General features: G+C 42.0%; 1 long non-coding RNA gene and 1 pseudogene across 2 annotated transcripts; one reads left to right on the forward strand and one right to left on the reverse strand.

Annotated features, from left to right (window-relative positions):
- Nucleotides 1–15,106: 15,106 nt before the first annotated feature.
- Nucleotides 15,107–16,487, reverse strand: LOC148113401 (uncharacterized; annotated as a pseudogene).
- Nucleotides 16,488–27,023: 10,536 nt separating this feature from the next.
- LOC132712475 (uncharacterized) lies at nucleotides 27,024–103,915 on the forward strand. Of its 2 annotated transcripts, XR_015734487.1 has the most exons (6): nucleotides 27,045–27,183; nucleotides 90,140–90,230; nucleotides 90,692–90,757; nucleotides 95,191–95,541; nucleotides 96,492–96,557; nucleotides 103,389–103,915. It is a non-coding gene; the product is annotated as an uncharacterized LOC132712475 (long non-coding RNA). The 2 variants fall into 2 exon arrangements; XR_009623128.2 differs by lacking the exon at nucleotides 90,140–90,230 and having other exon boundaries at nucleotides 27,024–27,183.
- Nucleotides 103,916–144,179: the final 40,264 nt, after the last annotated feature.

A 144,179-nucleotide genomic window follows, 5' to 3' on the forward strand; every position in this document is an offset into this window, starting at 1 on the left:
TGTTACTTGAAAAGAGAAACTTTGTTGCTTGTTATCTAAACTTGACTATTTTGAGGAAAAGACTCAGAGAATTTGACTTAGGATATATAATCTGTTCACTGGAGGATTTATTGAAGATTAGAAAGAAGAAATTAAATGGAACAATGAAAACTGAACTAATAAACGTGGCAACAAAAGAAGAGTGTGGCAATAGAAGAAGGACATGATGATACCATATTGGAATAGCTTCAGAATTAACTTCGTAGAACTCATAACTTTGATGACATTGAAATGGAAAAGATACATATTTGGACAGACTGGAGAAAGGAATAATGGAATATATTATGTAACAAGACAACAAAATATTACATTTTGATTTAAATGAATGTAACTGTTTCTGGGTAGTTGAATAATACTAGGAGATACTTTTTTTCTTCTTCTCCATGCTCTTTCTCTATTTCTTTCTTTTAGTATCTTTCTCTTTGTTTTTTTCCCCTCTCTATTTTCTTTCTTAATCCATTTGACTTCTTTTCTTATATTTCTACTCTCTTCCTTTTTTTTTTTAGTGTTGCCTTATTTTTTTCTATTTCTTTTACTGTAATTATTATTATTATTACTATTACTCTCTCCTTTTTTTCTATTATTATTCTTATATAAATACATAAACAATTTGATTAAGAAATAAGAGCATAAATGATTGAAGAAAAACATGATTTTGAGATGTTCTAATGCCTTTTTTAAACCTTGAATTTTTAACTAGCACTACTTATAGATTTAATAATCTGGAAGAAAATGTTTACCTTTAAAGGCATTGGATGTTAAAAAGAACTATTCATAGAATTAAGAACCATCAAAAATTGATCTTAAAGTGTTTCAAAATGTTTCCTATTGAAAATAAGAAATAAGCATGGAATGGGAAAAAACTTAAGAGAGAATAGGAGATAAGATATTTATTGAAATATACTTTTATCTTAAATTGGTAAGAGATATGGAGGAGAATAGATTGGAAAACAATATTGGTAACACATTCCGAAGTAATTTGGAGCTAAACAACTGAATAAGAGATAAATGTTATGAATTAGTTAAATAAATGAATTTAGGAGTGGAGGAAAGCATGATTCTGGAGATCAGTGAAAGCAAAGCTGTGACCCAGTTTTACAAATAAGGTAGGAGTGGAGGAAAGCATCATACTGGAGAACAGTTAAAGTAAATTGGGAACCAGTTAAAAATAAAAATAAGAGTTAGGAGTGGTGGAAAGCATACGCTGGGTAACAGTTAAAGCAAAACTGTGAACTAGCCAAAAAATAAAAAGTTAGGAGTGGAGGAGACTATACCTGGGGATCAATTAAAATAAAGTTGTGAACTAGTTAAAAAAATAGGGGTAGGAGTGGAGGAAAGCACTGCTGGAAGGCAACCACTTGAGTTGTGAACCAGTTTTATAATAGATTTAGGAGGAGTTAAGGAGAAGGTTGGTGTACAGTTAAAATTATACTGTGAACCAACTAAAATAATTAAGGTAAGGAGTGGAGGAAAGCATTGCTGGAAAGCAGCTGATTAAGATGTGAACCAGCTAAAAAATAAATTTAGGAGGAAGTGGAAGAGATTTTACTGGAGAATAGTAGCTAAACAGTGAACCAGTTTAAATAAATACAGACAGGAGTATTGGAAAATACAGCTGGGAAATAGATATTTAAACTATGAACCAGTTAAAAATTAGATTCAACAAAATATAAAGATAAACTTGAAGTAAATAAAATAAAGTATTGTGGAAGTAACAAACTATAGAAGGAAATGTTGATTGTTTATGAAATGACTTTAAGAGAGGAGGAAAATACTTTGTGTCAAGATTATGGATATTAGATGTCATTTAAAAGAAGTAAAATATAGATTTGAGGTAATGGGTCTTAGAATTGAGGAATATATATGAAATATTGATTGTTAAAATGATAAAGATTTAGAATGGTGTTTATTGTTTAGAATTTTGGGTGTAATAGTAGAATGATAAATGTTTAGAATAAGATTTTTTTCTTTTTTTCTTTTAAGATGTAAATGGATAAAATTTGGAACAAAATTGATTGAGGGAATGTGAATAATTGGACTCATTTTATGCTGGACCAAGCCCTTGCTCTAAAAAGATGCATTTTATGTTTTATATTAAAAAAAAAATAAAAAAAAATTTGGAAAAAAAATGAAAAGAAATAAAGTTCTATGACATTATTTGAAGGGACTAAAGATCAAAAAAAATTTAAAGGAAGGAATAGAATAGAATAGAATAACAGAGTTGGAATATAAAGGTGGTTTATTTGAGCAAGATTAAAAAAGAAATGTTGTTATCTCTGGTAACCCTTAATGGAGTTTTGCTGATTAGGACTGAACAATGAGGTTTTGAGGATTTGTTTATAGATAAGAGATGGGATATGGGAAGAAGAGATCATTTGTTGTACAGTATTTTAGGAGATCAAAATCACTAAAAAAATTGTACTTGTGATGAAAAGGGAAGTTATTTCTCTATATGGTTCATTTCATTTTGTTTAACATATTCTTATTTTTTTTCTTTTCTATATTTCTATTTTTTGATAGAAATTTGTGTACTTTCTATTTTTTCTTCTTATTTTTTTAAATTAATTTTATGTTTAATTTTAACTTTTAATAAAATTACTAAAGAAAAAAAGTGGCAGTTTGTGAAAAACTAAATATTCTGAGTGCCGCTGCAAATAATCATATAGGATCAAATCCTAGTATGAAATGTTGCCACAGAATGGTCTGTTGATTAAGGAAAGATACTTAGTGGGAAAACCAATGCTTGCTGCCATAAGCTAAGAAACAGCTAGGAAACAAAGAATGTGAGCTTTTGGATATTAAAAAAACATTCTGGGCCATCAACACAAAGGCTCAAAGTGTGTGGTTGCCTCTCTGACCTCAGTTCAAAAACAGAATAACAAATCCTCTAGTCCAACCCCCTGCCTAGGCAGGAAACCCTACACCACTTCAGACAAATGGTTATCCAATCTCTTCTTTAAAACTTCCAGTGTTGGAGCATTTACAACTTCTGGAGGCAAGTTGTTCCACTGATTAATTGTTATGTCAGGAAATTTCTCCTTAGTTCTAGGTTGCTTTTCTCCTTGATTAGTTTCCACCCATTGTTTCTTGTCCTGCCCTCAGGTGCTTTGGAGAATAGCTTGACTCCCTCTTCTTTGTGGCAGCCCCTGAGATAATGGAACACTGCTATCATGTCACTCCTGGTCCTTCTTTTCATTAAACTAGACCAGTGGTTCCCAACATGGGGCTCACAAGGGGGCAATTTGAACCTTGTTTAAACCAAATTAATGTCTTTTTAGGCTTCCTCCACATGAATAGAGTTCACTTTTTGAGTAAAGTAAGAATTATATGTCACAGATGGGACACCAGGATTTTAGAGATGCTTAGGTGGGGCATGACCAAAAAAAGGTTGGGAACCACTGAACTAGACATATCCAGTTCCTACAACTGTTCTTCATTGATTTAGCCTCCAGTCCCCTAATCATCTTTGTTGTTCTTCTCTGCACTCTTTCTACAGTCTCCACATCTTTTTAACATTGTGGCGACCAAAACTGGATGCAGTATTCCAATTGTGGCCTTACCAAGGCATTATAAAGTGGTATTAACATTTCACATGATCTTGATTCTATCCTTCTGTTTATGCAGCCTAGAACTGTTTTGGCTTTTTTGGCAGTTGCTGCACACTGCTGGCTCGTATTTAAATGGTTGTCCACTAGGACTCCAAGATCCTTCTCACAATTACTACTATTAAGCGAGGTACCACATACCTGTGCATTTTGGTTTTCCTGCCTAAATGTAGAACCTTGCTACATAAAAGACCTGAAAAGTATCCACTTCAATGACTTTGGAGCAGAGGTGACTGGCTAGGATATTAATTTATTTTGTGAGTAGTATTGACTTTATGTTGGCATTATGTTTACTGATACCTTGATATTATTTATAGTTTTTATATTTGTTTTATTTGATTGTTGAGAACTGTACAGAATATATTACTTGTGTGACATATAATTTACATGTTTGTCTGCCTATATTTATCTGAATGCTAGCAATTTATATTTCCATCTTATGTGAAATGGGTTCTATTCTAATTAGAAATGCATTTTTCATATGGGTGCACAATAGGAAAAGCTGTACTAAATTTCATGCCACAATTTTGCATGGTATCACTGGGGGACCTACTGAATTACATGCAACTTAATTTTGAGTGACCTATATAGTTTTGTTCTAAAAAACAATATATAACAACTGTAAATAGTTTATTCATTTCAATGAAACATGCTACCTTGCACACACACACATATCCCTAGGATTTATTACTTTATTAATTTATTAGTCTTATCATAGTATCTCCATAAAAAGTGCCATCCTTTTTCGGGGAATCTTTTTCTCAGTATAAAGAATGAATCTGCCCAGAATAAATTCTCTCTTATTTAAATAACTTTTTTTTCAAGCTGTGACTATAATGATCTTTTAATTCTTTATTATCCAATGATAATATTCTTCAAAGGCAGTTGTATAACATACTTATTTATTAAATTTATTTCACTCTGCACTCCATGGATATAATATTGCTGGAGTATATATTACTAAGGACAATTCCTTTGAATATTCTTTGTAAACCAATAATGCTTTTTATCTTCAATCACTTTAGATTGAAAAGATGAAACACAAAGAAAAAAAATGCAACTCTCAAAAACAAGTAAGTTAATGCACGTCAGTTTTAAGGCTCTTGGGTCAAGACAAAGGGAATCAAAATATACAGCTGACTACCTAGAACATTCCCTTGTCCATATTAAAATTAGCTAGAGATAACTGCCTCTGCCCACCTTATGATCAGCCTAGACAGAGGATCTTTGAAAAAGGAAGAAGCCCCAGTTGTTTGGTGCTTGACAAGAAAGAAGCAGAGAGCTGTAACCTGCCAACAATCCAGAGAATGCATGAAAACCTGAAGTACTGAAATAAATCTTGCCATCTTGTTAGTGAGCTTACCTTTAATGACAGCTATTGATCCATCATTTTAGTTCAAATACTAACTTGGATGAGCTCCTCTGCATGTACAGGAACAGGAAGAAATGAGCCAATGTCTCCTGTCCTTAAGAAAATAAAGGTCTGGCTTCCCGGATTCTCTTAATTAATTGTAGTTGGGAAGAGACAGTTCTGAAGCACTCTAAAAATCCAAACTGTTAACTTGAATGTGCTATTAGAAATATGTTTCCTTGATAAAGGGAAAGATTTTTAATAAATGGATGAAAAGAAATATAATCAGAAAAATGAGAAAGACAAATTTTTTTGTTAATGATGAGAAATTTTGTGAAAATTTGGGGGGAAAGTGAGGATGATAAACTCAGATGAATAAATTGCATGGAATAAATTCCTTTGTGGTCTTTAACTTGGGGATCTAAAATTAATTTTGGGGGAAAAAACAAGCATATGCCAGGCTTCTGGAACATTCCAAATGATCTCAGTCTCCTCTCTTGCTATGAAAAGGAAAGGAAAGGAAAAAGAGGAAAAAGAAAAAAGAAAGAGAAGAGAAGAGAAGAGAAGAGAAGAGAAGAGAAGAGAAGAGAAGAGAAGAGAAGAGAAGAGAAGAGAAGAGAAGAGAAGAGAAGAGAAGAGAAGAGAAGAGAAGAGAAGAGAAGAGAAAAGAAGAGATTGCTTCCGGTAATGATCATCTGAACAACCACACATAGCCTGAAAAAATTTTAAGCAAGGTACTGTTTTATCCTTCATTATTCCTTAATGCCTTATCATTTTTGGTCTCCAAAGTGGTTAATAGCTGCAGCTATTACTGAGGAGTCTGCCTCAATGAATTATTAATCTACATTGTTGCACAGCTTTCTCCAATTCTGCCACATGTGTTGGAATACAATTCCCATAAGTCCCAGAAGTATGGGATTCCATACTAAGTTGCAAAAATAAAAAAGAAAGAAAGGATAAAGAATAAAAGGGTTGATTTTGCACTAATAAATTCCTGTTATGGACAGGATAGATCAAAGATTAGTGGATATAATACAAAGTTCCTTAGATGAGAATTAGTGCTATAAAGAATATTGTTAGTTTAAACTGAAATTAAAAGTTACATCATTGTTTGCTTTGAACCTCTCAAGACAATACCAAGTCTGGTAATTGTCTATATTCTCTTCTTCCACACTTATGATTACTGTACATTATTTTAGTAAGGCGTACTTCATGTTCTTGAAATAAATTTTGCTCTAATGTCACAAATGTTATACCAGGCAATGATAGAAAAGAAATTTATTGTAAAAGAGAAACTAGACATGTAAGTAAATGGGCCAATGCACTGACACAAAATAAGTTATGACAGGCCATATAAGGGAAATGATGTCAGAATGATAGCCCTTCCTTCCATAAATAATAGAGAAAAGTAATAAGATGGAACCAAAAGAAGGAAAAGTTGTACAGGAAAATACAAAACAACTCATTTTATTTTAATGAAGGAATACTGCTATGGTCAAAACTCATAACAAGAAAGCAGCTAAATATGGATAAGGAGACTGAGATTTCATATATCAGTTGCCTTATTTTATCTATATTATCAAAGAGCATGTCACTGGTCCATTATTTTAGTCATATTGTCAAAGAATGCAATAAGATTTTACAGCATGACTTGTTTTTGACAAAGCCATGTTGGCTTCTGGTTATAACTTTGCTTTCCTCTAAGGGTTTGCATATTCATTCTTGATTAATTTTTCCAAGATCTTCCCAGATATTGATGTCAGGCTGATAGGTCTGTAGTTTCCTGGATCCATTTTTCCCCTTTTTTGAAGATGGGAATATTAGCCCTTTTCCAGTCATCTGGTAGCTTCCCAGTGCTCCAGGATCTTTGAAAGATATGGTTCAGTAGTTCTGAGATCATATCTGCCAACTTCTTCAGAACCTTAGGATGTAATCCATCTGGTCCTGGTGCTTTGAACTCATATAGAGTGGATAGGTATTCTCTTATTATTTTCTTGCTTATTTTGTTTGATAGGTTGGACTGTTTTTTTCTTTCTTCCGTTACAAATCAGTTTGTGCCCAAAAATTACATATATTTGGAGATGTTGAGGTATATTTTACAAAACTTGTATACAAACAGTACATATATAACAGAAAAACAGAGTTGGAAGGGACCGTGGAGATCTTCTAGTCCAACCCCTTGCTTAGGCAGGAAACCCTACACCACTTCAGACAAATGGTTATCCAATCTCTTCTTAAAAACTTCCAGTGTTGGAGCATTTACAACTTCTGCAGGCAAGTTGTTCCATTGATTTTTTCACTTATTTTTCAGAGTATAAAACGCACTTTCCCCCTCTACCCTTGAAAAGTGGGTGAAAATTTAGGTGCATCTTATAGAACGAATATGGGCATTTTTGGCCTCCTGGACTCTCCACATGTCGCATTTTCACCCTCCCCAGCCCCCAGAAGCATTCTGCAGTGTTCTGCATGGCCCATTTTTGCCAAAAACGGGCCCATTTTTGGGCTCCCAAGCCCTCCGTGTGTCACATTTTCACCCCGGCCACCAAAAGCATTCTGAAGGCTAAAAACAGGCACATTTTTGGCAAAAATGGGCCATGTGGAGCACTGCAGAGTGCTTCTGGGGGCCCTGGGAGGGTGAAAATGTGATGCACAGAGAGCTTGGGAGCCCAAAAATGGGCCTGGTTTTAGCAAAAATGGGCCCAGTTTTGGCAAAAACAGGCTGTGCAGAGCACAGCAAAGTGCTTCTGGGTACTTGGGAAGGCAAAAATCTGACACACGGAGGCCAAAACTTATTTTTTTTCTTGTTTTCCTCTTTTAAATTTAGGTGCGTCTTATAGTCTGGTTGTCCAAAAAATACGGTAATTGTTTTAACTGTCAGAAAATTTCTCCTTAGTTCCTAACCGCACTCAATGTATAGTCCACAATGGAACTGCATCTACATGGAGGTACCCCAAGGTACCCCACTGTTTTAGGCCCAGTACTCTTCATCATCTTCATCAATGATTTGAACAAGGGGATAAATGGGGAACTTATCAAATTTGCAGACGACACCAAGCTAACAGGAATAGCCAATACTCCGGAAGATAGGCTTAAGATACAGAAGGATCTTGACAGATTTGAACATTGGGTGCTATCTAACAAAATGAAATTCAATGGTGAAAAAAGTAAGGTTCTACATTTACGCAAGAAAAACAAAATGCACAGATACAGTATATGTGGTACCTTGCTCAATAGTAGTAACTGTGAGAGGGATCTTAGAGTCCTCATGGACAATCTTTTAAATATGAGCCAGCAGTGTGCTGCAGCTGCCAAAAAAGCCAACACAGTTCTAGGCTGCATAAACAGAGGGATAGAATCAAGATCACATGAAATGTTAATACCACTTTTATTTATAATGCCTTGGTAAGGTCACACTTGGAATAATGCATTCAGTTTTGGTCATCATGATGTAAAAAAGATGTTGAGACTCTAGAAAGAGTGCAGAGAAGAGCAACAAAGATGATCAGGGGACTGGAGGCTAAAACATATAAAGAACGGTTGCTGGAATTGGGTATGTCTAGTTTAATGAAAAGAAGGACTAGGGTGACTTGATAGCAGTGCTCTGATATCTCAGTGGTTTCCACAAAGAAGAGGGGATCAAGCTATTCTCCAAAATACCTGAGGGCAGGACAAGAAGCAATGGATGGAAAATAATCGAGAAGAGAAAAAACCTAGAACTAAGAATAAATTTCCTGACAGAATAATTAATCAGTGGAACAACTTGCCTCCAGAACTTGTAAATGCTCAAACACTGGAAGTTTTTAAGAAGAGATTGGATAACCATTTGTCTAAAATGTTATAGGGTTTCCTGCCTAAGCAGGGGGTTGGACTAGGAGACCTCCAAGGTCCCTTCCAACTCTGTTATTCTTTTCTATGCAAAAGAGAAAAACAATCCAGTACCTCTCCACCAGTAATCAGCACTCAGATCAGCATAGATTAACTCCAAGGTCATCTTCAAACCAACAATCATGTAAGTAACACCCCAATCAAGAAACTGCCTAAGAGCCATTAGTAAACAGCCCAACCCAAAAATACCTAAGACTTCCCCCACCTTCCACAGGCAGGCAGGACATCAGAATATAATCTGACAGCAGACAGCACTCCTTACTAGCACTGATGATATTACCTAGTTAGTGTCAGGTATGCCTCCTTTCAGTACTCAAGAAAGAAAAACCCCAACTCCATTTTCATAAAGAAAGGTACTTTTACTGAGTATGAACTGAATGCAACCAAAGAAAAGCAAGGTCTGAGGCAATAGGCACAAAAATCACATATAGAAAGCATCCTTAAAACCCTCCCCCCAATGGTCCAGTCAGGATTATCCAATCCACCCCCCACAAGGGATCATGTGGGGTGCAGCTTCCGATGGCTCCATCCTTCTGATATGCCAGGACGGTTGACCTTGACTGGTTATCAGCGCGCCTCCCAGCTGCAGAGAAACGCTGAGGAAAACTTTCTCCAATTTATTCCACCAGCTCACTTCCCACCTCCCAACTATCCAGACAACGCCCCCCCTCCCCCTGTTTCAATGGCAGCCGTAGCAAGCAAGGAATATAAAAGCGGAGGCTGACATTCGGCCCTCCTGCAGAAGAGATGTTAGTCCTAGAAAAAGAACAGAATAAGGGAAAATAGAAAATTACATAAACAGGTAACATATGTACAGCTCCAGATATAAGGTTTATCAGGATATTTGGAATAAAACAATTACAGCTGCTTCGGAGCCCTAACATCTCGCTCATTTACCCATTCAGACTGAGCTAATGGGAAGTGTTTCCAGGCCACCAAGTACTGCATCTTTTTTTTTTTAAAAAATTTGATTTATATGCCGCCCTTCTCCGGAGACTCAGGGCGGCTTACAATGTGCTCAGCAATCTTACCTCGATGATTCCTCGAATCCAATATCTCTTTGACCTCAAAATGCTGTTCCCATTCAATGAGTATGGGGATAGGAGAAGGTTCTTGGTCCGGACGCTGGGGGGACGTATGCTCGGGTTTCAGCAAACTAACATGAAATACAGGATGAATCTTTTCCAAGGTTATAATTGCATCATAATTGAGTTAACTATACGTACAATAGGGAAAGGACCCACATATTTGGGCCCAAGTTTTTTTGACTTTTGGGTAGTTTGCAAGTACTTGGTGGAAAGGAAAACCCTATCTCCTACTTTGTAATGCCTACCCTGAATTCTTTTCTTATCAGCTTGGTTTTTATGAGTTCGGTGAGCTTCGTCCAGGGCCTTACGTGTTACAGTCCAGGTACCACGTAGCTGTTCAATCCAGTTAGCCAAGGAAGGTATCTGTGGGTTTTCCTGAGGCAACTCTGGGATGGGCACAAAGTCTTGGCCTCCGCAAACGGCAACAAGTCCGCCCAGTTATCTTGCTGATAATTTATGTGGCATCTAAGGTAGTGGTTCTCAACCTTCCTAATGCCGCGACCCTTTAATACAGTTCCTCATGTTGTGGTGACCCCCAACCAGGGGTGGGTTCTAAATTTTTTTACTACCGGTTCTGTGAGCATGGCTTATTTTGTGGGCGTGGCTTGGAGGTCATGTGACTGGGTGGGCATGGCTAGCTGATCATGTGACCGGGTAGCCATGGCTATGTGTATAGAGACTACTCAGAGGGCTGAAAAAAGTCATTTCTGACAGGTCCTTGCACTTTTGACTGGTCCTCACACTTATGACCATCCTCACATTTATGCCCATGCAGTATTCTTAACAACTATGTTACTCATTTCACAACTGCTTCTTTTCACCATGGTGATAAGATAGGGCAAAAAACGTAAAATGTGAGGACAGTCGTAAATTTGAGAACTGGTCAAAAGTGCGAGGACCAGTCACAAATAACTTTTTCAGCCCTCTGAGTAGTCCATGTGCATAAAAGGACTACCCAGAGGGCTGAAAAAAGTGATTTCTGACAGGTCCTTGCACTTTTGAACAGTCTTCGCACTTATGACTGGTCATCATTTATGCCCATTGTAGCATTCTTAACAACCGTGTCACTCATTTCACAACTGCTTCTCTTCAACATGGTGACAAGATAGGGCAAAAACGTAAAATGTGAGGACAGTTGTAAGTTCAAGGACTGGTCAAAAGTGCGAGGACCAGTCAAAAATAACTTTTTCAGCCCTCTGAGTAGTCCATATGCATAAAAGGATACAGCAATAGAGAGGGATGAAGGAAGGGAAGGGAAATTAGAGTAGGAGTGAGGGTAAGAGAGGGAGGAAGAGAAGAGGAGAAGGAGAAAGGAAGAGGAAGTAGGGAGGAGAAGAGGGGGGGAAGAGAAAGTAAGAAGGAAAGAAAAGAGAGAGGTGGTAGGTTTGAGGAGAAAGATTGCTGTACAATAAAAAAGATGAAAGGGAAGAAAACCAACCCCAAACAAATATTAAGATATTAAGATAAAGAATGAATTGTTAAACTTTAAAGTTTAAACATACAATGTATTTTCTTTGAACAGAGTATTTGGCCAGTTCACAAATTTAAACAGTGTTTAGTCATTTCAATTAAATTTAGAATTTCTATATTTCCTTTTTGCCATATTTATTCCTCATCTATTTTTTAAAAAAACCAATATTACCCTTCATCCTCATCTCTAATCTTAATCAAATTAAATTTTTCCCTTTTATTCTATATTATACCCCTTCGCATTGTCATCTATTTTTATATCCATCCTCACATTGGTTAATTATGTAATTATGTAATACAGTTGTTTAATACAAATTCAACATTTTAATATAAATCAATTAGTTATATAACTCTCTTTTTTGTATATTAATCAATATGAACATGAATATTCCAATTATTTCCATGCAATCCAATTTCTTACAGATCAATTAATTATATTTACCAATAATAATAAACCAAATAATTTCCCCCATATATTCCTCCAAACCACAACTTAACCATTTCTGCTTTCAACACAATATACAATTAACAGTATCTCAATTATTACAATTCCCTAGTTAAATAGAGCTTTTTTTCTTTTGTGTTTTAAAATCTTGAACCTCCTTTTTTGCCCTAAATTTCCCATTGTTTGCAGTTTTGCCCCTACCTTTTTTTGGTGAGGAAAAAGAAAAAGAAATGTCTCTCTGCCTCATTTTGTCACATTGCAGCAAAGACCCTGCTTTACTTTCAGTTTCATTTTTTCAGCATAGCTAGGGGAAAAAAAATCTGCTCGAGATTTTTTTGCAGCTAGCAACAGAGCCCACCACAAAACAGCTGAGAGCAAATCAGCTGAGAGTTGAGGCTGATCTAATCAACTTGTGCTAATTAACCTATCCTGACGCTGAAAGGGGCTGTTTTTTTTATTTTTGCAGGCACCGGTCTACTCATTTGTTTTCTTTTAACACTGATCAGCTGTAGGGTGGCCCTTTGAAGCCCCGCGGCAAGAATTTAAACAGTTTTTTCCCTCTAGCCATCAGCTGGGACTCAGGAGGCAGCAATAGATTGGGAGTGGGCGGGGTAAGCGAACGGCCGGCGATCCAACAGAGGCAGAGAGTGAGGGTGAGTGAAGGTGGGGGGGGGTTGAGAGAGGGCTTTGGCGACCCCTGTGAAATGGCCGTTCGACCCCCAAAGGGGTCGTGACCCCCAGGTTGAGAACCGCTGATTAAGGTATTGTTCCAACATCGAGTTAGTTCTTTCACAAGCCCCATTGGTCTGAGGGTGGTGGGCGGAGCCTAACATCCCCAGGAACTCCTTCCAGAAGTGGGAGGTGAACTGAACCCCTCTGTCCGAGATTATTCGCTCTGGAGCCCTCTGTAATCTATACACATGCCGGACAAACAGTTTAGCCAGAGTTTTAGCCGAAGGGATTTTGAGACATGGGATAAAATGCACTTGCTTAGAAAGCAAAGCAGTGACCACCCAAATGACCATATTTCCTCCGCTTTCAGGCAACTCAACAATAAAATCCATGGATATCTCCTTCCATGGAGCTTCCATGGAGCCTGGCTACACTCTGAAGTAACCCAGGGGGTTTCCCAGGAGGCTTCTTTGCTACAGGGCAGCTCGCCACATAGGATTCTATGTCTTTCTTCATCACCGGCCACCAGGATTGTTGTTTAACTAAATGCAATGTCTTCACAAATCCAAAATGCCCAGCGATTTTAGCATCATGGGTGTATTGTAATACTGCCCCCTCAGGCTAGCAGGGACATACAGCTTCACTCCCACCCAGGCGAGACCCTCACGAAGTGTACATTCATTGGAGTGGGCTAAAAACCACTCATCAGTTTTTAATGCTTCTTTTAATTGCTTGCTCAAGTCACCAGACAAGGTTAGGTCCCCTTTCGCCTGGGCTCTGGTAACCACTGGAGCCACCAGCTGTTTCAAGAGAATAACTGGATGAATGACTTCTGCTCGAACACTATTGTATTGAGGCAGTCTCGAGAGGGCATCTGCCATAAAGTTCTTCCCTCCAGGAAGGTAGCACAGAGAGAAATTAAATTGGTTAAAGTGTTGGGCCCAGCGGACTTGCTTTTGGGGGCATTTTTAAGGCCTCTAAGTTTTTGTGATCAGTCCAGACCTCAAAAGGGTGTTCCGCCCCTTCCAGGAAATGCCTCCACATTAACAGCACCCAATGAACAGCAAAAGCCTCCTTCTCCCAGATGACCCATCTCCTCTCGGTCTCAGATAATTTCCAAGAGGTATAGGCATAGGGTTGCAAATTCCCCTCGGCATTGGCTTGAAGAAAGATCGCCCCGATGGCCACATCACTGGTGTCGGCCTGAACAACAAAGAGGCCTCCAAAGAGCAGCAAACAGTCGTTTCAGTTTCTCAAAAGCTGCCTGACATTCCATAGTCCACTCAAGAGGCCGGGAGGGTTTTGGCCTCACCTCTCCTTTTGTTTTCAGGAGGTTAGTAATCAGTAAGGCAATTTTTGTGAACGAGGGGATGAACTGTCGATAGAAGTTAGCAAAACCCAGGAAGCTTTGTAGTTGTTTGCGGGTATGTGGGGGAGCCCATTCCAACACTGCCTGGACCTTTTCTGGATCTATTTCTATCCCCTCATGTGAAATGCGGTACCCCAGATAGTCAATTTTAGTCTGGTGGAATTCACATTTTGACAACTTAGCATACAGCTCAGCAACTCTAAGTTTTTTCAGGACCGCATTCACCAGTTTTACATGGTCGTCCATGGTCTCGGTGTAAATAAGAATGTCACCCAGGTAGACCAGGACCCCCTTGTAAAGGTGCTCATGCAGTACTTCATTGATCAGTTGCATGAACACTGCAGGGGCTCCTTGTAGTCCGAAAGGGAGCACCCTAAACTGGAAACATCCCAGTGGGCAGTTGAAAGCAGTTTTCCATTCATCACCTTCCTTAATTCGAATTCTATAATACGCCTCCCGCAAGTCCCGCTTAGTAAAAACTCTTCCCTTTGGCCAGGTGGGCTAGCATCTCCTTCATGAGGGGCAGTGGATAGACATTTTCCATGCAAATAGCATTTAAGTTCTTATAATCAACCACCAGATGAAAAGACCCATCCTTCTTCTCCCGGAATAGCACCAGGACGGGTACATGTGGCCTAGCTGGTTGGATGAAGCTGCGTTTTAGGTTTTTATCAATAAAGTCTCGTAGTTCCCCCAACTCCTGGGGGGTCATGGGGTAGATCTTTGGTTTAGGGAGTTTTACCCCAGGAAGGATTTCTATACTACAGTCTGTAGGCTGGTTAGGGGGCAGCACATCTGACGCCTTCTCACTAAACACCTCCCGGAGGTCCCAGTACTCTTTTGGGATCTTTTCTTCCCCCACAATGTGTTCCATTGCAGTCACCGCCACCTCACTCGCCATTTTGGCCATGCAATAGGGGCTCCCCCCCTCTCTTCCCTTGCTGGTTAGAGCGGATGTGCAACACACCCGTCCTCCAATTTATGTGCAGGTTCCATTTTCAGAGCCAGGGCAGCCCAAGTAGGAGGGGTCGTTCCATGCCAGGGGCCACAATAAAACTCAGAGTTTCTTGGTGACCCCCATCCTCATCTCAATTCGTTCAGTTACAAAATGGGCTGCCCCCCTCCCAGCTACCGACCCATCTAGCTGACAGAATGCGATGGGCCTTTTCATTGTTTTTAGTCTTAGACCCACCTTTTCCAAATCTCAGGGCTGATTACACACCTTGTGCATCCTGAATCTAGAAGGGCTAGCATCTTCCCGTGGGCCCCGGTGGATGGTATCTTTGGTTCCACTGGGATGGTCATGGGTCCCCCATTCTGATTTACCAGGAGGTCCTCGTCGGAATCAGTTTCAGTTTCGCTGTCATCAGTGGGGGTCGGAGTTCCAAATTCATCCTGTTTCAGGGGAGAGAACTCAACGACTTCTACCCCTTTTAGGGCAATCTCGTGGGGTTTTGCGGGCAGTTTGCTGGCTCTCTTCCCTCCACTAGGGGTCGCCTTGGGTCCAGGCTTAGAGAAATAGTCAGCCACTCGGTGCCCCTCCTTTCCACATCTGAAGCACGCAGTGGACTTTGGCTTGGAGCCTGTGGGTCCCCCTGCAGCCTTTGGAGCTCCCTTGTGGGGTGAGGAGGGTGGTTTGCTCCAGGTGCACCCACCGCAGTAGTGATCTCTGGCCAAGTCGATCTCCACGTCAGCAGCCAGCACATACCAACTTTGCAGATTCCTAGGGGCCGCTCAGGAGCAGCAATCCTTGTAGACATCCTCATTGAGGCCATCCTTATAGCTTTCCAGCAGGGCTATTTCTGACCACCCTCTCATGTAGTGCACCAGCTTGCGGAACTCCTGGGTGTACTCTGCCACCAATCTCCACCCATGATGTATGGACTTCATTCTGATTCTCACCCTTTGCTCAGCTAACGGGTCCTCAAAGCGCGTTCTGAGGGCTGCCATGAACTGGTCATAATTTCTCATCAGAGGGGAATCTTCATTATGGAGTCCCACCATCCACTCAGCTGCCACCCCTTCCAGGGCCCTGGTAATGCACCTCATGCATGCGGCATCTGAGGAGAAATCCTCCCCCCAGTCTTGCATGTGGTTCCACACTTGGGTTAAGAAGAATCCCAGTCCTTTTGGATCTCCCCCGTATTTTACTTATAGCAAGGGAATTTTGAGCTTTTTTCGCCTCTGTGGCAATGCCTACCCAGCAGGGGAGCCCTGGATCGCAGCAGCCGCTTGTGTTCCAGAGCCCTGAGCTGTCTCTTCCTGGGCTTGGGCTCTCTCTTCTAGGCAAGCAGCAGCCTCAATTTCACCCCCCGGCAGGCAACCCATGGGCCGGCAATCCATACTTTTCACAGGCTCTTCGACTCTCCCAAGCCTCTCTCAGTAGTTGCAAAGCCTGGGTCATCAGGAGATTTTCTTTCTGCTCTTCCTGCCAGGCAGCATCTCCACGTCGGTGTCTGGTAGTTGTTACTCCTTGGGGGGTCTTCTCCAGCTCCGGCAACCTCCCCACACCCAGCAACCTTTTGGCTCTCTCCGTCTTTTCCTCAAGCTGTAAATCAGTCATCCACTCTGAAGCCTCCCAGCCAAGGTGTTACTAAGAGGTAGTGGAACCAGCAGCTCTCATGTCCTCCTGGTCGCTGTCTTAGTCAGACATTCTTTGCTCAGCCCCCACGGTAGTTTTCCGGGATGGCTGTTAATTGCAGACCTTGCTTAATGTCAGGTATGCCTCCTTTCAGTACTCAAAAAAGAAAAACCCTGACTCCATTTTCATAGAGAAAGGTACTTTTACTGAGTATGAACTGAATGCAACCAAAGAAAAGTAAGGTCTGAGACAATAGGTGCAAAAATCACATATAGAAAGCATCCTTAAAACGCTCCCCCAATGGTCCAGTCAGGATTATCCAATCCAAATCCCCCCAAGGGATAATGTGGGGTGCAGCTTCCAATGGCTCCATCCTTCTGATATGCCAGGATGGTTGACCTTGACTGGTTATCAGTGCGCCTCCCAGCTGCAGAGAAATGCTGAGGAAAACTTTCTCCAATTTACTTCACCAGCTCACTTCCCCCCTCCCAACTATCCAGACAGTTCCCTCCTCCCCCGTTTTCAATGGCAGCCATAGCAAGCAAGTAATATAAAAGCGGAGGCTGACATTTAGAGTGATGAAACAACCTGCAAGCTCAGAGAGCACCAAGGACCCCTCTTTTCAATCCTGAGCTATAAATATTCTCCTTTATTGGGACTATCAGTTTATAAAGGTGAAAATTTCAAGGAACATCTTTATCAACCATTGACTTTCTTAAGGTAATTCTTTAAACCAGGAGTGTCAAACTCACGTCATCACAGTGGCGTCACATGATATATTGGGACTTTTTTCTCCTTCACTAAACTAGGTATAGGCGTGGCCAGCGTGTGATGCATCTGGTCCAAGGGCCGGGAGTTTGACAGCCCTGCTTTAAACAAATTCTAATAGAACAAGTAATCAGGGAGAAAATCCCACTGACAGTAAACTGTTTGAACTTGATTTAGAAACAGAAAGAATTGTTTCAAAATTGGAGGTAGTTAATGTACTGGATTAGTGTACTGGATTTCAGGAATCATAAATAATGCCAGTCAGGATCTACAATATTGCATGTAAGCTATTATTCATTAGAGACACATTAGAACTCTATGACACTGTCACATCCAGCAAAAGAAGCTGGTGAAAGAGGTTGCTTACAAACCCTATGTTATGAAGTCCCTAGCTTTGCAGACAGGTGCTGCCAAAACTGATAGAAAACTGTGAGCAGCATCACAAAATAACAGCCACAGTTACTACAACAATGGACTTTAAGAGCCCCCGTTGTGCTAGACTCTGCACTCCCAGACTTGCATGAGATTTTGCCTTTTTTTTTTTTTACTGTGCAATTAAAATTTAAAAGTACCTTTACTTTTAATTTTTGTTCATATGAGCTGGTTGCCAACATATAGTTTAAACAAGATGCTGAGATTCTTCCTATTATCAAATTTTGCCTTCTGAACCAAAACACACTTTCTCTCTTCTCCTGGGCAATATATTAATAATATGATACATACAGAATTATTATTATAAAAAATATCCCCAGATAATAAAGATCTCACTAGATGAATACTTATTTCTCTGTGATGTAGGAGGATGCTGTTAGACTTCAATGCTCTTTGCAATAACTTCAAACCAGATGACTTAAATAAATATTAAGCAGATGTCTCAATGATAGTTGTAGTTGTCATAGTGGCAGTAAAATAAAAGGAGCTGTCACTATGAAAGCATAGAATATATGTCATAAAGTTTTAAGTGTCATAAAATTACATAGGATCCTTGTAGAAATAGTACATATGATAATAGGGCAGGGAAAAAAATCTACATTTACCATTGTGACCATGCATTATTTAAGGCAGTTTGAAACAATTAAAGAATCAAATCGTAAACCATAAAAATAAATATAATTAAAACAAAATATAAAGTTAAATACATCATTAAAATGTATTCATTTAGCAATTAAAACTCTGGTGGAAATTATGGGTTTTTACCATTTTCCTGCATGCAGTATTGAGAAAATAGAGGCCAAGTACATCATTAGGGAGTAAATTCCATAGCTGAAGAATCACACAGAAGACCTGTGTGCCAGATATACAAATTTCTGGCAGATGGGATATCCTCAAAAGGCTTCTTCTGCTGGTCTAACTAATAAGGCAAGTGCATCATAAGAGAGGAGCTTCCCCAGGCTCAAAGCTTCTTTGGGTTTTAAAAAGCAATATCAACACAAAAGTTGATAAAGTCTCTGGAGATTCTCAGTCATTCAGGTTGGTCCAAAGTTGCTTTTTCAAAAGGCAAAAGGGCTTGAAGATGTTTTGCTTCTCATCCGAGAAGCTTCTTCAGAACTAAAGAATGGATGAGAAGCGAAACATCTTCAAGGAAAAACAAAGTCCAGTTGCCTTTTGAAAAAGTACCTTTGGAACAATAAACCAAATCAGAATAGAGCTTGAAGGGACTTTGGAGGTCTCTTAGTCCAACCCCCTGCTCAAACAGGAGACCCTATATCCATGATGGCAAACCTATGGCACACATGTTGGATGTGGCACGCAGAACCATCTCTCTGGGCATGCAAGCCATCGCCCATTGCTCTTCCAGGTTCCAGTGCACCGGACAGCTGGTCTTCACATGTGTTGGAGCACCAGAAACTGAAAGAGCAGCCGCCTAGTGTGCATGCATGCACTGGGAAGATGATCTTCTGGTTTCTGGCATGAATGCACATGTGAAGACCAGCTGGCCAGTGTGCATGTGTGTGCCGGAAACAGAAAGATCATCTTCCTGGCAGCTGCTCTTTCAGTTTCTGGCACTCCTGCATGCTTGAAGACCAGGTGGCCGGCACACCAAAACCTGGAAGAGCAAGGGGAGCAGAGCTGCCAGCCAGGATGGGCGGGTGGGCAGGGGCTTCCCTCCCTCCCCACCTGAGTGGGCTTTTTGAATGGCCCCAACCCTCCAGCCCATGGCACTGATTAGTGTCCGTGGTCTGAAGTGCCTGGCCAGCTCGGATGCACAGGGAAGAGGGGCAGCATTTGCTGGCTGGGCGGCCGCCCACCCTGCTCTCTGCCCTTGCTGCGGGGCAAGGGGCAAGGGTGCTCATGCTGCCGCTTCCAGATAGGATGCTGGAGCAGCCAGGAGAAAAAGAAGGAGCCGCCATCTGGGAGGCAAGCTACCCCAGGAGGGCCGGAAGAGAGCGCAGCATGGAGATGCCACCGAGGGGTAAGAGGCATGCCGGGCCAGCTGAGAAGCAGGAGGGCACTGCTGAGGGAGCACGCCACCTGCTGGCCCCCCAAGCCAAGCCACGGGAACACCAACACTCCTTACCTCTGAGGCCGGGAAGGAGTTCTGGCTTTCCAGCGGAGGAAGGCGGCATTCCCTGCCCAACTTTCTCTCCCAGTCTGGGGCTGCAGAACCGGGTCATCGGTGGGGATGTTCCGCCACCCTGATGAGACCAGGGGATGGGCAGGGAGGCACGAGGACCCCCGAAAGACAAGGTGGAGCCAGTGCATGTGCACTGGACAGCTGGTCTTCACACGCACATGTGTGCACCAGAAACTGGAAGATGATCTGCTTTTGTGGTTTCTGGCATGCATACGTGTACGTGCGCTCCTGTTTTGGCACTCGTTGCCGAAAAGATTTGCGAACACTGCCCTATATAATTTCAGATAGGTGGCTGTTCAGTCTTTTCTTAAAAACCTCCAATAATGAAGCACCTACAACTTCTGAAGGCAAGCTGTTCCACTGGTTAATTGTCCTCACTGTTAAGAAGTTTCTCCTTGAGTTATACAAATGGAAGATGGAATATACATCTAATAATAAAGAAATAAAAAATGCAACCACATCCAAAGGAAGTTTCACCTCAATTTCAGAGTCTAGTTTTTTCCATAGATAGAACCTCCAGCTTTCTGGGATTTAATTTCTGCTTGTTTTCTTTCAATCCCTGCAGTGTCTATGTCAGATCCATGTATCTCCATTCTTCATGGAAGAAGGTGGGGAGTTTGGAGATGTCACATTTAATTCTTTTTCCTATGTGTCCTAAGTATCCTATTTCCTGCCTGGTCCTCTTTGTATAAACTTTAACCTAATTTATAACCATTGCCTGGTGCCAGGAATGCCTGGAGAATTCTCACACCTTGGGAAATGAAAGGGGAGGGGGGAATGAGTGGATTGCAAGATGACCCTGAGACGCTCTTCTTATCTGTTTCTCAGAGAGACTGATACAATTCATCTTCACACCGGCGGATTGGTCGGAATCCACATTGGACGGTGGGGAGGGGGTTCCTAATTTCCTTTATCCTGAATCAGGCCTGAAAGCATGGGAAACACAGTTATTTGGGTTGTAACGGACCTCTTTTCAAAACAGGTCCATTTCATACCCTGCCAGAAGATCCCAACAGCCAAGGCATAGCAAAAATGTTTTTAGTCCACATTTATCATCTCCATGAAGCTCCCCAACGGATTATCTCAGACAGGGGTGTCCAATTCATCTCCAAATTTTGGCGGGCTTTATTAAATCTATTAGGCACCACCAAGGGATTGTCCTCTTCACACCATCCCCAAACGAATGGGGCGGGGGTAGAGAAAGTGAATGGCATATTGGAACAATATTTAAGATATTTTATTAACTACCAACAGGACAATTGGACTGACCTGTTACCTTTTGCTGAAGTAGCCTACAACAACTCTGTACACAGTAGCACTGGTTTCACCCCATTTCAGGTAGCCACAGGACAAGAATTTAACCCCATGCCAGAGCTACCAGCCAAGAAACCTGACATCCCTACCCTTAAGGAGTGGATAAACAACCTACAAACCACTTGGCCAGTGGTCAGACTAGATCTACAAGAGGCTAGAGCAGTTTTTAAAATTCAAGCTGACAAGAAACACTGTGAACTCAAACCATTCAAGGTTGGGGACCGCGTATATCTATCCACAAAGTTTCTACACTCCTTACAACCATCTAAGAAACTGGGATCAAAATTCATTGGCCCATTCCCCATCACCAGAATCATAAACCCTGTCACGGTAGAACTCCTCCTTCCAAGACACTTAGGCAGGTTCATCCAGTGTTTCACTGCAGCCTACTCAAGCCAGAAATCACTTCAAAAGTCAGACCCCCTTTGCCCACACTGCCAATCCCCATTATGGTGGAAGGAGAACAACATTTTGAAATCAAAGATATTCTTGACTCCTGCACTCACCACAGCTCCACACAATATTTAGTGGCATGGAAACACCTACCATCCTCTCAGAACAAATGGGTAGCCAAAAAACATGTAAAAGCCCCCACACTTTAAAGGAAATTCCACCTGAAATACCCACACAAACCATCCTAAATCTTAATGTATTATATGTTTTATGTCTTTCTAAGTGGATTCTCCATTTCTGTGGAGGGCAATATGTCAGATCCGTGTATCTGCCATTCTTTGTGGAAGAAGGGGGAGGGATTTGGAGTTGTCACATTTAATTCTTTTTCCTATGTGTCCTAAGTATCCTATTTCTTGCCTGGTCCCCTTTGTATAAACTTTAACCTGATTTATAACCATTGCCTGGTGCCAGGAATGCCTGGAGAATTCTCACACTTTGGGAAATGAAAGGGGAGGGGAGAACAAGTGGATTGCAAGATGACCCTGAGAAGATCTTCTTATCTGTTTCTCAGAGAGGCTGGTACAATTCATCTTCAAACCAGCAGATTGGTCGGAATCTACATCTGGACGGTAGGGAGGGGGTTCCTAATTTCCTTTATCCTTAACGGCATGCCCTGAGGGACCCCAGAGCCTGCTTTGAGTTTTGATTTGCTTTCATCCCTTTCAATAAAAGGCTCCTTTTGAAATACAAAGTTCTCAAGAGTTCGTACTTTCTTGGAATTGGGGGAGAAGCTAATCCTTACAGTCTGTTTCTTGACATGGCCTATCTCAAAAGGCTGATATCTCCCTCTAATCTTTACCTGTTCTAAAGTACCAATCAAGATGAATCCAATCAACTCTACTAAGACAATCACTCACATATTGGTTTTGCCAATGGGCCTAAAATCATTCTTAGTTCAGTCCAATTCAAGAATTTCTTCATTTGCACTCCATCCATTTACTGTACCTATCAAATCTTCACTTTCAACTCTGTAGTAAACACTTAAAGCAATCACATTCCTACATATTTGACACAGAGATTTATTAGAACTTCATTCAGAGACATCTATAACTGGTGCTCAGTTTTATAGCTAACCAGTGCAACCAAGCAAATAATGAAGACAGTGTGAAGATGTCAAGAAGAAGAATAAATAATAATAGCAGCTTTGCTTTAGATGGAAAGCTAATATTGGACAGCAGAAAATGGAAGATAAGTGAAAAGATTATGGCAATCGTAGTAAAAAGATAGCAGTCATCAATAAGAAGAGCCCCATAAATATTTGCTAAATGTTCTGAAATGATATTCACAATGTGGCTATAAAAAAAGCTTTCAATTTTCCCCACAGTATAGCATCTATCATCATGTGTTTGTCTCTTTAATTAAAGAATGATTCCAATCCTATGTATTTGAGAATAATTCTCAACATTCAACTTTAATTTCCTAAAGGACAATTTTAGAATTGAACTCCCCAAATCTACGTAAACAACAAGGACAGTTGCAAATTTTGTAGCTGAAGGCATTACTTAATGTAGGCAAAGTGTGGAAGGCATTTTTATGCATATATAAAAATCATTATTATGTAAAATCCAAGCAGAACTACTGACTCATACAATATTTTATTAGTGAAGCATAACAGTATTTTATCCTGCATAGATAATTAAAACAAATTTTTCTACATGGATAGAAAATAATCAAAAACCTGCTCTCAAATTTTACACAAAGCTGTTCAAGAAGCAGCTCTAGTTGAACATACTAATTTTTCAAATATTGCCACCAACACCATCCTTCCCCCTTCCCCCTTGCCCTGGAAAGGAACATGAGCTTCCAATGAAGTAACACATATGATGGAAGAAATGTCCATCTGGGTTCAGTTCCAAGTGGGAAGAATGACACTGGAAACATAGAGACTGCTTTGAAAGATGGTTTAATGGTGGACAGGACCACATGGTTTGAGGTCCTGGGCAAAAAGAGCACATGGGGGGGAGAGAGAGAGAGAGAGGGAGGGAGGGAGGAAGGGAAGGAGAGAGAGGGGGGAGGGGGAGGGAGAGAGAGATTCTGCGTTTCCAACATTTCCTAAAATATTTCATTCTTCTAGGATGGGGGTGTGTGTGTGTGATAATATTTTCACATACTAAAGCAAAAACAAAAATCTGCAAATATATACTGTTCTTTTAAAAACCTATTGTATAACTACATTGCTATTACTTTTGAAGCAAAAAAAATTGCAATACACATAACAGTACTAAGTGTTGTTGTTCCAACTATGGACTTTGAAAATGTAACTCACTGCAGTCGCAAGCTCTGGAGAATTAGCTTCTCTTGGAGCTTCTAAACTTTATTGTTCATCCCCTAGTGGTTTTTCTCTTCATCTCAAGCTTGACTAGGTCCATTATGATAGCAATGTACAGAAAGCCTTAAAACTAACATGCAAAATTGCACTCCTTAAGCTGTCTGGAAATTCAAAGTTTTCCATATGTGGGAGCCAAAAAAAACTGTAAGGAAATATTCTCTCCATTATAATCTCATGAAAATTCTGATTGAAAGAGCAATGGATATGATCTAGTGCTAGATAGCTTTATTGATTAGCCTATAGGCCATATCAAAGCACAAACACATATCGTTAATAAAATCCTATACAAACAATTTAAAATAAGAGTAAGGTAAAATACAATAGTTATAGGATAAGATACAATATAATTTAATACATAAATACGTAAAATAGAATAAAATGACATAAAATTATATTTCGGTGTCACCCTTACGATCTACCCCAATTAGTCTCACGTATGCAGATCTCAACTGAACCATTTTGTTTAAGTACTGTGCTGTGTTAAATGTTATTTTCAGGTTCTGGCCACACATAAAGTTAGTTGTTTTGATATGGGGATCCCAATGGGTCATTCGTTTGGTATATAGACCAAGGTACCTGTCTCTTACCCCCTTATACAAACAACAATCAAATAGGATGTGAGCTGGGTCTTCTACCTCTGCCGCTCCGCAAATGAAGAGAAGCTCATTATAGGGTATAGAATGGAATCTCCCATATCTGACCATTGTGTCAAGCTGTTCGAATCTCGCTCACGTAAATATTTCCCTAAGATGTTTTGGCAGTTGCAACTTCAAATAGCTGTCTACTTGAAAAGTACGTTTGTATTTGCTCAGCCATTTCAATTTACCCAGCTTACTAAGGATAGCTATGTCATTTTGTGTTTCTATATCCTTAATTCTTTGGGCAGCTCTTTTTTTTAATTGTTCTCCTGTTACGCAAGAGACAGGAAGGCCACAGCTTCTTACAAAATTTGTTAGTTTGGTGATCCAGGAGATTTGTGATTGTAATTTTATTTGCTCTAGTAGACATAACTTGGGGAGTCTATCAGTAACTATGGTTCTTTAGTTTAAGCAGTAAATTCAAATGGGTTTTTGCTCTAAGTGTACTCTGTTGATGATGGCAAGCCCAAGATCCAGTCTTGGAAAAGGTTATGCCTAAATATACAAAGGTGTTAACCTGTTCAATTAGTTCACCATCTAATTGCCACCTATGTCGCTGATGATGTTTTCCAAACACCATGATTTTCAAATTAGATTTACTAATGATTAGGGAGTTATTCTGGCAATAAGAGCTGAATTTGAATGGGGGCAGATGGCAATTGAACTCATTAAACATACTGTTGGAAGAAGGGATTAATCTAACTTGGTTACAGTATAATCAACTTCAACTGAGATGGAGAGAAGATCAAAAAACTGGTTTAATGTTGCATGAAGAAGAATTGGTTAGACAGATAAAAGATAAAGGCCCAATGCATATTAAGAGGGTTTATAATGTTTTGTTAGAAAGAGACTCAGAAAATGAATTGGTTAAAGATTGTATGATAAAATGGGCACAAAATTTTGGAGAACCAGTTATGATGGAAATGTGGGAAAAAATATGGGTTCAGAATGTTAAATTTATGCAGTCACAGAACTTGAGGGAAAATTTTTATAAAATGTTTTATAGGTGGCATTTAGATCCTAAGAAATTGTCTTGCATGTATCCTAATGTTCAACCAAAATGCTGGAGATGTGATTGCTTAGATGCTACATATTATCATATATGGTGGACATGCAAGAAAGCAAAGGCTTTTTGGATAAAAATTTGGTGGGTTATGCAAAATGTTTTGAAGAAAAAAATTCAATTTTCTCCTCAATTGTTTTTATTGGGTATAGTTAAGGGCTTTTCAGTGGGTGAAACAAAATTGATATTGTATATGGTGACAGCAGCTAGCTTACTGATTGGTCAATATTGGAAAAGGGATGATATGCCTACAATTCAAGAATGGACTTTGAAGATGGCCAGTTTTGCAGAAATGGTGAAGATATCAGCATATTTAAAAGACCGGACTCAGGAGACTTATGTATGGGAGTGGAAGAAATGGATAGATTATGTGCAGAATAAATATCAAACTAGGACGTATCAGATAGCTTTTAGCTGAATGTTGTGTAGAAATGCATAGTATATAGGGGCCAAAATAGCATATTGTTATGTAGAAATGTATAGTGCACAGGGGGGAGAATAGAGGGGTGGTAAAGTATGATATAATATAATGTGGACGAATTTCACCGTGGGGAAGTCATGGGAAGAGGGGAGGGTTAGGGGGGGGTTAGGGAGGGATGGGGGGGAAAGGGGGAAAAATTGGTTTTTGTAAAACTTTTTCAACAACAAAAAAAGAGCTGAATCTTCTTAATAGCCTACATAATCCTACTAGTGAATATGATAATAAAATCATATCATCAGCATAGAGCAAGCTGTTACAGTAAGTATTTAGGATCATTGGCATGTGTACCATGGGATCCTTCATTAACCCTGGCAAGTCATTGATATATAAACTAAATAATAATGGGGCCAGGATACACCTTTGCCTTACCCTTTTATTTGTGTGAATCCTGTCAGAGCCCCATTAACCCCATACCACACCCTCAAACAGGTACTTGTGTAAAGGGCTTTAATCAGTGATGGGATTCTGCTGGTTCTAGGGGGTTCGGCCGAACCCTTTGTTAAATTGCTGGCTCACCCCGCCCCTTGCCCCGCCCCTCCACACTACTATTTATTGCCAATAAAATGGGGCGGGCGAGCCAGCAATTTAACAAACGGTTCTGTGTTTTTTTGTAATTTATTGGCCCCGCAGCACACCGAACCGTTTATTAAATTGCTGGCTCGCCCGCCCCTCGCCCCGCCCCGCCTCCCACCTGCGCGGCACCAGCCTACCCTAGCCAGGGGTAGGCAATTGTGGCTCTTTTACAACCTGTGGACTTCAACTTCCAGAATTCCTGAGACAACTTGGCTGTCTCAGGAATTCTGGGACTTGAAGGCCACAGGTTGTAAAAGAGCCACAATTGCCCACCCCTTCCCTAGCCTGAGTTCCGCTGCCTGGGATCCACGTGGCCTGCCACGTGATTCCCCACTGGCTCCGGATGCAAGAGAGCAGGGTAGAGAAAGCAGCTTGCCGGAGAACACGTGAATGGCTCCATGTGGTCTGCAAGTCAGTGGCTGCTGCTTCTGTCCCCTGCTGCTGCTTGCCTGGGAGAGAAAAACTTCCAGAGCATTAAACAAAGGTAAAAGGGAAGCAGAGGGAGGGAGGAGAGAAGGACAGAAAGAGGCTTTAATTTGCTTTGCATCGGAGGCTGGAAGCGTTTTGTTTTCATTCGCTCCGTGTTCCTCCTTTATGCAAAAAAAAAAAAAAAAAAGCCCGATCTGATCTGGAGCCGAATGTCATTAGAAGCAATGCTGTCAATTTGGAGCATTTCATTTCAGTCTTCCAAATGGGCAATGAATTGAACCTCCTCCTCTAAAACAGATGCAATGTGGGTTGTTTGTTTGTTTTAGCAACGTGGATTGTTTTCCTAGGGCAGGGGTCTCCAACCTTGGCAACTTTAAGATTTGTGGACTTCAACTCCCAGAATTCCTCAGCCAGCTTTGCTTTGATTTGCTGGCTGAGGATTTCTGGGAGTTGAAGTCCACAAGTCTAAAAGTTGCCAAGATTGGGGACCTCTGCCCTAGACCATTTTAGGAGCAAAGTAGCGGGTTTTGCTGGCATTTAAGGAGGAAAGGAAAGGAGGGAGGAAGAGAGAGAGAGAAAAGAGAGAAAAAGAAAGAAAAAGAAAGGAAGGAAGGAAGGAGGGAAGAAAGGAAGGAAGGGAGAGAGAGAGAAAGAAAGAAAGAAAGAGAAAGAAAGAAGAGAAAGGCAGGAAGGAAGGACCACAAACCATGGCACTAGACGTGGTTTCAGAAGATGCTTTGAAACAGGATAGCAATCTAGGGCTGGAAGGGACCTTGGAGGCCATCTAGTCCAACCCCCTGCTCCAGCAGGAAACCTTATATCGTCTAGATTGTTTTGGTGCCTCCAACAGAGAGGAAAATTGCCAGAAAGGAAAAGGAGTTTACTAGGACAAGGCTGCCATGCGGAGGAAGGCAGAGATAGTCCTTGACTTATGACCACAATTGAGCACAAAATTTTCGTTGCTAAACAAGAGCATTGTTAAGTGAGTTTCACCACATTTTACTCAATCCATGACCTCTCCTGGCTCTAACAGTCATGTGCAAGCTAGATAGGGAAGAATATCTGAAGGTGTGTGTAATGTTCTAAATGTATAGAAGTTATAGTTAAATGTGTGGCAGAAAGTGGATTCTGGGTGTGTTTTTCCAAATGTAGTAAGTGAGGTTGAATGTGTATAGTTTTAAAAGAGCTCTCTGTGTGTACATACACATACAGTATATATAGTAAATAATGTATCCTTTTGTGTGTCTATATACACTCTCTACTATGTAATATGTATGTACACATATGGCATATGTACATAGGATTAAATAGTATATTTTGGATGTTCAGTAGTAGTAAATAAATAAATAGACAGGGAAATTGTATCTTGTTGAGGCCTTTGAGGTGAGGAGAGGCCAAGCACCCTAACCCTAACCCTTGACGTGAGTGATGTCAAGTTGGCCACGCCCACCCAGTCACATGACCATCAAACCACGCCCACCAAACAAGCCACGCCCACAGAACCGGTAGTAAATGGACTACTCAGAGGGCTGAAAAAGTTATTTTTGACCGGTCCTCACACTTTTGACCAGTCCTTGAATTTACAACTGTCCTCACATTTTATGTTTTGAGCCCTATCTTGTCACTGTGGTGAAGAGAAGTAGTGGTGAAATGACTGACATGGTTGTTAAGAATGCTGCACGGGCATAAATGTGAGGATGGTCATAAGTGTGAGGACCGGTCAAAAGTGCGAGGACCAGTCAGAAATGACTTTTTTCAGCCCTCTGAGTAGTCCCTATGCACATAGCCACGCCCTCCCGGTCACATGACCAGCTAGCCACGCCTACACAGTCACATGACCAGCTAGCCACGCCTACACAGTGGCCAGATAGCCACGCCCACACAGTCACATGATTGCCAAGCCACACCCCCAACGCCCACAGAACCTGTTGTTAAAAAAATTGAATCCCACCACTGGCTTTAATCAAAGCCAGCGGTCTAGGATCTATTTTAAGAGATGTCAGTTTACTCCTTAGTACTTCTCTGTTTACCATATCAAATGCTGTTGTAAGGTCTATAAAAGCAGCAAACAGGGCTCTCCTCTTATAGGCATATTTGGCAATTAGATGGTTCAAGACAAAGCAGTTATCAATAGTGGATCAGCTTTGTCTAAAACCTGCTTGTTCTTCTGTGAGGATATTGTTTTCCTCTACCCAGATTTCAATTCTGTTCAAAAGGAACCTAGCATATATTTTTGCTGCAATGTCAACTAGGCTAATGGGCCTATAATTACTAGGATCCATTTATTTCCTTTTTAATATATGGGGACAAATATTGCCATCTTCCTGGTATATGGCCTGGTATATGGCAGGTGTTATTTATATGTGTAAAAAGACCTGCCAATACTGGACCCCATCAATTGGGAAATTTCTTGAATAATTCTGCTGGTAAAAAAATCCTCACCTGGGGCTTTATTGCTCTTTAAGCTTTTAATGATGGATTGTATCCCCTTTTCTGAGAGGGGGGGCGTGAGGGGGGAGTTATAGGGTTTACTAGATCACTCCTTAAAGACAATTTCTCTGCAGGTTCCATGGAAGCAAACAAACACTGATAATAATTCTCCCAGTCCTCAGCAGAGATTGTTATATCAAATGCAAATCTCCATTCTTTTAGGACACTTGCTACAGAGAGCCAAAGTATTACTGAGTTATGACTTCTGGCAGCCAACTCAAGTTCTGACCAGATTGAAATGGCAAAACATTTTTTCTTTAAAGTTATAATTTTTTTTTTTTTTGGAAAAACTTTACTGAGTTTTTTAAAAAAAACATAAATATACTAACATTTTCAATTAACATCAGATGTGCAGTGTTTTTACTTTATACAAAAATAATATTCTGGTGATATTTCAAATTACTTTTTACCGTTATTTAACACACCTTTTGGTCTTTCTTTCATTTTATCATGCATCCACTTATACCACCTTTCCCACTCAATATAATAATCTGACTTCTCATCATTGTTTAATTCATGGGTTAATTTAGTCATCTCTGCGCACTCCAGTATTTTCCTAATTATAAGCTCTTCTGGTGGTTGGGTTTTCTCTTTCCAATACTGTGCATATGCCAATCTGAAGGCTGTAATTATATGAATCATTAAATGAATCTTTTCCTTTCCGTATGGCTTCTTTACTATTCCCAGGAGAAATATCTCTGGCGTTAATTCAATATCTTCACCAATTATTTCATATAACCATCTCCTGATCTTATTCCAATATCCTTTCGCTTCCGGGCATGTCCACCACATGTGAAAGAAGGTGCCTTGACCGTGGCCACATTTCCAATAATTGGGATGTATATTAGGGTATATCTTTGCTAGTCTGGCCGGGGCTAAATACCATCTATGGAGCATTTTATAATGGTTTTCCTTGTATGTCGCCGCTCTAGTCAATTTAAGGTTCCTATTCCATGCCTCCTCCCATTCCCCAAAATTTACATCTCATCCAATATTTTTCTCCCATGCATTTATTCGATTCTTTGTTATATCTTCGGACTTATCATCATCTAATAAATAATTGTATAATTTGGCCAAAATCTTTTTACCTATTCCCATCAGGACTTTATCTAATCCATTTGGCCCAAATTCTATGCCGTATTGTTCTTTGTCTTTCTGGTATCTAGATTTTATTTGTGAATAAGTCCACCAATCTAGAGTTATTTCTTGCTCTCTTAAAGTATCATTTGATTTAAGATTCCCTCCTTCGTCTAAGATATCTTTGTACCTGCCCATTTTCTCCATTCCCCATCTATTGGGGTAGATCAGGGCCTCCATCATTGAGAGCCAACTTGGGATTTTTTTTGTAATATCTTTGCCTAATCGGGGTCCATGTTTGTATCAATGAGTCTCTAATTTTATGTCTATGAAAATATGTCTTCCTTTTCTTCTCTACATCCCAAATGTGGGCATGCCACCCTTTTTGCAAATCGTGGCCTTCTAGGGTTAAAATCCTCTCGTTTCCCAGTGTAATCCAATCTCTTATCCAGACTAACTTAGCTGCCCTGTAATATATTTCCCAATCAGGGAGTCCAAATCCACCTATATCTCTTTTGCCCCTTAAAATTTTAATAGAGAACCTCGGTTTCTTCCCCTCTGATATAAATTCTCTGATAATTTTACCTAATTCTAGAAAAAACTTTTTATCTAAATTCACCGGTATGTTTTGGAATAAGAATAATATTCTGGGAAGAATATTCATCTTAATTGCGGCTATCTTGCCCAAAAGTGATAATCTTATTTTCTTCCATCTGTCAAGGTCTTGTTTCATTTTTCTAATTAAGGAGGTATAGTTGTCTTCTTTTAAGGTCGAACATCTTGATGTAATCCAAATTCCTAGGTATTTAATTTTTTTTGGCAACCTGCAGTCCTAATACTTCTTCTATCTCATTTTTCTGGCTCTCAGTTGTATTCTTAATCAGTACTTTGGTTTTAGTTTTGTTCAATATAAAACCTGCCACCTCTCCGTATTTGCCTAATTCCTCTAACACTTTTGGTCCTGATTCTATGGGGTCCTCAAGAATCAAGGCTACATCGTCTGTAAATGCTTGCATCTCCTTCCTAATCTTCAGACCTTTTATTTCCTCATTGATTCTAATTTTCCATAAAAGAACTTCTAAGGCCAAAATAAACAATAATGGAGATAGGGGGCAACCTTGCCTTACCCCCTTACTAATTTGAAATGTTTTGGTCCTATCTCCATTCACCAAAATACTCGCCTTTTGATTGTCATAGATAGATTTGATCATCATTTCAAAATTTGTTCCGAATTTCATTATCTCAATTTGTTTGGTCATAAATTTCCAATTTAAATTGTCGAATGCCTTTTGGGCATCAACAAAGATTAAGGCCATCTGTTTTCCGGGGTGTTCTTCATAATACTCTAGGGTGTCTAGCACAATTCTCAAATTGTCTTTAATTTGCCTCCCCGGGAGGAATCCGTTCTGATCCTTATATATCCAATTATTTAGAATATTTTTCATTCTTTCTGCCATTATGCCCATGAATAGCTTATAATCAGTGTTTAGGAGCGAAATTGGTCTGTAATTCTGAATTTGTTTTAGGTCGGCACCTTCTTTCGGCACAAGTGTAACATGCGCTTCCTTCCACGACTCTGGGATTTTATAGCCTATCAATGCATCATTAAAAATTTCTACCAATTTTGGTTGTAGTATTTCTTCAAATTTTTTATATATTTCCCCTGGGAATCCATCGGGTCCTGGCGCTTTATTATTTTTCAGTTTGGAGAGGGCTGTTTTTAGTTCTTCAATTGTAATCTTCCTATTAAGCATTTCTCTCTCTTCTTCTGTTATTTGTGGGAGCTCTACATTTGTCAAATATTGCTCTATTTTGTCTTCTGGTACCTCCTCTTCTTTGTATAGAGATTCATAATATTCTCTAGCTCTTTCCAATTTTTCTTCCTCTTTAATCAATAGCTTGCCCTTAGAGTCTTCTAAAATGTGAATTATCCCCTTTTCATTTTCCTTTTTTAATTTATAGGCCAACCACCTGCCCGATTTGTTAGTATTCTCAAAAAGATATTGTTTTGTTCTTTTCAGTTTTTGCACTAGCTCCTCTTGCTCAATGATATTTACTTTGTGCTTCCACATCATCCAACTTTCTTTGGCTATTTCATCTTCCGGATTGTCTTGAAGTTTTCTTTCTGATTCTCCTAAATGATTTAGATAGTCTTCCAGGGTCTTCCTTTTTTCCTTATTTTTATATATGCTGTATGAGATCACGACTCCTCTCAAGTAGGCCTTCATTGTATCCCATACTATTGCACGGGGTGTGCCCTTGTTTTCGTTTTCCTTGAAAAAGAAGTTCACTTCTTCTTTGAGTTTTTGTATACAATCTCTGTCGCCCAGTAATTTAGCATTAAACCTCCACCTCCGTTGGTACTTCCTCTGTACAGACTTCCATCTAATTTCTATTGGGTTGTGGTCTGCCCAATCGTTCAGGTTAATTACAGCCGTTCCAATTTCTAACCCCAGATTCCTGCTGACCCATGCCATGTCAATTCTAGACCACGACTTTTGTGCATTTGAAAAGAAAGTGTATTAACTATCGTTTGGGTGCAGGGTACGCCAAATATCAATTAGGTCTAATTCATCGACTAAATCGAAAAAAGCTCTCGGTAAATTTGTCCTTTTATTTTTTTTTTGCTTTATTACTCTTGTGATCCTTCTCCGAATCCACAATACCATTAAAATCCCCTATCATACAGATTTCATTATACGTCATTTTTACTATTTGTTCATGAAGTTTCTTGAAAAATTCTCCCTGTTTTTTGTTTGGAGCATATATGCCCACTAATAATACCTTGGAGTTCCCTCTCTTAATTTCAATCATAAGAATTCTGCCCTTTGTATCTTTAAACTTTTGCTCTGCTTCAATTCCTTTTTTTACATAAATTACCACCCCCCTCTTCTTTTTCTCTGCCAACGAAACAAATGTTTGACCAAATTTTTTATATTCTAAACATTTACCCTCTTCTTTTTTTATGTGCACCTCTTGTAAACACATTATATCAACATTTTGTTTACCTAGTTTTGTTAATATTCGTTTTCTCTTTTTGTAGTCATTTAAACCATTGACATTTACAGATATTAACTTCAAATCATTCATCTCTATGTCCTTGTCTGGTTATTAGTTTTTGTTTGTTCGTACGGCCCTTACTGGTCTTACTTTTTTCCCTTTGGCTTCTTCTTCTTCTGTCTTCTCCTCTGCAATTGCTTCGTTCGTGTTCTGTTGGTGTAGGGCTTCCTCCTCCACTGCTGCTGTCTCTAGTTCTTCTTTGCTACCCTGCTCTTCTTCCACACCTCTCAACTGGTCAAGGAAGTCTTGTGCTATACTCAGGCTCTCTATTTTAATTTTTCTTCCTTGCCAGGTTATTAGCATCCCTTCTGGAAGGAGCCACCTGAATAGTATATTTCTTTTATTCAACTGTACGGCTAGAAATCTATATCCCTTTCTCATCTCCCGAACTCTTCTTGGTATCTGTTTTAGGATTATTATTTCTTTTCCTCGATACGTTATCTGTTCCTCTCTTGTCATGTTGTATAGAATGTCTTTTACTTTTTTCCTTGCAAAGCGGACATGTACTTCCCTTGGGAGCTTGCTCCTTCTTGCATAATTTGTCTGGACCCTATATACGTCATCCAACTCTCTAATTATCGCCTGTTTATCTTGTTGAAGTACACCTGCTATCAATTCCGCCATCTTTTCACCTAGGTCTTCTTCTTTATCCTCAAAAACATTCTGAAAACGCAAATAGAAGGAAGCCCGGTCCATCTCTAATTGGATTATCGAATCCTGTAACTCTTTATTTTGACTTGTCAATGTTTGATCCACAGTATCTAATTTCTTTTCGGTTTGGTCGATTCTTGTTTCGGCTTTTTGAATTCGTTGCTCATTATTAAATATTGATGTTTGGATTTCATTCATTTTCTGGTCCAATGCATGTATATCTGATTTTAATTCGACATGGTTGTTGGACATTTTTTCCTGCATTGCCATCATCGTTTCTTGAATCAAAGTTAGTGACGCTTGCAGGGTTTGCATTGCCAAACCTTCTGTTGATTTCTGTGTAGCCGGAGAGGTTGTTGCTATAGTGGGATTAGAGGGAGTCTGTTTTCCAGTTTTCACCACTGTTGATGACATGCTTGTCATTTCTTTCAAAAAAAAATTTTGCTCTCTAATTATTCTTTCAATATTACTCCAAATTCTCATTCGCCAGTTGGCGCCTCTGTTATCTTTCCTTAATTTTATATATATATATATTTCTATGCCTAATTATTTCTTCTAAATCTTTAAGTGAAAATAATTTCTAATAGACAATCAATATCAATATCTGTTTAGAAATCTAAGCCTCTTCCCAGCAATACCTTATACTCAATATATAGTTAATATATATTAGATTGGCTTAACAATTATTAATTAAATAGTTCAATTCTAGACAGTCAATATATCAATTAATCAACAATCAACAATCAATATATCAGTTAATTTAACTAAGTGCTGTAAATACTTTTAAATACTATAAATACTGTGAATAGAAATTCATACAATTTTAAATACTTGATTATAAATATAATTTTAATTATAATTTTAAATACTATAAATACTATTGTGAACAGCAGAATGAATCTAGGAGAATTTAAAATACTATTGCTTAAAAATATATATTGTATACATCTAGACCAAAAAAGATTAATTTATAGGGAGATTAACAATTCTTGCTAATGATTATAATTTAGACAATCAGGATATTGAGGAAAGAATATCTGGAAGTTCCAACGCTGTTATTGTTATTATTGTAATTTTTTCTCCTTCTTGGGATATACACTGTTCTTTTTTGCTCAGTCTCTATTCTTCTACGGGCTTAGGACCATTCATCAAAGTTCAGCACTCTATCGTATTTCTTGCTGCTAGACTGTCCACAAGATTGACATTCCAGCAGTTTATTCCTCAGTCAAGTCACTCTAATGGCTGAACTTCCTGTTCGTTAAAAAAGCCAAGCTTGATCCACCCAGTTTCAACCTCCGATGAATCTACTTTTATTCACAGCAAAAAGGAAAGGAATACTGTTCTTAAAATTTTCTCACCGCTCCTCTCTTTGCGCGCACACTTTCGATGCAAATCTTTCTTTATTCAATGCCGGCTTGTCAGGCTCTCTCTCTGTCAAACTGCTCAGAAACTTTCAATCACCGCTTTTCCCCTCCGTGAGACTCTTCCACCCAACTTCACCGACCCCTCTTCCTGATGTCCTCTTTCACCTACGCAGGAAGGGTGTGTATCTGTCAACACTGCAGCATCCAATCTCCCTTGCTTCCAATCTAGTTGCTGGTTACTGCAGCTTCGCGTCGGCCATTAATTTGGCCGACTCACGGGTGCTGGGTTGACAGAGCCGCCCGGTCTTGCGATCAGTGTTTTGCGCTCCGCTTTCACGCTCACCCGGCTCGCTCTCTCGTCCGTGGGGCTCTCCAGGCTCCGCGCCCCCGAGGGGTCCCCAGAACATGGTGACTGATGGTATTGAGGAGCAGCAGTCACCCACTCAATGCCATGTCACCACGGATCACCAAACGGAAGTCAATGTTATAATTTTTTTATATTCCCTTCTTGTGTGCAACATCTCAGCTTGTATTTGAGCAGTAGGATTCCTCTGGGAAAGCGTCATGGCTATCTTCAATTTCTTTTTCAGTCGCTGCCATTCAGGATCAAACCAATGGGGTCTACCCACTTGGGCTCTTTTTGTAGCAGGTTTAGTTGTTAGGTTTCTTCAGAATATTACAGAGATTAGAGAGTGCATTGAAGGCTGACAGACAGTCAGTAGTAGATGACTGGATTGTTCTAGCCCACTTGATAGCATTCTCTGTTTTAAGGCAGTCTGATATTGCCTTAGTATCAATTTTCGCCCAAATTAACCTTTTATTTTGGGTCACCTCTACCTTTTTGGTGAGCCATCTGTCAGCCATGTTATATGGTCTTAAATCTGAGTGGCCTCGCAATGTCATGTTTATAGGCTGATGATCGCTATTGTCACTAAGGTGTACTGTGACCTCCGAAAAGAGGTCAACTTTATCTCTAGACCCGTGTTGGCGAACCTATGGCACACATGCCGGAAGTGGCACACAGAGCCATGTTACCTGGCATGCGTGGCGTCGCCCATTCCTCTTCCGGGTTTCCAGGGTATGCATGCACACCAGCCAGCTAGTCTGCAGGTTACTGGTGCGCATGCGTGCATGACAATCAGCTGGCCTTTAGTGCGGGTGCGCATCGGCCATGCCATCGTTGCCCGTATTCAGCCCCGGGATATCCATCCCTTGCCAGCCAGGAGCACTGCCACCAGTCACTCCCCTATGCCCGGCTGCCTGCTTGCCTCATCACCACCACCGCCACTGCAAGGAAAGGCCTTGCAGCTGCGCTGCCTGGAATCCATGTGGGCTAGCGCAGGGGGAGGACAGATATGGCTGCCTGGATGCTGCCTGGAGCACAAGGGTGGCAGGAGGAGGAGCCGCTGCTGCCTTGTAGCCAGCGTGACCAGCCTGCTGCTGCAGCCTGTCACCACCCTCTCTCTCCTGCCAGCTGCTCCTGCCACCGCTGGGGAAGGGGAGTGCAAGAACTGCCGCCGCCGGGTGCAAGGGGATGGTGGGAAGGATCTGCGGTCTGCAGCTTCCCTGTCTCCACACCCGAGCAGGCTGTCCAGGGAAAGGGATTGAAGCCCTAGCACGCTGCCTCTGGCGCTGGCACCCCCTCATCCCTGGCAACAGCGGTTCTTGCGGTGCCTGTTCCCTGGCAGCACCAGGAGCAGGACTTCCTGTGGGTTTTTTCCCCCTTCACACTGCAACGAATGAAGAATGGGGTGGTGGTGGGAGTGACCCGCTTAGCCCTTTTCTGGAGGAGGTGGAAAGGGGGGTGGGGGTGGCGTTGTCTTCGTTATTCCGAGGCAGGGCTGTTTGGGCCAGCCGATTCTTGTTGTGCCACAGCGGCTTGTAAAGTTTGGGCTGAGCCTGTGGAGCCGGCAGCAGCTTTTTCCTGCCCCTGGACAGCCTGGACAGGTCTGGAGCTCAGCTGGGGAGACAGGGAAGCCCCGAAAGCAGATCTTTCCCCCACCCCCTTGTTCCCAGTGGAGCCGCTTCTTGCGCTGCCAGAAGCAGCAAGTGGGGGCTTCAATCCCTGCCCCTGGACAGTCTGCTCAGCTGGGGAAACAGGGAAGCCCCGAAAGCAGATCTTTCCCCCACCCCCTTGCACCCAGCGGAGTCGGTTCTTGTGCTGCCAGAAGCAGCAAGTGGGGGCTCAATCCCTGCCCCTGGACAGTCTGCTCAGCTGGGGAGACAGGGAAGCCCCGAAAGCAGATCTTTCCCCCACCCCCTTGTACTCAGCGGAGTCAGTTCTTGCGCTGCCAGAAGCAGTAAGTGGGGGCCTCAATCCCTGCCCCTGGACAGTCTGCTCAGCTGGGGAGACAGGGAAGCCCCGAAAGCAGATCTTTCCCCCACCCCCTTGTTCCCAGTAGAGCCACTTCTTGCGCTGCCAGAAGCAGCAAGTGGGGGCTTCAATCTCTGCCCCTGGACAGTCTGCTCAGCTGGGGAGACAGGGAAGCCCTGAAAGCAGATCTTTCCCCCACCCCCTTGCACCCAGCGGAGTCGGTTCTTGCGCTGCCAGAAGCAGCAAGTGGGGGCTTCAATCCCTGCCCCTGGACAGTCTGCTCAGCTGGGGAGACAGGGAAACCCTGAAAGCAGATCTTTCCCCCACCCCCTTGCACCCAGCGGAGTCGGTTCTTGCGCTGCCAGAAGCAGCAAGTGGGGGCTTCAATCTCTGCCCCTGGACAGTCTGCTCGGCTGGGGAGACAGGGAAGCCCCGAAAACAGATCTTTCCCCCACCCCCTTGTACCCAGCGGAGTCGGTTCTTGCGCTGCCAGAAGCAGCAAGTGGGGGCTTCAATCCCTGCTCCCGAAAGCCCAAAGCAAGTCATGGTAGGGGGGGCACGAAGCCTATGTGGGGGACTGCGCATGCGCTATGCAGAACATATGCATGGGGGAGTGTGCGCAATGTGGGGTGCATGTGTGGGGTGTCACATGCGCATGTGCATGCGGAGGGGTCGCATTGCATTATGGGTGTTGGCACGCGCAGGTGTTATCGCACACACACACACACACACTTCCGGCACACAATGAGAAAAAGGTTCACCATCACTGCTGTAGACACACAAAAGAGATCCAGTACACTGCTTGAATTGGTTGAGTGGTATGTGTAAGGATATGTGTAATTCTTATCCTTACCTCCCAGAATTTGGAGATTACCCTTAAAGATTAAGGAGACTAGGAGCAGGCCAGGAGCATTACTTTTGTGATCTCTCAAGAGCAACTGAGGATGGTTATCAAAAACCTCCCCTGGGACTCCCTTCTTCTGGGCGAGCTCATACAAAGACGGCCCCAACCTAGCGTTAAAATCTCCTAGTAATACCACTATGGACTGAGGGTACAATACAGATATATCATCTAGGATAACTTCCAAGCCCATCCAGTATTCAGAGTTATAATACCGGGATGTGTTTGGAGGGATATAAACATTTACCAGTATTAACTCGAACTCTTCATATCCAAATTTAACAGCTAGGGAGTACAAATACTTGTCTTCATTGTATAGTTTCTTCCCCTGCCATTGCAATTCTTGCTTTATAAGAATGCATAGCCCACCAGAGGGTCTCCCTTTGTTTTTTGGGCTGGGGAGGCCCATCCCTGAAAGCCTGGCAGTTGTACTGGTTCGTCCACTTTGGTTAACCAGGTTTCTTGAATGGCCATTACATCAAATTTAGGGAGAAAGCTCATTAGTCCACTATCAACCATCCCTTTCCTGCCAGCTACATTCCAGGTCAGCATCTATATGGGATTCCCAGAGACTAGGTGGTCTGGCTTGGTTGGTTGGCTAGATGGTAAAAATGCCGGATGTCAACTTGACATTGGAGCCGGGTCTATGGTTCCCATATAAACACAGTTATTGTGAGGTTCGATATTTCTCCTCGTGGGTTACAAAACTTGTTGTTGCTGCTCTTTATCTTGATTGCCAGTGTGCCTCTGCCCTTGCTCCAAGGATGAAATTTTTTCAGATGGGCAGGTACTCCGACTTTCCCTCTCCTCGTCTAGTTGTTCTACTGGATGGTCAATTTGGACATATACTACAAAGTCCTGATGGATTTCCCTTTTCTCCTCTTTTTCTTTTGGACTAGTACACCTTCTCTTTTTATTTATTGATGCTTGAGTGCTTTCAGAAGTCGGATTTGATAGCAATTCCATGGAGGAGCTGCCAGAAGGAAGCAAAACATTCAAGTATGATGTAGTGAAAACCAGGCAAATCACAAAGAATGCCTTATGTTAGCATGTAATAAAATTAAGCTGTTCTTTTGTTATAATATTCCCAAATATATTAATATTTGGGAACAACTGATCAGAGACTGCTATTAACTTTTACACTGCTTTCTTTTACGCTATAAAAGAAAGAGATTCATCTATAATTCAGGGCTTCCCCCCCCCAATTCACTATTTATTTATTTTATTTATTTATTTGATTTAATTTATATACCGCCCTCCTCCTGAAGGACTCAGGGTGGTATATAAATCCATACATACAAAATTTAAAAGCAGAATTAAAATAAAATTAAATAGTTTTGGCCCAGACAAATTAAAACCCCAATCATTTAAAACCAATTTTAAAACCAATTTTAAAATTTGAATATATAAAATACTAAAAATATTAAAAATTAAAAATTCTTTTATAAAAGAGGGAGAAAATTAGGCCAGGCCCGCCTGGTGAAATAAAAAGGTCTTTAGAGCGCGGCGGAAGGTGCACAGATCCGGGATCCTCCATATCTCCGGGGGGAGCTCATTCCAGATAGTAGGTGCCCCCACAGAGAAGGCTCTCCCCCTGGGGGCCGCCAGTCGGCATTGTTTGGCCGACGGCACCCGGAGGAGCCCCTCTCTATGGGAGCGTACCGGCCGGTGGGAGGCTATTGGTGGTAGTAGGCGGTCCCGCAAGTACCCAGGTCCTGAGCCATGGAGCGCTTTAAAGGTGGTAACCAGAACCTTGAAGCGCACCCGGAAGACCACCGGGAAGCCAGTGCAGCTCACGCAGGAGGGGTGTTACATGGGAACGCCAAGTCGCGGCTGCACTCTGCACCAGTTGGAGCCTCCGGGTGCTCCTCAAGGGGAGCCCCATGTAGAGAGTGTTACAATAGTTCAGGCGGGAGGTGACGAGGGCATGAATGACCATGCGTAAGGAGTCCCGATCCAGTTTGATTTTTTTCAATTAATTCCTCAAACCTCGTTAAGTTTCTACACTCTCCATTTTCTCTTATCCAATTTTTAGTCCATTGTTCCACTTGGCTATAATTTAACCAAGACAACCATTTTCCTCCTAGAACCTCTTCCAATTCCCCACATGTCCTCATTCCTCCTAACCATTCCCTTAATTTCATTTTATTTTTCTCTTTTAAAATTTCATTCACTTTATTCTTCAAATTCCCTGGGAACTTTTCCAAAATTACTACTGGTGATAATGGAGAGTTCTTCGGAAGCAACCTCCCTTTATATTTACTCCAAATTTCCCAATGAAACTTCAGAGGAGGATTGCTTATGGCCTCAGCCCATTTCTTTCCACCTTCCATAAAAAATATATTTTCCAACTTCCATTCTAATTTGGTTTTAATTTTAGATCTATCTTCCAACCATTCCAATTCCCCTATTCCTAAAATTGCCTCTATAACATGTCTAAGCCTGTTAGCGACATAATATAATTTAATATTTGGGAGTCCTAAACCCCCTTTTTTTTGGCTTAGATACCACTTATTTTTATTTATCCTCGCTTTCTTATTCCCGTTTCAATAGTTGTTCAGTATATTTTGCCAACTCTTTAACTCTAATTCTGATATTTTTATTGGTAGCATCCTAAAAGCAAAATTGATCTTTGCTAAAATCTTCATTTTTACTAAGGCAATTCTTCCAAACCATGATAAATTCAACCTTTTATATTTATTCAAACTTTCCAAAATCTCCTTCTTTAAGCTGCGTAGATTTTCCTTTTCTAACTTCTCCATATTTTTTGTAATTCTAACTCCCAGGTATTTAATATGATCTTTAATTGTCATTTCGCTTTGCTTCCCTTCCCAATCCTTCTCTTCCCTATTAGTGTAATTAAACAGCATCAACTCAGATTTTGACCAATTTATTCTTAATCCAGTTATTTCTTCAAATTCTTTTAGATGCCATCCAATTCTTTCCATCTTATCCACTATATTCTTAACTGTTAACAATGTATCATCAGCAAACATATTTAGTTTTATTTTACGTATCCCTTCTATTTCCCCGTCATCTCTTAATGGATTGGCCAAAAGTTCCATAACCAATACAAATAGGACAGGTGAGAGTGGGCACCCTTGCCTTGTTCCTCTGGCGAGTTGTATCTTGTCTGTAACTCCATCATTCACTACCACTAAGGCAGAGTTCCGAGAATATAATTGATCTATTACACCTTTAAATTTCTTTCCAAACCCCATTCTGTCTATTACCATCTTTAATGCTTGCCAGCTCACACAATCGAAGGCCTTAAAGATATCTAACGCTAATATCCCCGCTTTAAGCTTTAGATTTTTGATCTCGTGAATTACATTTAGCACTCTTCCAACCAAATTATGCATTTGACCGCCCATTACAAATCCACATTGATCTTCCCTTATATAATTATCTATAAAATTATTCATTCTTCTTGCTAAAATAGTTGAAAAAATTTTTGCATCTTGATTTATTAATGATATTGGTCTATACGAGTCAGGGAGCGTTGGATCCTTATCTGGTTTAAGTATTATTAACGACTGCTCCCATGATTCTGGAATCTTTTCCCCTTCTAATATTGCATTATACAGCTTTAATAATTTCGGTACTAATAATGTTTTAAATGTTTTATAGAATTCTGTTCCTAATCCGTCTACCCCAGGTGATTTACCCACCTTTAAACTTTCAATTACTTCTGCAATTTCCCTTTGCGATATACTCCTTTCCATTAATTCTTTATGCTCCGTTTCCATACCCCTTTGTATATATTTCCCAATATAAGCTTCCATTCTATCCTTCTTAACCTCATTACCCTTGTACAACTCTTGATAAAATTTCTGGAATATTTTTAACTTTCCTTTCATTGTACTACAATAATTCCCCAATTTATCTTTCACTATACCTATTGAATTTTTAGCTTTCTCCTTTTGTGTGAGCCTGGCAAGCATCTTAGAATTTTTATTGCTATTTTCAAAAAATTCTCTTTTCATGTATATTAAATTATTCTGAACTTCCTCTAAATTTTTATTCTCTAATTCTTTTTTTTTTAGCTTGTAATTCTATTAATTTCTATTTATTTCTTGTATGCCAGTACTCTTTTTCCAATTTCTTAATCTGTTCCTCTAATTTTTCCTGTAATGCAGTTTCTTGCCTTTTAACACTACAGGCTTCCCTAATACATATTCCCCGTGTCACCGCCTTCTTGGTGTCCCACACCATTCTCGTTGCTATTTCTACTTTTTCATTAATTTCCCACAATTCTGATATCTCCTTTTGCATTTTCTCAACCACTTTCTCATTTTTAAGAATCCTTGTAGTCACGTTCCATCTAACCGCTTCTCTATAGTCTTTTTTTACCATAAAGGCTAAACTAACCACCGCATGATCTGTTACTTTAATTACTCCCACTTCCATTCTACACAACTTAGTTGCCATATCCCTAGAAACGAAAACATAATCAATTCTAGAATAGGATTTATAGGTTGGGGAATAATATGTGAAACCGGGCTCCCCACCTTTAAGAAAATGCCACCCATCCACATAATCTTTTTCTTTTATTAATTTATTTAAAATGGTGATATTATTCCTCCTTTCAGCACTTGTGGGATTGGTCCTGTCCAATCTATTATTCATAACCATATTAAAATCTCCACCTAAAACGACATGTCCTTCTTTAAATTCTTCTATTACTTTAAACAATTCTAAAAAAAATTCTCTATGTCCCACATTTGGGGCATAAACATTAACCAACGTATATTTTGTACTTTCAATTTGACCTTTAATCATAATAAATCTACCATGCCCATCTTTTTTTATACTCTCCATAATAAATCCAGTTCTTTTAGAAATCAGTATGGCCTCCCCATTTTTATTTTTTTTTTGAAGTCCCCAGTGACTTTTCATAATGGAGTGACCACTTCAAACGCACTTCATTTACTCCCTCCTTATCCTGGTGAGTTTCCTGCAAGAAAATGATGTCAGATCGTTCCTTGTTTAACAATTGTTCAATTCTCCTCCTTTTCACTACTGCCCCCAAACCTTTGACATTGAGTGTTGTAATTCTTATAGTTTTATCCATATTCAGCACATACAAATTCTTTACAATACCTTGTGCACTTTAACTTAAACCAGCATATAAGAAAACACAAAACGACCTCAACTAAATAACCCTCATAACCTACCCCCCTTCCCCACCCCCCACCCCCAAATCTCCCCAAACTCTTTTCCCCCCACTAAATCCTCAGTAGCCTAATGCTGCAGCCATTCCCTTAAAGGGGGGGGGGGAGAGATGAAGCCCACAGTCCAGAACCAGCAAGCCTTCTAGTATTAATATTTTACAGATTTATCATCTCAGTCTTGTCGCTTTCACTTCCCACTTGCTGTGGCTCTTCTTCCTCCACCATTGGCACTTTTAGGAACAGCATTGTCCTGCAATTCCAGCCCCAGACTTTTAAGTACCTCAATGCCTTGCTCCAAAGAGGTAATCCTATATTGTTTCCCATCATACATAAACCTCATAAATACTGGGTATCCCCATGCGTACTTTATCTCCCTTCTCTTGAGCTCTTCGGTGATTGATTTAACGCTGTGCCTCCACTTAATTGTTTGGTAACAAAGATCGTTATAAACTTGAACTGTAGATCCTTGAAACTTCAGCACAGCTAATGACCTCAGTTTCATCATCAGCTGCTCTTTTTTATAATAATTAGAAAATTTTACCAAAATGTCTCTGGGGCGAAATCCAGCTCTGAAAGCACCCACTCTGTGGATGCGTTCACTGTCCTCTTCTCCCGTGGCCAAATTAGGGATTATTTCTTTAAACCATTCCCTAATTGGTCAGTTTCCACTCTAAGAAGCTTAATCTGTTTATCATTATGACTAATATTTATAGCTAATTGGTCCATGCGCTTGTCAACTTTTTCTGCATAATCATCCATTCTTTTGAATATCGCTTCTTTAGTGCTAGTCAGCATTTCTCTGAGTTCATCGACTGTTGCTGGCTGTGAGCCAGTTTTCACCGCCATTATTGTTTCACTTTCTGAGCTCTCTTGCTCCGATTCACCCAGAGATTGTCTTTTTAATCGTGCCGCGGTGTGATTTGAAGGATGGATACGTTGCCACTTATATTTGCTAACACCTTTTTGTTTTTTCGGTGGCATAAATCTTCACAGCCTGGGCAACAATCAAATAAACCTTCTGCTTCCAGCGGGTGTTTTTTTTTTCCTGTTTTTCTTTTTTGTCCGTAATAAAACAGGCTGCTTAACCGTGTGAGGTTGTAAAGTTCTTAATCACTCCTTGAAGCTAGCTGCTGTCTAAAAACAATTCCAATTTCTTCCTGTAAAGGAAGAAAATAAAGGGATAAAAGGCTTAATGAGCGGAATCTCTAAAATATTGTTGGAGGAAGAGGAGAGGGGAAATTTAGGAAAGATGGTATGGGAAACTGATTTGAAGATACAAATAGGGCAACAGAGTTGGGACAGAATTTGGCAACAAAGAGTGTTGAGAAATATGTCAGTAAGAATAAAAGAGAATTACTACAAAATGGTATGAAGGTGGTACTTAACTCCGGTTAGATTAAGCAATATGAATCAGCACTATTCAGATAACTGTTGGAGAGGTTGTGGGGAAAAAGGAACGTATTTACATATGTGGTGGGTTGTAAATTTGTGCAAAAATTGTGAAAGATGGTGTTTAAGGAGATAGAAGAAATTGTAGGAATAAAGGTAGAAGAGGCACCAAAGGTAGCATTGGAAGATATAAAATGTAAAAAAGAGACTAAAGAATTGATAATAAATTTGTTGACCGCAGCAAGGCTAATGATCTCTAGGAACTGGAAGATACAAGGTGTTTATAATTTTGAAGAATGGTATAAGGAGGTATGGGATATTGCCATAAATGATAAATTGACTTGCAATATTAAAGTAAGGAGGGGCATAATGAAGGTAAACGATTTCAATGGAATCTGGAAACAGTTCCTAATATATGTGTTTTCTGGAGGAAGAGGGATACCACCACCAGAAGAAGCTTTAAGATTCTGGAAGCAGGAATGATCCCGAGGGGTAGGGGAGCACTTGTTGATTGTTTGTATTCTGTATATTGTTATATATTATATATTATGATTCATGTATGTTATGTATGTTAATTTCTTTTTTTTTATATATGTTAATAATAAAAAAATATGGGGGGAAAAAAAGGAGTCCCGATCCAGAAAGGGACGCAACTGGCTAATCAGGTGAACCTGATGAAAAATCCTCCCGGTCACGGCCGTCAGGTGCTCTTCTAAAGACAGCCGTGAATCCAGGAGGACGCCCAAGTTGTGCGCCCTCTCTGTGGGGGCCAATGATTCTCCGCCAATAGTCAGTGATGACACCAACTGACTATATCGGGATGTCGGAAACCACAGCCACTCGGTCTTGGATGGGTTGAGCCTGAGCCTATTCCTCCCCATCCAGATCCGCACGGCCTCCAGGCACTGGGACATCACTTCAAGGGCATTGTTGGGGTGGTCTGGGGTGGAGATGTACAGCTGGGTGTCATCAGCATACTGATGGTACTTCACCCCAAAACCATGGATGATCTCGCCCAGCGGCTTCACATAAATGTTGAACAGGAGGGGCGAGAGGACCGACCCTTGCATCACCCCGCATATGAGGGGCCTTGGGGTCGACCTCTGCCCCCCTGTCAACACGGACTGCGACCTGTCAGAGAGAAAGGAGGAGAGCCACTGCAACATAGTGCCTCCCACCCCTAACTCTTCCAACCGGTGCAGCATGATACCATGGTCGATGGTATCAAAAGCCGCTGAGAGATCTACAGGACCAGGACAGAGGAGCATCCCCTGTCCCGAGCCCTCCAGAGATCATCTACCAATGCAACCAATGCCGTTTCCATGCTGTACCCGGGCCTGAAGCCCGACTGGAATGGATCCAGATACGTCGTTTCATCCAGGTGCTGGGGGAGCTGTTGAGCAACCACACTCTCAACAACCTTTGCCACAAAGCGAAGGTTGGAGACCGGACGATAATTTACCAACATTGTCGGGTCCAGGGAAGGCTTCTTGAGGAGAGGCCTCACCACCGCCTCTTTCAAGGCGGCGGGAAAGTCACCCTCATCCAACAAAGCATTTATAATCCCCTGGAGCCAGCCTCATGTCACTTCCCGGGAAGCCAGCACTAACCAGGAAGGACACGGGTCCAATAAACAAGTGGTCACGTTCAGTCTACCCAGAATCCTGTCCACATCCTCGGGGGTCACAGGATCAAATTCATCCCAGATAACATTCTCAAGACCTGCCCCAGTCCCTCCCCCTGAGACTACCCAGTCGGAGTCCAGATCTTCCTGAATCTGAGTGATTTTGTCATACAGATACTGAAGAAAATCCTTGGCTCTACCCTCCAATGGGTCCTCCCGTGCTTTCTGGTAGAGCAGGGAGCAGGTCACCCTAAAGAGGGCGGCCGGGCGGTTATCTGATGATGCAATAAGAGCAGCAAAATAACTACATTTCGCTGCTTTTATCACCACTAAGTAATTCCTAATATGGGATCTTACTAGTGTCCGGTCAGATTCAGAAAGACTGGCCCTCCAACTACTCTCTAGGCGTCTTTTCTGGCGCTTCAACTCCCTCAGCTCCTCAGTGAACCAAGGAGCCAATTGAGATCGGCGCCAGGTCAGAGGCCGCAGAGGCACGACCCGATCCAGAGCTCCAGCGGCCGCCCTATCCCAGGCGGCCACTAGGTCTCCAGTCAAGGCGTGTGCCAGAGCCTCAGGAAATGGCCCAAGCTCTATCTGGAACCTGTCAGGTTCCATCAGGCGCCTGGGCAGAACCATCTTACCGGCTCCATCTCCCTGCGGCGGGGTGAAGCGGTTCAAAGGTTGAGATGAAGGAGAGAGTGATCTGACCATGACAAGGGCTTGGTAACTATATCCCCTATCTCAAGATCACTCAACCACTGTCCAGAGACAAAAACCAGATCCAGCATGTTTCCCCCCGTGTGGGTAGGGCCATGAATTAACTGGGTCAGGTCCATAGCTGTCATGGAAGCCATGAACTCCCGAGCCACCTCAGACGCCTCACCCATGGATGGCAGGTTGAAATCCCCCATGACCATAAGCCTGGGGGTATCAACCGCCACCGTGGCGATGACGTTGAGTAGCTCGGGCAGGGCTGTTGCCACGTGGCAGGGAGCCAGGTACGTGATCAGCAAACCCATCTGAACCCCGTGACCCCATTTCACAAGGAGGGATTCACAGCCGGCCGTCTGAGGAACAGTGGCCTCCCTCGGTCTCAGACCTTCTTTAATGATAACTGCTACCCCCCCTCCCCTCCCCTGTGACCTTGGCTGATGGAATGCTTGGAAACCTGGCGGGCACGTTTCAATGAGGGGGACCCCCCACTCCTGGCCCAACCAGGTCTCCGTAACACCTGCCAGGTCCGCACCCCCCTCCTGAACAAGATCACAAATGAGGGGGGCTTTATTTACTACGGACCTAGCATTGCATAGCATCAGCCGAAGGCCCGGGTCCTGAGGGTCTATGCAACCTGGGGGGTGAGTGGAGCCTTGGGGGCTGGAGCACGCCGCCGCTCGTAAACAGCGAGTGCGCACTCCCCTAACACCATATGGCCCCTGCTCCCACCATATCTACCCCTCCCACCTACAGTATTGATGTTCAGAACACTATCTGGATGAGCTCTAATCCCCCCTCGATCCCAGATCCCCCACCCCCACACCACGCTTCATGGCCAGATCTGACCCTCCCCCTTGTGGGTTATCCCCCATACCCACAACCCAAGTTTCAATCTGACCCTCCCCCTCCCCGGGACCCCTTAAAAGTTTGACTAAAAATTTCAATAGAAAATCCTCAATCCCCTAGTTTTCACATGCCACCTCTCTGGGTCCCAAGACCCGTCCTTGAGGTGGGCCCTCGATAGCGAGGAGGGCCACATCTGCGAGAGAGGGGAATCTCGCAGACCAAGAAGTTCAGTCCTAGAATACATCTGGGGGACTGTAATAATGATAGATAGGCTGACATAGTCCGGGAGCCTCAAAAGAGGAAACTTCATCAGCTGATGACAAAGTCCAGGGAGAAACGTAGCAAGCGATGAAACCAAAGCCCTCCCCATTGCCCTCTCACTGCAATGTGGGGAATCCAAAAGTCAAGGACCACATGGACCGCTCTCTCACACCGGCCATGTTGGGAGCACTAAAACCCCAGTTCTGCCGCCGGCAGGCAAGTTCCATCAGTCTGGTACATCGTCCCTGGTACCTCCTGGAGGGGAGCAAAACGGAGCACCCAAAGGGCCAGATAGACAATTCCATGCCAAAAGACATTCCAGATGGAACAGATAACAAAAGACCGGCCTCTCACACCCCCACCAACCACATCCCCGAAGTGAAACCTGGGGAGGGGTGGCGGGGGGAGACTTGGGGAAATCCCCATCTATCATGTTGACTCCACTGTCTGGCGGCCCCAATTCCTCCGACCACCAGAGGGCCACACACAGTCTTGATGGCATAGCACAGTCCAGGGGCGAGGAGAAAGCCAGGGGCACTCGGGACCGAGTCCAGCGGGAATCCAGCAAATCCAGCAGCTTCCGCAGTGACGCAAAGATGTAGTGGCAGCCGTAACAACCTCAGCTGCCTCGGGGGTGCCCACCAACACTGCAGAAGCCTGGGGCAACCCCCCCTTTTGGCCACTGAGGCCAAAACCACTAATCATGGTTATCTCACTAACTGCTGTTAAAGGATATATTTATACACAAATTCCTAGCCCTCCATATTTAGTTAGCCTGTTGTACTATTTTTTTCTCATCTCTCAATACAAACTGATTAGGATGCCTCCTCCATGATATTAATGATAATGTGACCAAAAGGTGGGATCAGCCAGCTCCTACTGGCCATTTTAAGCTGTTATAGGCAAGCCCCCTTCTTTCTAGACATTCTGCACTTTTTCCATGATCATTTTAACTCACATCAGTGGTATCAACAGGACATAAGAGGATGGTCCAGCACCATTGCAACATCATGACTCAATCCCAACACCACTATACATTTGTGACATTGCATGCATGCCTGCACAATAGGGGCAGTTGAAAGAAGCACAGTTTATGGTGCCACACAATCATTTTGAAGAAAGAAAGAAGCTTCTGCACATTCCCATGGCTTGGTAAAACAGTGTTTGATCAACGAAAAGATTTTTATGCTTGGCAGCCCCTCACAACTATTTTTTAAATATAACTTTATTGTTAATTTTTAAAAAGCTCCTCACAATTATTGATCAACTAGTTTAGGACCAGATTTTGACAGTTGATCTAAGCTATTGGACAAAACTTATTCCTCTCTCAGGAAAATTTCCTTATGTTCCTCCCCACCTACCCCCAGGAATCCACTAATTGTTTTCATGAAGTTGTTCTGATTAAATCTGTGAAGATAGCACCAGACACAAACCTTGTTGTTGTGGCAAAACGGGGTTCTATAATAAGGGTAGGGCAAAATATTCTGATTTACTATGAGACATTGGAAGAAAAAACATGGTAACATGGCCATGGGGAAGAGCAATGAGACACTGACAGTGTTTCTGGTCTCTAGTTGCTCTATGGTAGGTAGATAAAGGAAAGAATTCTTCTAAAGTGACCTTCAGAAAGGAGGATTCACAGAAAAGTAGAGACAACATCAATTATCTCCTGATTGGTTTTACAGTTCTCAGAAACAACCTAATCTTATTTTCAGTGCTTATTGCATAAATGTAATACACTGAAAATAAGTGTCTTACAACAACGCATTTAACCTTTGCTGCCATTGATTTTGGCAATCTAGATGGGAGACGCTAAAAAACTTAATTCGCTTTAAATAGCTTGCTTCTTGTTGTGTAGGAGCAATACTCCTTTTAGGATCTCTCACCATCCTGAAATGCTTATGTCTTCCTGATATTCACTTTTATTTACATATTTAAAACCAATGAAAATATCTTTCTAGAGGAAAAATTTCTATTATTGATCTTTCTATAAAAGATATAAGGGACGTGATGGCTCAGTGGCTAAGATGCTGAGCTTGTTGATCGAAAGGTCGGCAGTTCAGCGGTTCAAATCCCTAGTGCCAATTAACGGGGTGAACTCCCATTACTTGTCCCAGCTTCTGCCAACCTAGCAGTTCAAAAGCACATAAAAAATGCAAGTAGAAAAATAGGGACCACCTTTGGTGGGAAGGTAACAGCGTTCCGTGTGCCTTTGGCATTTAGTCATGCTGGCCATATGACCATGGAGACATCTTCAGACAGCATTGGCTCTTCGGCTTTGAAATGGAGATGAGCACCGCCCCCTAGAGTCGGGAACGACTAGCACATATGTATGAGGGAACCTTTACCTTTACTTTTTATAAAACATAAATCAAGGAAATACTACTCAGTTGATTCTCATAGAATTTTCTATGAACAATCACCCTCATATCTACTCTCTTATAGTGTTTCCTCTATTTGTAACCCTCCTGTCTTTCTCCACCATTTCTTCTATTATTAATTTTTTTTAATGGAGGCAAGGATAGAATAGCTGCACAATGACCTTTGATCAATAGCACTAAAAGCCCTCTATATGGAAGAAATTTTATTTTACGATAAAGTGGACAGTAGTATTATATTGGGCTGCTTACAGAACTTGACACAAAGCATTTCCACACTACCAATTTGCAGTCTCATCCAATCATTACTGTGGCAATATATACAGTAATGAAGGCACTGTAGCAATGGCTGGGCAACACTATGAATCCCTAGTGGATCCATGGGACTTTTCAAAGTTCAAGACCATGCTATGGCTATTCTCAGTTACTAATTGCCCATTACAAAACATCAACTTCTCAGAAGGAAAATTGCTGCAATCACTTACAACCACCTCTCACCACCCCTTTAACTTTGCAGGAAACTCTCTGCCAGCTTAGATGACAGTTTCCCTTTCTAAGGAATGATTTCCAGTTATGACTCTAAGCTGCAGACACTTATCATTTGCATTTTTAAGAACACTTGAGTGGTCCATTATGAGGCTTGAAAAGCACTATTGGAAACAGAGAGGCTGATATTTTGCTTTACAATGTAATAGCTTTTCATTTTTAAAATTAAAAGAATCTTTAAAAAGTCACATGGGGCATTAAGACTGGGAGGTTCCAAGGAAAATATTGTGGACATGTTGAAGCCAAAGGACTCCCATGTTTGAAACCTAGGGTACATTCAATTATTGGAATAGTATAAAATAAGAATATATGACATTTCAATTTCTACTTCAGACTGCAGGAGGAAACTACAGATTCATCATAAACTGGGAAGATTGGATGAACCTGCATAAACTAATATGTGATTGACTTAGTTTACTGACACTTTACTAGCTTTATACTTATGTGGGTCCTTTTTCCTTATTAACTTGTAGAAGCACAACCCTGATATAAATCTATATTTTACTGGACCACAAAAATTGCCAATTTAAGACACATATTGGTAGTTTTTCAACCACTATGTCTCTGCCAAGTCTCATCCAGTCTGGATCACATTTGGCATATATGCTGCTGTTTCTCTCTACTCAAGGTGTACTACATTGTCATGTGTTGCAATAACACATAGAAGCAATAGAATTTTCAGCAAAACACCAAATGAAACACCAAAAATCCTTCTTAACAGTATATATTGGCACCTCATAATAAAGCCAAGTCTTTCTTCCATCATCTAACCAGTTTTCAGAAAACTTCTGTATCATGGTGGGTCTCTTTCTTTTTCTGCTGTTTTTTGTTTTTAATATTGTTTTCTTTTTTAATTCTTCTTTTTCCAAATAGCTCAGAATCTAACATACTTTTCATTTCTTTTCTCAATATGTCCTTACAACAACCTTGTAGATTATATTGAAGAAATAATTTCTGAACCAGTGAACAGCGGAGAAATCTTTTTTCCTCCCTTGTCTTAATCTAACCAATGCACCCCCTTGGCTATATTACTTCTATTTCATTGTATGTAACTTGGGTAGGTTAGAGCCCATGGTATCCTGGTTTCTAGCCTAGTGCCTTAACTATTATTCCAAACTGGCTGTCAAGTGTAACATACTAAGCTAAGATGACATTAAGGCAGTTCTCTGCTTTAGGTTGCTACACAATATAAATACATTTATCTAGATTGTTCATTTTAGAAATTTTCATTCAGAAAATTGAAATAATTATCTACACCATGTTATTGAACACAGTATATTATCCTATATTAAATTGCAATTAAATACATTTTATCCCAAGATACGATACCACATGTATGGAGAAATCTGCAGTTATTTGACTTTGTTGATTCTTATAAACCTGGGTAAGATATATTTCTTTCAGTTGTTTTAAAAATATTCCCATCACCTAAAATCCAATTCAATGTCCTAAGAATATTTCTGGTCAACTGAGTAAATCCTGTTTTTTATTCATATATGTCCTTTCAATATCTAGTGGTTTCAAGCTGATCTGTGCTGAATTTTATTCATGTTGAAAATATGATGCCCAACTAAAAAAAACAGCATAAAATGTTTTAGTCTATAACTGAAAGAAATGTGAATGTCTTTCAAGCATTTGAAATCATTTAAATGTACGCAGTAATGCAATCCAGAATGAAAACTAGTGTCATTTTATCCTTCTCTCTCTTTCCATTCTTTTTCCAAATACCTTTAATATTTGCCTTTAAGTTGCCCCATGAGATTTTTCACAGAAGAGCTAGATAAAAATGCTGCATTATTTTTAACATGAGTATAATCCAGCCAAACCTAGGCATTTTCCAAGCCCACATTTTACAGTGGGAGAATTAACTCAACTTAATTCTGTCTATAATAACAAATTGTATCTGATGGGGTCCTAATTTTTTTTAAGCAGTGGTATGTGAAAATGGAAGAAAATTTAATCATCTCCTCTTTAATTTTACATTACACTATAGCTGCTTTATTGCATAGAATTCATAATTCTTATCTGCAATTCCATAGAAATAAAAATGGCCTGGGAGAATACTGTAGTTTTCAATTCCCATTCTCATTTATTTCCTTTTGGGACTTATAAATGCCTTTTTATCCTTGTAAACATCAACATGTAATCCCACAGGGGTCATGGCATTATGCTGGGAACAAATTAAAGCAGAAAGTGGCAGATACTGTATCATCCTCTACTTCTTCATGCAGAACCTGCTGTTCATTAAAAAAAAGTATTGACAGTTCTATGCATATGTATATAATGCTTGACACTGCCCTGAGATTCATGAACATTTAAATATGAGTGTAATTCTAAGAAGATCAATTTAAAAAAGAAGACCTTGAAATAGATGCTCTGCACAAGAAGCAATACAGCTCATTGTGAGAATAGTCTGCCAGAAAGAGATTATTGTTGCTTTCTTGTTGAAAAAAAAGTGGTATTGTGGCCTCATGCATTTATATTTGTTTGCAACAAGTAAATTTCCTCCCAACATGTGTTAGCTGCAAATTTAAAATCACATAGTATCCAAAGACGATGAGGAAAAACACTAATGGATTTTAGTGAAATTGCTGTTTAATGAAGAGCAATTTCACATCTGGGTAACCAGAAACAATTAGAAGTTCATTTCACACTGACTAAAACAAATGTTGTTGTTTTTAAATCAAACCCACAAAGCTAGTTTCAGGGGCTTGTCAGCATTCCAGAAAAGCTTTCCTATTCAATGTTGTGTAAAAGTGTATAGAACTGCTACTCAGCATAGTTTCTAAAGTCATTTAAAAAGACTCAGTTAGTAAACCAGAAGTCAGAGAATTGCTGGTTAGTTTATCCAAAGCATCTTAAAGATGCATTAGAGAAGTACCTTAGGTCAATACAAATATTCCAGATGTAAATAATATTTAAAAGGGGGGGGGATTGCTTGCTATTAGTTCATTATATTTTAATGGATTTTTGTAGTATGATATTGTTAGAAGAAATATCCTTCTGGGTTCAGCTTCAAGTGGGGAAAAAGACATTGGAAACATGGAGACTGCTTGGAAAGATGGTTTAATGGTGGACAGGATCACATAGTTTGAGTTCCTGAACAGAAAAAGGGCCGAGATGCTGCAAGTCCCTGGGTTTTTATGCCCTCTCTGGGTTTTGAACTTCCTGGGACACAGGAAGAGTATCCTGATTGGTTGTCAGACTTCCAGGGGGTGGGGGTCTTAGCTAGCCTTGCTGGCTGATGTAATCTTCTCAGGTGCCATGTGGTGAGTTTCTGTTGCTAGATGGGTCTTATTGTGTTGCAGATGATGGTCCATTGACAAAGATGGGAGGGAATTGAGTTTCTGCCTCTGGCCCATTGACAAAGGGTGGGGGGCAGGAAGATGGGAGCTGCTTCATCTTTAAAATATGCTTCTCCATTTCTCATACAGGGAAACATAATATTCTGCCTTTTTAATATTTCCTAAAATATTCCATTCTTCTAGGAAAGGGGTGGGTGCTAACTTCCTACAATCCCTCCTTTTTTTTTCAAAACATGAGTTTTGAAACATGTTCTTGGCAAAAGATTAAAATTGATCAGGTCAGGGAGGCTTGATGGGTGCTGTTAATTGTTCTGATGCAAAGGGGAAGGCATTGATAGAGGCAACAGAAAAGGATTCCTTCAGTGGCTCCCAAAAGCTTTCAACCATGAAGGTCTAGCAGCCAGGAGAAAAGTTCTGGTAAGAAGTTTACAGTATCCAATTTCTATGCCAATTAATTTCAGATTTCAGATATCACTTTCTGTGAGCTTCCAGTCAGATTTCAAGCAAGCACACGTCCCAAATTTTTTCACAGCCATGGTTTTCCTTTAAATTACAGGCTGCCCATTTCATGGGTTGGTTAGTAAACCTGCCTACCTCTTACTTTAGTGCATCCAGGATTTGTGAGTCCAAATTGAGGTTAGTCTGTGCAATCCAGGCTTTTTTTTTTTAAATTACACACAATGAGCCCTGGGACTTCTACTCATGAGACCACTAGTACAACGTATCATGCTTTACTGGGCAACTGGGCAGCATTATTTGTGAGTCACAGTCAGAGCTTGGGTTTTGGATATCACTTTTTCTGCTATCTCTTCAAGTGAGGGAATTGCCTGAGGGGGATTGTCCCCTCCCCCATGGAATTTGCAGGGAGATATGACTTTCAGTCTAATTCTGAATGGGGTGTCTCTCTGTGTGTGCATGTGTATGGAGCTACTTTTACAATATAGGCAATACAGACATTTTGGACAAATTTCCCTCCCACCAGACAGACATCTAAGGTGTTCAGAACTTGCTGTGCCAGCCACTCTCAAATACAAGCCTTACATGAGTACATTAGACTGATTACTATATAAATGAGACAAGAAAGAAAATCTTACAATGAATTTCCACCCTCCCCCATAGTCTTTCCAGCTGTCTTCTGGGGATTGAAAAGAGTCTTTTAGTCTTTACTTGTACATCTCAGGGTATTTTCTTTCATGTCTGCTGGGTAGCATGCTTGGTGGTAAAGCTGATTAGTCAGGCTTGGGAAGGTCTGCTCCACTCTGGTTGCTGTGATGACTTTCAGTGGAGGCTGGATTTAAACCCAATTCCTGGTTCAAACAGATGGAAGGTCTCCTCTGGAGGCAGCATCTGGATCCATGTGCTCTGCTTACACAGGTTGCAGAGTCATTTGTGCAGGGCTGAAAGACATGAGAACAGGGTTCCCTCCCCCCTTTTGTGGGTAATCTTCCCAGGAAAGGCATTGTAACAGGATTAGAGATTGGGGTGGTAGATAGCTTGCAGGCAGAGTTTGAAAAGAAACAACACATCATTATTGCAGTTACTAAACAGATAATGCAGTTTGAACAAAATGGAGACACAACAGATGAGAAAGAAAAAACTGGATTCACATACTTCGGGAAAAAGATGAACAGGTAAAACCATTTAAACACATACAGTGAGTGCAAGACTAAATTTTTTTTTCTTGTAAATGAACTTAAAATGTTTCCTCATAAACTTGAGTTGTTACTTTAAGATGCAGAGAGGGAAGGAGGAAAAAATAGAAATAAAATGAAAAGTTCTCTTTACTCTGTTCTTGTTGGCCAGACAAACAAAGGGCAAAGGCTCTTTCTTTCTTTTTTCCTCTCTCTCCCCCTTTTTCATTGTTTCAACCTTTTTTTTTCTCTAACAATTTTACATTCTTGTCTCTAGGGATCAGATACATTTTACAGTTACAATTACCTCAAGGGCACACAAAGACTTAGACATACACACATAAAAACAAGGAGGACAAAGACAGGAAAGCAGAACTCTGAGATTTACACTCACACTGATCATTCCCGCCATAAATCTCAGTTAAATTAGGGAAGGCATAAATTTTTTTAAAGTTTTTTTTTTTATTTTTTATCAACATATTCAAATGTACAGTCTTTTGTCCATCATTAATCATTATTCATTCATCTTATTCTTTAATTTCCATTTGCTAATTAGTTGCTTGGGTCTGCTCTTCTACCATCTCCTTCCTTTATTTTAATACAACAGGGAAGGCATAAATCTTAAACATACCACGTGGTTGCAGAGAAAGAGACAAACAAACAAAACAAACAAAAACCCAACATTCCTATTTATACATTTCCCTTTTCTTTTAAGTACCTTTATTTAACCAAATTTGTCTCCCGGTGTTATCTCTTAGCAGAGCCCATTTTTTACACAATTTCCTGGCTTTCTTTTTGCTCATGCCAGTTAAAACTGGCATCTACCTGGCATCCCAGGCCACAATCAACTCTTCCAGGGGATTTTCTATCACTCTCGAGCTACTGCTTCCCATGATCCTTGAAATGTAAGGTTCACTTTGGCTATAGCCAGGCGACACTCCTTCGGTTTTCAGGAAAAAAAAGGTTCCGGGAAGGACTTTGATTCCCTCACGAAGTACGGGCTCCTTCCTATTTAAGGAATTCATCTAGGTTTTCGGATAAAAAAAAAAGGATCCGGGAGGACCTCACTGCCCCTACAGCTAGTACTAGCACCTCCCTACTCGATACACATACACTGGGGCTGCTTTCTTGGAATACACCGGGGACTCCCTTTACTTTTTATTACTCTTTTCACTTTTGCTTGGCATTCGCTCAGCTTCCATTCCTTTTAAACACAAAGTTCCACGTTTGGCGACCCCCCCCCTTGCTTTCTCTATCCTACCAGTCACAGCTCGGTGGAGCTAGCAGTAGGCAGAGGTGCATCTAGAGGTCGCTCAAAGAGGTGAAATCAGACTGCTTTCCAGGCAAAATCCCACATACACACACACACTTCCTCCTTCCCTAACAGAAGGTCCTGTGCTCTGGCAAAACCCCCATGCTCTCCAGACTGTTGGTCTTTCTGTGGTTAGGAAATGCACAGAGGAAGCAAGATCCAGCTGCAATTGGGAGAAGGGCCCTCACACTCACACCCATGCAAGCATACACACATTTCCCATGCTTTTCCATGCTTTAAAACTAAAATGTAGGGGTACTCACCTTCTTTCCAAGCAGCCTTTGAGCTCAACACTCAAAACCCCTTTAAAACCTAGTTCCAAATGGCCAAGGTCCATGAAAACATGCCCACAGACTCAATGGGTCTGCTGCTAGCAAGGGAGGCTTACCTGGGCCAGGTCCATTGGTTAGGTTAGCTTGGAGTCCCATCTGTGGGGGCCAAATTCATCTTTAAAACATGCTTCTCCATTTCTCATCCAGGGAAACATATTATTCTGCCTTTTTAATATTTCCTAAAACATTTCATTCTTCTAGGAAAGGGCTGGGTGCTAACTTCCTATAATATATTGGATTGTGTCCCATGATAAATTTCCCTAGAGAGATATTTCTCCCATTTTCATAAATTGGGCTTCCTTTCTTTATTGCAAACTTGGGTTCTGCTAATGCATTGCAAATCATTGCACAAGCAGCTCTGAATGTTTTTGTATAGGTCTTTCCAAAAGTCACTGCATTTATTCCATAATTCATTAACATTTATAGTACATAGTACTGAGATATTTCTTCTGATTGCTGTTGTCCCAAAGGTGCTTTTTTTCAGGAGGCAACAGAACTTTTTTGTTTTTTCTTTGAAAACCTTTCACTTCTCATCCAAGAAGCTTCTTCAGTTTTGACAGTGGAGAATGGAAGGATTTATACTCTTTGCAGACAGCTGGTCATTTGCATCCTTTTAGAGGGTCACTGAAGAACTTGGAGGTTTATCTGTGTCCTCAGGGCCACCTGAGTAGTGCTCCTGGTTCCTGTAGTCTGCAATTTTTCCTCTAGAAATCCATTCCTATTCCCACATCATTTATTGTAAAGGGTGTTCATCCCAAATTGTATAGCTGAAAGTCTGTAGATATTCTCAGTCATCCAGGTCATGGTTGTCCCAAAGGTGCTTTTTTGATGGCTTTCTGTTTTGATGGCTTTCTGTTAGCACTTGCCCAACCACACGTGGAATGGTGCCACGTTGTGTACATTCTCTACTAGAATAAATTTGTGTACAACCCACTGCTTTATCTTGCACTGCATTATTTACCACCTTGAATTTTCTTCCCCTACTCTTTAGGAAGGCAAATTATAGATTTTGAAAATTCAGAGAAAAATTTAGTAATATGACTGCCATTTGATTAAATAATCATTGCAATATATCATTAAAATAATATAGTAAGTTTTAATAACATAACATAACATTGATTTCGTTTGTATTGTATTTATCTGAATTTCCAAATCTTATTTTAGCTAATTTTTTTTCCAGAAAATAGCATGTTTCTCTCCAAGCAACTGCAACAAGCCTGATGAAGGGGCAGGATTGAAAGAGGAAGTTAATAGGAAAATGGCTGGGAATTAATTTAAATTTCCAGGGTCAGATGAATCACATTCCAGGTTATTGAAGAAATTTGCTAAACTCCAGCATATCTGAAGGGAAAGTACTAGGCAGCTGGAAGAGGTGAAATGATCCTATCTTCAAAAAGGGGGGAATGGGAGATCTTCAGACCAGTCAACTGAGAGCAAATCATAATGTGATCAGTCAGAAAATTAGAAATTTGATCTTATGAAGAGAGAATGAGAAGATTGGGGAAGAAGGCTAAAATAGCACTTCTCAAATAACTGAAAGGACAACACCCAGAGGAGGCAAAAACCTCTTCTCTGTCACCTAGAATTCAAGATGTGGCCCAATCAATTTAAGCTATAGGATTCCAATTGAATGGCAATACAAAACTGAATAGTAAGAACAGTGAAACCAATTACTCTCTATACAGTACATTTTAGCATAATTTCTACAAAAAAGGGTTATATTGTATACCCTATTAACTTTCTATGCCCTCTTTTTGTTTTAATCTATGCATTATTAGTTTTAAAATGATATATGCATTGTTTGATTCCTTAGGGTATGTTAGTATGTTTTCATGTTTACATTATTGGAATTATTTTTAGATTAATAAATTAACTATTAAAGCAACTAGTATTAATACTTAAGACCAGTTCAACATAACAAAATTGTAAGTTATTAAGATGTTCATTTTTCTCTCTTACAATCACCAACCAGCTACATTACATACAAGCACTGGTTAGCTCTTCTGCAATAGTCTTTTTAAAACAGTATCAATAAAGGAAAATAAGGGGTTGAAATAACGGGTCCTTGGTGCTGTCAGGGATTGGTTGTTTTCTTGCAGATGTTTCATTACTTAGTTTGCTCAGTACTGATGATATTACTAGTTTGGGTAATTAAACATCTGCAAGAAAACAACCAAGCTCAGAAAACACCAATGATCCCTAAAACAATATCCTTTTGCATTGGAATAAGGGAATGTAGTTTAATAGTAGCTAACAAACCAAGATGAGAAACCTATATTGAATGTTTAATTATTATGCATGGTTGTACGTTCCCAGATATACTTTGTAGAATTCATCTAAAGCAATAAGAAGATGCTATTTAAGATGCTATTCCAAGAATCTGTTTAGTTCCTGGTGACTCAGCCATACTGTAGCCTCATGCTTTAGGATTTCAAAAGCTTAAACCTGAGTTAGCCAAAGCAAAGCAAAACACTGTCACATAGGTATTTCAGAGCCTGTATGTCAGAGAAGTGATGGGGAGAAAAGGTAAATGTATAGTACTTCTCCACAGCCTAGTCTCAATCTGTGATCCCATGGATGTTTTTGTAAAATAAAGGAAACCAGGGGTTACACTCATTGAGTACACACCCTATACTATATGGGTAACATTAACATATTATGCTTGAGGGAACATTATTGTGCTTTTTAACATCCTATCCAGAGCTGAGCAAAACTAGTGAAATAAAGTATACTTTTTTCTGGTATTCTTCAAGCAAAGAAATAATTTCTTATTGGTAAGTCTTTTTCTTAGTAAGGACAGAAATATCACCACAACCAAAAACCAAAAGGAGAAATATTTGAAGAGAAGAAGCCCAAACAGGCTACACATTGTACTGCTGGAAATTAGAACTGTATGGTAGATGCAGTTTACATTTATACATCCACATGGCCACCTTGTAACTAAGTGCAACAATATCACCCCGAGGATTTTTGCAATTTTCTTTACAGAAAGCAATTTTCTTTGCAGAAAGCAAGAAGAAGCAAATTCTCTTTTCTCAAACTGAATAAAAAATGGTTGGAAAAAAATCAGGTTAATGACACTGCCCACAACTAATACTATACACAAGCAGTAGGGAAGAGAGGGAAACAATAATGCCAATCTTGTCTTTCTTGTAACATGGCCATCCAGATGCATGGACCACAAACCCCAGAATTCTCAACATGACCATGCTACTCAGGAATCCTGAGTTATAATCCACATATCTTGGTGATGCTGCTTATTGGAGTGTGTTGTAAAACAGAGCACAGTCCTGATTATGTAATTTGGCCCTGGGAGAGGGAAGTTCCTGCAGGATAAAAACTGGGACTGTTATACTGAAAATCTTGAATTCTTTCTACACTACTTAAAGAGCAACCCTTGTTACATATCAACATTATCTCCTTTAGTAAAGCAGTAACCCAATGGCAGAACACGGGTTTTCTTTTCAGCAGATCCCAAGGTCAGTCACTGGCATCTTCAGGTTGACTTGGAAATTTTCTTGCCTAAAACCCTTAAGACTTGTGTCTAATCACTATCAACAGTGCTGGACTATATAAGCCAATGTCCAAATCAATAAAGGCAGCATTTTAGAAAGTTATTTTGATTATTTTATCTCATTTATACAGAAAATAAGAATCCTATTTGGATTGGTACTTGTTGAAAGTTATTAGAAGCTGTCACCTGAAACCAAATATCATTACTGAATTTAGGTCAGGTGCCTGTGAAAACAGTTCCATCTGGTTCCTCAAATGACATACTGCATTTCCAAGTTCCCATCTTGGAAACAGAACTCTGCTATTATTTTGATAACTTGTTGCAGCAATTCTATTGTGTTTTGTTGTTTTTAATGTTCCTCTTTACTTTTGTAAACCACTCCGAATTAGCTGGAGTGGGATGGGATCAAAATTAAATTTTAAAATGGCTTTATGTATATTCATATTAAGATTTATGTGGTATATTTAGGCTAGCTATTACCATGACTAAAATTCCTGGTTTGTATAACTTCTGCAAAAATATTTATTGAAACTTAAATAGTAATATTAAAACCATCAACTAAAAATGTCAATACAATAATACAGGAAGTTCTTGTGATATTATGTATTATGAACATTTAAACTCAAACATAGTATTCTCAAATCCCACATACATACAGTATATGCTGCATTTCACCAAAAATGCAAACTTTTAGATGCATAAGGCTGCCAACTGCACAGTGATATGCTCTTATATAAAAACATTTGTTTTCCAGAGAAAAAATCAAACAGGCTATCTATCACAAGCAGTAAGATGAATGTTAGACTGTGTTTTTGTCAGAAAGTTTGCTCACACTCATCAAAAAGAAGCATTTACCCTTGATTTTATTATTTAGAACAGAGTGCATTAAGAAAGCAAAGACAAACTCCAAACCATTTTCTGACTTCTGTTTTCCTACAGTGCCATATTCTATAGATAAACTATAATAGCGGTTTCCAACCTTGGCAACTTTAAGACTTGTGCACCTCAGCTCCCAGAATTACCCAGGCAGCTATGCTGGCTAGGGAATTCTGGGAGTTGAAGTTTACAAGTCTTAAAGCTGCTAAGGTTGGATACCCTCGAACTATAATATCACTGATGGGATTGGGGAGGAAAAGAATAACAATTTCTTCTGAATCTTGTTTTAGGTGACTTAGGGCCCAGATAATAATAGTAAAAATACTGCAAAAGGCTTGAGAGAAACAAATCATCCTGGATTCAGAAGGGTAGTTCTGAAGGGTAGTTTTAGTTACTCACTAAATTCTTCATGCCCTTCTGTCACACTTGTACAAAAGGGTAGTGATCATGTATCCCCTTCTGTTTTAATCATAAGGTTTCTCAAGGATTGAGTTAACTGATGCTACTATGAGCCAAAGAAAATATTTTCAGAAGATTGGTCCAAACCTTATTCTCTTTTTATTGCTTCACTCAACATAATCTCAAAGAAGCTTCATTTATAAGTCTTGGGCATTTACTATGATGAAATCTGAGAATCTCAAAATGAGAATAATTTAATCAGGAATTACAGAAAACCTAAATTACAGTGCTAACAATGCTGAATGAAATCAAAGAGTCCATGTTGCACTGAATACTGACTGCATTCAAAGCAACTAACTTCTTGTAAAATATGTAGAAATAATATGTTAATTCAGACTGTGGGATATTCTGAAATACTTTTGAGAACTCATAAATCAAAGATACTGGCTAGAATGAACGATGTCACCAGGTATCATATTTTCTAGCTGAGAAATACAAATCTCAGCAACCTGTGAGAATAGAGAAATAGAAATAGAAAAAGGTCTTCTAGCCCAACCCCCTGCTTAGGCAGGAAATCCGGGTCTAGGACTTTTTGTATTGTTGTGGTTGAAGCTGAAGTAGTCATTGACAGGAAGGACATCGTGGCAGATAATTTTATGTACTATGCTTAGGTCAGACTGAAGTCAGTGTAGTTCTAAGTTGTCTAAGCCCAAAATTTGGAATCTGGTGGCGTAAGGTATTTTATTGTGGTTAGAGGAATGGAGGACTCTTCTCATAAAATATCTCTGGACTCTCTTGATTGTATTTATGTCCAATATGCAGTGCGGGCTCCAGACAGATGAACTGTATTCAAGAATTGGTCTAGCAAATGTTTTGTATGCTCTAGTTAGTAGTACAACATTACCAGAGAAAAAGCTATGCAAGATTAGGTTAACAACTCTTAATGCCTTTTTGGCAATGTTGTTACAGTGGGCTTGGGCACTTAGATCTTTAGAAACGAGTGCTCCAAGGTCCTTGACAGAGTGAGGGTCATCTACAAGGTCATGTCCATCTAATTTGTATTTTATGTTTTGATTTTTTTTTGTCAATGTGCAAGACAGAGCATTTGTTGGTTGAGATTTGAAGTTGCCACTTGTTAGACCAATCTGACACATAGTCAAGGTCTTTTTGAAGGGTAGTTGCATTGTCGGTGCTGTTGAATAGTTTAACATCATCAGCGAAGAGAACACAGTTGCTTTTAATATGATCACAAAGGTTATTTATGTAAAGTATGAAAAGTGTTGGACTAAGACACTGCCTTGGGGAACACCGCTATTTACATGTACAGGATTTGATAGAGCGCTTCCTATTTTGACCACTTGTTGTCTGTTTGACAGGAAGTGTGACAACTTAACAACTGTGACAACTTGACTTAACAACTTGACAACTATGTGACAACTTAACCATACTTCAATTTCCTAATTTGTGATAAACGTGGAGCATGCCCACTAGTCAAAGACTGCTGAAATCAGTGCCCTTTGAGAAATTGACCCCTTATAATTTAACAAAGCTTACAATGCAAGAAACATACAAAATTTTATTATTTATGAATGTGGAGTTTGCATTTAACCAGATGGTAAATGCCTGCCTACCTGGTTCCACCTTTCACCCAGCCAACAATGTCTGTTTGTGAAAGCACAGGGAGGAAAAAGTCAACAAATTATGCCAGAATTTAGTTTTGCATTGTATCAAGAAAATGAAAATCATGGCATTTTATCAATTTTGAGTGGTTTTGTATCTAAGAAGCAAACAATGATGGAAAATATTTCATAATAATGAATATTGCTTTCAATTCCTGTCAACATAAAACGTCAGCTGCTTTGCAAAATATGATGTTTTATATATACTTCAGTTGCTGTAGAATATTCTTATTAAGACAAAGCTGCTAATCAATTACTTCTATTTACAGTTGAAACACCTGAGGGTCACATGGACTTTATATGGTCAGTTATACAGATGAATAGACATTGTTTGAGATCTTTACTAAATAAGGCTATTGCCAGATCCCTAAGGCATCTGTAGTTAAAATACTGTATACAATGCCGTTGTAAATCCAGTCCTGGAAATATCATTTGAGTTATTACAGCAATATCAATATGCATAACCTTGAAGACTGGAACAAACTTACACAATCCAATTTATAGCCAAAATTACTTTTGAATATTTTTTTTCTCTTCATTGTTCAAAATATTTAGCATGTTCTGACCTTTACAGTGGTAAAGGTCCATTCAGATGACAACATTCATGCTTTTATTGAAATAATTCTATTTCAATATGCTTTTAAAATGCTTACTACTTATTCTGGCCCATTAGCAAAAAGCTAGAAAAGATGGGTAGAATGCTCCATACACTATGGTTGGAGGTCAATTGCTTGTTGGGAAAAGATATGAAGGGAGTGGTGAAACAACCCCTGAAAGCCATTCCAATCAGAACATCCTCAAGTTGTCTTTTGATTTCAATTCCTTCTGAAGCGATGATTATGGCAAGAAAGTTTTCCATTGAGTATCTGCTATATACTGTAGATGTTTATAAAAATATGCTCAATATGTAAAAATAATCCAGAATAGTAGGACTTTTTTTGTAAAAAAAATTTCATCTTTCTTTTATATATTTTCCTTAGAAATTGGGCGGCAATCATTTGTTAATCGTTGAGTGAATATTTTGTACATTATTATTCCTAAAAAGGAAGAACAGGTGCTGCCCTGTGGGCCCAGTCATATTGGTAGCAGGAAGCTTCCCAGAGTTTCCCTGTGGTAAAGATGGGCAGCTAATAAAATTTAAAAATAAATCAAAGGGACAACCTTAAGCCATTACTCCTATTTGTTACTCAGCTTCATTCAGGAAAGCAATTCAAAGATGGATGCTTCCCTCTATCTTTCCCATCCCTCACTATATTAGACAATCTGCTTTATATGTGTGTATGAACATATATACATACATATTGCTAAAATATTTCTGAATATATTAAGAGCCAAGAGGGACAGAGAGGCTTCTCAAATCTAGGTTTCATTCCAAGTGGATTCTTGGCTTTTAAAATCCTAACTGGTCTACATCTGGGTAGGAGACTGTTTCCTCCAACACAAATTTAATCTTCAGTGAAGAACTTTGGAAGCCTCTCCAGGGGTTTATTTTTCCCATGAAAAGTGAGTCACAAGATCATTTAAATTATTCCCCCAAAATTATTGAGCAATTTTCCTTTGCAGGCAAAGTCTACCTTGTTCTCTTATGCTTTTAACAGCATCTGATGGCCTTTATAGATTCTGGTTCTTCCCTGTATCTCTTAATGGACTCCTTTCTGCTTTATTATTATTATTTTTTTGCAAAAAGTTTTTTTTAATTTTTTTTCAAACACACAAATTACATCTTTTCGAAACAGAGCTTTGATCCGGTCATCAATTTGTTCAATTTTTTGTCATCCTTAACCAAATTTTATATATTCTATTTTGTCCTATCACTTATTTCTTAGTCTTTTTTTTTCCCAATTAAAACAAAACTTTATTAATTAGTCTTATATCACATATTCCAACTAATACCATCTTAGAAAAAATTTACTCATATTTGCTTAATCAAAAAACAACTACCCTTCTATTAACCCACCTTCAATCTTAACAATTAATACCTCATACTACATTTCACAATTCTTACCCTAAGTCCTCACTGTTAACAATAGAGTTCAAACATGTTTATACATGTCAAAATTATTTCCATTTCTAAAACTTCCTTACATTTATTTATTACTTCATATAGTTCTCATTAAATCTTTATTCCAGTATTACTTTATCAAATTTAAATCTTATAAACATCAATTAAGTATTTTTTTGTAAATCATAATCATATATTGTTTCAATTTTTCTTTTCTTTTTTGCTTAAGTAAAAAATATTCAATTTATTACAATTGTTATACATATTTAAACAATATCCCAATTATTATGGCTATCAGTTTTCTCAAATATACCATCCAGCATCTTACTAAAAATTGATTCATTATGTCCATTATTATATTTTCTTTTTACTTGGTCTAATTTAACCTTTCCTTTTATCATTCCACTGCTATTCCCAGTGTAATAATCTTTATTCCACTGTTAATCCCAGTGTAATCATCTTTTTTTCACTGTTAATCTCAGTGTAATCATCTTTATTTTTTTCCACTGTAAATCCCAGTGTAATCTCTAGAAACCTTCTTTTATCATTCTACTGTTTATCCCAGCATAATCATCTTTTACTTAAATAAATACATTATTAAAAGTATTCAAATTGTTACAATTGTTATAGTTACTTGAACAATATCCCAGTTATTATAGCCATCAATTTTCTCAAGTAATACCTTCTAACCTCTTAATATTAAATTGATTCATTATATCCATTAATATATTTTCTTTTAACATAGTCTATTTCTTGTATGTTTTTCTCCCAAAGTCAAGCTGCTTGTAGACAAGAAAATCCTCCCCCATAAATTCTCACGTATGTTATCTGTGAAGTCCACATTTTCCATAACAAAAACCAAGTTGCAATATTCCTTTTTACTCCAGATGGTGTCTCTCTGCAACCCACAATTTCCAGTTGTTTAAAAAGTATCCATTTTGTTTCAATTACATAACAATCTTATTTAGCTTCTCTTTTTCTTTTAGGTTTAAAAGTACCAAATCATATTTAAAGTCCAGTCCAAATTTAAATAGCTCTTTTCACTTCATTTTTCTCCCCCTTTTTTCCTTTTATTTGTACATCAATTCTTTTTGTTAAAGTTTATTATCCATTCTCTTTGTTTTTCTTAAAATTTAAAAAGAAAGAAAAAAAAGATATCTTTATTTCTTTCCAATCCTTTGTCCATTATCCAATTATTTAAGATTTCCAAATAGTTTATTCAAAAATTCTATCAGGTTGTTGTCTCTTTAAAGTTACATTTCAAAGTCTTCTTTGCCCCCACGCTCCTTAGCCGATATTTATCATTAGGAGTCTTATAATTGAAAGATGTTTCTCTTGTTGTTGTTTCATGCCTGGGTTGACTGTCACTCACCCGGCTTCAAAAAACCCAGTTCCATTCCTCTCCTGTCTCCAGCTCTATGCTTAGTCTGGTTGTTCCAGCTTCGTGGCAGCCGCTCCTCAGCGGTTCATCAGCTGGGGTTTTCGCAGAGCTCATTGGAGCCCACTAATTCCCCGACTGTCTTGCCGCGACGCCAAACCAGAAGTCCGACTCCTTTCTGCTTTATGTGTGGTGGTCTTGGTGGTCTCTGAGCTTGGTTGCTTTCTTGCAGACGTTTCATTACCCAACTAGGGAACATCATCAGTATTAGGAGGGGGGAGGGGGGAGGGAGGAGGGGGAGGACTGTGGGGTCCTTGGTGCCTTCTGAGCTTGGTTGTTTTCTTACAGATGTTTCATGAACTAGAGAACATCATCAGTGCTAGAAGGGAGTGGAGCTTGTGGAGAGGAGGAGGAGAAGAGGAGGAGGAAGAGGAGACTTGGTGGCCTTTGGTGTTCTCTGAGCTGAGTGGTTTTCTTGCAAATGTTTCATGATCCAATTAGGGAACATCATCAGTGCTAGAAGGGAAGGAGCCCTGGTGGTTCAGCAGACTAAAGCACTGTTATTAACATCAGCTGCCTGCAATTACTGCAAGTTCAAATCTCACCAGGCTCAAGGTTGACTCAGTCTTCCATCCTTTCTAAGGTAGGTAAAATGAGGACCCGGATTGTGGGGGCAATAAACTGACTTTGTATAAATATACAAAAGTATGAAGGCTATTGCTTAACGCATTGTAAGCCGCCCTGAGTCTCCGGAGAAGGGTGGCATATAAATCAAATCAAAAAAAAAAAAGGAGGGAGAAGGTGGGAGGAGGAGGAGGCATTAGCTCACTTTTTAATTTAAAGTTTTATTTTATTTCTGTACTTTGTATTTATGGTGAGCATTCTATTGTTTATTGTGTTAAAGCAAATGCACATACACACACTCAGTGGTGGGTTGCTACCGGTTCGCCCTAGTTCGGGCGAACCGGTAGCAGCAGCAGCAGGAGGCTCTGCCTGTTACATCCGGACAGCAAGCACGTGCGGTCAATAGAGCAGCGGATTGGTCCGTATGCCGGCAAGCAGCCGGCGGGAAATTGGTTGGCCCAGCTACTGACAGCTCAGTATAAAAGAGCTGTCAGTGCCTCGAAACGCCGCTCACTCTCCAAGGTAGTTAGCTAAGCAGAGCGAGTCACTGTTAGCTTTTATTGTTAGCAAATAAACAGTTGTGAAGTGTTTATCCTGCTTCGCCTCCCTTTTTGAGCCTTTGTTCAGCGAATAGAACACTGCCCGCCCACCCGGAAGTCATCAAATATGATCTGCGCATGTGCAGAAGCTTCTGCGCATGCTCAGAAGTGGTGCAGATGTGAGCGAAGTGAGCATGCATGAGCGTGAGTGAACAGGTAGCAAAAGTAAGTGAAACCCACCCCTGCACACACTCAAAGATAAAGAGATATGGCATATAAAAGGAGAAGCAACCAAATAATAGTTTAGTTCTTGTTATTCTTACTAAACTATGGTCTTTATACCAGATTTCTCAAATATAGAAAACACATATAGGATAAACATATTTCCATACATCAGAGCATCCTCTTATCCAGGTGTTTGCTCATGCTAGTAGTGCCCTTTTTAAAATTCTCCTCTTCTGTTCATATCAGAGGAAAAGCATAGATGGAGAGTCTTCTGATATCAGTCCTTAAGCAATTAGGTTGCCTGAGAACCTTACTCTTTGGTGGTCAGCAGTATAAAGATTAAAAAATAAGTCGAATAATTTATATAATTTTGAGAACAATAACATTTTGGGGGGAATTCATCCTGTAACAGTCTGAGTAGAAAAGCACTTTGTTGCAGTTCTGTATAGCCCACAAAGTATTAATTTGTTGGGGGGGGCTTGGGGGTTCAATACTAGCTGCTAGCCAGGTTGCTATGGAAACAGGGCTTATTTCCAGTGTTAACAGCTTTCAGAGCACTGTTACATCATATCAACTATCTAATAGGCTAAGAGATCTGCCCTAAACTTCTTTTTTAACAACGAACATATTGCTTCATGTAGAGGATGCAAAAACTAATGTCTCTATTTCATGTAAGTAGAGTGTACAATAAAACCATTGATGGACTTCAGTTTAATCATTTAATCCTTACTTATCTCCTGTTAAAGCTTTCTTGGCTTCCTGCTTCAGACAAAAAGTTTTGAAATTATTTGTGCTGGATAAAGACCCCTCAAACAATTTACTGTAAGTACGGATGCTCTAAACATCCACAGGACAGATGATCCTTCTTAAAGAAAGCTACTCATTTAATAGAAAATGGATGAGTCAGTTTTATTTAACTGTTACTTTCTATTTACACAACCACAGCTTCCATTTGGGTAAATGGGTAGATCTTGCAGGATGGGGACTTACAGTCTGCATTAGGACAATGGCTTCAAATCAATTTATTTGTATTTTACTGGTGTGAACAAATAATCTAGTATTCTGAATTAGGTAAACATTCAAGAAGAATTCTCACCATCCAGTCAGAGCTGAAAAAGCTTCTTGGATGAGAAGCAAAACATCTTCAAAGAAAAACAAGAAAGTCCCGTTGCCTCTTGAAAAAACACCTTTGGAACAATCAAGTCCATATAGTTAATATATTAAGACTACAAACTGCATTTATGTTAGTTGTCAGAAAAAATAATATTAAATCTATTTCTTTACTTTTCATATCTCAGGATCAGCATGAAAAAATTAAAGCTAGCAGCCTTAAAATCAGAAAAGTAGAGAGGGAAGGAGGGATGGCATGCTGTTTGTTAATCCTCAGAAGATTTGTAGTAAATCTCATTTCTATGAGCATGATTTTTATATAAGGATGTAAAATCTATGGCTCTCCAAGTCCACCTGTGCTCCATTGAACTCATCCTTGCCATGTCATGTTTTAAGAGAAGAAATCCAATTATCTATAACTAAGCATTTTGAGTGATGTTTTCACCAGGGAGCTAGACCAGGGGTGAAATGCTCCAGGTTCGGACCCAATCACCTGAATGGCGATGGCAGAGGGTGGTTCGGAGAACCGGTAGCAAAAATCCCTGCGCCCCACCCCCCAACCCCATGCCCAGCTGAGCCACACGATCATCAGAGGCTGGTTTTTTTATTTTTAAAAGCATTTTTTCTACAACCTCTTCGGCCGAAAAAATGCTTTTAAAAGTTTTTTTAAAAAAAGCCTCTGATGATCATGCGGCTCAGCTGGGATCGTCAGAGGCTTTTCAAAGCATTTTTTTCTGCAACCCCTTCGGCTGAAGACGTTGTAGGGAAAAAAATGCTTTTAAAAGCCTCGGGTGATCCCAGCTGACTTGCCTGATCGTCAGAGGCTTCTAAAAGATTGACTCAGCCTTCCATCCTTCCGAGGTAGGTAAAATGAGGACCCAGATTGTGGGGGCAATAAACTGACTTTGTATATAAAAGAACATGGCTTGGGGGAGGGGCGAAAGCCCTACTAAGCAGGTATATACAAAAGTATGAAGGCTATTGCTTAACGCATTGTAAGCTGCCCTGAGTCTCCGGAGAAGGGCGGCATATAAATCGAACCAATAAATAAATAAATAAATAAATAAATAAATAAATAAATAAATAAATAAATAAATAAATAAATAAATAAATAAATAAATGCATTTTTTTCCTGCAACCTCTTAAGGTTGTAGAAAAAATGCTTTTAAACGTTAAAAAAAAAAGTTGGCCATGCCCACCCAGTCACATTACCACCCCCACCCCCCACCAAGCCATGCCCACAGAACCGGTAGTAACAAATTTTAGATTTCACCCCTGTGCTAGACCTAAAAGAAAACATTGAAACATTGATCTCAAATTCAAAAACAGTGTATCATGAACAAATCAGAGGTGGGTTTCAGCAGGTTCTGACCAGTTCTGGAGAACTGGTAGCGGAAATTTCTGACTGACCCCTCCCCTGTCTATTCTCTGCCTCTTGAGTCCCAGCTGATCGGGAGGAAATGGGGATTTTGCAGTAATCTTCCCCCGTAGTGGAGAGGGAATGGGGATTTTGCAGTAACCTTCCCCTGGAGTGGGGAGGGAATGGAGATTTTACAGTATCCTTCCCCTAGAGTGGGGAGGGAATGGAGATTTTGCAGTAACCTTCCCCTGAATTAGGGAGGAAATGGAGATTTTACAGTATCCTTCCCCTGGAGTGGGGAAGCCATGCCACGCCTACCAAGCCACAGCCACAGAACTGGAAGTAAAAAAATTTGAAACCCACCACTGGAACAAATCATTTTGTTTTCTTTTAATGTTATATTTTCAGTAGGACTGTTATAGGGGCATGATGGCTCAGTAGTTAAGGACGCTGAATTTATCATCTGAAAAACTGACAGCCCAGGTGCAAGACCCAAGACCCATGTGATGGGGTGAGCTACCATTACTTGTTCCAGCTCCTGCCCCACCTAGCAGTTCGAAAGCATGCAAATATGAATAGATAAATAGGTACCACTTCTGTGGGAAGGTAACAGTGTTCTGTGTACCTTGGCATAGAGTCATGCTGGCCACAGGACCATGGAAATGTCTTTGGACAATGCTGGTTCCCTCGGCTAAGAAATGAAGATAAGTACCACCCCCTAGAGTTGGATATGATTGGAAAGGGGGAAACCTTTACTTTTACCTTTAGGACTGTGATAGAGGGGTAAGTGATAAGGTTTAAAATAAATACTCTAAGGAACACTGAAACTGCAAGCTGGGCTTAGGTACAGAGGAGTTTGGAAGCTTTGATATAGCACATTTATTATGCTCAATGCAAGTATAATGGTATGAAATAAAAGTAATGTATTATAATAAAGACACTTCCTTTGTTTCAAAATGTTATTTATGCATACATATACATTAACAAAAAAATTCCAGGAAGCTAACAAAACAATAGAATAATATATGAAATTAAATTAAAGAAATCTAAAACCAGTAAATATGGATAAGGATAAATGATACAGGAAATTACAAATTCTAAAACATCTGAAGGACCACTGATTGCCTTTCTTACGTGGATTATCCTAAAACAGCTGAGAGCCAAGGAAAGGGCTTCTGAAGAAGATCTGAATATCTAAAGAGGACTATAAAGAAAAAGTATATTTTTTTAATATTGTTTAGGGATTTAAAGATTACAACCAGCACTTTGAAATGGCTAGCAAATAGATCAGAAATAAGACAGCTGACAAAACATGAGCTGGTACAGGTAGTTCTTGATTTACAGCTAATCACTTAATGAATATTTAAATTTATGACAGAATTCAAAAAAGCTGCTTACAACTTATCCTTGAAGTTACAAATCTCTCTCTCTCTCTCTCACTCACTCCCTCATCCACTTTCTCCCTCCCTCCCTCCCCCTCCCCCCCCTCTCTCTCTCTCACACACACACTGAGTGTAATGTGATTGCATTTTGGGTACTTGGCAACCTGTTTGCACCAGTTGCAAGTCCCATGGTCATGTAACCAACATTTGTGACTTTTTTGTCATTTTCTAGCAGTGTTTTCCATGGTGAATCATTCATGGCTATTATTCAAACTTCTATACCGCCCTTCTCCTTTCGGACTCAGGGCGGTGAACAGCCAAAATAAAAACATTTATACATAACATTACAGTTAAAAATAGATTTAAAATAATTAAATAAATTTGGCCCGTAATTTAAAACTTGTCAATTTAAAATCCGTATCAAATTTTAAAACCTACCATAAAATCAAGACAGACCGGCTAACTGAAAAAAGTAAGTTTTTAGGGCCCGACGAAAAGTCCGGAGGTCGGAGATCATTCGTATCTCTGGGGGTAGATTGTTCCAAAGGGTAGGTGCCACCACAGAGAAGTCTCTCCTCCTGGGGGTCGCCAGCCGGCATTGTCTAGCTGACGGCACCACCCTGAGGAGGCCCTCTCTGTGGGAACGAACCGGCCGGTGGGAGGTTATTGGTGGCAGAAGGCGGTCCCGTAAGTACCCCGGCCCTAAGCCATGGAGCGCTTTAAAGGTGATCACCAACACCTTGAAGCGCATCCGGAAGTCCACTGGAAGCCAATGCAGCTCTTGCAGGTGAGGAGTCACATGGGAGCGCCCCGTCACTCCCATAATCCCCCACGCGGCCGCATTCTGCACCAGTTGGAGCCTCCAGGTGTACCCCAAGGGGAGCCCCATGTAGAGAGCGTTACAATAGTCCAGACGAGAGGTGACGAGTGCTTGAATGACCGTGCGTAGGGAGTCCCGGTCCAGAAAGGGGCGCAACTGGCGTATCAGGCAAACCTGATAAAAAGCCCCCCTGGCCACGGCCATCATATGCCCTTCTAAAGACAGCCGTGTATCCAGGAGGACACCCAAGTTGTGGGCCCTCTCCGTGGGGGCCAATGATTCGCCCCCAATAACCAGCGATGGCGTCAGCTGGCTATACCAGGACGCCGGCAGCCACAGTCACTCAGTCTTGGAAGGGTTGAGTCGAAGCCTGTTTCTCCCCATCCAGACCCGCACGACCTCCAGGCACTGGGACATCACTTCCAAGGCATCGTTGGGATGGTCTGGGGTGGAAATGTACAGCTGAGTATCATCAGCATACTGATGGAACTCCACCCCAAAACCACGGATGATCTCACCCAGCGGCTTCACATAAATGTTGAACAGGAGGGGCGAAAGGACCAACCCTTGTGGCACCCCACAAACAAGGCGCCTTGGGGTCGACCGCTGCCCCCCTGTCAACACGGATTGCGACCGGTCAGATAGATAGGAGGAGAACCACCGCAAAACGGTGCCCCCCACTCCCAGTCCCTCCAGCCGGCGCAACATGATACCATGGTCAATGGTATCAAAAGCCGCTGAGAGGTCTAATAGGACCAGGATAGAGGAATAACCCCTATCCCGGGCCCTCCAGAGATCATCCACCAATGCGACCAATGCCGTTTCCATGCTGTACCCAGGTCTGAAGCCGGACTGGAGCGGATCCAAATAGACAGCTTCATCCAGGTACTGGGGAAGCTGTCGCGCCACCACACTCTCAACAACCTTCGCAATAAAACGAAGGTTGGAGACTGGACGATAGTTAGCCAAAACAGCCGGATCCAGGGATGGCTTCTTGAGGAGAGGCCTCACCACCGCCTCTTTCAAGGTGGCCGGCAGGACACCCTCACTCAAAGAAGCATTGATAATCCCCTGGAGCCAGCCTCGTGTAACCTCCCGGGAAGCCAGCACCAACCAGGAGGGACATGGGTCCAATAAACATGTGGTCGCGTTCAGCCGTCCCAAGATCCTGTCCACGTCCTCGGGAGCCACAGGATCAAACTCCTCCCAGATAACACTCTCAAGGCCTGCCTCAGTCATCTCATCTGAACTAACCCAGTCAGCGGCCAAGTCTTCCCGAATCTGAGTTATTTTATCATACAGATACTGTACAAAATCCTCAGCTCGGCCCTGCAAGGGTCCTCCCGCGCTCCCAGATGGAGAAGGGAGCGGGTCACCCTAAACAGGGCGGTTGGGCGGTTATCTGATGATGCGATAAGAGTGGCAAAATAGCTAGATTTCGCCGCTTTTATCGCCACTAGGTAGGTCTTAATATGAGATCTTACTAGTGTCAAGTCAGATTCGGAACGACTGGCCCTCCAACCACTCTCTAGGCATCTTTTCCGGTGCTTCATCCCCCTCAGCTCCTCAGAGAACCAAGGAGCTAAGTGAGTTCGGTGCCGGGTCAGAGGCCGCAAAGGCACGACCCGGTCCAAAGCCCCGGCAGCCGCACTATCCCAGGCGGCCACCAGGTCATCAGCCGAGTCATGAGCTAGAGTCTCAGGAAATGGCCCAAGCTCCATCTGGAACCTATCAGGATCCATCAGGTGCCTGGGGCGGAACCACCTGGTCAGCTCCGCCTCCCTGCGATGGGGTGCGGCGGTCAGAAAGTCAAGTCGAAGGAGCGAGTGGTCAGACCGTGACAAGGGTTCAATATCTATATCCCCTATATCAAGGCCACTCAACCACTGACCAGAGATAAAAACTAAGTCCAGAGTGTGTCCCCCCATATGAGTAGGGCCGTGAATTACTTGGGTCAGGTCCATGGCCGTCATGGAAGCCATGAACTCCCGAGCTACCTCAGATGTTTCACCAATGGATGGCAGGTTGAAATTCCCCATGACCACAAGTCTGGGGGTATCAGCCGCCACCTCGGCTATAACATTGAGGAGTTCGGGCAGGGTCGTTGCACGTGGCAGGGAGCCAGGTATGTGATCAACAAACCCATCTGCATCCCACGACCCCACTTCACAAAAAGGGACTCACATCCGGCTATCTGAAGAACAGTGGTCTCCCTCGGATCAAGACCTTCTCTTAGAATGACCGCCACACCACCCCCCCACCCCTGCCCTGAGCTCTCGGCTGATGAAATGCATGGAAGCCTGATGGGCACATCTCCACGAGGGGAACCCCCCCCCCTCATGGCCCAACCAGGTCTCCGTGATACCTGCCAGGTCCGCTCCCCCCTCCTGAATAAGATCACAAATGAGGGGGGCTTTATTTACTACGGACCTGGCATTATACAACATCAGCCGGAGACTCAGGCCCTGAGACTCTAAGCAACCTGGGAACGGGAAGAGCTAAGGGGACCGGGGCACGCTCGGAGATAGTGAGCGTGTGTCCTCACCACATGATACGGCCCCCTGCTCCCGCCATACCTGCCCCTCCCACTCAGCGTATTAATGGAAAAGCCCTCACTAGAGGGCATTCTAACAGTCCCCTTTCCCCCAGAGTCCGTACCCCCTATGGCACCATTAATAGCAGCCAGACTAGTCTCCAACCCCCGTGGTTTTTTCCCCCAAAACCCACATAACCTCCCCACCCCTCAGAACCCCTTAAAAGTCTATTTAAAAATGTCCTTAAAAAACCCCTCAATCCCCTTTTTGCGACATGCCACCTCTCAGGGTCCCAAGATCCGTCATTAAGGTGGGCCTTCGATAACATAGAGGGCCAGGCCTGCGAGAGGGGGGAATCTCGCAGCGCAAGAAGCTTTGCCCTAGAATACATTTAAAACACTACAGTGATAATACAAATTTGGCCTAGACATGGCCTAGGGGTCTATAATGATGGTTTCCAATGTCCAGGAAGCAAGACTAAGTTAATCGGAAGAGTCACCACTACCCTCTCATGGTAATGGGTAGGAGTCCTCACATTCTGTCCAGCTGGGGGAACTATCCAACCACCCTCTCACAGTGGTTGGCCATCCTAATCAAGGCAAGATGGAAAAAGTCAGAAAAGTCCAAAACCACCCTCTCATGGTGGTTTGGCCCTACTGGCCCTGGAAAGATGAGCATCCCATCCGCAGCGAATGTAGTATGGAACTGGCTCCATCCATCCTCCCGTAACTGCCTTGTCTTCCATACAGCCAGGAGACAGGACGAAAAACACAGCCAGGTCCCAAGCTCCGGGGTAAGAAAGTCCATATCGGCCGATAGGCCGATAATAGGGCCAAAAAAAGGGGGAGGAGGGGAGGCCATCCATAGCAACCCAATGCTTGAGCATTTAAGGAACATTGTAAAAATGGACATAAAATCAAGTCTGGTCCTCGACATATGACCACTATGACTACAACCTTTTCTATTCTGTTCTGTTCTGTTCTGTTCTGTTCTGTTCTGTTCTGTTCTATTCTATTCTATTCTATTCTATTCTATTCTATTCTATTCTATTCTATTCTATTCTATTCTATTCTATTCTATTCCTATTCCTATTCCTATTCCTATTTCTTGGTGGCGCAGCAGACTAAAGTGCTGTTAAGTAGCACTTAGCTGCCAGCTGCCTGCAATTACTGTAAGTTCAAATTTCACCAGGCTCAAGGTTGACTCAGCCTTCCATCCTTCCGAGGTAGGTAAAATGAGGACCCGGATTGTGGGGGCAATAAACTGACTTTGTATAAAAAGAACATCGGTTAGGGGGGGGCCAAAAGCCCTACTAAGCAGGTATATACAAAAGTATGAAGGCTATTGCTTAACACATTGTAAACCGCCCTGAGTCTCCGGAGAAGGGCGGCATATTTTTTATTTATTTATTTATTATCAAATTTATATACCACCCTTCTCCCGAAGGACTCAGGGCGGTGTACAGCCAAAGTAAAAAACATAGATACAAACATTAAAATACAGTTAAAAAGATATATATGCGTTTGGCCCCATAATTAAAAGAACAATAACAAATCTATTAAAAACATGTAAAAAAGTGTTAAGCCAGCCCAGCTTGCTGAAAAAGAAAGGTCTTCAGGGCACAGCGGAAGGCACCAAGGTCATGAATTCTTCGTATCTCTGGGGGCAATTGATTCCAGAGGGCAGGTGCCCCCACAGAGAAGGCCCTCCCCCTGGGGGCCACCAGTCTACATTGCTTGGCTGATGGCACCCTGAGGAGGCCCTCTCTATGGGAGCGCACAGGTCAGTGGGAGGCCATTGATAGCAGCAGGTGGTCTCGAAGATATCCAGGTCCTATGTCATGGAGCGCTTTAAAGGTGATAACCAACACCTTGAAGTGCACCCAGAAGACCACTTGGTACAGAAGCATTGTAAAACATATCCTGTAGCATCCAGATAATGCAGGTATAATGATTGACAGTATCAAAGACTAGAGCAATCAAATCACACTGCCTTTATTATACCTCAGTAAAAATTGAACCTGCTCAGAAACACCAAATCTCAGGGCTGACCAAAGACACTTGGGCACCTGAGTGAAAGCAGCAAATATATTCTCCACGAACACTATCAAGCTAAATTGACCAAGTTATTTTATCTCCTGAGGCAGAAAATTTCACAATGTCACTTGTTCTGTCTCTAAAAATATTATAAATCAAACATTCAAGGATTTCATCACAATCCAGATTAACAGCCTGTAACAGATACTTCAGTCTGTTTAATAACAGAAGGTCTGGTGATGTCTGAAAGTATTCTTTTTTTAAAAAAAAATATGTTGACTAATTAATGGCACTGTGGGAGGACTGTAATACTAAAACGGATTACATAAATAGTATCATATATATTTGAAATATCTGTATTCATTCTGTTCTCTGTAATGCAGTAAGATGAGAACAAGAACAAGTAGAACTTCAGTTCTTCTTAGAAACAATTCAACTGTGCTTTGTTTGTTTTGGATAGCATGTCCCCATTGGCTCTTGGCTTTACCAATACCAGCCTTCATTTTTCTTCCTTGACAAACAAAGAGGGTGTGGATGGGGGAATTTATGAAGCAGGAAAGAAGAAAAAAATGGCTTTTTGTGGCTTGGGACAGAAATAATATCACAGTCAATGAGAGTGTGAACTAAAATCAAGGGTTTAAAATATAATTGCTATTGACATAAAGAAAATGAAGAGTAATGTCTTACATCTATATGAAATGAAATGAGATTAGCAATTACAAATGGAGCTGCAAAAAATGGGATTGTGTGAAAAACTGTTTCAAAGCACTTTGATCTTCTGTCCAAAACTGGCATTCTGTGACCACTAAGTATACTCAACCTTCATTGGGATGTGCTATGATTTAATGTTGCCCTCTCCTAAAGATTTATTTAGTGATGGTAATTCTGGAAAAAGCTTGCCAGTGGTGCTCCTTCATTAGTATTATTATGGCTAAATAAATAAATAAAGTTCAGAAATAGAAAAATGATAAGAGTAAATCATTCCTGGAAAGCTGGGGAGGGGTCCTATGTGTACCAAGCCCGTAATATTTACCTCTGAACATCTGGAAATATTACAAATTCAAAAGTAATACATCAAATAATATACCGCTTTGGTTACTAGAAGCTATTGTTGTCTTGAGTGTTGACGCTCAAGAAAAATAACCATTCTTCTTCGTCTTTCTGTTACAACAAATCACATTTAAACAGATTCTTTTGGTTTGATTTACACAGTGATGATCCATACTATTTTAATTACCAATAAAAATATCCAAAAGTTTCCCCATCCATAATAGGGCTATCTGGTCCCTTGCCCAATAGATTGCTTGAAGCAGGTTATCTCACCTTTTGCATGGTAAAACAAGAACTCTAGATTTATAGATGGGAGTCAGAGTGTCCAAAAGACTAAGAATCACAATTATCACCAAATGAAATATTAATTGAGATTATTTCCTCTTGCTGCTGATATTTCTGTTTATTAAGCAGGGCATAAGCATTCTAAATCTGAATGTTCTGCACTTCTCTCCTGAGGACAGGGAAAAAGAGAGAAAAGAAAATATGATCAAGCAATGAGCAGCAAACAACTGAATCCAAAAACAGTGTTTGCAAAGAGAAATATATTGACTCACAAATAACTGTAAACTTAGGCCTAGGGAATAATGAAAATACTATCATGAGAGCACACTGGACTGTAAAAAGAAAAAGAAGAGAAGCTTATATTATAATTGCATTCCTCAATTGTCCTCTTAACCATTAAGTGGAATTCAGCTTTTTGGAGTACACAAAAATACCCATCTTTTTCATCTGTTCTATTAGTAAATTGCTGGTGTGCAGACAAAACACTAAGCAAACAGTTATACTTTCCCTAAAACATATATATTAACAGCTTCTAAAGGCAAAGAACCCCACAGCAGATGGCAGCACCTATCTTTGGCTATTCTAAAAAGAAAAAGCTAAGCAAAGTTGGATCCAATTAATGCTTGGATGGCGAACACTGTAGAACAGACTAGGAGGTTTTAAAATGGCAGAAGGTAATCAAGGGAAACTTTTAAATATTGCTGCCAAGAAAGCAACACAAATATATCCATGTAGGCATGAGAAATTTATCTTGAAGTTTGGAGGAAACTTCCCTTTTACTTAAAAGCAGCCCTCTGCCTGCTCAGCAAACAAGGAATATATTAGCATTGATCAGATATATTGGGGGCTGAACAAAACAACTACTATTTCAGAAAATGGCAGAAACTTCACAGCCCTGCAACATGGTTTCAGTCAGTAGTGGGTTTCAAATCCTGTGGCTACCAGTTCACTCGTGGACGCGCGTGCGCAACACTTCTGCATGTGTGCAACACTTCTGCGCATGCGCAGAGAAATCCAGGCAGGTGGGCAGAGCCTCCCCCCGCTGCCGCTACCAGTTTGCCCAATCCAGGGTGAATCAGTAGCAACCCACACTGGTTTCAGTGTATAAAAATGATAGGCAAATGTGTCAAACATAGGAAAACTTTAATCCAGATCAGCAACCTGGGACTACAAATATTAATCTTTTCAGCAAAAGATCTGTGTCTGGGTAAGCAAGTTGGAATCCAGGAAAAAATATTTTTATAATAATAAAGACAAATATATTAATGCAGATAATGTTCTATCTAATTGAGGCAATAATACAGAGCCATATAAAACTAAAGCTTGTACATTATTTTGTTATTTTGGAAAAGTACTTTCTGCTCTTAATACAGAAGTTTATTAAACTTGCAAGGATTTCCCACTACTGTGGGAAACAGGAATTGCACTGAAACCTTGCACGTGGAACGTGAATTCTATAGTTCTAATTCACCCCTTCTTCTGAAAGAACCCCAAAACCAAACAGATGGTATAATATGAGTTGCTGCTATCTTGTTGAATACATGAAAAGCAGTGGTGATATTTTATTTTATTTTTATTTTATTTTCAATTTATATACCGCCCTTCTCCCTGAGGACTCAGGGCGATGCACAGCCAGAATTAAAAACATGAAATACAAATATTAAAAACAATTAAAATCTATATAAATTTGGCCCAAAAATTTAAAAAACCACAAACCAATTAAACATTTAAAAAATTTAAAAAATTTCTTCCTAAGCCAGCCCGGCTTGCTGAAAAAAGTGGGTTTTAAGGGCACGGCGGAAGGCACTGAGGTCTTGGATTCTCCTTATCTCTGAGGGCAGCTGATTCCAGAGGGTAGGTGCCCCCACAGAGAAGGCTCTCCCCCTGGGGGTCACCAGCCTACATTGTTTGGCTGATGGCACCCCGAGGAGGCCCTCTCTGTGGGAGCGCACAGGTCGGTGGCAGCAGGTGGTCTCGAAGATAGCTAGGCCCTATGCCATGGAGCGCTTTAAAGGTGATAACCAACACCTTGAAGCGCACCCGGAAGACCACCGGGAGCCAGTGCAGCTCGCGCAGGAGCGGTGTTACATGGGAGCGCCATGCTGCTCCCATCACTACCCGCGCTGCTGTGTTCTGGACCAGCTGGAGCCTCCGGGTGCCCCTCAAGGGGAGCCCCATGTAGAGAGCATTGCAGTAGTCAAGGCGAGAGGTGACAAGGGTGTGAGTGACTGTGCACAGGGAATCCCGATCAAGAAAGGGCCGCAACTGGCAAATCAGGCGAACCTGATAAAAGGTCCCCCTGGTTACAGCCGTCAGATGTTCATCCAAGGACAGCTGCATATCCAGGAGGACTCCCAGATTGTGAGCCCTTTCTGTGGGGGCCAAGGACTCGCCCCCAATAGTCAGTGATGGAGTCAACTGACTATATCGGGATGCCGGGAGCCACAGCCACTCAGTCTTGGAAGGGTTGAGCTTGAGCCTGTTCCTCCCCATCCAGATCCGCACAGCCTCCAGGCACTGAGACATCACTTCAAGGGCATTGTTGGAGTGGCCTGGAGTGGAGATGTACAGCTGGGTGTCATCAGCGTACTGATGGTATCTCACCCCGAAGCTACGGATGATCTCGCCCAGCAGCTTCACATAAATGTTGAACAGAAGGGGCGAGAGGACCGATCCCTGCGGCACTCCACAGACGAGAGGCCTTGAGGTCAACCTCTGCCCCCCTGCCAACACAAACTGCGACCGGTCGGAGAGAAAGGAGGAGAACCACCTCAATACGGTGCCTCCCACCCCCAACTCTTCCAGCTGGTGCAGCATGATACCATGGTCGATGGTATCAAAAGCCGCTGAGAGGTCTAACAGGACCAGAACAGAGGAGCAACCCCTGTCCCGAGTCCTCCAGAGATCATCAACCAACGCAACCAATGCCGTTTCCGTGCTGTGCCCAGACCTGAAACCCGACTGGAACGGATCTAGATAAGATGTTTCCTCCAGGAATTGTGGAAACTGTCGCGCGACCACACTCTCAACAACCTTCGCCATAAAGCAAAGGTTGGAGACAGGGCGATAGTTGGCCAATATTGCCGGATCCAGGGACAGCTTCTTGAGGACAGGCCTCACCACCGCCTCTTTCAAGGCAGCCGGTTCTATCCGGTTCAGGTGAACTGGTAGCGGTGGCTGTGGGAGGCTCTGCCCACCCAACCAGATGTCATCACGTCCCGTTTTTGACACTCTGCGCATGTGCACATGCTCACATTTGCAAACCGTAGTGAAGGTAAGCGAATACCACCCCTGATAAAAAGTTGTCATGGGACTGATAAATCTGTAAAATTCCTAGCTTTGTGATGTTCCTTAAGAATATAGGTAGTCCTCATTTAGCAACTGTCTCATTTACAGACTATTTGCAGTTACGACAGTGATGAAAAATAACTTTTTGACCAAGCTGTCCCAAAGGTGCTTTTTCAAGAGGCAACTGGACTTTCTGGTTTTTCTTTGAAGACGTTTCTCTTCTCATCCAAAAAGCTTCTTCAGTGGATGAGAAGTGAAATGTCTTCAAAGAAAAACCAAGTCCAGTTGCCTCTTGAAAAAGCATCTTTGGGACAACTATGACTTGCATGACTAAGAATCTCCATAGACATTTTTAACCAAGCCTCACAATTACAACCTTCACAGGTGGGTGGGTGTGTGTGTGTGTGTGTGTGTGTGTGTGTGCAAAATCTATCTATCTATGAAAGAGAGAGAGAGAGAGAGAGATCTACTATGATTAAAGGAAGTGGTTTTCATGAAGGTATAAGTTGGGCTGAGCTGCAAAGTTTTAGCTTCTTGCGCACAGCATGTGAATTATGTAACAGTCAGGCATCTGATGCAAATTTACTAATATGAGGTGAAATAAATGAGTGGAAACACAACAAGCCACTTTTCTTTGGAAATGAGTAGATAAATACATCAGGCTGGCTTTTTGTAGCTGAGTTGGAGAATATTAAGTAGGTCATCCTTGTTATCTGTAGTCAATAATATTTGAAAACATTCAGCAGGCTAACCTGCATGTATGATTACAGGTCTTTTCTATAACTGCAGCGTCAGTCTTGTACTTCCTGGTTTATAAATTGTGTATACAGCCATGGGTTCATCATTGAGATGGATATCTTGGTATGATTTTATTATATATTTAGCAGTGATAGAAAATATGACGTAGATGTTAAAGAAGAGGGGAAAGAGCTTTGAAACCTGTAACATAACAAGGCGATGAGGACAAACTCACTTCCCCCCACCAACATTGATTTGGGCCAGATATAAGGGAAAAATAAGAACCACTTTAAAACAATGCCTTCAAATTTAAACAATGCCTGTAGGGGGTCCAAAAGGATACCATAATTGATGACATCAAAGACTACTGAGAGAGTACTAGGATGGATATTCCTAGTACCCCACTCCTTCACAGGTCATCAACAATTTGACTGTCTCAGTCCTGAATCTCAGCCTCAAACCCAACTGAAAGAGGACTTAGATACTGGTAATGAATTTCCTCCAGAGTTGTATGCAACTACAGCTGACCACCTTTTCAAAAACTTTCCCCCAAAAGGGAAGATTGGCGATAGGGTGGCAGTTATTTAAAAATCATAGGTTCAAGACTGGTCTCATGAGGAGAAGGTGTGTCACCATCTCTTTCAAGGCCAAAACACAACCCCTCTCTCAACATAGCCAACACCATAGCATGGACCCAATTACAGATCACCCACCTGTCTATTAACAACAATAAACAAGAAGTGTCTGAACTAACAAAGCAGAAAGCTCTGTTCACTTCCTAGCTATCACTGACTCAAACTCATCCCAGATTGCACCACAAGACTGAGCCCCAGGCCTCTCTGCCAGACCTCTCCATTTGAACTCCAGTGGATCTGAGAAATTTTATCCACCAGATTAATATTCTTCACAGTGGCCCTGTAGATAACCAAATAGCCTATCCCACCCCAGCAGATATCAAATTACTCTAAAAAGTGCCATTAAACTGCTGATAGAAGTAATAAGGATGGAGAAATACTGACATTTCACTGCTATTATTGACACAGAGATATGTCTGTCTGTCTGTCTGTCTGTATGTATGTATATACCTATATATATGTACACACACACACACACACACAATATACAATATAATTAATACAATTGTAGTTGTACTGTAGTTGTATCACATTTGTAACTGATGTTCTACGTTTGTAAATAATACAAACTAATATAAATATAAGGGAGATGTGCGGTTAAAAGGTTTGATATATAAATAAAGAAAGTAAGAAAAAGAAAAGAAAAAGAAAGTAATAAGAAAACAAGCTAAAAGTGCAAAAAAGGGGGGAAAGGAACAAATGTAAAAGAAAGAAAAAAGATACAAAGAAATAGCTTCCAATCTCCTTTATAGCAGTATTAAGTATAATTATTAACTTACCACTTACTCTAATGTTACAGTTGTTCTTTCTATAATCTAACTTATCTAATCATCAAACCATATATCATAGATTCATTTTTTTCTGTTTTATGCAAAAAGTTTATAAGGGATTTCCAGTCAGCAATAAACATAGGTAATGTCTTTTGTCTAATGAAACAAGTCAAATTAGCCATCTTGGCAAGTTCCATCGTCTTCATCAACCATTCCTCCTTAGTGGGTAATGCAAAATCTTTACATCTTCATGCATTTAATAATTTCACTGCAGTTTTCATAGTTGAACAGCCCATATCTTCTGGGGTCGGGAGACCCCAGTGAGCTGAAAAGGCAATCAAAGAATGATCTGCCCATAGCAGTGGACTGATGTTAATGTCCTCTGATACCAGATCACGCTGCAACTGCTCAGGAAAAAAAAAAAAAAAACCAGACCTAATGCACAGCAATCAATATGTGTCAAGCCATTAATGACTTGGGACATGTCCATGATTGCCATGGAGGTCATGAATTCCTGAGCTCTCCCAGATTCAATATCACTAGATAGCAGATTGCAGACTCCCCAAGCACTAATAGCCTTAGCATCTCTATTGCCAGCTGTTAGGAAATAATTATTACCTACCTTGTCGGGTTGGCAATATAAAACCAGCAATATAGCTTTAAGACTGCTGTATTGCATCATACTGTGTCTTGATTGGTTAGCTCTGTAGCCAATGTCCTTAAGAGGGAGCTAGAAACATGGTTTGGTCTCTTTGCTGGTTTTGCTCTCTGATATCTCTGTATGCTACTGTTTGCAAATCCAGAAGAACTGTTTATTGTGAATGACTATGACGACTGGTAAGAAGACTTTGTTATTGGATTATCCCTGGACTGTCATTTTGGCTATCTCCTGCTTTATATGTGTATGACCTGGACTGTTTATTAGACTGTGACTTACTATTTCCTGAAAGTAAACACAACTCAGTGTATCTCTGTGTTGGCTGTGTTTATTCGTAACTACTCTCAATCGCTTTCATGTGCACACCCTTGCTACTCAAGGGTTACTCTGCAAATTCCTTAACATTAGCATAACCCATCAGATTAGACAAGGGTATCACATGGGAACAGGAGATGTGGGTACTACACCAGCAACAATTCCAGCATTCTCTTAGACCCAGCTTCAACCAGAGCACCTCACACCCAGTTATCAATGGAATGGAACTTCTGAAAGCCTGAATTAACTTACTAATGACAACCACCACCTCTGTTCCTCTTCCCTGAGCTAGGAAGTCTGAAATCCAGGTGGGCACAACTCTGTGTAATTTTAGCCTTCCTGTAAAGTTAACTTCATAACCTGGTCTACCTAGTGGTACTGATACAAATCTTGCAAGTCTGATTATGCTGCACCTTCTAGAATAAGACAATGACAAGCCACTTCTGTAATATAGACAAAAAAATTACATGCATACAGTTGTCAGGAGTCAAAGGGTATTTTTACTTTTATAGTTGAGAGAAATCACTCAAAAACATCCCTGAGCAAATTAAATCTGTGTTTAATTTAAACAGAGGTTTTGATTAGCAGGTGGAGGATTTTGAGAAGTACATCTTGTAACTTACTTTTTATTGCTATCTCCATCCAAAGATCAGTGTTAAAAACTTGCCCATTGAAGGCTAATTTTTAAAAAAGAAAAAGCATTCCATATCAACTTTCCTAAGACTCATGTAGGCTAAAGGAAATGGGAGTTGTAAGCCAATGTAGCTGAATGACAGCAGAGGGTGAAAACTGATCACATCCACAAGAGGCCAGAGAGACCATTCTGAAAATGAATGGAAAGAGGAAAATGTAGACAGGAAAACTTATGACATAGTTTCACACTTATTACCAAGGCTAAGTTTCCTTTAGTTCCAAGCTTAGGTTTGCAAGAAACTGATGGAGATAATGTTATTTTTGCAAAGAAAGCAATTTTTAAGAGTTGTGGGTATAAAAGTTCAGTAGGACATTAGGACATTAAAGGTAAAAAGTTGAAGACTGGAAAACAGGAAGAGACTGCTATTCCGATAAGCGAGTCAGCTTGGCCAAGCAGATTAGTTAACAGTTTTAACCACACAGTCAAGTAATATAGTGGAGAAAGTTTGTCTTTCTCCACTATAGGCAAATGTTGCCTCAATTTATTATGCTTATGCTGCAAGGATTGTAAGGAAACAAGAAATATAGGTTAAGAAATTTAAAAAGGGACAAAAGGTAGTATGGAAAAAGGGGAACTGGGCAAAAGGTGGGAAAACAGATTAAGCATGTGGAAATTCATGGAGAAACAGGTGTTCCGGGAAGATTGCAACCCTGTGGTCTTTGTTAAAGGGGACTGCAGGGAGGGATTTGTGGTTTGGGTGGAGGGAATAAAAAATTGAAGAAATGTATTTCTCGGTGTGCCTACCTGTTAGCCACCCACTCTTGCAAGAACGTATTTTACATGCAATAAACTGCTTGTTGCTTCACTTTATGACACTGTCAAATTTCTGACTGGTGAATCTGTTTCTCACAGGTTTTTGTGTTGTTTAGATAAAAAGCATATTGTTTTCAGTGGTTTTGTTTAGTTACTGCAGCAGAAATTTAACTTTTCAGCAACTACATGAATATCAATTCAAGTTTTGAATACAGAAAAATTTGCAAAGTTCATTTTTAATTGAAGATACATAGCTGATCTTTGAGTCAACATTCCTACAAATTAGTTTTCCCACTGCAATATAATATTTTTATATATTATTTTCTAAAGAATCCTTTTGTAATTCAGAATCATTCATTTATGGCAGTTATGTCTTCTCTGTGACAGTAATAACTTTTACATAATGTTTTACATAACACTTTCAGGAAAAAATATCTTTAAAACTTTTGTTAGCAGCCTAACAGATATTCCAAGGCTCCATCCAACATTTCCTTATCTCTTAATGCCCTAGTTTGTACAATAAAGGCATTTTCTTTCTGGCTGATTTTTTGTTTATTTCTTTTGAGGTTTGAATATTATCCCATTGTAGGAGCTGTTCAACATTTAGAAATGGAGAAAAGAACCAATAAAATGTATTACTAATGTTCCCTTTAAGAAATTTTAGAAATAGCTTTGAAAAGGATTGTTATTGTTGACTTCAATAAACTACTATTTAAAAATGCAGGTATGTAAATCAGGTGAATGTGTAATCTTGATTATTTAAATATGGTTTCCTCTATTCAGCTTTTCTGAATTAAATTAGGAGTTGCTGACATTAGCATATGCAGCATCTTGCTGCTGTCATCAGAATGTAAAAATCTGTGTTACACTACAAGCTTCCCTCTTTTGTGATATGCATGCAATACTATGATGAACTTACAAAAGGGGCAGGGCTTCCTTCTAGTCTTGCTTGTACCCAATGCTGCTTTTGCTACTCTGACACATTGCATACTCCCACTTTGCCACACCAGCAGATGTCACTGATCTTTAAGCCAGACTGAATTCCTGATGAATTTGGGACAAATATTTACTATCTTGACCTTTTTCCAGCAAAAAACTGTAAATCATCCAAATACTTTCTGTGATCTCTTTGAGCTTATTGGCGTATCTTAATCATTTTCTTTCTCTCCCTACCTCTCTCAATTTTGCCAAGCTTAGCTGTTTTTCCTACTCCATCATCCACTCATGCAGCATATTCAAAGTATGGAAGCTTCTGCTTGCTAATCAACACCTCAAGAAAGCAATCAGGATTTATTTGATTCTTCTTGCAGTCTGTGGGACTCTACTGCCTTTTAAAGCAATATGATTGAAAAAAGCTGCTTTAACTAATTTCATCTTGGTTGACATTGAAATGTCCTTCTCTTTCAAGAACTAAGTATGTAATTGTTTATTTTCAAGGATTAATTATTTCTTTACTCATCTGGCATGCCGTTCATCTATTTTTCTTGAGCCAACGCAAATAAATCTATCACCTCCTCTTTTACACTGTCAACTATCACTATGTAATACGGTTGACATTTTTTTAGTCTTATTAATCCAGAGTTTTAATTTCCAATTTTTAGTTTCATATAACTAAATTCTTCTAATTTTGCATTCTTTTCAGTTAATAAAGTGGTTTCATCTGCCTGTCTCAAATGATTGATGATTGATGATAATGGGGGGGGGAGGTGGCAGGATGAGAAATGGGTAATGATGTCATCATGCAAATGCTGTGATTTGTGGATTTCCACCATTCATTGTGATACAATTATGCAATTGCAATATTTGCATAATACATTTGCATAATGATCTCACTGCACATGTGTCATCATTTTAGGTTTGCAGTTTATTATGATGTGATGGCTGCCTATACTCTTCTTTGTATGATTTTAAGCAAAATTTCCCTTTTTGCAATAGCTGAGTAATTTGTACTTTCTCTTGCATCTCTCTTTTTCAATAGGGATGTACTGGTATTTTCTAGTTTCTGGAATTTTGTGTTGGTAAACAGCCAATAATTATCTCTCCTATTGCATCTTCAAACATTTCACAAGGTATTTCACCTGTGCTTTCTTATTTAATAGTTGGACTCTTGCCTGCCATTTTTCGCTTTCCAGCATGACTCCTGAATGTATAGTGTACATACTTTCTTTCTACAATGTTATTATTATTTTATAGTCCTATTTATAAGAATTGTTTGGGACTTTCATCTTTCATCTTTCCCTGACTACCACAACCACCTGATTTAAAATATTTGGATTTTTTTTCTTTGCTTTGACTTTTTACAATGTCTTTTATCTCTTCCCATAATTTCTCAGGTTCTTTTCCATATATGAAATGTAATGTGCAGTATGTTGTATACATTAAATCTTGATAGCACACCCAATGTCTCATTTTCTAAATTTCACCATAATGTTAATGTTAACAGTGTTCGAGGATCGTGCCCAATAACTCCATAGACAGGTTCTCATTAAATCAATTACTGTTTATTAATTATACATCTTATCTGTTACAGGTACAAGTCTGGAACTGAGGCAGGACCGCATGGCTGACCCTTAAGTACCCCCAGGGCGTGGCTAAGGTAAGGAGGGGTTATTGGGTTAGGGTGGACCTTGGGGGCTGGCTTGTCCAGCCCCCCTGCTTCTAGCTCTGGGTCAGAGGCAAGGCATTTATTCATGACAAAACCCCCTCTAAATGCCTAGCCGAGATATTTTTGTGTGGTGTGTACCTGAGGTGTCCTTTTCAGGAGGACGCCTAATTTTGATGTGAGATATGTGTGCTGTTTATTTTGCAATGGCTTTGTTAGGATGTCTGCTGTTTGTTCTTCCGTGTCACAGTGTATAACTTTCACAAATCCTATGTTCGCGAACTGCCTAACGTGCTTGTACTTTATATCGATATGCCTCGACCTTTGACCCACCGCTTCAGCCTTAGATATTTCCATGGCAGCTTTATTGTCCTCGTGCATGATGATGGGGTAGTTCGGTTCGGCCCATATGTCAGCGAGCAGGTCATCAAACCAGACCAGGTTGTTGGCGGCTTTTGACAAACAGATATATTCGGCCTCCGTGGTGGATGTAGCTACCAAGTCTTGCTTGCCTGTATACCAATGAACTGGGCTGTTGTTTAGAAAGAATATGTAACCCGAAGTGCTCTTTCTGCACTTCACATCCCCAGCCCAGTCAGCATCTGCATAGCACGTGAGTGTGGGTGTTGTGGTGTTCTCGGGCTCTAATGATAGGCAAGCCTCGGAAGTTTGCTTTAGATACCTTAATACCCTTTTGATGGCCTCCCAGTGGTACACAGTAGGCTTACCCACATGTCTTGACAGTAAGTTAACTGGCAGAGCGATGTCTGGCCTGGTCCAGTTCGCAATGTATAGTAGGGAGCCTATGGTGGATCTGTATAATGTGTTGTCCTTGAACGCCTCAGCCTCATTATACATGTCCTTCAAGAAATCTGGTTGCATTGGCGTTTCACACCCCTTGGCACTTGTCATGTTGCATTTATGTATTAATTCCAAAATTTTATCCTTCTGTGACAGTTGGAAACCCTTGCCTGTTTTCGTGATTTGCACCCCCAAGTATTTGTCTACCTTGCCCAGTATTTTTAGTGTAAAATGTTTTCCCAGCTCATTGGCGAAGTTATTACATTTGCTAGCTTGATCACCGATATACAATATATCGTCTACGTATATCAAAACATATTTGAGGGAACTGTCTGACTTCTTGGTGAAGAAGCAGTTGTCGGCTGAAGTGGCTGAGAATCCCATGGATTTCAATGTCTTGGATAGGCACTCATACCAACGTTTCCCTGATTGTTTGAGTCCATACAAGCTTCGGTTTAAGATCCAGGTTTCTCCCTTTTTGGTGCTTTGGCTAGGTGGCGCTCTCACGTATATCTCTTTGTCGAGCTCAGCGTGCAGGTAAGCGGTTTGCACGTCGAATTGGTGCACTTCTAACCCTAGCAGTGATGCGATTACTAGCGCACACTTCACACTCTCGGCCCTGACTGTGGGAGAGTACGTTTCCGTGTAGTCATCAGGGTATTTCTGGGCGAACCCCTGTGCCACCAGCCTAGCTTTGTAGAGCGCTTTGTTTCCCTCTAGAGTTTTGACCTTGTAGACCCACCTAGTGCCTATGGTCGTCTTTCCTATTGGGACTTTAGAGGGAGTGTATACATTTAGTTCCCTCAGGCTGTCCATTTCCCTTTCCATGGCTTGTTCCCATTTCTCTCTCTCCTCATCCGGTAACCCCAGTACGTCCTCATATGTGTTGGGGGTTAGTTGGTTAGTGTGTAGGGATAGTATGTAGTCCCCTAACCTTTCTGGCCTTTTGCCCCTGTTTGCCCTGACTGGTCTGTCAGGAGGTGTCTCTGTGTCATGCATGTACCTAGCCTCTCTCTCGGTGAGTGAGTCCACTTTGATGTGCGGGTGGTTTTCCTTCCATCCCTTCACTGGTATTTCCTGTCCTTTGGGTTTGTTCTTTCCCTGTTCAGTGCCCCTTCCTGCTTGGTGTTTTATTTCCCTTTGATCATCCCCTGGTCCGTCCTTGTTAAGGGACACCTCGTTGAGGTGTATTTTGGACCAGTTAGCATTTTCGTGAAAAACAGCTGTTCGTGATATTACGAAATTGTTGCTGTTGTCTATGAACCTGTATCCCTTCGTCCCCGGTTCATAGCCCATAAACCTCAGCCTCCTGGATACCCTGTCTCCCTTACGTCTGAGTTGTTTGGGGATGTGCACATCTGCTGTGACCCCGAATATGTGTAAGTGTGACACCTGTGGTTTCCTTTGGTACATTAACTCGTATGGAGTTTTATTCAGTACGCTGGACCATAGCCTATTTAAAGTATAATTCGAATAAATGAGTGCTTCGGACCAGAAGTGCTGCCCTAGGCCGGCATCCTCTAGCGCGCACCTCATCATGGTCTGTAGCGTTCCGTTTTTTCGTTCTACCACGCCATTTTGAAAGGCGGAAAACGGAGAAGTTGTGTAATGGACCATCCCACGTGCCTTCAGCCATCGCGAGAAGTCGCTTGATAAGAATTCAGACCCCCGGTCTGTCATTATTTGCCTGATTTTGGTGTTGTGCTGTGTCTCCACCCTCGCATAGAATTCCTTAATTTTTTGGAATACCTCATTCTTGTGTTTTAGGGTGTACACGAAGCCATAGCGGCTGAAATCATCCACTATGGTCAGGAAGTATCTTTTCCTGTACTTGATGGAGGGCCTTAGTGGCCCCACTAGATCCATATGTACGAGTTGAAAGATCGAATTAGTTGTGCGTACTGACTTCTTGGGTCTTGGTTTGGTTTTTAATTTGGAGCCCTTACAAATAGAACACTCGAGATAGTTCTCACAATCCTTTATTTTTATACCTTCAGAGCATTCCAACATTTTCTGCACCACGGGAAAACTAATGTGTCCTAGTTTTCTGTGTAATAGGTGGGCACAGTTGTCATGCATCGGTTTTCCTATCGCTGGTTTCTCCTTCCTGGGTGCCCCCTGCTCACTGGGGTCATCGGTGGTGTGTGTGTGCTTAACCCCCTCTACTTCCCTACTTGTGTTGTCTGTGCTATTGGGTCTAACCCCTCGGTGATTGTTTACTTCTGGCTGTTTGTCCTTGGTTGGGTGGAAGAATGGTAGTTCCCCGCTGACTACTACTTTCCCTATCCTTTTACCCCCTCTAGTTACCTGTGCCTTTCCTTCTTTGAAAGTCACCTCGACATTGTTATCCTTGCTCAGTTTTAGGGTGGCAAGGATATTATATGGTATATTTGGCACTAGAAGTACTCCCTGTACCACACCTATTCCTGGCACGTATGCGTTACCTTTGCCTGTTACTTGTACGTTATTCTGGTTAGCCACTTTTACTACAAAGCTTTCTCCTGTGAAAGAGGTTAGTAGATTGCGGTCATGTGTGGTGTGGTTTGTGGCTCCTGAGTCCAGTAGCCATGTGCCTTCCTCCTTGTCCTGGCCTATGTGTCGTTCTTGATCCCCTATGCCATGCAGTGATCCGGTGTGGCTCTCCCTGGAACTGTCCCTGTGGTCTCTCCTGTCCCTAGGGCTAGGGGAATCCCTACGCCTGTGTCTGACCTCTGGTGAGCGCCCGCTGGTATGTCTTGTCCTTTGCTCTGGCCTATCTCTTCTATGTATCCTGTCTCCTGTATTTTTAGAGCAGTCCCTTTTGTAATGGTTTCTTGACCCACATATATAACACTCTGTGTTGCTGTGGCTCCTGCCCTGTGGCTCAACCTTCCTGCTGGGTCTTTGCTCCCTGCGGCTTAGAGAGCGGTCCTTTCTGATGCTATCTTCTGATATTAGTTTGCTTGTTAGTAAGTCTAGTGAGAGTCTCCCTGTCCCTAGATTGTCTATCTGCGTAATGAAGGTGTCCCAACTGGGGTCTAGGGAGTTCACTATGATACTTATCATGGTCCTCTCGCTTATGACCTCCCCCCTTTGTGTCAGCTGGGCCCTAGTATTATTTAGGGATAGTAAATGCTCGCTCATTGGGGTCCCTGCCTTGAGTTTGGTGGCATAAAATTCCCTGGACAGCCTGGTGGTGCTGGCAATGCTTTGGCAGTAAAATAATTTGTGCATTCTCTGTATTATTTCTAGAGCAGTCAGGTGGTGGCTAATGCTGGGGTAAATGCTGGGGGTAATACTGGCAATGACAATACAGTAAGCTTTGTGATGGATGCAATCCAATTCAAAAGTCCAGGGTTTTTCTGGGGGGTCTGTAACCATAGACAATAGGTCTTCCTTAAGCAGGGTGGCCTGGAGCTGCTGATTCCAGTCCAGGAAATTCTCCCCATCTAGCCTCAGTTTGGGAAAGTCACTGGGCAAAGTCCCTGAATTGTAAGTTAAATTACTTACATTATGTCGCTGTCCATGGTTCCTCATGTAAGGATACTCGCAATAAGGCAGAGGAACGACTGTGGCAAGTCTGAACTAACTTGTCTCTATGTGTCTGCGTCGGTGTAGCTCTATGTCCTGTTCCGTTTCTCTTACAGGGGCGTGCTGCGCATGCGTGAGGTTCATTTCTCCCCAGTCGTCGTGGAGTGAGGAGCTCGTCCATGCTGCTCCCGGGTGAAGGCCCCAATCTTCCGGATGGGCCTTCAGTTCCTCTCCGGTCGGCCTTGTCTGCTCGGGATCGTCGTGGATCGTCGCCTGGAGTCTCGGGAAGTGGTGAGGATTGCCGGTAGACGCTGGGAGTCCCGCTGGGGCCGCGAATGGTCCCGGATGGCCAGGTCTCGTGCGGATGCCGCCTGTGGGTGTCGGGCCGAGCCCCCTGCCCGCCGATGGACGTCCCCTGCCTGCGGATGGCCTCGCGGTCCATGGATCTGGTCCCGGTCGTCGGTCCGGTGAGTAATCCCATCGCCCTTGGTGTCCCGTTTTAGTGGGTAGGCTCCTTAGGGGCTCTGGGTGTTCCTGGGTCCACGCGATGGTGGCTAGCTTCCCAGGGTGGGCGTCGGTGCCAGCCCTCCTCGCGCTGGGGTCCCCTTTGCTTTTGGGCCTGGCACCGGGGTGTATGGTCGGTATTTTCACCTTGTCCCCTAGGGCCGCGGCTATTAGTTCGATGGCCTTATTGACCTCAGGCTCGGTAGGCGAGTCTGTAGGTTTGGGTTTTGGGCTTTTGTGTTTTTTATAGTATTTTTGGTCAGTTGTTTTTGAGTAGGCCCCGATTCCTGCCATGGGATTTAAATCTCGGGAGTCTATTGGTGGATGGTCAGCCATTTTTGATGACGCCGCCTCCCAAGATGGCCACCGTAAAAAGGGCGCGAAGTCTCCTTCGGCCTTTGTGGTAGGTTTTTGGTGGGGGAAATCTTTCCTTACCGGGTCTTCTTCGCTGTAATCGGATTCGTCTTCATCTTCCTCACTCGCTGCTTCGCAGCCTTTGATCAGGCTTCGGAGTTCCGCGATGAGGTCGTTGTTGCTTTGCGACGAATCTATCAGCTCGAGGAGTTTTCCTTTTAGGTCGTGCATCTCTTCTTTTGAGGTTTCGTGTTTCGTCCGCCCCTCGTTGCTTCTGGCCGGGGTGGATGGGTGGTGGAGTAGGCCGCTCGTCTCGGGTGCCTCTCCTTGTGTGGTTTCGGTTTGGGCAGATCGTTCTGCCATCTTCTTGGTGAATGCTCTGGTATTCACCCTGTCTGTTGTGGTCCTTTGCATGCTGTGGAGTATTAGGATTGGGCTATCCAACCATCCTCTGCTATCATATTGTTAACAGTGTTCAAGGATCGTGCCCAATAACTCCATAGGCAGGTTCTCATTAAATCAATTACTGTTTATTAATTATACATCTTATCTGTTACAGGTACAAGTCTGGAACTGAGGCAGGACCGCATGGCTGACCCTTAAGTACCCCCAGGGCGTGGCTAAGGTAAGGAGGGGTTATTGGGTTAGGGTGGACCTTGGGGGCTGGCTTGTCCAGCCCCCCTGCTTCTAGCTCTGGGTCAGAGGCAAGGCATTTATTCATGACAGTTAACTCTAATAATCCATGGTTTGCTACATTTCCTACAGTTTAAAGTATTGTGAATAACTTTTTTCCATCTTGTGTTTCCTTATGCTTATATGCAAAAGTTAGCCATCCCTGGTTGTATTGTGTGTTTCAGGGAATCTCTAAAGCAGGGGTATCAAACTCATGTCATGGCGGCATCACATGATGTATCAGGACTTTTTTCCCCTTCGCTAAACTGGGCGTGGGCATGGCCAGCACGTGATGCATCCTGCCCATGGGCCGGGAAGTTGACAACCCTGCTCTAAAGAAACAGAGACTGATAAAGTTTAAATGGACAAAATTAAATACAACACATTTTCACAAATGTGATTTTTCAGTAATATTCACATTTGGAAACTATTCCAAAAACTTTATCTTTCTTCATGGCTGATCTGAAGGTATGTTTTAGATGGTTGTGGAAATATTTAGCATCATTTTTTTCAGATTATGGACTTAAACTTCTAGGATATGTTTATATTTAGCTGAATCCATTCTTCTTTCTACCCTCCAATATTTCTTATACTACGCATGACTACAAAATCCCAAAACATAATACTGTAAAGGCATCTTTGTAATTAACAGCACTTTCCTGAAGGTCATTAGGGTTGGGGCCAACTGTATTCCCACTGAAACAAACAAAACGTTAAAATGTTATGATATTTATGTCGTTACTTACCAAGCACATCTAAATTATATTAAAGTAACCAAAATATCTTTACAATTCCCAAGGCATGTCACAACTTTTGAGAACCCCTAATGTAATGATGATGGGCATTACATCAATACTGTGGGTGGGAGGGGCAGATATGGCGGGAGCAGGGGGCCATATCGTATTGTGGGAGTACGCACTCACTGTCTTCGAGCAGTGGCGCGCTCCGGCCCCTAATGCTCCTCTCGTTCCCTGGGTTGCACAGATCCTCAGGGCCTGGGCCTTCAGCTGATGTTATGCAATGCCAGGTCCATGGTAAATAAAGCCCCCCTCATTTACGATCTTGTTCAGGAGGGGGGAGCGGACCTGGCAGGTATTACGGAGACCTGGTTAGGCCAGGAGGGGGGGTCCCCCTCGTCGAAATGTGCCCACCTGGTTTTCACGCATTTCATCAGCCGAGGTCACAGGGGAGGGGCAGGGGGTGGCAGTTGTCATTAAAGAAGGTCTTGGTCCGAGGGAGGCCACTGTTCCTCAGACTGATGGATGTGAGTTCCTCCTTGTGAAATGGGGTCATGGGGTTCAGATGGGCTTGCTGATCATGTACCTGGCTCCCTGCCACGTGGCGGTGGCCCTGCCCGAGCTGCTCAACATTATAGCCGCAGTGGCGGTTGATACCCCCAGGCTTATGGTCATGGGGGATTTTAACCTGCCATCCGTCGGTGAGGCGTCTGAGGCAGTCCGGGAGTTCATGGCTTCCATGACGGCTATGGACCTGACCCAGTTAGTTCATGGCCCTACTCACACGGGGGGAAACACACTGGACCTGGTTTTTGTCTCTGGTCAGTGGTTGAGTGATCTTGAGATAGGGGATATAGTGATTGAGCCCTTGTCATGGTCGGATCACTCCCTCCTTCGCTTTGACCTTCGAACCGCCACACCCTGCCGCAGGGAGGCAGAACCAATGAGGTGGTTATGCCCTAGGAGCCTGATGGATCCGGATAGGTTCCAGACGGAGTTTGGGCCATTCCCTGATACTCTGGCTCACGACTCGACTGAAGACCTAGTGGCTGCCTGGGATAGGGCAGCCGCTGGAGCTTTGGACCGGGTCATGCTTTTGTGGCCTCTGACCCAGCACCGGTCTCACCTGGCTACTTGGTTCACTGAGGAGCTGAGGGAGATGAAGCACCAGAAAAGTCATCTGGAGAGCAGTTGGAGGGCCAGCCTTTCTGAATCCGACCGAACACTGGTAAGGTCTCATATTAAGACCTACCTAGTGGTGATAAAAGCGGCAAAATGTAATTATTTTTCCACTCCTATTGCATCATCAGATACTCTCCCAGCCGCCCTGTTTAGGGTGACCCATTCCCTGCTCAACCTGGGAGCGCGGGAGGACCCCTTGGAGGGCAGGGCCAAGGATTTTGTACAGTATCTGTATGACAAAATCACTCAGATTCGGGAAGACTTGGACTCTGACTGGGTAGATTCAGGAGGGAAGATGGAGGCAGGTCTTGAGAATGTTATCTGGGAAGAGTTTGACCCTGTGACTCCCGAAGACATGGACAGGATTCTGGGTAGACAGCGCAGCCACATGTTTATTGGACCCATGTCCCTCCTGGTTGGTGCTGGCTTCTCGGGAGGTTACACGAGGCTGGCTCCATGGGATTATTAATGCTTCATTGAGTGAGGGTGACTTTCCCGCCACCTTGAAAGAGGTGCTTTGTGGCAAAGGTTGTTGAGAGTGTGGTGGCGCAACAGCTTCCCCAGTACCTGGATGAAACGGTTTATCTAGATCCATTCCAGTCGGGCTTCAGGCCTGGGTACAGCACGGAAACGGCATTGGTCACGTTGGTTGATGATCTCTGGAGGGCTCGGGACAGGGGTTGTTCCTCTGTCCTGGTCCTATTAGAACTCTCAGTGGCTTTTGATACCATTGACCATGGTATCATGCTGTGCCAGCTGGAAGAGTTGGGGGTGGGGGCACCGTGTTGCAGTGGTTCTCTTACTTTCTCTCTGACCAGTTGCAGTCTGTGTTGGCAGGGGGGCAGAAGTCGACCCTGAGGCGCCTTCTATGTGGGGTGCCACAGGGGTCGGTCCTCTCACCCCTTCTGTCCAACATTTATGTGAAGCCACTGGGTGAGATCATCCGTGGTTTCGGGGTGAAGTACCATCAGTACGCTGATGACACTCAGCTGTACATCTCCACCCTGGACCACCCCAATGATTCCCTTGAAGTGATGTCCCAGTGCCTGGAGGCCGTGCAGATCTGGATGGGGAGAAACAGACTCAGGCTCAACCCATCCAAGACCGAGTGGCTGTGGTTTCTGGCGTCCCGATATAGTCAGTTGGTGCCATCACTGACTATTGGGGGTGAGTCGTTGGCCCCCACGGAGAGGGCTCGCAACTTGGGTGTTCTCCTGGATTCACGGCTGTCTTTAGAAGGGCATTTGACGGATGTGGCCGGGAGGACTTTCTATCAGGTTCGCCTGATCCGCCAGTTGTGTCCCTTTTTGGATCGGGACTCCTTACGCACGGTCACTCATGCCCTCATCACTTCCCACCTGGACTATTGTAATGCTCTCTACATTGGGGCTCCTCTTGAGGAGCACCCGGAGGCTCCAACTGGTCCAGAATGCAGCTGCGCGGGTGGTTATGGGAGCGATGTGGCGTTCCCATGTAACACCTCTCCTGCGCGAGCTGCACTGGCTCCCGGTGGTCTTCCAAGTGCACTTCAAGGTCTTGTTACCACCTTTAGAGCACTCCATGGCTTAGGACCTGGGTACTTATGAGACCGCCTTCTGCCACCAGTAGCCTCTCACCGGCCAGTACGCTCCCACAGAGGGGGGCTCCTCAGGGTGCCGTCGGCCAAACAGTGTCGACTGGCGGCCCCCAGGGGGAGAGCCTTCTCTGTGGGGGCACCTGCATTTGGAACGAGCTCCCCCTGGAGATATGGAGGATCCCAGATTTATGCACTTTCCGCTGTGCCCTCAAGACCTTTTATTTCAACAGGCTGGCCTGGCCTAACTTCCTTTTAATTGTTAATTTTAAATTTGTTTTAAAACAATAGGGGTGTTTAATCTGTATGGGCCAAATTATTTCATGTGCTTTTACATTGTTTTTTAAATTTTGTATTATGTGTGTTTTATCTTTTGGCTGTTCACCGCCCTGAGTCCTTCGGGAGTAGGGCGGTATATAAATCCAAAATAAAGTAAATAAAGTAAAAAGTTTGGAAATTGAAAGTTGAAAAATTTGACATACCCTAATCCAGGGAGAGCCTGTTCCATAATGGCAGAGAATGCACAAACATCTGCTCCCTGACGAGATTGCAGGAGATATGTGGCAATGCCTTTGAAATCAAACATTTTTTACATTTACCTTGCAGACACAAAAATGTTTTATCAATCCTTCTCACTACTTGCATAAATGTTTCTGCATAGTTACTTACAAAATGGAAATTTGAATTGTAATAGTTACAGCTGTATTAGTCCTTGTTTAACCTAAGAACTCCTCAATGCATTTTAAAAGGAATTTTATAGTGTTCTGAGATACCTAATGAAGTCTGTCTGCTGCAGTTGAGTCATCTTAATGATATCTTAAAGATTAACACCATAGAATAGAATGGTTACAACCTACCTGATGAGAATTTAAAAACTGGGTCAATTGCATTGGGGGGGGGAGAGATCATAACATTGTATGCCATGCATCAAAGTACATTTTGCACATTATGATTAATAAAAATAATTTTTATACAATTATTTCAGAATAAAAAATGAAGAATTTGGTTATGGGCTCATTGGCCCAGGTAGGTAAATCTGATGAGTGTTGGACCCCAACAACCTCTAAGTATTCTCCTACAGTTTTTAGAACTGTTCATATCATTCATGTACAAATGTATCCAACAGAAAAAGAAGTAAGTTCCACATTCCCAGGTAAGTATGTCAGAGAATCTCACAATCGTTTTAGCACTTTTTTACTGTTCTGAATAGAACAGTATGTCCTGACTAGCTGAGTTTTAAAGTGTTCAGCCTTGAGGTACAGAAAAACATTTTTAGAAAGTAAAAATTCATTATTATATTTTCAAAATGAAGCTTCCTTCCACTGTAGGGTATAAGGATTGAAGAGAAAATAGGACTGACTGAGAAGATCTGTACTCTTGGGGTGATCAATAAACATGCATCTTTTTGAATAACTATAGCCCCATGAAATGGTTGAACCATAGCTACTATTTCAGTTAACTGGCTACATGTGCCCTGCAATGTAACATCTAACTTTAAATAAGGAGCTGAAATACACGAGTGTGTTGTTAGGCTAGCAACCCACATAGCCACACTCAGACACATGTTTATAGGCCAAGCATAGTAAGAAGTGTAACATGGTACACTTACATAGTAATATGGCAAGGGACAAGGAAAGCAGAGGAAAGCTAGACCCTACTTACTTGAAGTATGGTTTACTGAATGTGCTCTTCATTGATTTTATGATTGGTTCAAAAGAAAACATATTTTATCTTCTCACTTACCAGTTTATATTCAAGCTCTCCTATTTTCATAAGAGAACACCCCAACTTATTAAAGGTAGGTACATAAGCAGCATGGGGGGGGGGGTTCGTGATGGCTTAGCGGTTAAAGACACTGAGCTTGTCAGATGGAAAGCCAACAGCCCAGGTTCGAGACCCAAGTGCCATGCGACAGGATGAACATCTGTTTCCCTATGTTCAGTTTCAAATGTTAAGTATATGTGCTTTGCTTTCCAACTCTACTTGAAAATCAAAACATGGGACTTAGATCAAAGTTAAAACCAATAGGACATTAATTGGTATAGCTGAGTATTTGGATGAAATTGTTATTCAGTGTACCTTGTTTCTAAGGGAAAAGAAGTTCAAGGGTTAGGGTTAGGGTTGTTATTTATCTATATTCAATTTCTTTCACAGAAAGTCATGGTAGAGTGTTGGCATTTTCATGACATTAAGTTTATTTAAACCTAGAATCAGTCTAATCATACCATGATTATTCACAGCATTAACACTCTAGCAGAATCCTGTTCCTCACCAGATTTCCAGGGCATTAGTGCTGTACAGTGCCAATTATATACAAGACACTAATGAAGATGAATAATAATAAATAATGAGTTAATGAAGACTAGCACCTTTCCTATCCACTAGCACAATTCCAATCCAGTCACCTGATATTTCCCAAGAAGCCTCTAATCTCCAACCAACCATACAGAAATTCAAATTTCACACAGATTATAACTTGCAAAGCAATCTCAACTTCTGAGCCCTTGTGCCAGAAAGCAAGATGAAGCATCTTTTAAAAAGAGAATTTATAAATCAATCTTCCTAAGATACTTCAACAAAAAGTATCTGCAAGATACAAAAGGAGTTCCCAAATTGCACAAATTATTGCCCACACTGCTGCAGTCTGGACCAATTGCAACTTCCAAATAATTTTCAAGGGCAGACCCATAAATAGCACTTTGCACTAATACACACAGACAGTAACTAAGACAGGAATGAGAATGAGAAGGGATTTGGTTCCAGGAAATGTTGCAATGGGCATATTAGACGAATATGGGCAGAGTCCCCTAGTCACAGCTGCCCCCTGATCTCTGAAAAGGAAGTATAGTTCCAGGAAGATCCTCAAATTCTGCATCAACCATGCTTAGGTAAGTGCAACTCCATTCAGAATTAATGAAGGATAATCCATGGGGTCAACAGAGTCAGAAACTCAGTCTGGTCAGAATTAAGTTTAAATCTCTTCCTCTGCATCCAGACACAAGAACCTTCAGGCACTGGGACAAGACTTCAACAGAAGTCTTGGGTCAAATATACAATTGGTTATCATCAGCACATATGATACTTTACTCTTTGCTGATAAATGATCTCACCTAGCAGCTTCATGTAGTTGTAAAGAATGTCAAGCCACAAGTCAAGAATCTCAGTTTTATCTTCTCCCCTTCAACATTCTTATCACATTATAATCTTTAATGAAGATTCCTACATGTGTTCAGTTGGATTCACTCTTTATCACCCTCCAATAATGCTATACGCATCTATTCTGTCCTTTCAGGTGTCTTCTGATCTTGGAAAAATAGGAAGTCACTCAAGATCAACAAACAGGGAAAGCACATAAAGGAGCAATCTGATCTAAGACCCTGAACATTCCACACAGCCTACAGATCTCCAGAAAAAAAATTCAAATTTCCCCATCAGGGTTCATAAGTCACCTAAGCTTTCCATGGGGAGAGCCAGCTGTCAGGCCTGGAAGCCATCTTTTTCATTGGATCTCTTCAGGCCTGCCACATTTACTACTGTGGGAAACTGGGTGGGGGGATTGCATGGACCATTGGTGACATATAGTCATAACAACATTCCTTTCTCAGAAAGTCAAGGACATCTTGGCCTGCACCTGGATGGCTGGAACTGGGAGGCATCTCCAGTTGGGATAGTGCTTTGATTGGAACATGTGATGGACATGTGGGTGTTGGGCAGGGACTTGAACTTTCATTTGGGTGGGGAAAACCTGGAAGCTTTCAGATTCGGGTTTTCACAGATGTGCCAATATAACATCTCTAATAAAATGGAACTTTGAGGAAACTCAAGCCTTGGAGTTTTCTTTCGTTGGGGGTGTTACTTGGAACCCTGACACCAGCACTGGCCAGCTGAAAAGCAATAAGAGTGACATGACCAGGGGATTAATTGTAGCATCCTTTATCTTCATATTTCATCTCAACAGCCTGAAGATATGCCTCCCCACAAGATTTAATGTGTGACCACGAGTATGAGATCCTCAATAATCTGGAATAGACCCATGGTTTCCATGGTGTCCATGAATTCCTGAAGTGAACAGATTCATTGTTACATAAAAGCAGGTTAAAGTCTACAAAAATTAACTTCTTTGGAGACTCCATCACCATCCAGCAACAAAATGAAGCAGCTCAAGCAGGGATGTCGCAAAGCAGCAGGAGTCCAATTGATCCCTAGAACCTAACTTCAACCATAGAGGTTCACATCCAATTATCTGCAGTACAATGCAGATACTTTTCAGATGCCTTTGCAAGTCAGTTCTTGAGAAGTATAATCTCAACGCTACACTGAAAGCATTTCTAGGTAAGAATTTTGTACCAAATGGAAAGCAGCTCAGGCCTTCTCATAACATTAGCAGTGCTTTGTTGCTGAGCTAATCTACTGCTAGTTTTGTAGCAGTGAAGTATGAGAAAGAAAAATGCTACTAAAAATGCTGTTGTATTAAAAACAAATCAAGTTCTCTCTACCTAGAATGTTAGATATAGCAAGATGAAAGTAGAAAATACATCAGATCTCAGGAATATTTGGATGGGAGCGGTGGTGGTATTGGAGTTACTTTTCTTGTATAAAAATATAAAAAATACTTACGTTTTAACATAACATAGAAACATAAGTTAAGAACCTAACACAGATTTCTGGCTAAAGCATATTATCTTCTTATATGGAAATAGAATACTCTTGAAGCAAAGATGTGATGCATTCTATCTGGACTTTTCTTGACTTCAGGTTCCAAACCTGAATTGGAGGCTGTGAGGAACTGCAATTATATGCCTGTTACTTGATCCAAAGCATGCAGACCTCTCCCTGATGTGTAGCAACACTCTGGTATGAGGGGCTGTTCTCAGTTATGAGAATGTGTATTGTAACTGTCAGGCAATGAGAATACATTCCCAACAGTTCCAAATGAATCTTCATACCAGCAGTCACATATTGGATTTAGGAGGAAAAAAGAGAATGGAAGATAAAGAGTTGTAGCAGAAAAGCAATGAACGGGATTTCACATTCACATTTACATTTTGCCAGCTTGCTTATTGAAAACTGTTCTTTCCTGTACCTGGTTTTCTGCGTAAAAGCAGCTGCTGAATTTCAAGATACAATTTTGCAATGGGTAATTTGATTCATAGGCTGAACTGAATAGATAATTGGCCATGATGACAAGCAAAGGTATTCTGAATGGGAAATAAAATAGGGAGGCTCTTTCTATGAAAGCTCATCTAAAAGCATATGATTGTTTAAGTTCTACAGCAGGGGTCCCCAAACTTGGCAGCTTTAAGACTTGTGGGCTTCAACTCCCAGAATTCTCCAGCCAGCATAGCATAGCTGGCTGGCTGGAGAATTCTGGGAGTTGAAGTTCACAAGTCTTAAAGCTGCCAAGTTTGAAGACCTCTGTTCTACAGTCTAGGACAGGGATGTCAAACTCGATTTCATTGAGGGCCACATCAGAGTTGTGTTTGACCTCAGGGGGCGGGGTGGGCATAGCCAGGGTTGGCATGGCCAGCTCAACGTCACTCCTGTTAGGGGCGCCTGTGGTGGCCTGAGGCCTCTGCTAGTGAAAATGGACTGGTGTTTTTGGCTGCTATAGCCTCCTGCAACCCTCTGCCAGTGAAAACAGAGCTTGGGGGGGCATGCGGCCCTTCCGAGCTCTGTTTTCACTGGCAGAAGCACCACAGGCTGATCCTTTTCTGTTTCCAGGGTAGCCCTGCGGGCCATATCTGAACACCCTGTGGGCCGGATCCAGCCCCCGGATCTTGAGTTTGACACCCCTGGTCTAGGAGGAGGAATACATATGAACAAATTGATTCTAGTTGACAGAACAGTAATTCTCCATGTCTTAAGTTACATAAAAAAGAGCAGGTCCACTCTGAGTTTGAGGTGCTCCCTCTAAATATGCACCCTTATAGACTCAAACGCTACTGCTTCCTCCTGTTTCCTTCTCTTCCTTGTTACTGGCAACACATCCTTTTCCTCTTTAATTGTTGTTCTTTCTTCCTCCTCTTCCTCCAATTGCCTCCTTGGTAGTCAGCATTCACAAGAAGTACCATACCAGTCAGTCACCTGCCATTTTAAGAAGAAAATGAAATACTGAACTATAAGCCACAAACTGTGGAAATAATTAAATGCTGTCTGTAGAAATCATAAGAGCCATGGTGGCACAGTGGCACAGTGGTTAGAATGCAGTTTGAGTCTCACCAATTCAATAGCAATAGCATTTAGACCAGGGGTGGGTTCTACTTACCTTTACTACTGGTTCGCAACAGGGCCGTACAACCTTCTAACTTTGTGAGATCTTTTTCCCCCCGAGAAGTTGGAAGGTCTGATTGTACTTTTTTTAAAACTGGTAGTCACATGGTCTTCTTTTGTTGCCCTACACGCAGGAGTATGGAGCTGGAAAGCAGGTTAGTGAGGGAATTGTGGTTGCTCTGGGATCGGGTGGGAGTGAGGATTTTGCATTATGATTGCTCTGAGATGGGGTGGGAATGGGGATTTTGCATTATGGTTGCTCATAAGTAAGTAAGAACCAGTAAAAGAGAAATGAAAAAATCCCAATTAGCGTTTCTCAGTCTTGGCAAGTTTAAGATGGGCGAACTTCATGCTGCCTGGGGAATTCTGGGAATTGAAGTCCATGCACCTTAAAGTTGCCAAAGTTGAGAAGCATGGGTCTAGACTAGAATTTAGGATTTTCCATTTCTGTTTTATTTAGAGTTTGGTGCAATTAAATAAATCAGCTGTGGTTTCCTTAACAAATAGCGATTAAAGCGATATGACCATTACTGGACTTTTTGTGAGAAACGGAAATTAAAAATTGATCTGGGGCTTTGATGATTAGATATGGGATTATGGAAATAATGTAGACAAATGTTAATCTTAGAGTAAGAGTTTGATATATTTTTTACTTATATCTGTACTAAAAAAGTTTGGAAGTAATTCTTTTTCGGTTTTCCTTCTTTTCCTCTTTCTTTCTTACACTTTCACTCTTTTTCTTTCCTGAGCCTTTTCTTTTTTCAAATCTGTTTTTTATTTGTTTATCCTTTAGCTTTGTATTTTTTTGGTGTATGAAGGATCAAATACTCAGCCATTATAATTCTACATTTCTTATTTACAGAAATCATATCAAAATTTAGAATGAAATCCACTGGGAGCCATCTCATATAAGGCAGGCTCTGAGTCCCTCTAACCAAAAAGTGTTTATCGATAGAAAATAATATTTGTAGCTCAAGGTTGAACTGTGGGGTCTTGGTGCTCTCTGAGCTTGATGGTTTTCTTGTAGATGTTTCATTACCAAACTAGGTAACATCATCAGTACTAGAAGGGAGTGGAGTTTGCTCTTATTTTCATATACCAGTGGCTTACCCTGTCACGTTGATCAGTTGCTTCACAAAAAGTGTTTTGATTGGTGCTGGTCTCTACAGCCTCAGGCAGAGAAGGGCTATTCTGCACCCCTCCCTCAAATGTTCTTTAAAATACAGAGTTTCCCAGCATTCCTTTAGGAACCTCCAACATGCAAACTGTGGTTACTCATCCTAAAATGAATCCTCTTTACCTGAAGCTTCAAAATTTTCTGTTTTCTGGGAAGGTGTGTAGCTAATAATCAATCTACATTTACTCTACATCTGACTTTGGGGATATTTCTTCATAACCAAACAAAAGTGTATTTTCTGTGCAGTTCACACCCCTTGCTCACTGGATCTGGGTGTCACAAAGCAAAGCCCTCATTTTCTAATTAACCCTTGCTTGCATTTTGGCTGGCAGAGTGCTCCAGAAGGCTGAGTTCTATCACACCCATCCTAGCCATGCCCCCAGCCACACATCCCCTAGCCATGCCCCCAGCCCTCTGAGGTCAAACACAACTGTGATGCAACCCTCAATGAAATTGAGTTTGACACCCCTGGTCTAATTGCTTCAAATTCTTAAGGAAAGGAATCTTTTCAACTAAACAAAGGGGATTTAAATTAAACAACAGGGACAGAGAGTTGATACAGAACATTTCTGTCCCCAACAATCTGGGGACTAATAGATTTATCTGTACATGTAACATAGATGTTTGTACAGGAAAGAATATCAACCTTGCTGTCAAGCAAAATCAAGCATTTAATAGTGAGTGCAATACCATATGCACTAACCAAACAGGTGATAAAGAAGTAGGGGAAGTCAGGTACAATACAGGTTATGTCAAAAGTAAACACAGGGTTAGTCAAAAAGGTCTCAAATGTCTATACACCAATGCACAAAGTATGAGGAATAAACAGGATGAATTAGAAATTCAAGTAAATGAGGGCAGATATGATATTATTGCCATTACAAAAACTTGGTGGGATGAAACCCACAAATGGAACATACAATAGAGGGATTTAAATTATTTAAAAGAAACAGACCAAACAAAAGGGGAGGTGGAGTTGCACTATATATAAGAAATAACTATATCTCTACAGAAATAGAGTACGACAAGGATGAAAACTGATTTGAATGCATTTGGGTCAATATAAAAGGGGGAAGGAATGACATTGCCATAGGTGTATACTATAGGCCACCCAACCAAACAGAGGAAATAGATGAACGTTTTGCTAGTCAGTTAACTAAGGTAAGTAAGAACCACATCACAGCAGTAATGGGGGATTTTAACCACTCTGACATCAACTGGGAGTGCGTGATGACATCTCAATCCATTGCAACAACCATACAACTTCCCTTTGTATAAACCAAATTTCCTGATGAGCTGCAAAAGAGGATCCTCTCTCCATCATAACCTGGAATATAGCGGGTTGGACTGTTCCATCAAAATACCAACTGTTTTTTGACTATATATCACAATTTGACATTCTCTTTTTTCAGGAAACCTGGGCTTCCGCAGAGATACAATTAGATGGTTATTGGGTTAACTCTATCCCAGCTGTCCCAAGTAAGATGGGGAGGAGAGCTAAAGGGGGTATTGTAACATTAGTGAATACATCCTTGCAATTTAAATGTGTATCACTGCCATCTTTGCAGCCATGGGTTGTGACTACCTTACTCTTATTTAAACAGGTGGAGATTTTGTTCTTTAATATCTACATTCCCCCAATCAATAAGAATAATTTGATCAAAAAGATTTGGGATGGCATAGAAGATTTTATCCTGGGCTGCTTAGATGAATACCCTACAGAGGCAATAATTATTGGGGGGGACTTAAATGCTAGGATGGGCCCAAACAATCAAGCATTATTTAATCAATTTAAGATCCATTATGATGAGAATGTACCAGGAGAACCCCTGCATCCCAGACAATTTAAAGACACTAAGGCAAATTGGGCAGGACTGTGTGTAGACAGATGACTGTATGCTTGGACCTTTGTATCCTGAACGGTTCCACTTGGGGTGACTACCCAGCAGACTATACTTATCGGGGAGCAGGAAGAAAATCCACAGTTGATTACTGGATAATATCAAACGACCTCCTGAAGTTCTTGAAGAAGATGGAGCTAGACTCGCGTCTGGAAAGCGATCACGATTCATTTATCCTTACTCTTACATTACACCAGAAATTACTAAGGGTTGGCTCAATCTACCTACCCAGATTAGAGAGCCAAAATACCCAGGTAAAAATTAAATGGACCGAGAAAAATGCAAAGGAAGTTACTAAATGGATGTTAGCTCCAGAAACCATAGAATTACATATATCTCTACTAAGAAATAAGTTTGAAGGACCATACTTAGAGGAGTTTGAAACTTTAATTTCAAATTTGAAATTGGTTCTCACTAAGAGAATACTAGCTCACTCCAAAAAACCAGTTTTAAAGAACAAAAAATGGTTTGATAGAGATTGCATGCAATTAAAAAGGATATATAATAAGGAATACAGAATAAGTAAAAATGACCCTTCTGAGGATCATATTCACTTTTTAAAACAGTTGAAAGCACAATATAAGACCCTCCTAAAAGAAAAGAAATGTGCAGCTTTGAAGGAATCTTGGCAGAAATTAATTACATCAGTCAGAACAAAAAATACATCCTTCTTTTGGTACATCACCAGAGGATTGGTGATGTACCAATACTAATCAGGTACCGATTCAGGCCTGGGAAGAATATTTTAGAGACCTATATACAGACCCCGACTATGTAAGTAAGGAGAGCCAAATTAGTTTGGACCAAACTGCTTACTGGCCCCCTGTCACACCAGAAGAGGTATCCCGGCTGATCAAATCCCTCAAGACTAATAAGGCACCTGGTGCTGATAATGTCCTCCCAGAAATAATCAAAAAGAACACCAGTTGGTGGGCCCCACTTTTAGCATCACTGTTTACATTTATAGATAAAACAGGCCGTATGCCAAGAAATTGGGGATTAGCAATTATTATACCACTCTATAAAAAGGGTAATAGAAATGATCCAGGAAATTATAGATCCATTAGTCTTTTGAGTGTTATTAGTAAATTGTATGCTAAACACCTACTATAAACTCCAGGATTGGTTAATTTCAGGAGGGATAATCAAGGATGAACAAGCCGGTTTTAGAGAAGGAAGATCTATGGGAGATCATATCCTGATACTTCACCATTTGGTGCAAAAATATATGCACAAAAAAAAATCCTCTCTCTATGTGGCCTTCCTTGATTTTAAGCAGGTCTTTGATTCAATATCCAGGAACACCCTATGGGAGAAATTAGAATCCACTACAATTGATAAACGTCTCCTTTTCCTCATACAAAAATTGTATGCCAATTCCACCTTGAAAGTGAGGTGTAATCCTCAAGGGACTTTAACTGGCCCAGTAAGGGTTCAAAAAGGGGTATGGCAAGGCTGCATCCTGTCCCCCTCCCTTTTTAACTTCTATATTAACCCCCTGATTGATCTCTTACAGAACCCTGACCTACATCCTCCTAACATAGCACAATGCAAAATCCCGATTCTCCTTTATACCGACGATGCTGCTATCATTTCACAAACACCCATAGGACTGAAGAGGGCAATTAGGGCAACACTTGGCTTCTGTAGACAGAACAAGTTGGTCCTTAACTTTGATAAATCAAAAATTTTAGTTTTTGCTAAAAGACCCAGACAATACTCCTGGAAAATTGAAGGACACAGATTGGAACAGGTTAGGACATTTAGATATCTTGGGGTGGTCTTCCACTCGCAAGGGACATGGAAGGCACACCTGGAGCAAACATTGCAAGCAGCCAATAGGTCCTCAAATGCAATTAAACACTTCTTTTATACAGGCGGATATCAGTTAGTACCTGCTGCCTTAAAACTTTTTGAGGCCAAAACATTGGCGCAAATTCTTTATGGGGCACAAACAGGAATCCTTGCAAAGAAAAACTTGCTAGAAACTATACAAACCAAATTCCTGCGAGCCATTTTAGCTGCACCCAAAGGAACTCCAAATGCCCAGCTAAGAATTGAGACAGGTATGCCTCAAATTCAGGTAAGAGCCTGGAAGATGATGATCATTTATTGGCTGAAAATTCATTACTTTCCAGAGGGACTGTCCCCGCTAGTGCTGACTGACAACTTCCCCTCCCCCTGGAAACAGGCGATAGATCACAAGCTGGGCTCTTATGGGCTCTCATCAGTATTCTTAATGTCCCTCGGCTTTGACAAAGCAAAGCAAGTGGTAATTGATAGAATGAAGGACATGGAGTTCCAAGAAGGACTAAATAGGTTGCCTCTCCACAGTAGGGACAGGATCAAGCAGGGTGTGTGGGAATCAGCAGGATATCTAAATGATCTGATCTTCCCAAAACAAAGAATAGCTTTCTTCAGAGCTAGATTTAATATTCTCCCCTCAGCACTTCTCCAGGGTAGATACAAGAGAACACCAATAGCAGAACAGGCATGCATATGTGGAAAAGGAGAAGTCGAAGATATCTCACATGTTTTATTGTACTGTGAGTTATACAAAGTATGTAGGTCAATATACATTATCCCCTTATTAGAGAGATTGCCAGGGAGGACAGATGACTTTTATGTAGGCTTTCTCCTCCAAGGCTCTAATCTGGCTACCATGCGTGCAGTGGCAAAATTCTGTGTCGCTGCAATGTCCACAAGAAAAAAATTGGTTACCGAATTATAATATCAACTGGTGCCAATTTTTTGAGATCTATAACAATACATTTACCCACATAGTTACACATATGTAAATTAGGTTTGAGATCATGTATTTTATCACAGAGATGTTATTATGTTAGAGATATGTTTTATCTCTAACATAAAATAATGTTAGAATTATTTTTAATTTATTGTATGTCTATTGCTGGTCGATGACCATAATAAAGTTTTATTCTATTCTATTCTATTCAACTGGGAGACAAACTATGCACCAAGTGGAAGATAAAACAAGTTCCTGACAAACCTAGCAGACAACTTTGTCTCCCAAAAAGTAAAGAAGGGAACTAGGGGATCAGCCATATTGGATTTAATTCTCACTAACAGAGATGAAATAATAGAAGATGTTGAAGCTACAGGAACCTTGGTGTGGGGAGTGATCATGCAATATTGGAATTCAACATTATGCAAGCACAAGCAATAGAACAAAGTCAAACTAGAATCTTAGACTTTAAGAGAGCTAATTTCAATAAACTTAGAGATAGCTTGGGAAGGATTCCATGGATGAGAATCCTCAAGGGGAAAAGAACTGAAGGAGCTTGGGAAATTTTGAAAAGTAAGATTATAAAAGCCCAGTCTATCACAATACCAATGAAGAAGAAAAATAATAGCTCTCAAAAGAAACCAGCATGACTGCATAAAGAACTCTCTGATAAATTGAAAGATAAAAAGGACATGTATAAAAAGTGGAAAGAGGGGTACATAACTAAGGCAGAATATCAACAAATAGCCTGAGCCTTCAAAGATGAAGTGAGGAAAGCTAAGGCTCAAAATGAACTAAAGATTTAGGCAAAAGTAAAAAATGACAAAAAACCCTTCTTTCAACTTGTTAAAAAAAAAGTCAGGGAAATGATTGGTCCATTAGTGGGAGAAAGTGGCAAGAAGGTGACAAGCAACAGGGAGAAAGCAGAACTACTTTACTAATTTTTACACAAAAGGGAAAAACAGTCCAACCTATCAAAAACAGCACCGTAAAAAACAGGTTAGGAACACAAGTTAAAATAGGGAAGAAAATACTAAGTGAGCACCTGTCCACCCAAGACAAGTTCAAATCACCAGGACCAGTTGGATTACACCCCAAGGTTCTGAAGGAACTGGCAGACATGATCTTAGAACCACTGAACTATATCTTTCAAGGATCCTGGAGCAACGGGTAACTAGCAAAGAACTGGAAAAGAGCTGATATAGTTCCCATCTTCAAAAAAAGGGGAAAAATAGATCCAGGAATCTACAGACATATTACCTCAATACCTGGGAAGATTCTGGAAAAGCAACAAATCAGTGAACACCTAGAAGCAAACAAAGAAATAACCAAAAGTTAACATGGGTTTGTCACAAACAGATCATGCCAGACAAATCTTATTGCATTCTTTGACAAAGTGATAGAATTAGTGGACCAGGGGAATGCTGTGGATATAATTTACTTGGACTTCAGTAAGACATTTGATAAAGTAGACCAGGCATCCTCAAACTACGGCCCGCAGGATGGATGCGGCCTGCCGACCCAATTTATCCAGCGCACAGAGTGGTGGGGTTAAACCCCACCCCTTGTCCCGCCCCTTGCCCCTCTCCTCCCAGCCACTTCCTACATAGCTGACTTTTCCTGGCTGATGGGGGCCCTGGGGAGGCGTCCTCCAGCCATCGCCCTTATCTTCCACTGTCCAGCCACACTTCCCACTTCTGCTCATTTCAATGGTTCAATGCTCTCCACATGTTGCTGCACAAAGATAAGGCTGAACAGCGCGGGTGGGCAGGGGAGGGCCTGCGGGCAGAGGGGTGATGCTGCTGGTGCAGCCACGTGCTCCTGCACCAGAGGGTGGGTGGGTGAGCAGCTGTGGATGGCTCCCCTTGCCCCAGAAGCACCAACTTCACACTCTCCCCTAGTGGCCCACCACCTTCTTCACAAGGAATTGCCCAGCAGCTTGACACGGTATTGCCTGCCTAGGCCAGGGCAACTTGGGGAAGAGCCAGGGCAAGCTCTGATGCTGCCATCTCCCACATGCTCTCCTCCCTCCCCACCGCCAACCTGGCCACAGTGTCAAAGATCGGGAGGGCCACACAGGAAGAGAAAAGGCAGCAAAACTTTCAAGAGCAGAGAGGGGAAAGCAAAGCAAGTGAGTGAACCTTCAGCCTGCTGGCTGGCCTCTTTATTCCCCCTTGCTCCCAAGGCAGCTCTCTGGAATGGTAGCAGAAGCACACGTGGCTGCGAGAAGAAGAGAGACCGGGTGAGATCCAGACACTTTCCAGCCCCCCTTGTCCCAGAAGCATCAACCTCACACTCTTCCCTCTTTGCCAGCAGCCACCCCTTTTTCACATGGGATTGTCTGGCAGCGAAGAGGGAGAGGGAAAATGGGGCAGCCACTAGGAGAGAGGGGAGAGTGCGAGGTTGATGCTTCTGGGATGAGGGGAGCCAGAAAGCGTCTGGGTCTCACCTGGCCTCTTTTCCACTCAGCCACCTGTGTTTCTGCTGCCATTCCAGAGAGCTGCCTCAGGAGCAAGGGAGAATAAAGGGGCCAGCCGGCAGGCCGAAGGTTCACTCACTTGCTTTGCTCTCCCATTTCGGCTCTTGCAAGTTTTGCTGCCTTTTCTCTTCCTGCTCTGCCTTCCTGATTTTTGAGACTGTGGCCAGGTCAGTGGTGGGGAGGGAGGGGAGCATGCGGGAGACGGTGCCATCAGAACTCTCCCTAGCTCTTCCCTGAAGCACCTCCTACCAGCTGAATACCTTGGCATGAATTCCACCGCTGCCGCTCCCTGCCTTGCTCAGGATGCTTGCAGCACTTTGGACAGGACGATGGCTGTGGCGGGGGGTACTAGTGAGGCTTCCCAGAACACTGCCTGGGCAGCGGCAGTGGGTGAACTGACGCGCTCAGGGAGGGAGCGCATGGAAGATGGTGTCAGAACCCTCCCTGGCTCTTCCCTGAAGCGCCTCACTGAATCTTGCTTGGGACGCTCGCAGCGACATTTTGGATAGGATGGTGGCAGTGGCGGGGGCTAGCAAGACTTCCCAAAATGCTCCCTGGCTCTTTCCCGAAGCGCCTTGCATAAACCAAATCCCCTGCCCTGAATGCTGTCTTGCTCGGGACACTCACCCTTCACTGCCTAGTTCCAATGGGGCAGGCAGAGTTTAAGGTGTTGGTGACCACCTTTAAAGCGCTCCATGGCTTAGGGCCGGGGTATTTACGAGACCGCCTTCTGCCACCAATAGCCTCCCACTGGCCAGTACGCTCGCACAGAGTGGGCCTCCTCAGGGTGCCGTCCGCCAGACAATGTCAGCTGGCGACCCCCAGGGGGAGAGCCTTCTCTGTGGCGGTGCCCACCCTCTGGAACAACCTCCCCCCAGAGATATGTACAATAACAGACCTCCGGATTTTTCGTCGGGCCCTGAAAACCTATTTATTTCAACTAGCTGGGCTGGCTTGAGTTAAATTTTAAATTGATTTTAAATTGGGTTGTTTTAATTTACGGCCAAAATATTTAATTATTTTAAATTGCTTTTAAATTTTGTATGTTCTGTTTTTTACTCTGGCTGTTCACCGCCCTGAGTCCTATTGGAGAAGGGCGGTATAGAATTGGAAACAAACAAATTAATTAATTAATTAATTAATTAATTAATTAATTAATTAATTAATATCTGCCCCTGGGGAGCATGCTGAGGGGGGGCTGGAGTGGCCAGATCCCTTTCAGGAGGCCCTCACGATAAAGAGGGCCCATCGCCCCTACTTCACCAGTCAGGTGGCAGTGGGGCAACATCACTGGTAGGAAAACCCCCCAACCTCTGGCCCTGTGGATGTCACCTCTGCTGTGGACAGGCTTGCACAGCGGCGGCAGGAGCAGGAGCCCTGCACTAAGGGTGATTTTCCTCCTCCCTGCTCAAGAAAAGAGTTTTGGCGCAGCATTCTGAAAAAGCAACATTGTAGATTTTAAGTTTTCTTAATTGGAAAATGGGAGCAGATCTCCCGTGCTCCTCTATCCTTCTTCCTAGGTTTCAGATTGAGACTATGGGCTCCCCAATCAAGAGCAGAGCTGAGGGGAAGCTAGCCTTAATTTCAATAGCCAAATTGGGGGAAGGGATGGGGAGGGGGAGAGAGAGGCAACTCTTTCTGGGATGGCAGGCCAGTCTATTAATTCCTCATTTTCCCTTCCCCCACCAGGCAGGCTACTATACTTGGTAGTCTAACTCAGCTCAGGAAGGCAGAGGAAGCCCTTGTGCCAGAAGGGTCTTACCTGGGTCTCATGACTGCTACTTCAGCCATAATGAAACAGATTATCTTGGCAAGGGAGCTATTGGGGAGGGGGCAGAGGAATCAAGCCCAGAGGAGAAGCACCCCTTTTCCTTCTTGTCTATTCTGGCACTGAGCAGCAGTGGAGGGAGATCAAAAGGAGCCCATGCTGGTTGGGGGACTTGGCCAGGGAACAATCCCAAGTATGCAAGAGGTTGCTGCAGAGGAGTGTCTTTTTCCAGGTTCTGGGGTAGACATAAACCTGCTCCTTTGCCTCTCTAAGGAGGCCCAGCTCTTGGGCTGAGTCCCTTGCCTCCCATCCACCCAAAACAAGGAGAGGCAATGGCTTCCTTGGCTTGTTCTATTTGTTGATTGTAAGCTCCTTGGGGCTGAGAAAAATTGCTGAAAAACTGAATTTCCTGAAGTGGATCACTAGACTCCTAAACAACTTAAAAAATGATCTAGTAAAAAGAAAAGTCAATCAAAAGAGCAACATGCAAACAAAAGCAAATAAAACAGCCCCAGGAGCAAAACAAATTAAAGTTTAATTTGGGTGTATTGTTTAATGGACTGCTAAATTGGCAAAATGGATTGCTAAATTGGCCCTGCCCAGCCAGCCACATGACCACCTAGCCACACCCACCCAGTCATATGATCACCTAGCCACGCCCACCCAGCTGGTCTGGGCCCCCAACAGTCTGAAGGACCGTGAATTGGCCCCCTGTTTAAAAAGTTTGAGGACCCCTGAAGTAGACCATAACGTACTACTTGAGAAAATAAAAAAAATGTGGGTTAGACAGCATAACCACCAGATGGATTCATAACTGGCTGACCAACCCCACTCAACATGTAGTCCTCAATGTAACTGCATCTACATGGAGGGAAGTATGTGGTAGGATACCCTAAGGCTCTGCTTTAGACCCAATACTCTTCTGTCATGGTAAATGTCTAACTACTACATCTCCCTGATCACCCGGCCCTGCAAGAGTTAACTGACCACATATCCCATAACCCCTGTAACCACTCCTTACCTCTTTGCCCCTCCTCCTGGATATAAAAGCTCCGACCACGAGGTCCACATGGTATTCCAGATGTATACCTGAAAGGAAAAGGTACAAGGTCAGTGACCTCCAGTACCATTAAACCTACAATAAAGCTACAGAAAAGAATTGAAGTCTGACTTTGAGTTATTGGGCTAGATCCAGCTTTTAACAAAATGGTAGCAGAGGTCGGTTGCCCATAACTCCAGATAATGACTGAACCCAATATCTACCCTGAAGAAGCAGACAGAGTACAGACCAGAGCTCTTACCAAGAAGATGGCTGAGAAACTTGCAACCAAAGCCACAGCCATGGAGGAGACAGAAGCTGGAAGCGAGCAGGACTCCAGCCTGGACTCACAATCAGATGAAGAGGGGCCATCCAAGGAAATCACCACCCTGGAAGGAGAAACAGCACAGAAAATGAATAAATTCAAACTGTCCATCTTGAAACTGATGGAGGCAAGCAGCAACAAAGAGAACCTCATCGCGGACCTTCAAAGCCTCTTCGAGCAGCAAGAAGCAGCGATTGAGGCCCCAAAGACCACCGAGAGGGAAAAGCCAGCAAAAAAGGGTAAGCCACCCCAACCCGAAGATCCCGAGCTAGCCGAATCCATTTCCGTGCCCTCTTCCCGGAGGCCATCTTGGGACAAGCACCAGCCAATGGGATGCCAGGATTTGAATCCCTTGGCGCGAAAATGCCCGAACCCTAAAACAGACGAGGGGGACTCAGAAAGCGAAAATGAAGAGCCCAGCTCTGAAAGCGACCACGAAGAGATCACAATAACTAAGGAAAAAACACCTACCGATCTCGAGTTGCAAAAGGCAATCGAGACCATCACCGCTGCCCTCGGCTCCGCTTTCGAGCCTCCTGCAGCACTCAAAAAAAATCAAAGAAAAATCCTGGAAAACACAAGAAGGCCAGGACAACCAACGACGACCAGGCAACCAAGCCACAGCCAACTAAAAACACCGCACACACCAACAACTGGCACAAAAAACCGCCCACCTGCAGGAAGGATCAACCGCAGGACTCGAACTTGCCACCCGCTACACCAACTACGCGAGGCCCGAGGGAGAAGAGAAGAACCGGCTACTCACCCATGCCACGACATCCACCAGGCCGATCCACGCGACCAGGGACCAGCGACCACGAGGGAGGATCCGCCGCCGCCACCGCTGCCATTACCGCCGAGCCGCTGGGTGCAGGGAATTCTCAACCTATGACCTCCGCTGCTGCCGCGCCGCCGACCCGTGGAAGTCCTCGACTTATGACCGCGTTGCCTCCTCACCTTCTCCCTTTCTTCGCCGGGGATCCGGCCATCCAGCAGTGGTGTCCACCTTCAGGAGGAACTTTCGGACCCACCGGGGGTGGGTCCAACCTCCCACCGACAGGCCTAGGCCTAGGCCTGGGAGCTCCAGCAACAGGAACCTCACCCGATGGACTCCAGCGTGGAATGAGCTTCGCGCATGCCCAGTACCTGCCTGTAACAAGAGAAGCAAGCTACATAGATCCAAGCAAGTACAGAATGGCCACAGACATCCCAAAGCCTTATTGTGAGTTCAATCACAGTTTGGACCATGGACATCTCCCCCCAGTAAGTAACCTTACTAACATTTCTGGGGCAAATTATGCCAATTTGCCAAAATTACAGTTAGATGGGGGTAATGTTATAGAATGGAGTCAACAATTAAGAATTGCTCTCATGAGAGAGAATGCACTGTTCCTAGCTAACAGACCTCCCCAAAAGCCCTGGTCACTGGAAATTCACTGTATTCATCACAGGGCATTTTGTATCATGTTAACCTCCATTCCATCTGCTATGTATCCATCTATTGAGGACAATCTGACTGTTTATGATGTTATGCAAAAACTATGTAACCTGTTTTATAGCCAGAGTAGAGCCACAACCACTAGAATATCTAGGGAGTTCCACTCCACCAAGCACAAGGCAGGGGTCCCCATGAGTGAGCACATTTTAAAGATGAATGCTACAAGGGCAGAGCTCATGCAGAGGGGGGAAATCATCACTGAAGAGAGCATGATAAGCATAATCATAAACTCTCTTGATAGCAGTTGGGACAGCTTCATAACCCAACTAAATAACCTCAGCTTGCAATACCTAACACTAGGCACACTGACCAGTCAGCTCATTGCAGAGGACACTCTGAGGAGGGACCGCCAACTGTCCAGAAGGGATCCTAGACCCACGAAGAGGGTGGATTTCCAAGATAGGGCCAGGGATACCTCGGAATGTTATTCTTGTGGGTCAAGGAACCACTTAAAGAGGGATTGCCCCAGGAACCACAGGGATAGGGGACAGCATGACAGTAGAGGGGGGAGGTCACCTGAACGCAGGTACCCAAAGGAAAGGGGGCGAGGGTGGTCACCCAACCCCAGGAAGCACCACGAGCGCAGAGACCACTCCAGGGACAGTAACTCTGGCTCCATGTATGGGATCAGGCACGATGACCCAAATGACAAACATAAGGCAGAGAGAAACACATGGCTCCTGGACTCAGGGGCCACAAGTCACACTACTTGTAACCCAGAGCTGCTAGACTCACTCACAGAAGTAGACTCAGAAATAAAGGTGGCAAACCAAAGCAAGGTCAAAGTAGTGGGGAAAGGAAACGTACACATCACACAGATAGGGGATTTAAAAGGGGTACTGTACGTGCCAGAGATACCCCACAACGTGCTAGCCATCACAAAGCTGACACGGGACACAAACATAGAGATAAAATTCAAAGATGGAAAGGCACACTTGATCAAGCAAGGGAAAGAGATAGGAAAGGTAACCATACATGAGGGACTTCCCTACTTCACACCCAACGCAAGGGAGGAAGAAGGCATTGATACCAACATGAACCACAAAGTAGATGAGTGTCCAGAAATAGAGGGGGTGCAGCAAGAGGCAGGAAGTGGCCATGAGAATGCCAACAAGTCTGTATCTATCGGTAAGCCATTGCATGATAACTGCGCCCACCTCCTCCACAGGAGGCTGGGACACATAAGTTTCCCCATTGTAAAGAAAATGACGGAATGTACCGAGGGTCTCAAAGTAAAGAACTGCGAAAACTACTTGGAGTGTTCGATCTGTAAGCTCTCGGCCAGTCCACCCAACTGCACTGGAAACAAGCCAACACCAGAACGGAATAAAGCAGTTGCAATCCTTTAATTAGGTTCAGCACAGCAAACACAGGCAGGAGAAAGGCACAAGCCGGAAACAAGGTTTAAAGTTAGCGCTACACACAATCGCAGTGTAGCGCCTTTTATATACACAGCAATAAATCAAGTGGCAATTAAACAGTTAACATCACCCCTCCTTCCCCTAGCTGGCCTGAAGGAGGAGCACAATAAATCAATTAACAATCAAACAGTCAACATCATCCCTCCTTCCTCAAGCTGGCCTGTAGGAGGAGCGCGCCTCTGTTACAGCACAAGGCAGCGTCATCTGCAAACACCATGCCCCCCCCATCTCCGATGAAAGAGTTTGCTTCGTTTTGTGTGCGGGTGGTCCCTAGCTGGCCTGAAGGAGGAGCACAATAAATCAATTAACAATCAAACAGTCAACATCATCCCTCCTTCCTCAAGCTGGCCTGTAGGAGGAGCGCGCCTCTGTTACAGCACAAGGCAGCGTCATCTGCAAACACCATGCCCCCCCCATCTCCGATGAAAGAGTTTGCTTCGTTTTGTGTGCGGGTGGTAAAGACTTCTCAAACAGCTGATGACACGCCCCCGGAGAGTCCAACAGCTTGCCCCCTCCTCGTCGTCCTCCCTAGTGATGGCGAGACCCAACCGAGGCTCGACAGAAGCATTCTAAGATCAAGGTTAAGGCCATCCCCAGGGGATCCAAACGAACCACAGAGTCCCCCTTCCAATTGGTGCATATGGACTTGGTAGGGCCATTGAAACCCTCTGTAGGGCATAGGAAGCGATTCTTCCTCACGATTGTGGATGACTACACCAGATACGGGTATGTCTACTCCCTCAGACACAAAAACGAAGTATTCCAAAGGTTTAAAGAATTCCACAGAAGAATAGATATGCAACATAACATGAAAATAAGGCAAATAATGACAGACAGGGGCTCAGAATTCATGGCCAAGGAATTCACGAGGTGGCTGAGAGAACAGGGCATAACGCATTACACCTCTTCACCTTTCTCCCCCTTCCAAAATGGAGTCTCAGAGAGAAAGAACGGAGTGTTGCAAACCATGATGAGGTACGCCCTGGAGGATTTATTTATTTATTTATTTATTTATTTATTGTGATTTATATGCCGCCTTTCTCCCTAGGGACTCAAGGCGGCTTACAAAAAGACAACTTCAATACAAATCACAATACAATACCAAATTAAAATCAGTAACCCAATTAAAACAATTTAAAATTATATCAGTGTATCCCCAAACGGATCAGTTTAATTGGCGGAAGAGCCACGTCTTCAGCTCGCGACGGAAGGAAAGAAGGTCGGGGGCTGTCCTGAGCTCAGTGGGCAATCCATTCCAGAGGGTCGGGGCTCCCACAGAGAACGCCCTCCCCCTGGGGGTCGTCAGCCGACATTGTTTGGCCGACGGCACCCTGAGGAGGCCGACTCTGTGAGAGCGCACAGGACGATGGGAGAACGGCTGGAGATGGTCCTGCAAGTACCCCGGGCCTAAGCCATGAAGGGCTTTATAGGTGAGCACCAGCACCTTGAAATGTATCCGGAGTGCCACCGGTAGCCAGTGCAGCTCACGCAGGAGAGGTGTTACACGGGAGTATCTAGACGCCCCCGTAACTACCCGCGCGGCTGCATTTTGGACTAACTGAAGCCTCCGGACACATCCCAAGGGCAGCCCCATGTAGAGGGTGTTACAGTAGTCCAACCTAGAGGTAACAAGGGCGTGAGTGACCGTGGCGAGGGCATCCCGGTCTAGGAACGGGCGCAACTGGCGCACAAGACGGACCTGTGCGAAGGCCCCCCTGGTTACGGCCGTCAGATGATCATCTAAAGACAGCCGAGAATCCAGGAGGACACCCAAGTTGCGGACCCTGTCGGAGGGAGCAAGGGTTTCACCTCCGATCATTAAGGATGGAACCTCCAGATCCCGGGATGCCGGCATCCACAGCCACTCAGTCTTGGAAGGGTTGAGTCTGAGCCTGTTCCTCCCCATCCAAACCCGCACCGCTTCCAGGCAGTGGGACATCACGGAAAGGGCATCCCTAGGGTGGTCAGGGGTGGAGATGTAAAGCTGGGTATCATCAGCATATTGATGATACCTCACCCCAAAACCACGGATGATCTCACCCAGCGGTTTCATATAGATATTAAAGAGCAGAGGAGAGAGAACCGAGCCCTGAGGCACCCCACAAGTGAGAGGCCTCTGGGAGGATCCCTGACCCCCCGCCCAAACAGACTGCAGACGGCCCGAGAGATAGGAGGAGAACCACTGTAAAACAGTGCCTCCTAACCCTATCCCCCTGAGCCGCTGCAGCAGGATACCATGGTCGATGGTATCGAATGCCGCTGAGAGGTCAAGAAGGACCAGGATGGAGGAGCAACCCCCATCCCTGGCCCGCCAGAGATCATTTACTAGGGCGACCAATGCCGTTTCCGTGCTGTGGCCACGCCTGAAACCAGATTGGTAAGGATCCAGGTAGTCAGTTTCCTCCAGGAATTGAGGGAATTGCTGTGCCACCACGGACTCAACAACCTTCGCTAAAAAGCGAAGGTTGGAGACTGGACGGTAGTTGTTAAGTACGTCTGGATCCAGGTTAGGCTTCTTAAGGAGGGGTCGAACCACCGCCTCTTTAAGCGCAGCGGGAAAGACCCCTTCCTTTAGTGAAGCGTTGACAATAGCCTGGATCCAGTCTCCAGTCACCTCCCTGGCTGCCGAAACAAGCCAGGAGGGACAAGGGTCCAGTAAACATGTGGAAGACCCCAGCCTACCCATAATCCTGTCCACGTCATCCAATGAAACAGGCTCAAACTCAACCCAGATGTCTCCACCGAGACTAGGCCCTGTCACCTCAACGGACTCTGTCCAGTCGGAGTCCAACCCGGTCCGAATCTGAGTGATTTTATCTTGCAGAAACTGTGCAAAGTCCTCAGCACGGCCCTGTAAGGGGTCCTCCCTCACTCCCTGATTAAGGAGGGAGCGGGTCACTCTAAACAGGGCTGCTGGGCGATTTTCTGCAGATGCAATGAGAGTGGCGAAATAGTTACGTTTCGCCACTTCCATCGCCACAAGATAAGACCTAATATGGGTTCTTAGTTGTGTTCAGTCGGACTCGGATCGGGAGGATCTCCAACCACCCTCCAGGCGTCTTTTCCGACGCTTCATTTCCCTGAGCTCCGCGGTAAACCAAGGAGCCGCCCGGGATCTGCGTCGGATCAGAGGCCGCAAAGGCGCGATTCGATCCAGGGCCCCCACCGCAGCCTGTTCCCAGGCCGCAACAAGGGTCTCAGATGAATCGTGGGCTAAGGAGGCGGGAAATGACCCAAGCTCCATCAGGAAACTTTCGGGTTCCATCAGGCGCCTGGGGCGGAACCATCTTACTGGTTCCACACCCCTGCGACGGGGGATGGCGGAGGAAAAGTCGAGTCTAAGGAGGGAATGATCGGTCCATGACAGAGGGTCAATAGATAGAGTCCCCTCCCCACGATCATTTATCCACTGTCCAGAGAGAAAAATAAGGTCGAGTGTGTGTCCTCCAATATGAGTTGGGCCCTGTACAATCTGAGTCAGGTCCATGGCCGTCATGGAGGTCATGAACTCCCGCACCAACTCAGATGACTCACCGGCCGATGGCAGATTGAAATCTCCCACAACCAAAAGGTTGGGGAGTTCCACCGTCAATTCGGCTAAGACATCTAGTAGTGCGGGCAGGGCTGAGGCCACGCAGCTGGGGGAGAGGTACGTGATCAACAGCCCAGACTGAACTCCAGGGTCCCATTTCAAAAGGAGGAATTCACACCCGCCAACCTGAGGAACAGTGACCTCCCTAGGCCTAAGACTTTCCTTAATAACTACCGCCACTCCTCCGCCCCTCCCCTGGAGTCGTGGCTGGTGTAGTATTCGGAAACCTGGGGGACACAAATCCACGAGAGGGACACCGCCCTCCGGCCCCAGCCAGGTCTCAGTGATACAAGCCAGGTCCGCGTCCTCCTCGTCTATAAGATCTCGGACGAGGAGTGTCTTGTTCACCACGGACCTGGCATTTAAGTACACCAGTCGGAGTCCAGGGCTCCGCACTCTGTCGCCGTCGGGGGAGCAGGATGAGCTGAGGGGGCAGGAGGGCGCCACCGCTTGAACGAAGCGGCGGTGCCCTCCTAGCCCCCCCCTCTCCCGACCTCTGCGTCTCCCAACTGTCACAAGGATTGGAAGACCCTCTCTCCGCTGAGCCTCTTTGTTCCCTCCTCCTCCCTCCCTCCCCCCACAACCATCCGACGGGCCCAATTGCTGAACCGTAAGAGCCACCCCCGGCTCAACCCTTACCACCCGCCTCCCGGGGCCCCTTAAAATTTGATTAAAAACATTAATTAAAAAACCCCTCAAACCACGCTTAGAAGCATGCCACCACTCGGGGTTCCAAAACCCGTCCTTGAGGTAGGCCTTCGATAAATTCGAAGGCCATGTCTGCGAGAGGGGGGCATCTCGCAGAGCAAGGAGGGTCGCCGAAGTGTAAGCCATAATAAATATGAGAAGTGGATGGAAAATAGCAACAGGAAACCAAGATGAGAAACAAGAGGGATAATGATGGTAAAATAGGAGTCAACCCAGGCCGGCATAACCACCGCTCTCTCACAGCGGTGGAGAATCCAAGGCTGCAACGAATGAGTCCCACAGAACCAGCCGCAGCCACCCTCTCACGGTGACTAGGTGGGGAACATCCACCGGTGGAGTCATAGAGCAGTTCCTAGGAACATGATGCAGCAGCAGTCCACCAGGATTCATAGTTCATCAGTCTGTAACTCCATAACTCTGACCAATACAACGAGACCAATAAGGCAGTAATAGGGGTGAAAAGATAAGATGTAGCACTTTACGGTGTGAGAGGAGCCAGGAGTCAGATAGCAGTTCAAATAGGGGAGATGACAAAAGTCCCAACAGACAACTGAAGATGAGTAAAACAAACAGGCCGAACCAGGAAGGCAACAGTCCGGGGGGGGGACAAAAAATGGGGGAGGGAGAGACCCCAGGGAAGAGCAAGATGGATGGATAATTATCACTTCCCTTCCGGCCAACTCCCCGCCCCCCAAATCATCTTCAGGACCACCCGCCCCGCAGTCATAGCCTGTCCTCGCTGGGCAGTTACAGCCCAGATCTTCCCGGCCTCTCATCTCCAGTGTGACATTCACCGCCATCAACAAGGTTGCCACAGTACCCGCTGCCTTAATCTCAGCAGATTCATCGGGGGGGGGGGCTAACGATCTTACAGCAACCATAGCGCCTGTAGCCTCCCCCGATTAGATGTAAAATCGCCGAGTGTCTGCAGCGTTTAATAGCGCCGATCCGGCCGGTAAAACTCCAACGGCCTCAGCGCGATTGCAGGGGGCGACACCGCCCTCCCAGCGGCGCCCAGCTGATGCAATCCTCTCATCGCCGTCCCTGGGTCATCCGAGAGCCGTCTTCTGTCGGAGACGGCTCATTTGAACTGTCAAAGGCTCAGCATATCGGGCAGGGGGCCGATGAGTGGAAAAACGGCCTTCCCCCGGTTTCCTGTCGCAACTCTTTCATCCCGATCTCAGCCGGCACTTCGGGGAACCGCCATCTCGCGCATGCGTAGTAGTTCAATCAAGATGCTGGGATGGGGCAGCATTTCTGGTCAGAGGCACTACACTACGCCAATTACACTCTGAATAGACTGTGGTCAAGCTTTATCAATAAGACACCATACGAGATGTTATACAACAGAAAGCCCAACATCGCACACTTACACATATTCGGCGCACCAGCCGATGTCCACATCCCCAGGCAATTAAGAAAGAAAAGGGAAAAATTATCAAAAAGACTGAGATTTGTGGGTTATGAACCGGGCACAAAGGGCTACAGATTTGTCGACAACAACAACCGTTTTGTGGTTTCCAGGTAAGCCAGTTTCCACGAAAATGCAAACTGGTCGAGGGTACACTCCAACGACATTCCCACCAATAGGGTCACATTCGAACATGGCCAAGGGGAAAAGGAGGTCAGAGAGGTCGGAGGGCATAAAGCCAACAATCGCAAGGCAAGCATCAGAGAGTGAAAGAAGGGCACCCTTCCCTGAAGATAGATGACCTGACAGACAAAGAGGCAGACAACATGCAGGAAACCGAGCCAACCCCCAGCAGGCCAATCAGAGAAACCAGAAGCAAGCTGCCAAGGAAGCTGGAGGACTACGTCATGGCCATCCACAACACCCATTTCACACTGAGCTCATACGAGGACATCCTCGGGCTCCCCCAGAAAGAGAAAGAAAAATGGATGTCTGCCATGGAGAAAGAGATGGAGAGCCTAAGGAACCTCCAAGTATACTCACCTGCCCAAATTCCAGAGGACAAAAAACCAATAGGAACCAAATGGGTGTTCAGAGTTAAGACATTAGAAGACAACAAGGTCCTGTACAAGGCAAGACTAGTCGCACAGGGTTTCACCCAAAGATACCCCAAAGACTATACAGACACCTACTCGCCTACCGTCAGGGCGGAGAGTGTCAAAAGCGCCCTGGTGGTGGCCACCATCCTGGGCTTGGAAGTTTTCCAATTCGACGTACAAACAGTGTACCTGCACGCCGAGTTGGACAAAGAGATATACGTCAAAGCACCGCCTGGGTACAATGAGGGCGAGAACCAGACCTGGCTGCTGAACAAAAGCCTGTACGGGCTCAAGCAGTCGGGCAAAAGGTGGTATGACTGCCTAGCCAAAGCTCTCAGATCCATGGGCTTCGAGGCCACCTCAGCTGACAAATGCTTCTTCACGAAGAGAGAAAACAACACATTCGAAGGTGTGCTCGTTTACGTGGACGACATCTTGTACATCAGCAAACACAAGGACAGATGTGACAAGTTTGCCACTGAGCTGGGTAGCCACTTCTCCCTAAAGTCACTTGGAAAGATCGATAAATACCTAGGGGTCCAAGTGATAAAAACCAACAAGGGTTTCCGTCTCTCCCAGAGAGAAAAGATCATCGAGCTGCTGTCCAAATGCAACATGTCCGAAGCAAAACCCAGCGAGACTCTGATGCAACCAGAGTTCCTGAAGACTATGTACAAGGAATCTGAACCTTTCACAGACAATAAGTTGTACAGATCAACGATAGGGTCACTGCTGTATATATCCAACTGGACCAGGCCCGACATCGCCTTGGCCGTCAATCTGCTGTCCAGACATGTAAGCAAACCCACGGTAACACACTGGAACGCCATCAAAAGACTACTTAGATACTTAAAATTCAGCGCGGATGCCCAACTCTGCCTAGAGCCAGAAACATCCGAGAAACCAAAGCTAACCTGCTATGCTGACGCTGATTGGGCTGGGGACATAGAGTGCAGAAAAAGCACCTCTGGCTATGTGCTACTACTCAACAATTGCCCCATCCATTGGTACACTGGAAAGCAAAAACTGGTGGCCACATCAACTACGGAAGCAGAATTTGTTTGCCTATCCAAGGCCGCAAACAACTTAGTGTGGTTCGATGACCTTCTCTGCAACATCTGGGCTGAACCCTCATACCCAATAGTCATCCACGAAGACAACAAAGCAGCGATAGAGATCTCAAAGGCCGATGCTATAGGTCAGCGATCTAGGCACATTGACATTAAATACAAACACGTCAGGCAGTTTTCAGAAATAGGTTTCATTAAGGCAGTACACTGTGACACAGAGGAGCAAACAGCAGATATTCTCACTAAACCCCTACCACATAAACAGCATGTGTACCTCATGTCTAAAATGCGTGTTTACATGTAATCCACACCTGTGCATGTATATTCTCTGTGTGTATACAACCACTTCCCCAGGTACCCAGTTAGACATTTAGAGGGGTTTTTGTCATGGTAAATGTCTAACTACTACATCTCCCTGATCACCTGGCCTTGCAAGGGTTAACTGACCACATATCCCATAACCCCTGTAACCACTCCTTACCTCTTTGCCCCTCCTCCTGGATATAAAAGCTCCGACGAGGTCCACATGGTATTCCAGATGTATACCTGAAAGGAAAAGGTACAAGGTCAGTGACCTCCAGTACCATTAAACCTACAATAAAGCTACAGAAAAGAATTGAAGTCTGACTTTGAGTTATTGGGCTAGATCCAGCTTTTAACATCTTCAACATCTTCATCAATGATTTGGACAGTGGGATAGATGGGAAACTCATGAAGTTTGCAGCTGACACCAAGCTAGCAGGAATAGCCGACACTCCAGAAGATAGGCTTAAGATACAGAAGGATCTTGACAGACTTGAACATTGGGCGCTATCTAACAAAATGAAATTCAATGGTGAAAAAAGTAAGGTTCTGCATTTAGGCAAGAAAAACAAACTGCACAGGTACAGTATAGGACTAGGTGGTACCTCACTGAATAGTAGTAACTGTGAGAGGGATCTTGGAGTCCTCATGAACAATCATTTAAATGAGCCAGCAGTGTGCTGCAGCTGCCAAAAAAGCCAACACAGTTCTAAGATGCATCAACAGAGGGATAAAATCAAGATCACGTGAAGTGTTAATACCACTTTATAATGCCTTGGTAAGGAATTGGAATACTGCATTCAGTTTTGATCGCCATGATGTAAAAAAGATGTTGAGACTAGAAAGAGTGCGGAGAAGAGCAACAAAGATGATCAGGGGACTGGAGGCTAAAACATATAAAAAATGATTGCTGGAATTGGGTATGTCTAGTTTAATGAAAAGAAGGACTAGGGGTGACTTGATAGCAGTGCTCTGAAATCTCAGTGGTTTCCACAAAGAAGAGGGGATCAAGCTATTCTCCAAAGCACCTGAGAGCAGGACAAGAAGCAATGGATGGAAAGTAATCAAGGAGAGAAACGACCTAGAACTAAGAATAAATTTCCCTACAGAATGATTAATCAGTGAAACAACTTGCCTCCAGAAATTGTGAAAGCTTCAACTGAGAAGAGATTGCCTAAGCAGAAAACCCTATACCATTTCTATTCTGTTTTGTTCTGTTCTGTTCTGTTCTGTTCTATTCTTTCATTCCACTCTTATTTTCAGTGCCATGTGGCCCTAAACATCAACATAGCCTGCATATAGGTTTATTTATTTGATAGCAATTATCAATCAGTCAGGCAAATATCAATACCCATCTGATCGTAAAAGTCTTATGAGGTATTACTGTTCTGTCCTCATTACATGTTAATCTATGTGCAGCTTGACATGCAGATAAACCCACCTATCCTCCAATAAAACAGACCGTGTACGTAGAATGCCTTATTGAAAGATATGGTGAAACTGGGGGAAATAGAATATTTCCAGGATACATACAATGGGAAGCAAATACAAGATAGACAGTATTGATTTATTGCTGAACATAGCAATTAATAAATACAAGCAATTTAAGTCTCACCAGTGATGCCCTGTGTGTGGGATGGGTTTGTCCTTGGATGACCATGTGCCACAGATTAAGATGGATTCTTCTTCTTCTTTTTTTTAAATAATCTTTATTTACATTTTCCATTAAAAAGAAACAAAAAATAACAACACACCATATAAATAACATACAACACAAAAAAACATCACAAATAACAAACAAGTGATAGGTGCAGCTAGCACCTTAGCAACTAACTATTCAATATAGTATTACAATCTAGGGGAGATAGAACAATTTATATCTCTTTATATATCAATTAGGTCTAACCGACCTCACTTTCCTTGTATAATATAGTTTTCTCCATAACAACCTTTCCTCTTTTGGTTAGTAGGCTCACTCATTCCATCTCTGCCACTACATGGGAACTCTTTCTACGCCGAGTCTTTTACGACACTGACGTACCAGTTTCTTCAACCTCAGGCTCTCTCCCTAACCACCTTCTCAGATGGCCTCCTGTCGAACCATCCATGATTGCCAAGCTAATCGGACAACTCAAACTTCAAAAAGCTCCTGGCCCGGATCTCATCCCAGCCGAAGCCATTCTAGCCCATAAGGACTGGTGGATCCTGGTTCTTACTGAGGTATTCAATGCGATCAACCAAACGGGCCTTATCCCCAAGCTCTGGAAGGATGCCATAATTATCCCAATACATAAGAAAGGCGCCCACTCCGATCCCGGCAACTTCCGTAACATCAGTCTTCTTTCAATTTTGGGGAAACTCTATGCCCGCTATCTCCTGTCCAAACTGGAGTGCTGGGCTGAAGAGGCCAACCTGCTCAGATATGAGCAGGCGGGGTTCCGTCCAGACAACTCTACAATTGACCATGCTCTGATCCTTCATCATCTTGCCATAAAATATTCCACTCCCAGGAAGGGTCGTCTCTGCGTTGCCTTTATAGACCTAAAGGCTGCCTTCGACAGCATCCCTAGAGCTAAGCTGTGGGCCAAACTTTCCGCCTGGGGTATTGACAAAAGATTACTCTGGCTTATCTCCCAACTGCACGATGGAACAGAAGCAAAAGTGCGCCTTACTCCGCAGGGGGATCTCTCTAATGCTATCCCCGTTAACAAGGGAGTTAGGCAGGGGTGTATAGTGGCACCCTTTCTCTTTAACTTATATATCAGTGATTGGAGAAAGGCATTTTCAGATCACATGGTCTACATCCATGCCCCTAGATTAGCTGATTATAGATGTCCGCTCCTGCTGTACGCTGACGATGCCGCAATACTTTCATTTTCCCGGGTGGGCCTACGTAGAGCCTTAAAAATCCTTTCTGCTTATTGCTCTGCTAACCAATTGCATATAAACCACTCTAAGTCTAAAATCATGGTTTTTGCAAGAAGCAGGAAAATTTATCATTGGAACCTTGATGGCATCCCAGTGGAACAGGTATCCTCTTTCAATCCAATACCAAGTGGCCTGCTCAGGTTAAGTCTCTCTGTAATAAGGCTAAGATTTCCACCCATGCCCTCTTGCACTTTTTTCATACTGAGGGAGCTCATCACATCCCCTCAGCAATAAAAGTCTACAGGGCAAAGGTGATAGCTGCTATCACCTATGGCGCCCCCCTCTGGGTCCAATCCAACATCTCCTCGCTTGAGTCTGTCCACAGCCAGTTCCTACGCTGTTTGATGGGAGTCCCCCCCCCTGCGTAAGTAATGCTGCAATTCGTTTGGAACCGGGCATATCCTCACTTGTTACAATCTTGTGGAAACGTGCAATTGGCTATTGGTTGTCCCTGTGGACTAGACTCCCAGGCTATTACCTAGGCCAATGCCTATGGCGGGACCCTTTTCATAGTCCCTGGGCCCATAATATCCATACAAAACTTTTGAAGATCAGGATTTCCCCCTCTGAAGCTTTTATTTTAGGCCCTGATGCTGCCAAATCGTTGATTTTTCAATGGCTGGATGACATTGATAGACAATTAAATCTGGCAAACGGATTGGGAACATGCTTACCGTTTTCCCTTGGTATTGTTCCCTCGCCTCACCCTCCGCCTTACCGCTCCGCGTTACACTCTATCAAACATAGGCTCGCATTTATGAAGGCACGATTTAATGTGATCCCCTCGAATGTCCTCGACAGTAGGCTCTCGGGGGGAGTAAAATCCATCTATTGTACATGTGACGGCCGATACCGGGAATCTCTGTTCCACATTACATTCGTATGTCCCCATTACCGAGACATAAGATCAAGATTCATTTCTCCTATTTCCCAGAGATTCCCTGGTTCACCTGATCAGTTCAGCCTTTATTTCCTACTCCAGGAGGCAGACCCCAATATAACTCCAAAGGTGGCAAAATTGTTTGCTGCAGTCGTGGCTGAAAAAAAACGGGGGAAGAGACTGGTAAGCCCTACAGTAGAGGATCACTAGTATTGACAGTACAGATTGTATCTGAGGCAGTACATGGTGTACTGTCACATGATCTATCTATATTTGTAAAATATACTCCCCTTCTATGTTTATTTTAATTTGGTCTCTGACCGCAATAAAAAGCTTACTTACTTATTTATTGTTAGTAGGTGTCGTCTCTGTGGTCTGAAGGGAAGAGGGATGACCCAATTGTCACTAACTTCTTTGACTAATCCCTGCTCTGTCTTTCCCAAAGGGAGTTTGTCCTCAGTAGATATTTCCACTTGACTGTTATCTTCCAATCTTTTGGAAGACCGTGCACAGTGGTGGGTTGCTACTGGTTCACACTGGATTGGGAGAACCGGTAGCGGCAGTGGCAGGAGGCTCCACCCGGACACTTCTGCGCATTCGCAGAAGCATCACACACGCAAGGGGGCGCCCACGAGTGAACCAGTAGCAATGGGGGGGGAGGTGGGTTGAAAAATTTTATTTTTATTTTTAAACAAACATACATAAAAACATAAAACCATCTTCAATTACACACAGTGTGTCAGTTGGTTACAAGTCTTTTGTGCATCTTCTCCATATTCATAGCTTACAGTTTTCCTAAATTCTCGTATTATTGATCTAATATATATCTATGTATTAATGTCCTCATTAATCATTTATTTGACTATAGCTATTCTTCCCTCATTTTATACAAAATATTCTAAGATTTGAGTTAATTTATATTATAACATTCATTTCATCATCCTGAATTGATCCAATAATAATACATCTTTATGTTATATTTTATATAGTTCTACAATTCTTGTATTATAAAAATCTCTATCATATTTCATTTCCATATTTTTATCTAAGCATTGATAAAATAAATCTCATATCTTATAATATTGTTTGTCTTCTTGTTCTCTAATTTCAAATGTCAATTTACTCATTTCAGCACATTCCATTATTTTTTTAATAACTTCATCTTGCGTTGGTATTTTCTCATTTTTCCAATTTTTAGCAAACACAATTCTAGCTGCTGTTAATACATTCACAATCAGATATCTCAATTCTCTATTATATATTTCAGGTACAATCCCCAATAAAAAAATCTCTGGTTTAAGATCTATGTTTTTTTTATCATTTTTTCCAACCATGTGTGGATTTTAGTCCAATATCTTTTGGCTTCTGCATACGTCCACTATATATGGTAATATGAAACCGGTATCTGATGACATTTCCAACATTTTTCAGATTTATTCTTGAACATTCTGGCTATTCTCGTCAGGGGTAAATGCCACTTGTAAAACATCTTGTACAAATTTTCTTTATAGGCAATTGACATTGTCATTTTATAATTTTGCGACCACAATTTTTGCCATTTCTCTAAGTCAATCCCATGTCCAAAATTTTTCCCCCAAGCAATCATTGTTTCTTTAACTTGTTCTTCTTCCAATTTAACCTCCAATAAATATCCATATAGTTTTTAAATTATATAGTAATTTAAAAATATACTATAATTATATAGTTTTTACATTTTCATCAGTACCTGTTAAAATTTTATCTAAATTAGTCAAATTATCATAAAAACCTTCTGTCTTAAAATCTTTATCGTATCTAGAATGTATTTGCAGATAGGAAAACCAATTCATCTTTATACCTTGTTCTTCTAATTCTTGCATAGATTTAAGTTCACCCTTTTCATTCAATAATTCACTATATCTAACAATTTGTTCCTTTCTAAATGTTATTGAATATGAGAATGCTTCAATAGTTGATAACCAGACTGGAATTTTTAAAAAATGTTGTCTTTTAATCTTCTCCCAATTTAATAGCAAAGCCTTTCGTATAAAATGTCTTCTAAAATACCCCTATGTTTTTGTTCCCTTGTACCATAAAAAAGCGTGCCAACCCAATAACAAATCATGTCCTTCTAGAGTCAATAATCTAGTATTTTTTAACATTATCCATTCCTTGATCCACTTCAAATTTGTCGCTTGATAGTATAATTCCCAATTAGGCAAGCCAAATCCTCCTCTCATTCTAGCATCTTGCAACAATTTTAATTTTATCCTTGCTTTTTTTCCCTGCCAAATATATTTCAACACTATTTTATTTAAATCTTCAAAATAATCTTTCCCCAACCTAATTGGAATTGTCTGGAACAAGTATAGAATTCTAGGTAGTATATTCATCTTAATCGTTGATATTCTCCCTATTAATGATAATTGTAAATTTTACCACTTTGCCAAGTCTGTCACTATCTGTTGTTTGAGTTTATTATAATTGTTCTCTTTGAGTGTACTACATCTTGCTGTCAAATATATCCCCAAGTACTTAACCTTATTTGTGACTGTATCTTCAATACTTCCGCCAGGTCTTCTTTTTGTTTTGTTAACATATTTTTTGTCAAAATCTTCGTTTTGTCTTTATTTATTTTCAAACCTGCTATTTTTCCATATTCTCCTATCTTGTCTATCAATATAATTGCTGTTTCTAATGGATCTTCAAGAATAAAAACTAGGTCATCTGCGAATGCTTGCAATTTGTATTCTTCCTTTTGAATTTACATTCCTTTTATATCTTTTTTTTTCTCCAATATTTCTATTTAGCACTTCTAATGTTAACACAAACAACAAAGGTGACAGTGGACAACCTTGTCTCATTCCTTTTTTTATTTCAAAGACTCTGTCAATTCTCCATTTATCATTACTTTTGCTGTTTGTTTGTGATATATGACTTCTATGGCTTGAATAAATTTTCTACCAAAGTCCATCTGCTCCAACTGTAATAACATAAATCGCCAATTCACATTATCAAAGGCTTTCTGTGCATCTAGAAATATCAAAGTCATTTGTTTTTCAGGATGTGCCTCATAATATTCAAAAGTGTCCAGAGTTATCCTCATATTATCTTTGTCTTTTTGGCAGAAACCCATTTTGATCAGAATGTATGAAATTATTTAGATATCTTTTAAGTCTTTCTGCCAGTATTGAAGCGAAGATTTTATAGTCTGAATTTAGCAGGGATATAGGCTTATAATTCTTAATTTGTTGTGGGTCGGTATCCTCCCTTGGAACAAGTGTAATATATGCTTCTGACCATGACTTGGGTAGTTTCATCTTTAACATGACTTCATTCATGACTTCTAACAATGGGAGACTCAACGATTCCTGTAGTGTCTTATAATATTCTGCTGGCAGTCCATCCGGGCCTGGTGCCTTCCCATTCTTTTGTTTTTTAAGTGCTTCAGTCAATTCCATCATTGTTATATTTCCTTCTAACATCATTTCAGTGTGTTTAGAAATCTGGGGTAGATTCGCTTTCTGCAGGTATTGTTTAACACTTTCCTCCTCAATATTCTCTTGCTCATACAGTTTTCTATAATAATCTTGTATATTTTTTTTTCTTCTCTTTATTCCCATATCTAATTTGCCCTTGATCATCTACTAGTTGTGTTATTTTTCTTAATACTCTCTCTTTTTTCAGTTTGTATGTTAACCATCTACCTGGTTTATTTGCATCTTCAAAATAGTTCTGTTTGGCACTTCTAATTTTTTGTGCTAACTCCTCTTTTTCTATTAATCCCATTTTATGTTTAGTTGTGTCCATTTTTATTTTAATATCCTTTTTTTTTTTGTGGAGATTTCTAGAATTCTTTTTCAAATTTCTTATATTCATCCTCTAATGTTTTATAAGCTTGTCTTTTCCTAATATTTCTTTTCCTTGTATAGTCTATAATCAGGCCTCTAGCATAGGCTTTCACTGTATCCCAAAGGTTTTGCGTTGATGTGTACTCCTTTCTATTTTCTTTAAAAAAGAAAGCCAATTCTTTCTCCATTTTCTGTGCAAATTCCTTTTCTTTTAATACTGTATTATTTAAAGTCCATCTGGATCTTCTCCTTTGTCCTTTCTATTTCATTGTTATTGGATTATGGTCTGCCCAGGTATTTGCTTCTATGTCAATTTCTTCTATATTAAAAGTCAATTCCATTGTCGTCCATATCATGTCTATTCTAGACCATGATGAGTGTCTATTTGAATAAAAAGGATATTGTCTATTTTTTACATTTCTTTCTCTCCATACATCCTTTAAGTTTATTTCCTCTATCATTTAAAAAAAAAGATTTCGGAAGTGTCTTTCTACTTTGCTTTGTCATCTTCTGTGTGTTATAATCTAATTTCTCATCTATTATACCATTGAAGTCTCCCATTAAGCAAATGTTGTCATAGTCCAATTCAATTATTTTCATGTGTAATTTTCTATAGAAATCTTCTTGCTTATCATTAGGTGCATATATTGCTATTAAAAGTATTTTCATATTGTTGTCTGTTATTTCCACCATCAAAATTCTTCCATCATCATCTGTATAAATTTGCTCCATTGGGATTGTGTCTCTAATATATAAAACAACTTCTCTTTATTTACATTGTGGTAATGAGATGAATATTTTCCCTAATTTTGGCTGCACCAATATTTGTTCATGTTGCTTTTTAATATGCACTTCTTGTAAACAAATTATATCAAACTTTAATTTCTCTAATTTATGAAATATCTTTCTTCTTTTAGTAGCTAAATTGAGTCCATTTATGTTTATTATAATCCTTTTTTTGTCTTCCATGTTTATATTTTATAAGAAGGGTTTATTGCTCTAGTAGATCTCGGTTCACATTGCTCTTTGTATTCCACCTTGCCACCCACTGCACCTTTTTCTTTTTCAATCATTGCTAGGCATTCCTCTTGTAATTCAGTCAGTGATTTTTCTCTTATCTCTCCTTTTTTTTCTCTAAAGTATTCTAAGTAAAAGGCTTTTGCTTTATCAATTGAATCTATTCTGTATTTTTGTTGTTGCCAAGTAAACACCAGGCCTTCTGGTATCAACCATCTGTAGTTCACACCTTTCTGAAGTAATATTTTGGTCAAAAATGATATTTTCTTCTCATCTCCCTCACTCTTCTCGGTATTTGCTTCAGAACCACAATCTCCTTATCCTTATATTTCAATGTTTTCTCTCTAGTAATCTGCAGTATTTGCATTTTAATAGATTTCTTAGTAAATCTTATATGGACTTCTCTTGGTAGCTTATTCCTCATTGCATATCTTGTATAGACTCGAAATATCTCGTCTATACCATCCATCATCTTTTCTTTGCAAATTTTTAATGCTTCTGCTAAGATTTCTATCATTATTTCTGCCAAGTTTTCACCCTTTTCTCCTTCTATATTTTGAAATCTGAGATAAAATTCTGATTTGTCTATCTCCCATCCTATTCCACTCTTAACTCATTCAACCTCGTCCAATCTAGTGTCAATATCTCTGACTTTTTTATCCCTTTGTTCTTCCTTTTCTTCAATTTTTTTGGAGTCTTTCCTCATAGTTCTTCATCATTTGGTGTATGTTCTCCACTTTTTTCATCTGTTTTTTCTGTTTTTTGTTCATTTTTTTCCGATCTTTGTTCAATTTTTTCTGCTGTCTGCTCAATATTCTGTACTCTTGATTGTATGTTTTGAATTCCTTGCCAAAGACGTTGCCATCTGCAACGTCGCTTCCTTTTCCTTCTCTCATTCCTTCTCCTTTTCCTGTTGCAACATCGTCTGTATTGATCATTGACCTCCAGATGGTGAAGAGGAAGAAGTCAATGTAGAAAAACCAACAGCTGCTGCCGCCTTTTTGCTCATTTCTGTGAAGTGGTTACGAAAAGTTCAATCAAATAAAAAATCTTCAGGTTCTTCTATACCTTAATCCATTTATATATGGGACAAATATTATCCCAAGTGGCAATAAGAAAAGGAAAAGCCAGATAAAACCACAAGCAATAGAGGAAAGAAAAAAATCTTCAGGCTCTTGTATGCCTTAATTCAATTAATTAGAGGGATATTGAACACCTTAACAATCTCTCCCCAAGGAAGGAGAAAAAGGAAAGGGGGGGGAAGAAAAAAATTCAAAAAAGAAAAGGAGAAAAAATAAACACAAATAAAAAATCTATGTATATATAAAAAATTAAAAGTCTTCCAAAAAATCACTGTTCTTTGTTCAATGTTTGTTCTATTTTTTTCCGATCTTTGTTCAATTTTTTCTGCTCTCTGCTCAATATTCTCTACTCTTGATTGTATGTTTTGAATTCCTTGCCAAATCATCTGCAACGTTGCTTCCTTTTCCCTCTCTCGTTTCTTCTCCTTTTCCTGTTGCAACATCATCTGTATTGATCGTTGTCCTCCAGATGGCGAAGAAGAAGGAGTCAATGTAGAAGAACCAATAGTTGTTCCCTTTCTACTCATTTCTATGTAGTGGTTGAAAAAAATTCAAACAAATATAAAATCTTCTGGTTCTTCTATACCTTAATCCACTTATATGGAGACAAATATTGTCCTAAGTAACAATAAGAAAAAGGAAAAGAACAAGAGGGGGAAAAAAAGAAAAAAATCTTCAGGCTCTTGTATGCCTTAATCCAATTAAATAGAAATATATTGACCAAATTAACAATCTCCAATCAAAGAAAAAAAAAGGAAAGGAAAAAAGTCAAAGAAGAAAGGGGGAAAAAACAATAATAAAAAATCTACGTGTGTATAAAAAGTTAAAAATCCTCTAAAAGGCCACAGTCCAGCTAAAAATAATTGAATGGGGGGAAGTGGAGAAGTAACACCAATAAAAGTAAAGAAAAGAGGGGGGGAAAAACAAGCTTTCCATTTGGAAGGAAGATCCACCATTGTATAATAACCAAAACTCTTTTGTTAAATTTCAAATAATTATTTACAGCTCTTTCCAGAGTCACTGCAATCTTTTTCTTTTCAGTCTCAGACCCCTGCCACTGATAGTTTCCCAGAAGAACACCTGAATAAACAATCATGTAAACAGTCTTTGATGCTCTTCCCACTATCTTATCTGTAAATAGTCTCTGAGTCCTTGAAATGTAACACAGGAACACAGTTGTTACTTTCTTAAACCAGAGAAAAGAAAAAAAGAAACAATGTTTCCAGTCCACTAGATGGCAGTGTTACTTATTATCTCCACTTTCCCTTCCCTTCTTATATTCAATACACAATAAAACAAAAAGAGAAAAAAAAAGTAAACGAAAAGTAGGGCAAAAGAAAATTTATACAAAAAGGCACTAAGAATTTAGTAGTTAAGTAGATAAGATGGAAATCTCCAGTCCAATCCAGTCCAGTCCGAATTAAAAAGTAAAAGCATCCATAAACATCCACAAGTAAAAATATGTTAAAAAATAGGGAAATCTACATTAGACTCAGGCTTAATTTCGCCACTTAACCTCTTCTGTCTTCGATTTTCATTTTCTTTTAACCTCAGGGTGTTCTCTCAAATAATATATTTAAAAAATTATCTCACCAAGCCAACACACTTTCTTCCCAACTTCCGTTTCGGAGCTGTCCCAACTTCAGCAGCTTCAATGGTTGCCTCTTCGCCGCCAGAAATAAGTTCCTGGATCAACCAGGGACTTTGCGGTGTCCCTGGGATCAACAGGATGTGCCTTCCACTATCACCATCTCTACAGGACAGTGAGGTCCAAAACGGACCATCCAGTGGCGAAGATATCGATGGCGACCTTGGAGCTTCAAGATCATCTGCAGTACCGTCGCAATGCCAGCTCCGCCCCCACCCCCCCAGTAGCAACAGGTTTTGAAACCCACCCCTGCTGTGCACCTTAAATGACCTTGGTCAGTATCACAGGCAAGGTTGTCATTAAAGAAGCCTGTGAAGGGACAAGGCAAATGTGTGACATGCAGTGGTTCCTTTAAGAGGAACTGGTTGTGGCTTGGCTGAAAAATAGAAGGATGTCTATTCTCTAATGTACTTGTCAGCATGCTGCTAACAGAGACTGGTTTGTGCATGCTTCCTAAATAGACATCTCCTAAACAGACATCTATTAGACCCACCCTAGGTCTAAGTTTGAGTGTAGGGAGCATTGTGGGGACCATTGAGCTGAGCTCTTGCCTTGTGGACTCGTAAAATATCTCTCCCTAGGAGCAAGACTATCTGAGATGGAGGACTGAGCTCTGGTATCAGATGTGCTATGTGGTTCAAATGTGGGTGATGATTTGCTGCATCTGGTGTAGGGATTTCAGATCTATGGTCAGGGATTTGGTTGCATTCAGTAAGAGTTGGTAAAGTCAGGCATATTTTCCCATCTACTGACTCGACTTGGTAACCAGATGCTCTTCTCCACACCGTCTCCACAATTCCTGCACAAGTTGTTAAGGAATATGGAGTGCTGGGGCCTTTAATGCCAAAGGCATCGAAGAAGGCTAAGCTGACCTGTTACTTTGGTTGTCTATGATGGCATAAAACTTAATGGCTTTGTCCATTTGGCCTGCTGGGTAGACTCTGACTAAACAGATTTTGGAGCAGGACTTGCTGTCTGCAATCTCTTTGCAGACTTCTGTGCATTTTGTATTTATTTCTGTTGTGGTTGTAGCAGTGTGTTCTTCCTCCCTGCTGTGCTCACTGCCACTGTAAGTGTGTTGTAAAGTCCATGGTGCTGACCCTGGGTGCAAAGCTGTGTTGTCACCTGTGCTGCCACATTCCATGCATTTTACACTGACTTTACAGTCATTGGCAAAGTGAGGGACTGATGAGCAGCACTTGTAGCAAATGTTGTTTTCTTTCAGGAAAGCTTTGCAGTCTTCCATGGACTTCTCCCTGGAGGCTCTTCATTTTAGGAGAGGGTGTGACTTCTGGTGTAGAGGACACTGCTTACCAGGATCTCTGATCTCAGTTTCTAAGTGAGAGGAGCTGGCAGACCTGTGAAGGGAATCTGGAGGAGTCACATTAGTTTTGTGGACTGCTACTGGAGGCTTGCGAGAATTATGTTCTGAAGGAGCAGCACATGACGATGTGAAGTCAAAGATAGGATCATTTCTTGTTTTAGCTTGTTGGCACACAAAGTCCACAAAAACAGAAAAGGTGAGAAATGGAACATTGTACTCTCTTTTGTATTTGGAGCCATGTGTGATCCACTGCTCTTGTAATTTATAGGGTAACTTTTGTATGCTGGGGTTGACACCTCTGGCTGTGTCAAGGAATGCAAGACCTTGCAAGTCCCCTTCTGACTTAGGTACTTGAAGTTCATTAGTAAGTCACTAAGTTCCCTAAGTTTCTGATAGGCTCTGTTAGCTTTTTGGGAAAGCTATCGTCTTTTTGAACAATGCATTTTCCACTGCTTCTGCTGAGCCATAGCACGCATCAAGTATGTCCCGGATTGCTTTAAGGCCTGTTTCGGGCTAGTTTATGTTTATTGTCCTGATTCGTTTTGCATGCTCAGCAGATTCAATTCTGAGCCATTTAATTATTAGATCTACCTCCTCACTAAGCTTCTGATGACATTTTGGAAGGAAGAACACCAGGCTCTATAGCTTTCAGGATAATCATTAAACTTTTCAAGTCCTTATGTGACTAGCTCACATTGTGCAAGGAACTTGGCAAGGTCTATGGTGGTTTGATTAGCCGATTGTGCATTGCTGTGGTGAAAAGGTGTTGTGTAGTCATAACTTTTAGGAGTCTCTAGTTTCACTTGGTCCTTTCTATGCTGCTCTGCATGAAGACGGATCCTGTAGGATAATTTGCAGACTCAAGTACCTTGGGTGTGGAGGGGTCTGCTGTTAGCCTGTAGTGGTGTTGAGTAGCATCTTTGGCTTGTTTCTTGTAGGGTGTCTTTTTCATTGAAGTGAGCATTGCTGCTTGGCCTGGAGTGCTGATAGACATACTCTGAAGCGTGTCACAGAGTATCTTGGGGTTCAGCTTCTGGCTCAAGCACATTGCTGCATTTACTGCATTCGTCATCAGAATATACAGCTCTCTCTAGGGCTTTGACTTCGGCTTTGACAGCTGCTACTTCTTTCTCTATGGTGACCCGCTCTAGGCTCAGTTCTAACAGGGCTTTCTGCATTTCCAGGGATGCTTCTTGCTGCATTCTTTCAGCTTCTAACCATGCACTCTCTTTTTTCATTTCTATTTTTTGTTAAGCAAAGGCAGTTCGTGCTGGCAAGTGCACTACTGGCTGGTGACCGTTTGGAAGAATTAGAGACTTGAGACCTTGTCTTGTATGAAGATGCCCGGCTCTGTGACATGGTGTCTTCTGGAGGTACTTGACTGTCTAGAGGCTGCTGTATGGCCGTATGCAGATAACTGCATTGGAAGAGTAGCAGGTCTCTGTATAGTCATTACCCTGGATGACACTTGCTGAATAGCCACTGTTTCATTGTTCTGTCCTCACTACACGTTAGTCTGTGTGCACCTTGTCATGCAGCTAAACCCACCTATCCTCCAATAAAACAGACCATGTACATAGATCTGAACGCTTTATTGAAAGAACAGGATATGGTGATACTGAGGAAAATAGGGATACATACAATGAGAAGCAACTACAAGATAGACAGTATTGTGTTACTGCTGAGCATAACAATTAATGAACACAAACAATTTAAATCTCACCAGTGATGCTCTGTGTGGGATGGGTTTGTCCTTGGATGACCATGTGCCCCAGATTAAGATGGATTCTTCTTTGTGCTTTTGCCTTCTCCAAATGCTAAAGGAAAATGGAGTTTTACTTCCCAGCATGCACTTGGTTTGACAGTGCGGGCTGCTGGGTTAAATGGGTTGGGTCAGCTTCAAACAATGTACTTGGTATTTTGTCTCTCCAGCCACTAGATGGGGCTAGAGCACAACAACAATTTATAAAGATCATATGTTTGGACATATTTGTCCCTCGGGCCACTAGATGGGGCTAGAGAGCAACAACAGTATATAAAGGTTATATGCTGGGGCATGACAATTACCATAACTTTAGAAAGACAACTAAGCAGTGCTTGACCTACCACCATAATTGAGCCCAGAATTATACTATAAGATGTGGCAGCCGTGAAGCAGGTCACCATGTGAATGCAGACTTATAATTGGATTTTGGCTTTCCCAGGTATGATAATTAAGTGACGACATGGGTCCTAAAGTGGATGGAACCAAGACTTTCCTGCCAAAGGAGGGCAGGCAATTGGTTTCCATGCACAGAAGAGAACTGCAGCTCTGGGCTGGAGAGAAGTCGGGTCTTTGTGATCTGAGCTTCTTTTCTCCAGCCCAGCATTGAAGTTCTCTTCCAGCCCACTGGAAAGACTCCACCTGTGTGAGGTGAAATCAAACTGTCAGGCAGCAATTTTGCTCTCAGAAAAGCTGGATAGAAGAGTTTCCCGCTGATAGACAGCACATTCACTCTCAAAAAGGAAGTAAAAGACTGCTGGGACAAACAGCCAATTAAAGAGCATCTAATGTTCACAACGTTATAAAGATTCAGAAAAAAATGGTACTTCGTTTTTTTTTTCTTTTAAATTTTACCTTGCAATGGTGTTTAGATGAGTAATTTCCTGATAATAGATCTGAAAAGTGAATTTGTAAACAAAAGAATGGCCCAAATGGAGCTGGGAAAGGGGGGAAATTATGCACCAAGACATCCAGGATAACAGTAAGCTCCTTTACGTTAATGATTTCCCTTCCCTGCAGCCCTTAGCAATACATCTAAAGTATCAAGTTAGAGCTGATCCATAGCATATAACCGTGATGGCGAACCTATGGCACGTGTGCCACAGGTGGCACGCAGAGCCTTCTCTACAGGTATGCCAGCCATCGTCCCAGCCCAGCTCCACCGCACATGTATGCGTACCTCCCACTGGGTGTCTGCTGGGCCTGCATGGGGGGCACATGCATGGGGACACGTGCGAATACGTGGTGGACGTGTGTGCATGCACGGGGGCACTCACATTGCATTTTGGGGGTTTGGGCACGAAT

The sequence above is a fragment of the Pantherophis guttatus genome, chromosome 5 (assembly GCF_059756535.1).
Source record: "Pantherophis guttatus breed Tessera chromosome 5, ASM5975653v1, whole genome shotgun sequence".
In the NCBI taxonomy this organism is placed as follows: Eukaryota; Metazoa; Chordata; class Lepidosauria; order Squamata; family Colubridae; genus Pantherophis; species Pantherophis guttatus.